Raw genomic sequence first — 144,179 nt, 5'->3', positions numbered from 1 at the left:
ATGTGAATGATAACAATGTCATTCTTTTGCCTCATATTATTAGACATTATTGTTATTTGAACAGTGAGCAAAATGATTTTCTTAAAGGTGAGGCTATTATTCATATGGAATTGAGGTGAAGTTACAATACTTTGCAAGGAAAAGAAAAGCAATTTATTCTGGTAGATTGTTCCATCTAATTTAGATTTCAATAATGTACTTTTATTAAATAATGGGGGGGGGGAAACACTGATGAAAAAAACATCAATAACCTGGCCAACTATTTTGGTTAAAGGAACTCAGAAATGTAATTTTCCCCCAAGATTAATGTTAACATCTGCTATTTATCATTTTTTACCACAGAGCCTATGGTGTTAAGATATTTATATTTTAAAAAACAACAGTTACTCCTTTTTAATCAGAAAAGCATTACCCGTTTTCATTATACAATTTGGAAAATATAAAAACTATGAAAAAGAAGATGAAAATTACCTGTTATCCTGCCACCCTGAGAAAAGATTCATAACAATTGACACAAATGAGTGTACATTTTGCAAAACCCAATTGTGCTGCATGGGAGCCAAGAATCTACCTGCTGGGAAGGCAGCAGGGCAGGCTGACAGGAGTGCAGGGGATGGTGGCCAGCCAGAGAGCATCCGCCAGGTCAAATGGGGCTGTGTACTCTTTCTCCAATTGATTCCTGCTTTCATTTGGATGAAACACCCCAGATGCTCTTGGATGTTGCCAAATATCCAGGATTTTAGAGAGAACCAAAGATATTTAAAGTGAAATATCCTGATAAATATTGGCACCAATTTAAAAAATTAAGATCATGCAAGTTGAACTAAACAAATTTATAGGTCAGTTTCCACCAAAGAGAGACCTTTACCTCTTCTGTATTTTCTCTTTCATTCCCTTCCTTTTTCACTTTACCAACTAAGCATTTCCCCACGTGATTAAATGGTCTAAAGATAAACATTAATTATAATGGAAAAAAAACACATTAATTATAATGGCAGTTCAACATGAAATTTAGACATATATCATTATTTATACTGCTGTACCTCTAATATGTGGATATTATATTTTTCTTTTTTATTACTAATACTGAAATGAGCACTTTAATATATAAACCTATGGGCACAAGTCTATCTATCTCTAGAATTAATTCCTAGAAGTGCTATTACTGGTTCCAAACAGTGACACTTTTAAGGTACTATATGTACATTTCTGTGCATATAATTAAACTGTTTCAAAATCATTATATCAATTTCCACTCCCACAAGCAAACTTTACAAATACTATATCTATATCAGCATGGTCATCATTTTGCATTTTTTGTTTTTAATTTTAGAAATGTAGCAGGTGAAATGATGTCATAATAGCATTTTTTAACTTAATAGCTTAAAATTAGACTTTAAACTGGGAACATTTTTAGTTTTCTGGAATCACTGTAGTTTATCATCCAATAATAATAATTTATAAGGAAAATAATTATACAAAACAGTGGCTCCTTAATAATTATATCACCATGAACAAAGTGAAAGTCACCTTGCTGGAATGTAGATTAATGCTCATTCACTTTCCATTTCTTTCTCTTATTCAGCTTCAGGGACTGATTAAGCCAAGAAAGAGCTAAGGAAAGGGACTATTTTTGAAGAGTAAATGACAATGCATATTTCAAAGTATAAATGTTTCTTGCTTTCCCGGGCCAAGCCATTCCAGCAAAATTGGCTGTAAAGTGAATCATGTTTCCATATAGATTTTTTTATATATATAAAATCAGCAATATGTTGTTTTAGCAAGAAAAAAAGTGACTAACTAGAGTAATGGAAATATAATAGTTTATGTATAAATAAAGATGAGCAGGTTGTGAGAGGTTGCATGGATTCACTTATCCATTCAACTGATATCCAAAGCCTCCAAGGTGCCGACATTGTGCCAGGGACTAAGGATACAACAGACGGGCCTTCATACAGAATGTCATACTTCATAGCACTTTCCAAGTTTCAAGTTCATGCCTCACTTGAGGGACACAGTCCACTCTAAGGGTCAAGTTTAGTGCCATTCTGTCCTTAGTTTCCAGAATGAGTTGCCCTCCTGTGCCCCAACTGTTTGTGAGGCCCTACTACAGGTAAAAGGCAAGGTTGGTTTGGAGTTGGCAGGCAGGTGTCAGGAGGCAATGGATGTCATCTACTCTCTTAGATGAAAATGTTGATTTTATAATACACTTTATCCACTTTTAAAATTTTGTTTTTGCTTAAAGTAATTTCCTTAGAATAAAGAATACTTTACCTTGGCTAAGAAGTTATTGATAATGTTCCTAGGTTCCAAAAGTACTTAGGGAACGCCTAATCAAGACACTCTCTAGATACTGGGATCTTGAGCCTAATGGTCAGGCATATACAGGCTCTGCCTTTATGGAATTTACAGAGACGATAAGGGGATTCTGACCAAAAAATGAACAAATTAATTAATTATATGTTATTATATTAAGTGGTATAGTAGATCTACTACAGGCAAGATGGTCAGGTAAAGCATTCCTGAGAATAGTCAGTTTTATCTCATAGCCTCACTTGTGAAAGTTGAGGTAATGTTCCAAGCAGAAGAAATACCATGTTTCCCCGAAAATAAGATATCCTCCGAAAATAAGACCTACTTACAGGTTTCCTTCTGAGTGAAATAAAAGGCATCCCCTGAAAATAAAGCCCCCCCTAGGCTAAACATGAGAGATTTGGTCCACTGATTCTGAAAGAAATGGAGTCACAAGAAATTCACCAAGAAATTCAGGAATTGGATTGTTATGATGATGTTCCAGAAGATGATGACATGATTGCTATTGAATAAATGAGTAAATTCTTGATACTGTAGGATTCACAGTTTGTCTGGTTTGTGTTGACAACTACCGTACTACCGTACTGTATACAGATATCATAATAATAAATTTCCTTTATTTCCATTTAACAATAAATGTGTACCGTATTCTTCTTCATGGAAAAATAAGACATCCCATGAAAGTAAGACCTAGCACATCTTTGGGAGCAAAAATTAATATAAGACACTGTCTTTTTTTGGGGAAACAGGGTAGCAAGTGCAAAAGCCCTGAGGCAGGATAAGAGACATTTGAAAAACAAAAGAAGGGCAGCCTGGCTGGAGTTAAGTGGAAAATGTATCAGGAGAACTACTTAGAGGCCAAATCCTTTAGGGCAGTGGTTCTCAACCTTTCTAATGCCAAGACCCTTTAATACAGTTCCTCATTTTGTTGCTACTTCATAAGAACCGCTAGCAGGGTCACCTAAGACCATTGGAAAACACAGATATTTACATTATAATTCATTAACAGTAGCAAAATTACAATTATAAAGTAGCAACAAAATAATTTTATGGTTGGGGGTCACAACATGAGGAACTGTATTAAAGGGTTGCGGCATTAGAAAGGTTAAGAACCACTGCTTTAGGGCCTTGTAGATAATGGTAAAGAATTTATATTTATTCTAAAATATATGAAAAACTAATAAGAGGACAAAATTATAGAATGTGTATAGATAGATAGTGTTTTGGGTGATTAAATTCTGGTACCCCAGGACCAAAATTTATAACAAACATAGGTCTAACTAAATTTCACTACTTGCACTACTAGAATGGGTATTTTAAAAATAAAAGGGCTAACTATGCTCAATTTTGAAAGAAAAAAAAAAGGGTGTGATTGTGCAAAAAAACAATAAACAACATGTGATAAGTAGCATTTAACAGCATAAGAAAGACTTATATCTCTAACCTTGAGGGGACAGAGCAGTTCACCAGGCAGTCACAGCAGGCAACCCAGACATGAGTTGCCTGGAATACTTCCCTGCAGGCAACACCCCTAAAGGAGATTCCCCTGTGAGTGTGTGATTAAAAGGGGCCCAACTGAAATGGTAGGAGGTGCCAGGGCAGCCCTAGAAAAAAAATGCACTTTGATATGAGGTTGGGTGTGGGTAACTAGTTTCATTGTAGTATTTGAAGCCCAATGAAGGGTGTTATAAGCTTTATCTAATTTTTAATTTTTGGCACAAATGTTTTGGAAGATTGCAAATGACTTATACAGTAGTTCACTCAAATAGATACTAGTATTTTCCCCATAATAAAGAACTGATTAATAAATAACAATTCTTACATGATCACTAACTGTATGGTTTCGTTTCTTTCCATCTATTTATAAAGTTGGTGTCAACTTTTATAAATTAAGTGTGGTTTCAAATCTACTACAACTCCTTCTTCCAGGGAGCATATTTAATGCATTACTTTCTGAGGCAAAATAAGTCAGATTTAAAAATCTCATTGGCAAATGGATGAGGCACATTAATGAAGAACTGCTGACCAACCATAATAATTGACTCAATATCAAGGCCAGTGAAAAGGACACAAGCTGCCCCAGGAAATATGAGAGCTTATCTTTACATCTATATTTAAATTATCTTTATAATACAACATTCCTCACCCCAATCCTTCATCCACATTTTATGTAGGACTGGGGTTTCATTATGCAGAGAAAATGGGTACATATCCCCAAGAATCACCACCATACTACTTCTGAGTAGCACAGATATGCGTCCCAAACTGAAGGGAGGCTGCTGAACTTAATTTTCTGTGATATATCACATGGTATTAAGTTTTCTTACACCAAAGAGATAGGACCATTTTTATCTCCAATTTCCAATGGTTAGTTTTTTCATCTCCTCTGTGCTCAGTGCACAATTTCATCTGTTCACACCTGCATAACCACATGCTGGTGATGTAAAAAACTTACTACCATGGCCACATGGGACTGAAGTACTAAATGTCTAATAGGCCAGTTGCTTCCAAAGAAGGGAAAGATTAATCTGAAATTAGACATTTAATTAGAAATTTAATTATAAATTTCCTTTATAATTACCTACTACAGGTGAAAACCCCTTGTTCTGTATGTATCAACCTTTCTTCTCTAATCTTTTCAAAAGAGCCAATATGATTGAAATTGCCTTAGGACAAGTAAACAGATGAGAGAGAAAGAGAGAAGATAGTAGATAGATCCTAAGGCAGTATCAGTAACTTTTATTGAGTTCTACTTTTGTGTGCCAGGTACCTTTCTAAACACTTTACACACACTAATAAAAGAGAAAGATGCAAATTGTCTGTACATTTGCCATGCCCATCAGCCAATCAGAAGTATGCAAATGAGCCCAACCAAGATGGTGGGTTCATTTGCATACAAGGGCACTGAGCAGCTGGGGGTAGGGTGGGACACTTGCATCATCACTATGGCGATGATGCAGGCGGTCCACCCCTCCCCAGCAGCTCCGGGCCTCTGGGCAACATGGGAAGGTGGAAAGGCAGCTCTGGGGCCAGAATGCAAAGGTGGTGCCAGCAGCCAGGGGAAGGAAGGCCCATTCTTGCATGAATCTTCATCAATCAGACCTGTATTGTGTGATTGTGTGTGTGTGTGTGTGTGTGTGTGTGTGTGTAAATTTATATATTCATTTGATACAACAACCTTAGAAAGGAGGAGCTATTATCATCCCCTTGAGCTGATGAAGGAATAAAGTGCAGAGAGATTAGTAAGAGCCAGGATTCAAAGCCAGGAGGTCTGTCTTTAGTGCCAACACTTATATGATTACTTCACACATCTCCCAAATTAGAAACAAACTGAAGAATGGCAAGTGTGGTGGTCTGCTACACACTGTTCAACACCTCTGCGCCTGTTTCCCTTTTAGGTACCCAAAATAGAATCATATAAGTCTTTATTATTTCTGTGCTGCCTAATGCAAAGGTACTTGCAAGGTACAAATGGATCAGACCTGGGTAGCAGAAACTTCAGGTGATCCTTTACATAACTTATTTCAATAACAATAACCCTTGAGTAATTACTATTCCTCACATTTTACAAGCAAGTGGTCACTTTCCCTGGAGTCTCAATAGTTAGGAAATTTGGTCTCACACCAAGGGAAAGGTATCAGGCCAGGTTCTTGGACAGCAGTGAGCACATGGAGCTCACAGTATAAAAGGAAAGACAAATATTAAACAGGTGGATCCCACAGTGATGAGTGCTCTGAGGGAGAAGTTCAGTGTCCTGGGAGGCCTTGCTCCTCATGGAGATGGGGAAGCAGGGAAGCACTTGGGAAAGTAACACTTCAGCTGAGACCTGAAGGACAAATTGCATGTGCCCTGTGAAAGGATTGGGTGGTGAGAGGAAAAGGGTAATCAAGTCAGAAATATCTGATTGTGTGAAGATTGGGATTCCATGGAGGATGTGGCATATCAAGGTACTGAAAGATCAGTGTGACAGAAGCTGAATAATTTTTTTAAAGAAAGGTACAAATGAGAAGAAGAGGTATGGAGGGGTTGTGTTGATCATCTCAGGACTTAAAACCACTTGAGGGACCTAGAACTCTGTCCTAAAGACAGTCCCAGAGAAAGAGAGAATAAAGGATTTCAGATATCTTAGGTAACTCCTCTGCCTAGCTCTATTTTGGCTCTCTGCTATTCTGAAATATGCTCCTCACACCTAATAGCCTTAATGAAATAGAGTGAGAAACTACAAATTCCTTGTTGGCTATCTATCTATCTATCTATCTATCTATCTATCTATCTATCGATATCTCCTTCCTTCCTTCCTTCCTTCTTTCCTTCCTTCTTTCCTTCCTTCCTTCCTTCCTTCCTTCCTTCCTTCCTTCCTTCCTTCCTTCCTTCCTTCCTTCCTTCCTTCCTTCCTTCCTTCCTTCCATCTGCATGTTGCCTAACCTCTGTTTTTCTGTTTTGTTTCCTTGATTTTGCTGTCCAACAAGTACCTTCAAACTCAGTGTGGATTTGGGTCCTGATTAAACTGCCAATCACACTCCCCTTTGTCCCAATTTCTGCGGGGCTTTTTCCTCTATTCTCTCACCACTTGTAACATAATTGGTGCTAACTGGACATGTCCATTTTCAGTCAAAAGAGCAAAATTCACATGTTTGCTTAGGAAATTGTCTCCTTTTATTAGCGAATTTGAGTCTAAACTGGCAAATATGGATTTAAAAATTTAGAAAACTGTGAATTTCAGTCAAATATATGATAGTAGTCTATACATAGCATGCTCTCTCTCTTCCTCCATCCTTCCCTCCCTATTCTTCACACACACACACATACATACACACACACACACACACACACACGAAAGAGAGAGAGAGAGAGAGAGAGAGAGAGAGAGAGAGAGAGAGAGAGAGAGAGAGAGAGAGAGAATGCCTCACTGTTATACATTGGCCATGCCTAAAATCTCCATACAGAGTTTTGTCAAAATGTAATCAACCCAAAGCACACCATCCTGGCTATGTCAGGAATTGAGTATGTGTCAGCATGAGCCATGAAACAATATACAATCACAGTTCAGAAATGAGCCTTTATGTTAGTGAATGCTGCAAATGCACAGGCTACAGATTTCCTTTTTCAATCATAAAAAAACTCTAAGGGAGTTTGCATGTTCAAGTAATAGCAATTGAAAAATGCTAAGTTCCATTTATTCATATAATTTTCTTAAGAAAAATGGGCCCTATGAAACTGAGGGCTTCTCCATACATCATCTCAAACGGTAGCACACTTCTGAGAGCCTCTGTTCCTTAAATTTCCACTTTTACAAGAATTAAGATTGTGGACCTTCATTTGTGGTAAGCCAAGAGGATGTGTCTTCCTCACCCTTTACCACCAACCCCCACAAACCCAAAAGAACAGTTGATAAAACAGTGAAAATAGGGTATGGTTTTCAAGGCTATTTTTAAGATCAATGTTGGCATAGAAACCCAAGTTCTCTGACCTTTATTTTGATGTCTCTAACTCAGGAGAGTATTTGGAGGTTTTCCTCTTTAGCCTCAAGACTCTATTCACAGACTCGCTTCTGAGCCCAGAACTTCCCCCTGAATCTGCTCAAAAGTCTGCAGTGCCCTCCCCCTGACAATCACTCATGCACTGAAAGGAAGGGGTGGGGGCATTTGATCTGCAGTTAACACAACTGTTACTAGCACTGACTTGGTGGGTATTTTTACAGAATCATTTTAAGGTTTTTATTTCAGTATGTTTTTCCCTCATCTAAGGTGACTTAGTCAAACAAACACAGAGGCTCAGAGCAATCCTCTGTTTAAACAGAGTTCTGGAGCCTTGACATAATCTAAACACAGAGGCTGGGCTGACCACAGAAGAGGTGAGCACAGCTGACAGTTCCAGGTGCATAATAAATGGGCAGATGGGACTCACCCTTCCGTTATCCACTCAACCCTGATGGGATGCTGACAGGATACTAATACAAAGGTTTCTTCAGCTCCAGTGGACCCAGGACTCATAGTCACTCAGATACATGTCAACAGAAAGCTAGCACTCAGGAGCCGTGACTGAAATGTAAGCTCTGCCATGTATGTCTTAAGACAGCCAAAGGTAAGTTTTAAAACTTGTTTTCAGCCCTTCTCTAGGCAGTGATCCTTTCTTGGAAACAAAGGCCACTCTGGGGATGGCCACGCTGTATTGAAATCCACAGTTTCCTTCTTACTCCAGAGTGAACCTGAGGGCTCCCAGAGTGGTATGCCCAAGGCAGCAGCATCGAAGCTCGAAGCTCGTTACCTGGGAAATAAGAGGGCTGGGCAAACCCTCTGCCAGTTAAGGCACATGGTATAATGAACGATAGACTTACTGAGCCAACCCTGGCCTGTGTCTAGCACATAACAGAGGCTCAATAAAACAATAATTAAACTTCTAAGGATTTTTAAGAAATTCCCAAACCATGTTTTCTGTACCTGCAAGTATCAGCCTATCATAAGATATGCCACCATCTTTTCAGAATGAGTTTGTTACCAGATTTGCAGAGCAAGCAGCCCTAGTGCTTTTTACAAAAGAGTAAATTGTACCAAGTGACATATAAGCAGGACACTTACAATGTTTTTTTGTACTAGGATTGCGCATCACCCTCTTCTGAGCCCATGAGTATGATCTCTTGGGTTGGAACCCATACACCACTTTACAGAGCAATAATTCACACTCCCTGAAGGCATGGCTACTGACCTATCAGTGACTCATGACTCTCAAAGCTGGGTGAGATCATTCTACTCCTGGATCGCCTCCATAAAATATCTATCATTGTGATTTCGCTTCTCATTGGAAACCTTTCAGAAACTGCACATTCGATCTTTATTAGAGTGGGAGAACATTCTCCTTATTCTGGACCATCATCAGCCACCCTTTGGGACTACCTGGATCAAGTTTAAAACCTCATTTGCAAGACAAGCTCTCAAAGGCTTTGAATCCTGAATCCTATGGGATTAACTCTTGTGTTGAAATCAAGGGCATACAGACTTAGTTTACAATATCAGAATGGAAGTAAATAGCTATAAATCACATTCCATTACCAGAACAGTGAGAAACCCAGAGGAAAAGGAAACCAGAATATAAAATACACCTTACACAGTCTGAAGAGATTTACAGATGTTCCAGTCGCTGGGTCTGTCTCACTACCTGACCAGACCCAGCTAACCAGAACACAGAAAATGAGCTTTGAACCAGAGCTATTCTCTCAGGTCAGGCGTCATAAGGAAGTTCCCACACAGAGTACGGTATCAGAGCAGGAATAGAAGTAAAGCACGCCAGGCTGCATAGGAAATCTACCAGCCGTTTACTGCCCTGGCCTTTGGACCAATGTTTTAAAGCCAGACTTATATTGTACTTGGGAGAAGATCGGAAGGAAACCAAGATAAAACTCCATCCCTGGAGGGACTTAGCTACTTTATAGGATCACAGGACTGAGATTTAAGAACCATTCTAGGGATCAATTAATATAAAATGAAGCAAAATGTGGGAGCAGAAGCCAGGAAGCAAGGCAAATGCCTAGTGATCAGCAGGGCCGGTCTCCATGGCTATCTAAATCTCAATCGCAGAAGACTTGGCTAGAAATGGGTCAACATCTCCTTCCTCAGAAAAGAAGCGAAGGAAAGACACAGCTTGAAGGTGAGAGATGTCTGACAACAAGAAGAGCAAACATGCAAAGTTTGGGATCAAGGCCTGACAAATGGTGGAAAAGAGAATGCTGTATCTTTTTTTTTTTTCCCCTTATATTTTCCTATTTATGCTTTTAGGAGCAAACTAGCATGAGATCATGGTCCTAGCTAGAAGCAGAACTCCTTAGAAATGCCTTAATAGTATTCCAAAATCAGGCTATGCATCAGTATTAACTGAGGAGTCTGTCAAAAATAAAGATGTGCAGGCACCAAACTAGATATATAATGCAGAACCTGAAAGAAATCTGTATTTGTAATGAGATTTGATGATCCTTACACACAGCTTGAGTTGGGAGCCATTTCCTAACATACCAGCAACAGTTACATAAAAGTTGTAAGGAACAGAAAATTTCCAAAAATTGAAAACATCACCCTCATAGAATCTATGTGTCTACAATTGCATGAGATCTGAAATGGTTAAAATCTACCTATGTCTCTAACACACACACACACACACACACACACACACACACACACTTGTCCTTTAAAGTAAATTTCCGATTTAATCTTTCCTGCACCTATCTTTTAAATATTTGAACTTTATGGTTCAAAAGAGGTGTGTTTTTTTAAAATCTAAATCTGGTATTTAAGATCCTCGGCTAAACAAATGCCATTCTGTTAATCAAAGGAATTCATTTTGAAAAGGTAAAAACATGCTCTGTATTAATTTTAGTAATTATTTCAGGCATTCACCAACAAATAAATAACCAGTATAAGTTAATCATCAGATCTAAGGCCCCTAACAGTTCACAATCAGATAAATAAAAAACCCAGCAATGATGGATTCTTGTAATTATCTTTATCAAGTTAATGTCTGTGTATAATTACCCACAATATAAGATTATGTGAAAACAGTGAGCTTGGAACTGATTCCCAAAACAACAAGCGCTTCATCTTATAAATTAATAACAGCAATTTGCACTTTACAGACCTTTTCATCCCTTGGTCTCATTGTAAAGATAAATTAATTTGATTATAACATCACTTCCTAGAATAAAAGCAGCATCCTTGAGATTAAAAAAAAAATGCATTTAAATCAATGTCATAATGGGAGTCTATTTTTTATACAGTTTCCTTGAAAATGTGTCTTTCAATTATAACCCTGCATTAAAGAGGTGGAGGGAAAAAATCTTCTGAGAAAAATGTCATAATTTTAAATGTATCTCTCATTGGAAAAAGGGCTATATGCCAAGCCAATTCAAGACTAAGTTTCTATCCATAATATCACCCAGCAAATGAGAATGATGAAGGAATGTTTCAGAAAAAACAGAGACCACAGCTATTGCTTAGAACTAAGAACTAATTACCGTATTTTTCGGACCATAAGACGCACTTTTTTCCCCCCAGAAGTGGGGGGGGAAAGTCCCTGCGTCTTATGGTCCAAATATAGCCTACACATATACTTTAAAAAAAAAGTTTTTATACTTGCCCGGCTCTGTGTGGTCTCTGTGTGCTTGCCCGGCTCTAAAATGGTTCTAAATGCTGCTGTTTACTTTACAGGGTTGATTACATGTGTTTATGAGTGTGATGTTGGGTTTTAATGCACATAAAATATTTTAGGACACTATTTGTTTCAGAATCTTTTTTTCTTCATTTCCCTTCTCTAAAAACTGGTGCGTCTTACTGTCTGGAGCGTCTTATGGTCCGAAAAATACGGTATCTATCCCCACCTTCACCCCTCCTCTCCATTCCTACTCACAGATTCCCTTTTGAGGCCCATTGAGAGAAGTCTCTACTATTGTAAAAACAGCCCCTCTAAGTCTTTCCTGAGTATTGAGAATTATGTCAGGTCCCAATCTCAGTGTTTGACTTATCCCTCTCTCTTACGACCACAAACATTGATTTTTATGGATTTATTGAAAGCAAAAATGATAATTCTAGGTAACATACACACAAGCCATAAAATATACACACTGTTTAACCTAAAGGATTCTTGTTAGAATACGATGACCACAGCTGAAGATAATCAAGGCCTTGCATAATCACAAGACCAGCTGGGCCTGCCAAGTATTCCTTTCTCCATTTGCCAGGGTGATCATGCACCCGGCACCTGACTTCACAGGCAGTCCAGGAAATCAAATTACAATAGAAGCTGGAGGTGCCAGTGAGGAAACATATAGCCTCTACTTTGTCAACTCCCTTTTTTTGTGCGAGTCTGTTTTAACCTTTCTCAAAACAAAACAAAAACAAACAACAACAAAAAACAACAACAACAAAAACTATTTGAAATGAGAGTCTTTTAAAAAGTTTTGACAAAATAGGTCAGGATTAAGTTAGCTATTGCTAGGTGATAAAAAGCCCAAAACTTAGTGAATTAATAAAATGAACATTTATTATCTCATAATAGCTTTGGGTCAAGAGTTTGAGAGTAGCTTCCAGTTGACTCTGGGTCAAGATTTTTCATGAAGCTGCACCCAAGATTTCACCCAGAAGTGCAGTCATCTGAAAGCTTGGGTGGAGCCCCCGGTTCCAGTGCTAAGATGGCACACCCACATAGCTATTGGGAGGAAGCCTCGGTCCTGGCCTGCACCTCTCTATAGGTCAGCTGAATGTCTTTGAGACATGGTAACCGGTTTCCCTCAGGAGGAGGACAAGAAGGAGGCCACACATCTTTACTCCCTCTTTATTCTTTTCACGAGAAGCACGTCACTAAATACAACTCACACTTAAGAGGCAGGGAATTAGAATTGACCTTCTGAAGGAAAGTGTATTCAACAATTTGTTGACATTTTCTATTAAAACCACGACAGGGTCTTTCCCAGAACTCTGCCATATTCTGCAACATATGCATATCATTTCAGGGCAGACTTTCCTAAAGGCCTTCCATTCCTTAAATTGAATACAGTGCTGGCCTCATGCATGCCATTTCCACTGGCCTATGCTGAGGAGATGGGATTACAATGCAGAGCATTATAGTTACTTTCAAAGCTTTAAATAATGGTTTAAAATAGACACTGGCAATTCCAGAACAGTTTATAAAAAGAAGTAGGCTTAAACAGTTCTACCTCTCATGGATAGTTAGGCCACCTACTAGATTTGTGTCTGAAGAGCTTCAAAGGATACAATAGCAATGAACTGTCATTCTTTTAATCCACAAACTTTATTTGAGCATGTTCAATTTTCCAGCCTTCTCCTCTCTGCTAAGCTGAAATCAATGTATTGACATCTTGGTGGGAGACATGGAATAAGAGACAGCTAAACTGTTCCCTGGAGGGAAAATAGAGTGAAAAGGTGACTTTTTGTTCCCGTGGTCAGAACAGTTGAGGTCAAATTCTGTTAAAAATTCTCTCTGTGGGGTGATGGGACACATGGACCCCCAAATGAAGACTCCTTCCTGTCCTCTGTCTTTATTGCATACTCTGCTTGAACCATCCAGAGTGCTGGTGCAATGAATAATAGTTCTCTCTACATACCCTCCCCACCTAGAAAATCCATACTGTGGATGCTCCCTGCCCAGTAAATCAGGAGTCATCTCAGTTATCAGATCAATCGTCATGATACCACAGTGCTTGTGTTCAAGTCACCCTTATTTTACTTTGTATGTCTCCGAAGAGTAAAAGCAGTGATGCTGGCAATTTGGATATGCCAAAGGAAAGCTATAAAGTGTATGTAAGTCTTAGAACAAACAGAATAGATATAGGGGTCAGTATTGTCTGATTTCAGGCATCCACTGGGGTCTTGGAATGTATCCTTCAGGGGGAAGGAGGGACTACTCTCTCTCTATATAAATACAAATAAAACTCTAATATGCAAATAGACCAAATGGCAGAATAACTGGTCACTATGAAGTGCACTGACCACTAGGGGGCAGAACCTCAATGCAGGAGCTGCGCCCTGGTGGTCAGTGTGCTCCCAGAGGGGCAGTGTCACTCAGCCAGAAGCCTGGTTCATGGCTGGTGAGTACAGCAGTGGAGGGGGGAGAGGCAGCACTAATGACCCCTCAGGGAATGTCTGACTGCAGCTGGCAGGTGGACATCCCCCAAGAGGTCCTGGACTGCAAGACGGCACAGGCTGAGCTGAGTGACACCCCTCCTCCCATCCCCCCAGTGCAGGAATGTCATGCACCAGGCCTCTAGTATGTATATAAATTCAAATGTAACTGTGGGTCAAAGACTCAGCCTTCAGAACATAGTCAAGAAAAGAAGCTTGCAGGCTGGTAGTCTTAGGGTAAGGTCACAAGTTCTTCACTCTTGAGATTCTAGCATGTTCTTTTCTTTGGGTACAATGTACAGCAAGCATGTCAAACTCAAAGGCTAACATTGGCCAAATAAACAAGGCTTAAGTTTATGTGCGCCGCAAGAAAAACTAAAGCTTTCATTTTCATAGAAATGTAGGTTTGCTAAAATAAATGAGTAACCATTAACATAAATAGAACACTTTAATAAAAAATATTAATATTCTTTTTCTTGAATATTAACTTACCAGACACTAACTGCACAAATTAATAAGCATAACACTAAAAAACCTATTTTTCTTGTTCTCCTAAAGCGAAATATTTTCTGTTGTGCACACCAAACAAGTCAGTACAAGACTAATGTCATGGCAATCAGCTGCTAAACTATTTGCTGCTGGTATTAGTGGAGAGAAATGGCGTACCTGTGTGTAAGGCATGTAAGGGAAATGAACGCAACACGATTATAGAAATCAGTCATTAGCGAACATTGTAGTTCATTATTAATTAATAATTATGTATAACAGGATATTGTAAAAATTAAGTTACAAACTTTTTATTAAAACATTTCTTACTGTTATATTGGCTGGGCTGCAAAAATATTCATTGTGGGCTGCATGTGGCCTGTGGGCCGTGAGTTTAACATGCTTGATGTACAGCTCTTATTCATTGATTAGCCCAACCACAGGATATATTTATGCCTCTAGTGGCTAGCAAGGCAAGGGCCCAAAGCATAAGAAAAATTTACAATTGGCTTCCTTGCAACATTGACATGCAAACTGACACTGAAAAGAATGGAAAATTAGGATTAAAGAAAAAAATGCTTTTCCATTTTTTTGCTAAAACATTAAATTTTTTGACACCCAGAGTCATTTCTTTAGTTAGAAAGATTAATTTTATTAGGGCAAAAAGTAGTGGGATGGATTTATCATGCTAGAATAGAGGCTGAAGGACAGATGCCACACTTATGTGTGCACGTAGGTTAATATGGTAAGCCTTGTAAATCTTCCTTTGGAAGAAGTGTATTCCAGGCAAAAGGAGGGCATATGCACATTTTTAAAAGGGTGTATTCCTGATTTCAAGTTGTTTTTTTGTCTGGATCATAAGTGTCTTAGTGAGGAGTATGGCATATGAGGCCAGGGCATAAATCATTTTAAGAGTTTTGGGTTAAGTTACAATAGCTGCTCTAATCAAATCATGCTACTAGGAGTGCAGTAAGTTCTCCAAAAAGAAGAGGCTGTCATCCCACTGCCTGAGAACTGGACTAAGTTGCTAGAGAAGCTTGATGGTAGTTTCCATAGCTTCTCTCTCCTTCACTGCAGTTGAGGAAAAAAATTTGAAAGGCACCGAGTCAGCAACTATGGCCCATAAAATGCTTTATGCTGCCCTATTAATAAGATTACAAAGAATGAATCTCCTGTGGTAGGCTGCATTACTGTCTCCACTCTCCTCTATAAAAGGGTGATACATCCTCAACCATTGCCTTATCTCCTGCAGTATCCACACCCCCTATTGATACTGGGGTTGGCCTTGTGACATGATAAGATTTATTTCATTCTTACTACATTATTCCATGTAGTAACCAGGCATTTGAACTGAGCCTTCGCCTTACTGCTTCTTACCAAGAGCCACCCTCCAACAAAACATGCCTAAATTGTTAGAGCACCATCTAGAGATCACTATAAGCAAATACTGTTTCCCAAGCCTCTCAAGTAGTTTGATCTGAAGAGCAACACTGAAACTAAATGAGGGGAAAATGAAGAAGTAATTTCTAGGACGTATCTCTATATGCCACGGTGCTTTTATAGGAGGTTAAATGCTTTATGTCACTTAACCATATAAGATAGTTCTTATTGTCCCTATTTTACAAATGAGAAAACTAGGCTCACAGTGTGAGTTATTTGCTCAATGAAAAGCAGAGGATTCAAAACCAGGTCTTGCTGATGTTCCTTCTGGTATTCAACACTTTCACCTCCTTTATTTGTTTCAGGGCTCTTAAGATTTCAGGAAGTTTTGTTATTCAATAGGATATGTAAACTTTCAGCGAAGAAAATTTGTCTATATGGAATCCAAATGCATTTATTTAGACTTTTCCTATCTCAAACTTTTCCAATCTTCTTTTCTATGCCAAATATGTAGAAATAAATATTTGTTTAATGAGTAAAGGACTAAATGCCTCCTTTCAAAGTCGTTTTGAAATTCTATTCCCAGACTAGTTGTGCTCACCTCTGACCACTCTTCACTCACATTCTCATCTAGTGATATGTCTACCCTACCACACTCCCGCCTCCACACTCAAAGTAAATGTCATGCTATACAATCTATGCATTTCTAAGAGTAAAGCAATTCGGAGTCCAAAAAATAATCAGGGTAAGTTCTGTGTAAATAAAGCCCTATGCAAAACCATTTTTTCTACAGCAAATAAGTCATTTAATCTCCTGAATAAGCACTTATTCGTCTGCTTTGTTGAGTTTGATTTCCTGATACTGATTTTTACTAAGGTGTATATTTCTATACATTAATGCTCATTTTTCAGAGACATGAAGTTAGACCTGTTGAGTATATTTTCTAGGATTCTGCATCGTTTCAGTAAGACTATGAGCTCTATGAGAACAAGTACTACTCTTTAAATGATTTTAAAGCCCTCTAGTTCCCACTGCAGGGTCTTCAGCTATCCTTTTAAATGTCTATGATTGATCAAGGTTGCCTCTCCTTCTCTAGCTAGTCTTTTGAAACAAATACTAATGAGCAATTAAGTGTTAAAAAGGAGCAAAAGGAGTAGATTTTTCCACAAGGTAATGACTGAGTGCCTACTATATTCCAGGAGCTGAAGTGGGTGGTGGGCCCACTCCCTCTGACCTCCAGGGTATAGTCTCTGGGATAAACAGACAATAACAGTGCAGTATTCTGGGTGGCAGAGGCCAGGGGTATCCTACACTTTGAGGGAAGGCAAAAAATGACTGACTGCTGAGGTTTCTAATTACTGAGCTTCCTCGTGAAATGATGGTAACCTCTATGACACAATTATAATAAATACTATAATGCAATTACAATAGATGTACATTAAATTGAATTAAATCAAATTGCTGCCTTGCTTTCCAGAAGCTCACCTATGAACCATGAAAATTGGAAAATAAGTTTTTAAAAATAAATCCAGGTTTTCCTAGTAAGGTACCCATGGAGATATTTCAGAAGATGTTTAAGCCATAAAAGTTAAGAAACTTTATAAGGTTCTGCCTATCCAATTGGCTCTCTGATCTGAATGGATCCTTCTAGAAGCTTATTTAGAACTAGAGGCCCGATGCACAAAATTCATGCAAGAGCCTTGGCCCCCGCCACCATGGCCAGGGGCTACTGCTGCCTCTGCCTCGGCCCCCAACCCTTGCAACTTTGTCCTGAAGGAAGGATCTCCTGAAGGACATCTGGTTTAATTAGCATATTACACTTATATTATTATAGATTTTCCCAGGCATTTGAGGTAAAGGAATCCAAGCATCTGACAAACCTAGAATCTAATCTTTCTACTATTTAAAGTTGATAATGACAACCAAATGTGACTAATAGCATTCACAACTGGAACAAAATTATATCACATAAAACTGTGCTCCCATGAGCAAAACATTTCTATAAATGCTATTGTATCAGAATTAGGGGCGTGGCAAGCCTCTTCCTATCCTGCTAAATAAATTCTTTGATAGCCATACACTTTTCCATTTCCATACACTGGGTCCTACCAAAGTGGAAGACATTGACTGGGCATCTTACATGTAACTGGATAAATGAGTATATGGTAATTGAATGTATGACCATCTCAGAAATGCCTGAAGGTTTATGGTATTTACAAACTTGTTTATCTCTCCATCAACCTGACCCTCCAGGTTGAGCAAATGCATGTTCTTATCAATTTAAAGTCTTGCTTTATTGCCTTCTCTTTTTCATTATATAAGAAAAACATGTTTTCCCAACTGGTGTGGCTCAGTGGTTGAGCACTGACCTATGAACCATGAGGTCATGGTTTGATTTTAGGTCAGGGTACATGCTGGGGTTGTAGGCTTGATCCCCAATTGGGGGCATACAGTCAGCAGATCAATGATTCTCTCTTTATTGATGTTTCTCTCTCTCTCCCCACCCCTTCTCTGAATTAAATAAAAATATATTTTTAAAAAGAAAAACATGTTTTATAGACATATTAAAAAATAAAAGTAAGCAACATTTTTAAAAGTAAAAAATTATACTACCTATAATTTTTTACTTTTAAAAGTTAAAAATTAGTTAACCAATATTAACATTTTGTTATGTTTTTCAAGATTTTCCTATGCAAATATACACTTTTTAAAGTAAAAATATTTTCCTGATGTATTCATTCTTTTGTATTGTGTATGTATACAAACAGTAACACATTCCATGTTTATTAGTATTCAATAAATGCTATGCATTCCCCTTTTCATAAGCATGCATGTATAGTCTCATCTTTAGTGGTAAGAGAAGAATCTAGTGTATATATCTCAAAATTTATTTAACCCAAACTTATTATCAGACACCTGGGTTGTTTCCAGTTTTTTCCTATCTTAACAACATTGTTACAGTTATTTAAACTTATCAGATCTTGCATTCGAGAGTTTCCTTAGAAAATCAGTGGAATTTCTGGGCTACAGTGAAAGACCATTCAAAGGCTCCTGATGTTTAGGTGTAAATTTCTTTCTTGACCCACCTTATACAGCCTCTGTGCCAATTTTAGGTATTATCTTGTATAAGTATTTAAGATCTACACTAATAAAAGAGAAATATGCAAATTAACTGTACCTCCATGATGTCAACCAGCCAATCAGGAGTATGCAAATTAACCCAATAAAGATGGCAGATTAGTTTTCATACACAGGCATGGAGCGAAGACTGAGGGAAGAAGACTGAAGAGGCATGGTTTCTCCGCTATGGCTGGAGCATAGAAGCTAAACCTCGCTGTGGCCGGAGCAGAGAAGCCTAGCCTCAATGGTTGGCTTCTCTGCTGCAGCCAGAGTGAAGGCCTCGGTTCCCAGTGCCTGAAGAAAACTGGTGCGGGCAGCCAGGGGAAGGAAGCCTATTGAACGAATCTTTGTGCAATGGGCATCTAGTAAAAAAAAATAAAAACCTTAAATATACATTTATTCTCCATATATAGGGAACAGTAACATGATTATATAACCCTGTCTATGTATGTAAAAGCCAAATGTGTAGCAATTAGAAGTGAGTGCCTTAACCAATTACTTGATTCCATGTCCTGGTTCAGCCACTCACTAATTCTATGCTTCCTCAAAGTTAACTTATTTGTGCTTCATTTCCCTCATTTGGAAAATGGTATAATTAAAATATCTATCTCTTAGGAGTTGTTCTGAGTATTAAGTGAATTAATCCATAAAATGGATTCAGAACAGGACCTGGCATGAGTAAGTGCTCAATAAGTACTATACATTCCCTTTTCTTCCTGAAAACATTGCTAAAGTAATTTTTCAGCCTTCCTTACAGTGAGGTATGTCCATGAGAATACAATGTGAGATAAATGGATGTGTCATTTACTGACCTAACCCACAAGTACCTTCAGAATGTGGTCCTCACCTATTTCCCTACCAGCCAGCAGAACAGAGTCAACCCCAAAGACCTACAGCAGATGGAACACAGGACAGAAGGACCTGGTCTATGAATGACTTTGTGGAAAAAGAGCCCACTGCCACCCACCAACCACATTAAACTATCATCACATCAGTGATACATAAACGTATATTGTGTTATAGTTAAAATATTTTGTTGTTCCTATTACAGCAGTTAGCTTTTCTGGACTAACTGTTATTATTCTCTAATCACTACCTGTTTGTTTGTTTTTTAAATGAGAAAAATTTTATCTCAAAATATAAAGAATATAGAGAAAAGGAGTTCAGAATAAAAAAATTTGTTATAATAATTGACTATTTAACAACACATGAGTCCAGGGTCACCTGTCTAGCTGGAATGTATTTTACCTCATCTCTTTTTTCTTTATATTCCCCAGCTAATGGGTTTATTTAACTTAACACAGATTCCTCATATCCCTCTTAGCTTTACCTGAGAATATGGTTTTTTTTATAGTATTTACTGAAACACTTAAACCATAAATTCCAGAGTACTAGCTGAGAAACATCTAGGATGAAACATTCTTTAAGAAACAAGAGAAATATACAAAAGAAAGGCTGTTGCATTATTTTTTAAAGCCAACACAACAAGAAGTTTCCCATAATGGTTCTGAAATGTATATAGCAAAGTCATACCAAACAGGAATATATTTCCCAAGTTTTCCTCTTGAGGACCACAATCATGAAAGAAAAAATGCTCAATTTAGGGCATTTCTCATTTTGCAAAATTGTTTATTGCTTACCAAAGGAAGGGAAAAGAAAAAGGGATACCAAGGATGATGTAAACTAACTCTCCTCTTTCTCCTCTTCTCTTTTCTTCTTCTCTCTCTCTCTCTCTCTCTCTCTCTCTCTCTCTCTCTATATATATATATATATATATATATATATATATATGCATTGAGGCAAAAATATATTCACATACAAACCATGTGGCTTATTTCCTAAGGTTAGAGCTTCTAGTTTAGACTAGCTGACATATTTTTCACAGTATTTGGACTCTCCAGGGACCATAAGATCTTAAATCACACTAGAATTAAATGACTATCTCTTTCATTTGCATCATGCTATGCAATGTGTTTTGTATACAGAAGGTATTATTGCCCCACACCACAAATGGGATACTGAAACTCATAGAAGTGACAGGTCTCGTCCAAGGTTTCTACTAGACAATGCAGTAAACATCCACTAAATGATGTGTAGGCTTCAATTTTCACATACAAATTCCCTGAAAATGGTCAAAGTGACAGCCATGATCAAGTTAATCAATGTAAAAGTTACAGGTGTACCCATGGGGGGAAAAATGTGAGCAACTGGATGCACTTTCCAGCATAAATCAGAGAAAACAAGTGAATCACTTAGTGATCAGCAGGTTAAACCTTATTCCAATAATCCCAGTGACAATACTGGAAATATAAAAAATTTTTATATTTAGGCAAGTCCTGTGGATCCTTAAATGACATGATTTAAGCTCTACATGTGTTCCAGAGAAACAGCTATATAACAAACTAGAGACCCGGAGTACGGATTCATGCACAGTTGAGGTCCCTCGGCCTGGCCTGAAGGGATTGGGCCGAAACCAACTTTCCAAAAACCAATGCGAGAGGGCAGTTCTCGGGTGACACGCCCTGGAATTGGGCTCCCTCCTCTCTGTTTTCGGGTGCATCATCTGAAAACCACAGCAGCCAAGTCAACACAGCTTGGTGGTCAGTGCACATCACAGCTACCGGTCAGGACATCTGCTCCCTGGTGGTAATCACACATCATAGTTGGATGGTTGCTTAGGCTTTTAGATAGATAGATAGATAGATAGATAGATAGATAGATAGATAGATAGATAGATAGATAGATAGATAGATAGATACCTATATGTTTAAATACTATTTCCCATTTATTTTCGTTATTCCATTTATGGCATACTTTTTAGAAAGTGAAGAATGGCTAAGAGACCATTTTATAAAATCTCACAAATATGGCAAAGTTATAAATCATTCATTTAAAATAAAATTATACTTTCTCAGGGGGAAAATAATTATTTCCAAACAAAACACAAAGTAGGAATTTAGAGTAATAACTGAAAAGCATTCAACCTCTTTGTTTTTGTTGTTGTATGTTTATGCTAAATTGAACAAATAAAAGAACAAAATATAGAAATGCCTTTCAGCTCTAAATCAGTTCTGCAAATAGGATCTGAATATCCTCATTAGTGAGCATGCCAGCAGGAAACAGAATTCCCCCCAGATGACTCAAATGAAGATACTTTAATAAAATGGCTACTCATGGAGGTATGAGCAAGGTTAAGAGAATGAAAAAAAGGAATGGTGATCCTAGGTAAATCTTTCCCAAATCAGAAAAAGGGAGAGTACCAGTACTCAGAGTGTAAAGTCCACCTTAGTTTTTAGGGTTGACACCCAAATTTTGCTTTGATGTTTTGAGAGATGAACTTAAAGGAAGATATGACCTCCCTCAATATGTATCATCATCTTCATAAAAACATTTACTCTTCATTGAGTGTCAAGAGCCTGGTATGGTGTTGAATATTGTTAGAACAATCAGTTTGCAGTTAATATGGGGGAAATAAAACAGAAGAGAGGAACCAGGAACCCAGAAGCAGGTGAAGTCCAAGGATGTGATAGAAATAAAGAATGAATGATTATGTGGACCAAGACAGTGGTAGATGGCTAGAAAAGGTGAAAGAGAAGGTGGGCTCAAGAAACACAGTGGAAGGAAAATCCGTAGGGTGTGGTGAATGATTGCAGCTATAGGGATTTGGGGAAAGGAAAAAAATATATATTTTTGAGTTTCTATTCCAAATGCCCAGAAGAATAATGAGAGAAGAGAGAGGGTAGAGCAGGTTAGAAATGGGGTGAGGAAAGGAGGTGTTTCTGGTATTACTGGACATTAAGAACAGGCATCTATTTAGACAGATATGGATTCAAACCCTAGTTCCACCCCTCACTGGTTGTGGAAAATTGGCCAAGTCTCTGAGTCTTTGTTTCTTCACCTGAAACACTACTAATTTTAGTGCCTCCTTCATAGAGTGTTTTTTTGCTTTTAATTAATAGACTGCTTTTCAGCAGTTTTAGATTTACAAAATAAAAAAAAGCAGAAAGTACAGTACAATATACCATCTCACTCTTTCCACCAATTCCCTAATAAGCTTTTATATTAGTATGGTGCTTTTGTTACAATAAATGAGCCAAGTCCCTAGTATATATTAGGGTCCATTCTTTGTATTACATATTTTCTGAATTTGAACAAGTGTATGACATGCACCCACCATTACAATATCACTCAGAGGGGTTTCACTGCCCTCAAAATCCCATGCTTCATCCCTTTCTCTCCATCCCCCTCCCATAATCCCTGGCAACCACTTCTTTTTTACTGTCTCCATAGTTTTTACCTCTTTAGAATATCATGTAGTTGGAGTCGTAGAGTATGCAGCCTTTCCAGATTGGTTCCTTTTACTTAGGAATATGCATTTAAGGTTTACAGTATCACTTTGAAGCCTTGCAGATAGCATATGGATAACAAATGCTAGTTGCTGTTATTATTACAATATAATTAGCTGCTGTATTGTCCTAATATTTCAAAAGGGGATTATGAATGTCCCTAGAGTTGCACAGGTCCTATTTCTGGTTCCTCTGTTTATATCTGCTTCATTTTAATCCCAACTTTTTGGTAACATCTATTTCACTTCTAATTTGCTTACTCTGTACTCTTCCCCCTCTGAACAGATAGCTGTGCGAGAACAGGGACCACTTCTCTCTTGTCCAGCACTCTATTTCCACCATTTATTTCAGGGCTGGGCAGGTGGCAGGGGTTTCATAAACATATTCAAAGTAAATGAAAGGTTTCATAAACATATTCAAAGTAAATGAGAGGTTGGCCTGAAATGAGACGACAAAAACATGCAGTAACAGCTTTAGGGAATAAACAGGAGGAGAGGTTGTAATGAGACCACACTCCCTAGGATTGGAAAAAACGAAGGAGGAATTGATGCAGCCCTCCAGCTCACACACACAGGAATGGAAGGACGTGCCAAAGGGAGTCTTCACTTAAATTAGTCCCTAACCTCAACATGTAGTATATTAAGTTTCTGTATAGCAGGGAAGGTCTCAAGTGGATTTAGATAATAGATTGAATGTTATACAAATACTAGAGGCCTGATGCACCAAATTGGCTGGCCCTCAGCCTCTGCTGGCCCTCACAACCATGGCTTCATCCTGAAGGTCATCTGGAAGGACATCTGGAAGGTCATTCGACTTCAAGTCTAATTAGTATATTATGCTTTTATTATTATAGTTGTAAAATTTAATATCTAATCAAACTTTTGAGATGCTACTTGTTGCAGTCCAACTTGGATCAGCGTTAACTTTCCTATACTTTTCCTTTGGCTATAGGACAAGTTTTGCTTAACCTACAGTTCTATCTGGAATAAATCAGCATTAGTTTTTGAGTATTCTTTAGAATTTATTCCAAGTAAAAGAATTGTTTCAAAAAGAAATTGACATTTCTCCTCTGGCTCATCTCCAAAACAAATTTGAAACGTGTCTTCTCATTCTTGTGTTTTCTTTTGTCCCATTTTTACTTTAAACTAATGATGATACTTCATTTCTAGCAGAAAGGTGAAGCAGAAACTTTCCTCTAAACACAATGTTCCTCTAATCCCTGGGAGAATATTTAAAGCTAGATACTCATATATCCTGTAATTAAGAACTAATGAGTTTTCCACCATGACTTATTGCCATAGATTTAAGTTCAATGCTATAGTTTAAATTATTGCAGTACCCAATTGTAAAATCTCCTGTAAGTCCTCAGATGTCAATTTTAAATAAACTTGCCTATCAGCAAAAATAACATTAAATGAAGATATCCTTTATATCTTATCCTTCCACCCAAAGTAAAGGAACCAGGTGGACTGATGCAAAGAGAGAAAAGGTGTGGAGAGAGGAGAGAGGAGGGAAGGGGGAGAAAGGAATAGGGAAGAGAAAGGGAGAGGGAGAAAATGTTCTATCTCAGGCTATGAAAAGCATTATCTCAGGCTAGTTGTGTGGTCTCTGGGTAATTTCTCTGGGTAGGTCTGCTCCTTTAAAATCCAGAGCAGCTCCATTTCCATTCCTTAGAGTGCCTTTAGTTAACTCAACAGTGAGAAAAGAAATGAATGACAGGGACAGAGGCCCTGATTAAAATACTTCTCAGCTGCCTGGAAGGATTAATGATGACTGCACAGGGCAGGGAAAACCCATTGTTCACTGGAAAGAAACTGAAATTGAGCAGGCTCAAACAGCTCTTTAATATAAGAGGTCACTGCATAGGCTTTGGAATGAGACCACTTGTTGGCTGTGTGAACTTGGACAGTTCACTTAGTCTCTCTTAGCTTCATTTTCTTCAACTGTAAAATGTGGCTCAAGATTCTTCCTTTAATGGGACTGGGTATGTCACAGTAAAAAGCACAGTGGTGCTCAAATACAATTCCATGTGTTTTAAACCTACTGGTCTCAGCTCAGCTTCAAAGAAGCCTCTGGAAAGAGGACAGGTGAGTGTGAGAGGTGTCACAGAACCCTTGTTTTATTTTGGACACCATGAAACAGGGCAGGTTGTCCTTAGTTCTGAGGACCTTGAACAAGAGAGGGATATTTTACTTAGAATCTACAAAATGGGGATGAAGAAATTAAATGAGAAAATAATAAATATAATAAATGAAAAGATTAATGAAATTCAATTTTATCTTACTTAATGTCAAATACATTCTTCTGTCATTGAATAATGAGATGAGAGGATACTGAGAAAAATACAGACAGTAGGATGGTCACTTAGCCTTTCATATATATAGAGTAGAGGCCCAGTACATGAAATTCGTGCACCCTCTCCAATCTGGGACCCCTTGAGGGATGTCTGACTGCCCGAGGGATTGGGCGTAAACGGACAGGGTGCAGGCTGGGCTGAGGGACACCACCACCATCCCCCCCATTTCTGGGTTGCACATGCATGAGTGGCTAGTATTGAGTGCCAACCCGGCCTGCCAGTGCCTGCAGCAGAGAGAAGCTTATGGGCAAAGCTGGAGGTATGGGGTCTGTGTCACAGTCAATGCCCTTTCATGTGCAGGGTCATGAAACTGGTCCCTGAAGTGGGGCTGGACTTAGAGGAAAGGCCAGGAAGGTCAGCTGTGGACCAGAGGGTTCAGATGCATGTCCCTTCTCTGAGCCATCTACATTTCCTCACCACATTCCTCCCTCAGAAAGCTTTCCTCATGAGAAAGTTTCATAAATTGCAACAAAATATCAAACAGCCATTAACAATATTTCAACAAAATCTTAGCATGGGGAAGTATTGGGATATAATATTAAATAAAATAACTAAAATTCCTGTATTTCCATTCCTCCTACCAACTATTATGTGGTGGGGAATAAGAGTAGGTGGGATGGAGGGAGACTTTTGATAAAACAGAATAAAAAGTACTAAGATATTTATATTGTTCTCTTAGTTTAGATATAGTTTTTCAGCTTTTGTACAGTACGCATATTTACTTTAATTTAAAATTTTAATTAAAATCATAATGATAAAAAGCTTAACATGTTTGCATAGAATGGGAAGCCAGGCCTGTGTTTCAAGGAGAGGAGAATCTAGGAGTCAGGAGCATCATTGCTCTAAGTTTACCTTTGGCTGGTCCTTCTGAAATCTTGAGAAGTTGATCTGTCCTCTAGCTGTTCTCTCTCAAATACCAGGAAGCCAAAACTATTGGAGCAATAAGCAGATGCCAACAACTAGATTTAAGAAGGAGATGTCTCAGGGCCAACCCATTATTTCAGGCCATCATGTATTCCAGTCACATAAGCTCAATAATTATTGTGCTGATGTTTGTTCACATTCAAAAGCCTCTCCCCTCCAGCCTCCATAGCTGTCAGATAAAGTATTTTCTGGCATGTTAATAAGTATCACCACACTTCATATGAAATGATAGGAGCCTCATTTTAAACACATTAAAAACTAGCCCCAAATTAGCAATTTGCTGAAGAATACAGAAATTTAGAATTCTGTTTTGGCTTTTGCAGCAAGCCTCAAGGAAATGAAGCTGATTAAGAATAACATGCCCCTTTCCCAACTGACAAGTTCCTGCTAGTCAAGAAGCATATTGCCGTCATCCCTTCCGTGCTTCCTCAATTTTTAAGCCTTCATCCATCCATTACTGTGAGTTGAAAAGATTCTTTAATTCTGTAGTATTGGAACTGTCTAAGCCTTATACTTAATTTTAAGTACTTTGATTACACAAATCCTTTCCTATAATTACCTTCCAAAATTCTCAGAGAATTTGACAATGAATGTTACATTCCCAAAGTCTATTTTCCTCTTTTAACAGTAAAGGTCAAAATCATATATATATATATATATATATATATATATATATATATATATTTTTTTTTTTTTTTTTTTTTACATTTCTAGAGTTTTGTCCATTTTAGATAGAGGAATTATATTTTTTTCTTCTCTACATAAATCTAGGAACATTGCAACTGTTGCCAGAAGAAATAAATTACAGGATTAAGCTGCAAATTTGTAGGTTTAAAGGTTCACCTTCCTTCAAAATTATTTTAAAAGGAAAAGTATTATATTTAGCCACCAGAAAAGGCAGGTTCAGGGGTCCTCTTTCCATTTTCAAGTTCAATTCTCTGTTTTGGAATGCCTAAAGGAAACTTTTGATTCTTTCCAGAGGCAAAAGTAAAATTAAAAATCCCGAAGCATAAGTTGCACACCTGAAACTTATATAATTTTATTAACCAATGTCACCTCAATAAATTCAATGACTTTTTAAAAAGAAAGAGCCCTAGAGTATTGTAGGTCGTTGGTTAAATTAGTACCCAGCCCCTACTCTTGAACCTCCTTCATTTGTTTGTCCTTGTTGGTGTATCCACTGTTTCTTTAAGAGGGAGAGGAATGAGCTACTTCTTGCAAGCCCTGGTTGGGCTACTAATTGGCTGGGGGACGTTGGACAAGTTTCTGAAACTCTAGTCTCAGCTTCCTCATCCAAAAATGAACATGAAAAAATGAAACGTAGCAGTTGGATGAAATAACCTGGAAAATAAATGTTCATTCAGCAAAAATGAATTTCCTTTCCCTTTCACAGATGGACTCTTTATTTGCAAAGTAGAGATGGCCCCCAAAGTCCTGCCCAGTTCGAATACTCAGAGAAAGGCCTAGAAGGCACTGGGAAATGTTTATTGATTTTGACTGACTGATTGATTAGCATTATCTACCCAAATTGGTTTTGAGGCTTTTTGTTAGCTCAGAGATATCAGGCTACTTCCAGCCTGACCCCAAGATGCCTTTGGAACTTTTCAGCAACTCTCCATCCCTGCTGCCCTGTGAAGGGAGCAGGGATTCAGCTCATGGTCTGGGACAATCAAGGGTTTTTCATTTGCCAGAGGAAGGGCCTGGACAAGAGACTGGGACTCTGTCTCCACAAAAAATACATAAATACATAAAATCCTTGGACATTGGCCTCAATGAATAACCAGGTGATTGAAGCAAGGGTGCCATTATTTCAAGTCCATTAACAGGTGTCTTTCTTTCTCTCTCTCTCTCTCTCTCTCTCTCTCTCTCTCTCTCTCTCTCTCTCTCTCTCTCTCTCTCTCCCCTCTTTTGTCCCCCCGTTACAAGAAGTTAATTAAAAATCCACAACCTAAATTGGAAAGGCAAGGTTGTATCACATTTTGTGTTCTTTCCAAAGAAACCACTTCTCTTTTGGAGTAATCAATGCTGAAATTTGTTATTAAATATGCACGAACCTCATCCTCGTGAACTACATGGGAGCAAGAATCAGGTTTGCAATGGGTAATTGTTTGCTCGAATAAACTATCTGACTGAAAGAGTATTTTATAGCCAGAAATACTTTTATCATATTTTCAGGGAGTTTATCCTTTGTGAGTCTAACTTCACTCAAAATGCAGTAGTCTGAACCAAGCCATATGCCTCAGAGAGAATCTGAATTGTCTTATAAAGAAGCCACTGGGCAGACCTACTTGCGATCAGATAACTGATAAGAGGACTGGGAAGTTGAAAATACTAATGGAAAAGCACTTGCAGTTACAGGCGACGAGCTGTAGGGATGGTTTGAGAGAACTGAGAGGCTTAGATAGATGTTCTAGATAAGAAGGATCAAGAAACCAGTTAATAAGTGTAATGGAAGGGCTCAGATTTCAGAAATGGAATACAAATGCTATGCTGTCAATTAAGTAATGATATGGTGATAGTTTTATGAAACTTTGTTAAATTAAAAATGGACTACAAAACAGGATGTATAGCATGATTCTCATAAAGCCAAAGTAAAATAAGACAGGAAAAAAATTTCTGGTAATTACTTATGGAAGATAAGATTATGGTATATGAAAATATCTGTTCATCACGCTATCTGAAATACTTAGTAAATTATCCTGATGTTCCACCCAGTTTCTACAACAAACACATAGTGACTTTGCAACCGGGGGGGGGGGGGGGGGGGGGGGGGGGAAGGTATTTAGAAACATATCTGTTTCTGAAATGAGATTGTGAAAGTTGATAAAGAATGGCTTAGCTTTCTATAGCTGATAGATCTCTTCCCCAAGTCAAATGTGCAACCAGATGAAGAGGGGGTTATGAAGAATGAATCAAGTTTGTGATCTTAAAGACTGTGTAGGCAAGTCTTTATTATCAGCACAGCAGCGGGAGCGGTGAAAGGCATACTCCAGGCTGGGATCAGATATCGATAACACGGTTGCTCGGCATATGGAATTATATTCCTAATTGTCCCTTTAAGCTGGTAAATAAATTACTTTGCATTTATAGAACACACAGTAGCTAATCCTATGGGCAAAGCAAACTTTTCAAGTGGGTGAAGCTCCCAAGCTGCTACTGGAGTATTTCTCTGAACTTGGCCTTTCTGAAGCTGTTCCCTGTGGGTTAGAAACTCTCAGGGGTCGGGGCCTCTGCATATTTAATGCTTCCCTGCTAAATTCACTTGCAGGAGAGGAGGCTGTGCCCCTCAAATGACGATGAGTGTGGTCAAGCCTGCCCTTAACTCACTCCACCAGGCTACATCAGCATCTCCACTTGGGTTTAAGACTCCTTGTGGTCTTTGTAGATTATTTTAACCCTGGACACCTGTGCTGGGAAAGGTGGGCCTCTTTTCTGCTTTTCAACTTTTTGTTCATGGCCACAATTTGTCTTGATAACCCAGCCTCTCTCTCAGGTTGATCCTATTGTAAAATTAGCTAATTAACAATCTTAATTCCATCTGCAAGCTTTGTTATATTTTATCTGGTAACCATACACACACACACACACACACACACACACACACACACACACACACCAGAGGCTGGAACTTAGTAATCTTGGAGGGACTTCATTCTGCCTGTTACATATGTGGGTTCATACATCCATAAATCTCAGCAGGACAAATACAAAGAAAATCATACCTAGGCATCAAACCACTGAAATACAAAGTCTTAAAAGCCTCCAAGGGGTGGAATATGAGGGGATACATTACATCTGTGGAAACGATCAAGAAGAATTGCAGCAGACCTTTAATCAGAAAAGTAGTGGAGGCTGAAGACAATGAAAAGGTAATTCAAGTGCTGAAAGGAAAACAGTCAACTAGAATTCTATATCGATTCAAAATTAAAAGTGAAATAAGGGTGTTTTTTCAGAGAAAACAGCTAAAAGACATCATGTTTCAACAAACAACACATCACAAGATATATTAAAAATGATGAAGGAAAATAGCAAATAGAAATCTGCTCATAATGGAAGGAATGAAAACACTATAAAGAGTAAATACATCAATAAATAAGAGCCTTTAAAAATCATTCTTAATGTACTTTATATATAATTTGTAAACCTATTTAAAAGACTTGCTTCTTTAAAAACAATTTAATAGTGTAATGTGTAGTTTAGTGTAAACGTAAAATACATGACAAAAAGATTAATAGGTCATCAGGGTATTAAGTGGACCATAGATTTTAATCTTATATTGATTATGAAAAAGTAGAATATTTTGTACAAGTGGATGGTAATAATTTAGACGTATGTTGTAAACCATAAAGTTACTACTAAAAATAATTGACAATAGGAAATATAACTTAGAAGTCAATAGAGGTCACTGCAGGCAGCACTCTGGACTAGAGGACCAGACTTGGGTCAGAGCCAGCCAGACCCAGCACCAGGGTCTCAGCCTGACTTCAGTCCGCCCACTCCAGGAGATGAGTCACCATTTCAGAACTATCTCAGCCATCCGAGCCTCTGAGACCAGCCAAAACCTTTTTAATTTTTTTTAGCTTAACTCCTTAGTGCTGAGCAACCATGACATCACAAAATTCGTCAGAATTATTCCACCAAGGTAGAGGCCACTGTAAACTGCCTGGCCAACTTACAGGTGGACCTGCTACACCTACCTCTGGGTTTCTGGTTTGACCAGGACATGACTCAGGAGGGAAGCGCCAGTTCTTCCATGAGTTGGCCGAGGAGAAGCTCCCAAGAAGCTCAGGGCTTGCCAGGATGCAAAACCAGCAAGGTGGTGGGCACGCCCACTTCCAGGAGGTGCAGAAACCTTCCCAAGACAAGTGGGGTAAAACTCAGAACGCCATGGTCTGGCAGAAAAACCTGAACCAGGCGCTTTTGGATCAGCACGCCCTGAGTTCTACCAGCACAGGCCCTCATCTCTGTGACTTCCTGGAAAATCACTTCCTGGGTTAAAAGGTGAAACTCATCAAGAAGATGGGGGCCACCTGACTAATGTCTGCAGGCTGGCTGGGCAAGTATCGCTTCAAAAGGCTCACCTTTAAGCACGGTAGGAACCTTTGTAGCCCAGAGGCCTTTGAGGGGCCCCTTTGTAAACCCTAATTTCTGGTTTCTGTTTGAACCTGTCCCTGAAACCGTTAGGCATCCTTTTAACAACCTTGGAACCCCTTCCATGCCATGGACCAAATGGAAACAATACAGCTTTTTGTTGCAAAAAATAAAAACAAGCCAATAGAGGAGGTAAGAAGGAATACTAAAAAAAAAAAAAACACAAAAAACAAAACAAAACAAAAAAAACTCAATTCACACCAAAAAGGAACATTAAAGAAGAAACAAAGGAACAAAAAGTAGATGGGACTTAGAAAACGTACACAGTGAGATGATAGACTTACATGAATAATCATTTGTTTTTTTATGTTTAAATGGAGTAAAGAATCAAAATGAAAGGTAGATATTATCTATCAGGATACAAACACTAGAGAATATCATTGATAAAAAAATATATTGTACTTTATATAAGTATACAAAATATTTAAAAGTAAAAAAAGAACTATGTAAATATTAAGCATAAGAAAACTGGTTGGATAATGTTAACATTAAAAATATACTTCAAAATGAAGAGTATTATCAAGAGTCAAAGAAAGGCACTTCATATTGATAATAGAATCACTTAGACAGTAAGACAAAATCGTCTTAAGTGCATATGTGCCTAGTAAAATGGCTCCCAAACCTATGAAGTAAAATTTGAGAAAACTATATAAAAAGCCTTAGCCAGTTTGGCTCTGTGCATGGGAGTATGGGCCCATAGATCCTCAGCCCATGGACTAAAGCACATGTGTCAAACACAAGGCCTGCGGGCCAAATCCGTCCCGCCAGGCCTTGCAATGTGGCCCGCACCTCGATGTCATCACTGCACTCCGCTGCGTTTCCATCACAACGACAGTTTATGACTGTTCAGTAAACCATTCGGCCCGCGATTTAGGCTGGATTTTAGATTTTGGCCCCTTCTCTGATTGAGTTCAACACCCCTATACTAAAGGATTGCAAGTTCGATTCCAGGCGAGGGCACATACCTCAGTTGCAGGCTCGATCCCTGGCCCTGCTCAGGGAGAGTTTGGGAGGCAACTAGTTAATGTGTCTCTCTCACATCAATGTTTCTCTCTTTCTGCCTCTCCCCCTCCCTACCACTCTCTAAAAATCAATGGAAAAATATCCTCTGGTAAGGATTAACAAAAGATGAAAGAAAGAAAGAAAGAAAAGAAAAGAAAGAAAGAAAAAAGAAAAGAAAGAAAAGAAAGAAAAGAAGAAAAGAAAAAGAAAAGAAAAGAAAAGAAAAGAAAAGAAAAGAAAGAAAAGAAAAGAAAAGAAAAGAAAGAAAGAAAAGAAAAGAAAAGAAAAGAAACGAAAAGAAACGAAACGGAAAGAAGGAAGGAAGGAAGGAAGGAAGGAAGGAAGGAAGGAAGGAAGGAAGGAAGGAAAGAAAGAAAGAAAGAAAGAAAGAACTATGAAGTACAACTACACACATACTAGAATAACTAAAATTAAAACACTGATATCACTAAGTGTTGACAAGCAACCAAAACTCCCAAACACTATTGGTAAGAGTTTGTAAAATGATATGATCACTTTAAAAATTATTTACCAGTTTTTTTTTAATAAACATAACTTATATTGTGAATAGCTATGGAATTCCTAAGTATTTATCCAGAAGGACTGACAACATAAGCTTCTAAAACAGATTTTGCAAAAATATTAATACCCTGTTTCCCCAAAAATAAGACAGTGACTTACATTAATTTTTTTCTCCCAAAGTTGCGCTAGGTCTTATTTTCAGGGGATGTCTTATCTTTCCATGGGCTAGGTCTTATTTTCGGAGGATGTCTTATTTTCAGGGAAACATGGTAGGAGCCTTAATCGAAATGCTAAAAACTGGAACCTTCCAAGTGTCCTTCAGTAAGAGAATGGGTAAGTAAATTGTAAAAATATACACATGGAATAAGATTGATAATTAAAAAAAAACAACCACAATTTTACAAGCACAGCAATGTGGATGAATCCAAACAATATGCTCATTGAAAGAGGCCAGACATTACAGAGTGCATATCATATAGTCTAATTTATATGAAATTTTCCAATAAGCAAAACAATATCATGACTTTAGAAAATGGAATGGTAACTTTTAGCTATCATTATTAAAGCTGCTGTGAATACTTTTAAATGTTTTTAGGAGCATATGTCATAAAGAGGGATATTAAAGAACTTTCTGGGTTAATAGTAATGTCCTATTTCTTGATGGGCACGTGTGTTACACAGAACTGTACAATTAACATCCTGGCAAGTCACTACACACCAAGTATATCTAAAATTGCAAGTGTGAGTTCCCACTTCAATTGTCCTGAGGCCAAATCAACACCTACCCTTATTAAGATTTTGTTACCAAGGCCAACACAGTCCAAATTTATGCTTAATCATTTCCACTTGGATTTCTGTCATACCCACTACTTTTTTCTTCCATTGTTCTGCCCTCCCTCTTGGTTTGGGAAATGTAAAAATATGCTTCTCCTCCAGTGTATCCTTTCTGGATTATTGGCATCTCATTCTAATCAGTCAAAGCCAGAAAACAGACCATTTCTCTCATTTCCCCAACATCCAATCCATCCCCAACACTACTTCTTAAATATCTCACTAATCCATCAAATTTCACCATTTTGAGAATATTTTTGAAGTATCTTAGTTAATTTGAGAGACTCTTGATATGCAAGTAGCAGGGTTTATTACATATCCAATAAATTCCCTGTAAATTAAGCCCCTGATCATAGTACGTTTCACTGGTGGCTCCTTCTCCTGTGGATTCCTAGCCCTTTTGATGTGAAAGTCCTGGAATCTGGGAAGACAGGATGGGGGTATTTTCTATTTCAGGAAGCATCAAATGACCTACCTTGTAACTGTACTATGTTCTTTATTACTCTGACTTATTGAGAACACAAAATTTTCACCTCTGGGCACAGAAACATAACTGCAATAATTAAATTTCATTGTACTGAGAAAATTAAGATTTCAAACCTAGCTGGAAGATAAGATGAAAGCCAAGGGACTTGATCAAGGCAAGGAAGCCAGCTTCCAAAATTTTACAACCTGCACCCAAGATAAACTCAGAAAATATTACTATACTAGAGGCTTAGTGCATGAAATTTGAAGGGAGGGGTCCCTCAGCATGGCCTGCGCCCTCTCACAGTCCAGGAGCCTCAGGATGTGTGCCTAAGCCTGCAATCGGACATTCTGAGCACTGCCACAGAGGCAGGAGAGGCTTCCATCCCTGTTGCTGTTGCAGCACTCATCAGCTGTGAGCCTAACTTCTAGCTGAGCAGAGTTCACCCTGTGAGAGCCCATGGACCACCAGGAGGCAACTCCTGCATTGAGCATCTGCCCCCTGGTGGTCAATGCACATCATAGCAACCAATCATTCCACCGTTCAGTTGATTTGCATATTAGACTTTTACTATATAGGATGGTCAGGATGTGCTAACATTATGAAAATTTCAACAAAAATATTCTTTAGTCTTTGGGCACTCAGTCACGTAAAGGACACAATAAACATAATAAATTACTATAATATGGCACAATGCATATAGAAACAGGACAGAAATGTAGTGCAGCATCCTTTGGGTACACATTTATGATTGATAGTCTAAAAGAAATGGCCTACGTTTTTGTCCTTTCTAATATTAGGGACATAGCTAACAGGTTATTTATCATGAACACAAATTTTAATGTCATTGTGACATAGTCCTCTAAAGAAAACTACCATGCATATCCTGGCACCTTATATTGGACCTGTTTTGTCTAGGGCTATGGTCGGCAAACTGGGGCTCACAAGCCACATGGTGAATCTTTGGCCCCTTGAGTGTGGCCCTTCCACAAAATACCACAGCTTGGGCGAGTCTACTTTAAAGAAGTGGCGTAAGAAGTTTAAGTTTAGAAAATTTGGCTCTCAAAAGAAATTTCAATCATTGTACTGTTGATATTTGGCTCTGTTGACTAATCAGTTTGCTAACTACTGGTCTAGAGGAAATCAGGGAAGGTTTCCTACAGAATGTGTCAGTGAAATGAGCTCTAGAACTTGACATCTAGAAAAAAACATGGCCCACACATATGGCTTTATTTTTGCTTAATTACTTCTTTCAAGGTCCAATTTCACAGGCAAAAGCAGCAGCATGTAGAAAGGCACTGAGTTTGGAAGGGGTTCAATGTTCAAGGGGTTAAAAGAACACTGGAGTGACTAGAGCATAGTGCGCCAGAGGGTCAGTCAGTGATGCACAATGAGGAGGCAGATGTAAGGGTTTGCAGGATGTGAAATCACAGGCTTTGATAAATGCTTAACATTTGAAATAGGTCAAGGGATGCAAGCATTTATATATTTTATATGATTATAAAATTCCTAATGTTGACTACCTTCCATGAAAAATCTTAGTCATTTGTTGGAGTACAATTACTGTCTTATTTCAAAGGCTGTAGGATGACAATGGAAGAATGGGGTAAGATCCATCCTTCTCCCTAACTCTGCTTCCAAGCTGAAATTTTATTTGCATTGCTAAAGACTTCTTCTTTTTACTGGGCAGAGAGATTAATAAGCAGTGCAGCAGAAATATGAGAGTCATTACTGCTGATTAAATGATAATTTTCTAGAGCGACATTATGCATCAGAAAAGAAAATAATGTGCTCACATGAATTTATGGACCCCACAGCAGCTAGGAGAAGTTCTCTCCTTGGCTCTTCAATGGCTTCCATGCCTCGTATTAAAAAATGTTTGAGATAGAAGTGGGCACCTTGGCAAGGAAGCTTATGTCATTATAATCAGTGTGCTGGAAATAATAAATACCACCTATAAAGACAAAAACATTTGCATATATATTCTAGTCTATTAATTACTTTGAGTCAAGAAGAGAGAAAAGAAGACAAAGCCTGATGGACAGAATGCAGAAAAGAAATCTCAGTTTGATTCACAGAAAAGCAATGGAATTCAGAGTTAAAGAAAAGTCAGTTTGGTATGGAGCGTGCCAGTCAATTACCCAGTGTATCAATCTGCCTGGGCTGCCACAGACTGGGTGGCTTAAACCTTGGACATTTAATTTCTCAGGGTTTTGGAGGCTGGAAGTCCAAGATCAAGATATCAGCAGATTTAGTTTCTTCTGCAGCCTGTCTCCTTGGCTTGCAGATGGCTGCCTTCTCATTGTGTGCTCACATGGTTGTGTGTCAGTCTGTGTTTTTTCTATGTCTTAATCTCCTCTTCCTATAAAGAACCAAACCTGTTGGATTAGGACCCACACATATGGCTTTATTTTAGCTTAATCACCTCTTTAAAGGTCCTATTTCCAAATACAGTCACATTCTGAGGTATGGAATTTAGGACTTCAGCATATGAATTTTGTGAGGGCACACAATTCAACCCATAAGACCCCAAAATATCACCAGAGCACTTTCTCTGCACAGTGTGCCATGCAACACATGGGGGCTATAGGAATACATGGTCCTATCCTTAGGAATCATGGGAGCCAATGGGAAAGAGAGGCAATTAGTAATTAATCATACCAGTGCCAAATGCTACAAAGAGTGTGAATTGGGGAGAAGAGGGAATAGTTGTGGAAAGGAGTGTGAGGAAGGAAGATTTAAGGTAAGTCCAAAATAGGGTGTAGGTATGAACCAGAAGAGGGGGACACAGATACCAAGCATGAGAAGACAGACCATTTCCTGGAGATAAGCAGAAGAGATCACCATATGTTGGAGGGACTGAGTGAAGTCAGCAGGACTGAGAGAGGAAATGGAGAATGGTGTGCAATGAGTCCAAAGCCATAAGTGGGCATTGGACCATTTAGGGAAAATAAAATATGACTGGTGTGGTGACATGAAGGGTGTGCAGACTGGCACATGCTAGTGTAAGCATTCTACTGGTGCATTAAGAGGTAAATGAGGAGACAACTGTCTAATAATTTTGAGAGGCTACTTAGTACAATGGTTAAGAACTAGAGCTCTGAACCACACTGTGGGTTGAATCCTGGCTCTACCGCTTACCAACACTGTGGCTTTGGGTGTACTTCACCTCTCTGTGCCCAGGTTTCCTCTCCTACACATTGGAACTAATCATAGCACACAGCCTGTAAGTAGAGTTAAATGAGCAGATGCAATAAAGAACTTTGAGCAGTTCCTGACTCACAGTAACATTCAGTACCTATCAACTTTTATCACTAGGAGGAAGGACAGGAGATAAAATCCACATGGCATATGGAAATGCCACTAGAATGTAGGATAAAAGTAAAAAGCCAAACTCTTTTTTTTTTTAATGTAAAAATGTCTTTCCATTGTACTTTACATTCAATATTAATTTGTATTAATTTCATGTGGTTGGACAATCATATACTTTACCAAGTGATGCCCTTGATAGTTCCATTACCCGTCTAGCAACATACATAGTTATTACAATACTAGAGGCCCAGTGCACGAATTTATGCACAGGCGGTGTCCAGCCAGCCTGCCCTGATGGGGGCCAATCAGGGCCGGGCTGGTGGGGGGAGGGGAGGTGCCTAGGGAAGTTAGCTGGCCCTGCCCCCTATCAGGGTGGGGGTTGGGCTAATTGGAGCCAGGCCAGCCAGGGGAAGGGGCTGCTGGAGGTTTGGGGGACTGCCACTGTTTACATCATAGCAATGGGTCTTTCCCGTGGCTTGACTTTTATATATATAGGTTATTCACTACGTTCCCTATGCAGTACTTTACATCCTCATGACTATTTTGTAACTACCAATTTGTACTTCTCAATCCCTTCACCTTTTTTCCCTGTCTCCCAATTCCCCATCCCTCTGGCAACCATTAGTCTGTTCTCCATATTTATGAGTCTGTTTGTGTTTTATTCATTTATATCATTCTTTAGGTTTGACATATAAGTGAAATCATATGGTATTTGTCTTTTCTGACTTACTTATTTTCCTTACCATAACACCCTCTAGTCCCATTTTGAACTCCCCCTTAGTGATCAGTTCAGCAAGCATTTATTGAGCAGATCCTCTTTAACTCTCAAATAACATTTTTATTTATGAAACAATTTTCCTTTAAGACATTTAAAGAAATAGGTGGAAGCACATGGATAACAAATGTGCGTTGGTTAAGCAGTGGTTGCAAAGATTAAATGCTTTTCACCCACACCATTCCATTAAAATGTTTCATTGTCATTGCCTCTCTTTCCTCTTAGCAATTTAAATTTTCTCTTTTCAGTCTAGTCTGTCATCTGTGTATATATTCCACATGGACAAAGTGTACATATTTGATGTGAGAGAGACTATGATGGGAAGGGACCAATGAGAATCACTCAAATATTGGTCCTCTGAAATCACCTGGGCTGTCAGGATTCATTGTGCAAAACTTTATTGCTGGCATTAATTTTCTGTCAGACAATAGTGTTATCAAATTCCTCATTCCAAAAAATGTCAGCTTGATTTCATATTCTTACTTGTTTACAAAGGACTGCTTGATCATCTAAGTTGGTTTATGAATGGTTGTGATATTGTCATCAAATCTTTCTGCAACAGTAAACATTCCTATTTGGCAGTATGGTATACTGATTATTGGACATTTGGTCCTGTCCAAAATGTCCACAAAAGCATTTGATCCAGGCCAAATGGTCCTTAATGTTTGGTCCTGTCCAATATGTCCACAGTTGCCCTAACTAGTTTGGCTCAGTAGATAGAGAAAAGATCTGCAGACTGAAGGGTCCTGGGTTCTATTCCAATCAAGGGCACATGCCCGGGTTGTGAGGTTGATCCCTAGTAGGGAGGTGCAGAAGGCAGCTAGTCAATGAATGGCTCTCATCATTAATGTTTACATTTCTCTTTCCCTCTCCCATCCTCTCTGAAATCAATAATATATATATATATATATATATATATATATATATATATATATATATATATATTTATTATTTTTTTTTAATGTTCACACTTAAGAAAATGTCCCTGGGTTCAAATAGCCCAGAACGTTTATTCATATTTTTTGGTTTACAGAATTAATACATAAAAATAATATCATGTTTTATTGGTCTAATACTTGTGCTGTGGCTGTATTGCTCATAATAACTCTTTTTGCCTCAACAGCCTACCTGATAAGGGCACACAGGGCTAGGGAGATGGTCCAATGTGGACCAAATGTCCTGCAAGGGGTACACTCATTCTTTGAAGATGCAATAGTAAAACTTTCAGGGGGGAAAAAAAGTTTAACACAACACTGGCATGTTTTTGAGAACTCAATAAATTTTTGTTGAAATAATGAATCAGAAATAGTCCTTAGAGCATCACTGAAGGATAATGGTTATTTCTCCATTTTACAAACGTGGGAGCTGAGATTGGTAGACTTAAATAACCTATTTCAGGCTGTATAGTTGGAAAAAAAGAGGGCTGGAGCCGAAACTGGTTTGTCTCAGTGGATAGAGCATTGGCCTGTGGACTGAAGGGTCCCAGGTTTGATTCCGGTCAAGGGCATGTACCTTGGTTGCGGTCACATCCCCAGTGGGGGGTGTGCAGGAGGCAGCTGATCAATGATTCTCTCTCGTCAATGTTTCTAACTCTGTATCCTTCTCTCTTCCTCTCTGTAAAAAATCAATAAAATATATTAAATAAAAAAAAGAGGGCTTGAGAGTTAAATGAGTTTTGTATAAGGTGAGTGGTTGACATCAGATACAAGTTGCCTATTTTGTGGCACAACTGGATCCTCTGCAAAGGTGTTGATCAGGGATGGAGTCTCATCGGAGTGGAAAGATTCACTCCCAAGCTCATGCAGTCACTGGAAGAATACAGCTGTTTGCAGGCTGCAGGAAGGAGGCCTTCAGCTTCTTGCTGGCTAGTGACTATAAGCCACCCTAAGTTCCTCACCATGTAGTCCTCTCCACAGGCAGCTCACAATATGGTAGTTTGCTTCCTAAAACCTGGTAGCCAGCAAGGGCATTCTAGTAAGACAAGTGCTGTGGTGCTGTGGAATGATATTCCATCACTACCCTTGCCATATTCAGAAGCAAGTCAGAGGAGCCATCATCATTCATGGAGAGAGGTTTACAGAAGTCTGCCTAGCAGGAAGGCAAGTAATGTCCACCAACTTAGAATCTGTCCACCTCCCTTGAGCTATAATACATTATGTTCCTGTTAGCCCTAGCTAGAACACCTCTTTCTTACCCTAATCAATAGTGGGGGGAAATGCCTCAATGACCCTGTAGGCTCTTATCTTTCTGAAATATTCGGCCTAGAGTCAGAAAGAAAATCAGAGATCTAGAAATCTCCTAGAGTTGAAATTTATGCAAGAGTAACTATTAGCAGTAAGAGAAAATGTGAGCAGAAATGGCTCTGTTCGCTGTTATACAGAACAAAACACTAGCTGGAGCATCATAGTAGGAAGTCCTTTAAATGGATAAATTTAGCTTTTTAAAAAAGACAACAAAAAACCACCTCACTCACCAGTATTGATTTTTCTAATGTTGCCACAGCATGGTGAAAACTTCATCATGGATTTCCACTGGTCCACAGCCCAGGGTTTGACACATGCTGGATTAGAAGCCAAGGTCCTATCAGACCTGAGTAATAGAACTTATGTTACTGCCCTCTTGTATCTCAATCACTAAAGAAATGACTGGTGCATCTTACAACAACATGCATTTTTCATTAAGATACCTGAAATCAAACAAGGCCTCAAACTTTCAAGCTATTTTGATTGATTCACTGTGAACTGAACCAATGACTCTTCTTAGCAATTGGCCACCTTATTTTTGTATTTATGTGGTTCAGGAAGCCATTTAAAGTTGATGAGCTTGCTTGAACTATGTGAGCCCCATCTCTAACTAGTAGGAAAATTTGAAGGGGAGCAGAATGGGGTTGTTCGGAAAGCCTTACACATTTACATTTTTAAAAAATATATTTTATTGATTTTTTACAGAGAGGAAAGGAGAGGGATAGAAAGCTAGAAACATCGATGCCAGAGAATCATCGACCAGCTGCCTCCTGCACACCTCCCAATGGGGATGTGCCACAACCCAGGTACAAGCCCTTGACCAGAATCAAACCCGGGACCCTTCAGTCCGCAGGCCAACTCTCTATCCACTGAGCCAAACCGGTTTTGGCAACTTTACACATTTTAAATACCTAAACGTTCTGCAGTCTCTCTGGCAAATTACACTTGATTAAGATGGAAGATAAATGTCATAATTGAGAGCAATTTATAAAAATGCAACTGGAAATAATTTCTTTGCTCATGTTGTTAAAAAATATATATACTCCCAATGTATATTTAATTAGAGTGGTTATGCATGGCAAGCATTCACTGAACAATCCTGAAGCTCTATATGGCTGTTTGTTTATATATATATATGTAGTGTGCATGGGTACTGGCAGTCAGGAAATGCCTGTACTTTAATACACTTTTTTTGTCTGGATGGAAAAAGGAAGCATAGATAAGGGAGTTCTAGACCTTGGCTTATTTGTAGATCCTCTTAAAAAATGAGATGTAGCTTACTTAATTCATGGAAAAAATTGATTAGAATATTTTCCTATATAGTTTTGCTGATTTGATGAATTACACAGAATTTTATTCCAAATGACATCAACCCAACTAAAGCTGGCTTTGCAGGGGCCAGAGTAGGAGGGGGAGAAAATGTATTAGCTCACATTATGGAAAACCTCAAGGGGAGTCACCTTTAGGAATAGTGGGATCCTCAACCTTGAGTTAAGAAATTAGAATTCTCACTCAAACTCTCCATTTGGCATTCTCTTTGTTGGTTCTCCAAGAAGTTGCTAAAGTGGCGACTGGCAGATCAGGGTTCTATCCTAATAGCCTAACATCTTTGGCTGGAAAGGCATGCCCTTTTCTCAATAATTCAGTGATTAATGGGCACAAGTTAGGTCCAAATTTCCAACCCAGAAAAAAATTTCCCAGCATGGAAATGAGCTGGTCCTATTCATTAGTACTGGATCAAATGTTTGCCTTCTGGATCTGAAGGTGTAGTCAGCTTCCACTACCAAAGATCTATAGTGAGGAGTATCTTTTAGAGAAAGAGAGGGTTTCTTCTGAGGTGCAGTGGGCAGTGAGAAAGAGAAATCCCCTAACCTTCCATGATTGTTGTTTCTGTCCATAACCAGCTTAAACTCTAATCACCTCTAATGCATGCTGAAACTTCTACCTTTTAATAACTGACCCTATAGCAATAAGAAAAGGCATACAGTAAATGTTAGATAAATGGCTCTAGGGTTTATTATTTTTTTCTGATCTTTTGAATGTTAGGATGAATATGTAGCTACTGTACTGAGAGTCACTCCTTAAGATGAAATACACATACCCTTCCTAACTGTGCACCTTCTACATTTGTTACATATGTATGAAATATAAACATTTTTTAGTAAATTGAATACAATGTTTTCTCTCATTGGACTGTTTAAGCAAAGACACCAAAGCCAAATTCTATTGGGATGAGTTGAGTTTTGAGAGAGTTATTCTTACATATCATTGGATACATGAGAGTGAAGTTTGTATATTGAACAGATTCCCTCTAACACCTTGCTGCATTTTTTCCTTCACATTCCATTTGTTGTCCATTAGTAAAGGTTCATCACTTGACAGTGGAATGGTTAAGAATGAGTTTGCAAATATCTGGGTTATTTACCCAGTCGCAGACAGAAGAGAGATTCAAGAGCCATGGTTTCAATTTCCCCTGAAATCTCACAGGGTCACAGCTATCCATCCTATTTATTACAAGTTCATTGCTGCCATCCCCAGACTGAGCCTAAGGGGCTGTTAAACTTTAATTGAAATGAGGAAGTTAAGACCCCCTCCAGTTTTTTAAAGTACAAAGCAATGCACTTTAGTGGTTTGGGGCTTCACCAAACTCATGCCACCATACTAAGAGTTTCATTCCAGAGCATAAATGTCTTGGAACAATTCTCTGGAAGTGCAAGCACTTTGAGTGACAAATGCAAAATTACACAATTGGGAGAAAAGGATTGTCAAGTCAAAACATAGAAAGTAATGATTCATTTTAGAAAATAAAATGCTCAAAAAAACATCAGGGAACTTGTTTTTGGCTGCAGTTAGCTTAATGAAATGGTTCTCTAAGTGGATATTTATTGGAAATCTGTGTTTAGAAGGCTGGAAATAAATTCTATTTTTTTAAGTTATGCTTTTCCCCGTCCTCTCCCTCTGCATTTGCTGGCCCATTTTATTCAAGATGAACACCAGATATAAATAAAGATTCTTGAACTGCTTTTAAACTGCTGGCATCTGTTAGATTAGAAGGAAGTCTGATTTAGCAAAAGTTAGAATAGTGCAGAACAATTGCCAAAACAAGAGAATCTTTTATTTATGTTGTACGACAAAGTTATGTAATCAGGCAAATGGTTCATCTTCATTCTTTATGATGTGTATATGGGCAATATATCTCTTCATGTTTGGCCAGCTGAGAGCCCATTAGCTGGGGCTGCATTATTTATATGTTAAATTGATTTGAGAGGAAAATAATTATGTATGTTCAGCTAAAAACCACCCCTGCATTCATCAGGAAGATATTATTATAAAGATTTCCTTCTGGGTTTTATTTTTATTTTTAGAGGAGAGGTGGTGGTTGTTTTACAGTACTTCCTAATTTCCAGAGTCTGCAGAAAGCAAGTAGTTAAAAGTGAGAATGCCACAGTCAGAGGTCTTGGTTTGAAACCTAGCTCACCAGTGTCAAGGTGTTTGATTGTGGGAAGTTATTAATCTCTCTGAGCATAGTGTTCATTTATAAAATGAGGATAATAAGTGTTCTTCCTCACTTGTTCATTCCAACGATAAACACACACATAAAGTGATGAGCACATGGTCTGATGCCTAGCATGAATTCAGTAAACTCTAGTGCCATAAAAATTATCACTCCAATATCATGAATACAAAATTAAGCTATGCAATATGAATGGAATGTAGTTTTGTATGCTTTTAATGATCTTTCTAGGTTCTGTAGGAAAAGCATGGTCTAAATGATTTTCTATATTTAGGGACATACTCTGTATACTGAAAACTAACACAACATCAGGAGATTGCAAAAAAATGTTTGCCATATCCAGTCTGTACACCAAGAGGCACCAGTATTGGCCACCTATATGTACTTTTTGGAGAAATGTTTATTCAAGTCCTTTGCCCATTTTGAGCTACACTCTTCAATATTTGGTTATTTTACATATATAATACATTAAATTCTTTCATAATTTTTTTATGTTTGCAATAACAGATTTTATTGCTTTTCCTTTCCTCTAGATCATTCATCAAAATGAAAAGAAAAAAAAAACCCACTTCAATTTCTCAAGGCATTACACACAAATGGTGATATAAATTTCTTACATCAACTGAAAATTATTCACAATCATTTTCTTATTTGTACCTCCAGGAGCTGAAAAATATAAACTCTTCTTTGGAGTTACAGATTTAGAAAAAATATATATTAAATTTTTTAAATGTTGGGATATGTGTTTTCTACATCAGTTGCACAGGAATTTTGTATTAGGGATAAACAGGACAAAAGGGATTTATTATTAAATATGAGATCCTGCCCTACAGATTACTCATTTTATCACTTCATGAAAATGCCAAAGTAATAGGACACACCTCTACACTCTCCCCCAACACAAACTACTATGAGGAGCACATAAGTTAACATACAAACAAGGTTCAACAGAATAAAGACCTCATCTTTTTGGCAACTATTGTATCTTCTACTCATTGATCATGAATTTAGTTGACACTTCTATTATAGAGAAAGGGCAAATAGTGATATTAAATATTCTTCTAATTAATTTCCTTTCAATGTACATGAATCCATGCACTGAGCACTAGTTCTCTAATAAAATGGATAACAACCAGTAGACCAAGGACTGAATCTGGGCCACAGGGATATTTTAAGTGTCTCACCCTTAAAAAGTTAATCCCCATTAGGGACTATCTCAGCTTCAGAGAGCTGCCTGGCCCAAGGTCATGTCTTCCTGGGCATCATCCCAAGGCCCATATCCAGTGATTACTTGATGTGTCAGTTTAAAGCCTGGCCATTCGTGCCCAACACCTGATTGTGCTAAAGTATCATTCTGGCTTCAGAGCTCCACTTGGTCAACTAAGGAAATCTTTGGGCTAGCATCACAATTCAACTCCTTTCCCTCTTTTATAGGTTTGATACCAAGGGTACTCATCTTAAAAGGAAATCATGCACAATAGACTTTGAGTCTGAATCTGCTTTCTGGAAAACTCAACCTGTAACAGTTTCCTTCCATTGTGAAATGCCGCAAACAGGACAGGTGATGTAATGTGCCTCCCTAAACACCTTTCTTATTATTAACACCAATAATGACTAATCAGCAGAAGTCGCAAAAGTTCTAGGATACCAAGGAATTAGTTTTTCTGGAAAGTTGTCAAACCTGCCCATTGAAATAATCTTGACCTTTGAATCAGTACCCATCAGTCCAGAACTGATTACATCATTGGCTAAGAATAGGGATAAGACCAAATGACAGGATTCTTAGATTAATTAAAACCAGAAATTCTGTATCCAGACAGTGCTAGAATGCATTGCTAACTCTGCATGGGCAATATTATATCACTTTAACAACTTCACAACATTAAGATTTCCATGTTTGTTTCCATGTCAAGATTATTAACTCAACTTTTATGAGGTAGCTGCTAAAGGTTGGCATTGTTCACAAATATTACAGGGTGTAAGAATGTCATTTTGTGATTAGCCATAAATTTGTAACTTATGAAAGTAATTTGTTTACTTGGAGTAAACTTACCTGACTCATGCAGTTTAGGTGAGAAAGCCACAATCCTCTACCATGATGTTCTATTTCTACATTTAATGCCATATTTTCCTGAAGCTCTGGTACCTTATGGGTAAAACCCTGATTGGGGATACCATTAAAATATACTAGTGCTGGAGGCCGCAGCAAACATGAGTTAGCATAAAAATGTAAAAAGAAACATTAAAAGGCCAATAGACTTCGATATTCAGCAGGGCTGAAAATCAGCATAAAATTGCCCTGCTGTGGGTTCAATGACTCAGGACAATTTCCTGACCTGATAATCCTTACATTGTTTACCAAACTTTACATTTGATCTTCCTGTATGCATTGCTAAAGGGAAAATGTGTATTCAAGTAAATAAAAAGAGGGCCGGGCCAGAAGTCAGTGTGTCTCTTCAGGAGAGAGGTCTCCACCTGGCCCACAATGCCTTCTAAATTCATATTTCTTTTGCTTTTTTTTAAATTAGCCTCATTTTATGTCACAAATATATATTCTCTTTTTCATTTTACTATTATCATTAAGTGCTTACTATCTATTAAGTCCTTTTTATTTTATTTTAAAAAATATTTATTTTATTGATTTTTTACAGAGTAGAAGAGAGAGGGATAGAGAGTTAGAAACATCGATGAGAGAGAATCATCGATCAGCTGCCTCTTGCACAACCCCCACTGGGGATGTGCCCACAACCAAGGTACATGCCCTTGACTGGAATCGAACCTGAGACCTTTAAGTCCACAGGCCGACGCTCTATCCACTGAGCCAAAACGGTTTCAGGTAAATTCATATTGCTTGTATAACATTTTCATTTGTGCCTTGGCAACTCCTTCAGATCCTGAATCTAGCCATGCAGGTCGCAGCATACTACCTAAAAATGAGTTCCTGGGTGGAGGTATTTTCTTTTGATGGATATATTGAAAAATCTGCTGCCCAAACAATATACATGTTATTCATTCCATCAGAGTAGAAAATGCATCAGGGCCTCCAAATCATTTTGCTGTCAATGAGTTACTAGGAAGTCTAGATACTGAGTCCTTCAACCTCTGGGCCAGTTGCCTATCCTAGGCTGGTTGCATTGGGCTATGAGAAACCTTATCCATTTTTTCCCAATATGGCATACTGAAGCAAATTTGAGATTATACGAAGTTTGGAATATACAAATGAAAACACATATGTTGAAATCTCTACATGTATAGTCCTCCAAAAACTGATTTCTAAATTCCTCTGATTACAAATTGTTTTCAATTATTTTATTGTAAAGACTAATTTTTGAAATAGTAATTAGGTTAAAAAGTAAAAGAGAGAGAAGCATGATAATAAAATTTATTGTCCCTAATTGGTTAACTAGTTAAAATTAATGTATATGGTGACATGAGAAGATCTGACTTTGGGAAGTGAGCACATTTTGCAATCTACACTAAAAAAGAGAGAAACGTGCAAATTAACCATCACTCCACTATACCCACAACCAATCAGGAGCGAGTATGCAAATTAACCCAACAAAGATGGTGGCAGCCATGGAGCTGGAGTGAGCAGGAGGCTTGGGTTGCCCCGGGTGATGGGGGAAGCTAAGCTTCAGCCTGCCCTGGCCAGCCCTGGCCTCCGCTCAAGGCTACAAAGTTTCAATTATAGAAGATAAATAAATCCCAGATACCTGCTTACAGCTGGCCCTGGCCTCTGTTCAAGGAGGAGCTCAAAAAAAGAAAAAAAAGAAAAAAAAACCCTTACCCAGGCTGGCCATAACCCCATTGTTGGCCATAACTCCAGAGGGTCCCCACTGGAGGGCTTGGCCAGCTTGCAAACAGCCATCAACCCTTCACCTAGGCTGGCCAGGCACCCCAGCAGGAACCTCACCCTGAAGAGGGTGTGGCCAGCCTGAAAACGGTCCTCAGCCTCTCACCCAGGCTGGCCAGGCACCCCAGTGGGAACCGCCTACCATGAAGGAGCTGTGGCCAGCTTGAAAACAGCCCTTAGCCCCTCACTCAAGCTGGCCATGGCCCCCCCTCCGCCCCAGTGGGGACCCTCACCCCAAGGGGCCATGGCTGGCCTGCAAACCACCAGAAGCCCCTTGCTCAGGCCCCCCCATGCCTCAAGAGGACCCCCATCCAGGACACCCTTCAGGGCAAACCAGCCATCCCCCACCCATGCACCAGGACTCTATCTATACTAATAAAAGGGTAACATGCTAATTAGACTGGGAGACCTACCAGGAGACCTTCAGGACATTTTGTTCTGGACAAAACCATGATGGCAGGACTGAAGTAGAGGCAATTAGAGGCCAAGAGGGGAGGGCAGTTGTGGGTGATCAGGTCGGTGGTGGTGGTGGTGGGGGCGCCATGGCGGGTGATCAGGCCAGCAGAGGGCAGCTGGGGGTGAGCAGACCAGCAGAGGGATCAATTGGGGGCAAGCAGGCAATCAGTAGGGGGTCAGTTGAGGGTGATCAGGACAGCAGGAAGAGGGGCAGTTTGGAGTTAGCAGGCCAGCAGGGGGGCAGTTTGGAGTGAGCAGGCCGGTGAGGTGGGAAGGTGGGGGGTGAGCAGGCCACCAAGGAGGGCAGTTGGAGGCAAGCAGGCTGGCAGGGGAGCAGTTGGGGACAAGCATACTGGCACCGGGGGCAGTTGGGAGTCTTCAGGCTGGTGGGAGGATATTTGGGGGTGAGCAGGCCTGTGGTGAGGGGCAGTTAGGAATTAGCAGGCTGGCAGGGGAGCAGTTAGAGTGAGAAGGCTATTGGGGAGGGAAGGTGGATGTAAGCTGGCCAGCAGGGAGGGCAGTGGGGGGTGAGCACACTGGCATGGGGGTTAGTTGGGGGTGAGCAGGCTGGCAGGCAGAGTGGTTAGGGGCAATCAGGTAGGCAGGCAGGCAGGTGAGCAGTTAGGAGGCAGCAGTCCCGGTTTGCAAGAGGGATGTCCGACTGCCTGTTTAGGCCAGATCCCTGTAAACTGGCAGTAGGACATCCTTTGAGGGATCCCAGATTGGAGAGGGTGCAGGCGGGGCTAAGGGACACCTCCCAGTGCATGGATTTCATGCATCAGGCCCCTAGTATATACATAACATAGAAACCCACACGTGGAACCTATATGTTCCTCTTGACCAATGTCACCCCAATAAATTTAATTTAAAATAATAAATTAAATTAAATTAAATTAAATTAAATTAAATTAAATTAAATTAAACTAATGCTAGCCACTTTGTGGGGTTTCCCAAACATTTAATCATGAAACCCTTTTTCATTGGCCCACTGTAAAATGATGGCTATAAACAAAAGAGAGGTAAAAGAAGTTGATTACTTTCTTTTATTAATTAAATTTATTGGGGTGACATTGATTAATAAGGTCATATAGGTTTCAAACAGAAAGAATTCTTGAGTACATAATTTTTCAGATGTGAAAACTCAGATTCTGGATGAAACAAAGACTTGTTTGTGTTCACATAGCAAATTGATGGAAGAATCAACCCTATTCATTTGTTATATGAATGAATGAGTAAATGAGAAAGTAAATACACAAGTTTAAAGATCATATTTTGTTAAGTAAAGAAGAATCAGAGAGATGATTTATGAGAATTTGAAAAAATAATTAGAAATTAGGCATTGTTTGTATGAAAAAATATATCTGATAAGAAAAACTCAATGTAAAGGTGCTAAGGAGATTTTCAGAAGCAGACAGCATGTGGGAAAATGAGATGGATGAGAACATTCTGTGAGGCCAGAATCTCAGTAACAGCAAAGAGAATAATTATTTTCAAACATATGTATAGTATAATATTTTAATACATATATTAAATTTATATATATTATTACTTTCATATATTCACATAATATGCTAAAGATAGCATATGTAACAAAGAGCTAATATTCTAATTAGACTGACCAGCAGAACAACTGTCTGGACAACCTTCCTGATGACCTTCTGAGTGAAGCCAGGGCTGCGAGGGCTGAGTTCCTTGCATGAATTTCATGTATTGGGCCTCTAGAATAATATAGTACTTAAAAGTTTCTCCTTTGAAATGTTACAAGTTTAAAAAAATGTTATGTGACACTATGTAAAACACTATAAAACTTTTGTAGCCTTATTAAATCTTATGTTTGCCAGATTATATTATTTTTAATTTTTATGAAAAACTTTAATAGACATAGAATATTGAGCCCCATATATTCATAACCTAACTTAATAATTATCAATTCAAGACTAAACTTGTTGTACCTGTATGCCACCTGGGCTTTCTACATCACTTAGAAATTAATCCCAGCCATAGCTGGTTTGGCTCAGTGGATAGAGAGTCAACCTGCAGACTGAAGGTTCAATTCCAGTCAAGGGCACATACATGTCCAGGTTTTAAGCTTGATTTACAGTAGGGTGCAAACAAGAGGCAGCCTACCAATGATTCTCTCTCATCATTGATGTTTCTATCTTTCTCTCCCTATCTCTTTCTCTCTGAAATCAATAAAGATATATTTTTTAAAAAATTAATCCCAGACTTATCTGTATTTGTTCTTTGTTAACATAACTACAATATCATTTTTCCACACCTTTTAATAAGATGTTCTTAGTATCATTAGACATTCAGTTAATATTCAAAATTCTAGCTGACTCATAAATATCATTATTCTTTTAGAGTTTATTTGAACCAGAATAAAAATAAGGCAAACATATTGAGATGGATCGCTGCAACTCTAATGTCATTTTTAATCAATAGCTTCCCTTCATCACTTTCAGTTTTTTAATTTTACAGCATATTGTTGAACAAACTAGGGTACTGCAGAATGTCAAATCCCTTGGTTTGGATTTTGCTGATTGCATACTCATTATGTTAATATGTCCCCATGTGCTCCCTATGTGCTGCTGTCATCCTGAGGCCTGATCAGATTCAGGTTTTATCTTTTTTCCGTGGCCCTTGCACTTGAGGTCAAATCATGTATATCTACATCCCTGGCACAGAGTAAACAGTATGGTATGAAGAAAATGACACAGTACCAGCTCTCTCACTCTCTCTGACTCAGCTATTTACTAGCTATATGATTATAGGCAAATTATTGTAATTCAGCTCCATGAGCCTTAGCTTCCTTGTCTGTAATGGGGGTTGATAATATCTACTGCAAAGACTATCAAGCATGGGCATTAAATACATATCATAAGACATACACCAATCAGGTATCCAGGATTATTTCTGAACGAGTAAAATAATTTGAAAGAGAATTCAAGCTGGATTCGTTTTAATGACAATGAATCTAAAAAGTGTAAAGTATTTTTCTGGGTATATTCAAGAAATATATGAATAGCTGTGTATCCCCAAATCCTTCCTATCATAGTAATGGTTCCAAAGATATAGATACAAATCAATTATTTATTTTTTCAAGCCAATCACTGGTTTCTTCTTGTTGTTTACTTGAGTCTTTGTTTACTTGCCATTGATGAAAACTTGGGCCCTAACACTATTAGGACCATGACATTTTGTGAACACAATACAAATTCCACCTACATCCCCTGATTTTTTTAAGCCCCATAATCTCAGGCAACATTGGGAATACCTCAGTCTTGGAGTCAAACAGTCATAGATCTAAACCTCTGCTCTAAAACTAATTGTGCGAACCAGGAGAGTAAATTTATCTCACAGCTTCTGAACTGAAAAAGAAAAAATGTAAATCCTGATAGTGTTGCCAGAATTAAATAACACTTGCAAAGTGTAACAAAAGATAGGAGAAAAATACAATATTTGCTACATTTGATTTAGAGGTAGTGCTAAATTGTTGTTTCTGTCGCCCACCTACAAGAAACAGTGAAGTCAACACCACTACCTTAAGTTAACCATGAAACCCTGATATGACTGCAAGCAAGCACAGAGAGAGACACTACAACTCTGAGATAGTACTCCATTTAATGCCATCATCCAGAACATTCCCAATCTTACATTACTTTTATATTTAACTAGAGACCTGGTGCACAAAATTCATGCATGGGGGGTGGGGCTGTCCCTCAGCCCAGCCTGCATCCTCTCCAATCTTGAACATCCCTCTCACAATCCAGAACCACTCACCTGCCTGCCAGCTTGATAGCTCCTAATCGCTCCCCTGCTGGCCTGATTGATGCCTAACTGCTCCCCTGCCAGCCTGATCACCCTGAACTACCCTCCCTTGCCAGCATGATTGCCCCCAACTGCCCTCCTTTGCTGGTCTGATCACCCACAACTGCCCTTCCCTGCTAGCCTGATCATCCCCAACTGCCCTCCCCTGCCGCAACCCGCCTCCTCCGCTGGGACCCACCTCCTCTGTGCAAGGTGGCAGATAAACAAGGACTCGCCTCCTCCATGCCACACAGAGCCGAGAGACCCCCCAAGCCTCACCACATGGAGCAGCCACTGGGTCCTGCATCCACTGTGTGTGTAGCCATCTTGTGATGGCAATCTTGTGATGGCCATCTTGTGACAATGTGAGGATGTGATGCCATGTAGACTATTTTTATTATGGGCAAATTAACTCAGCTCCATGAGCCTTAGATTAGTATAGATTCTTAGTGAATTCATGGTTCCCTAAAATCACGTGTAAAACATGGTCTGGGAATCATGGTTTACTGTATCATTCTGCCTTTCTCTCCCAGCAACATGGAAAATGTGATAGCTACAATTGGGCAGCCATATGCGAGCTTGATGTAAAGCTCTGTGTGGTCTGGTATATCTTTATACAAAAACATTAATTAATTGAATTCACTCTGGGGTCACCAACATTTAATTAACCGAGTTAATTGAAATTCTACTGATTACAAAAAGTATGACAGCACTAAGTTAAAGAGACTAGTGTATTGTTATAATTAAGAAAGCTCCAGTTTGTGGTGATGGTTATCCTCTAAAACCCCACGGATGTGTTCAGGGACAAGTGAATCTGTTGGAAATGACCATCATTTTCCATAATTTTTGCATGTCTTTTTACCCATTCTCTAGCACTCATGATGTCTCTATCGAGACTATGTAATTACACCCAGTGACTGTCATCAGGGTGTGATGGAATTGGAGCAACTGACATGCTGCTTCATTTTCACCTTCCTGATCTAGCTTCCATTTAGAAATATGTGGCAAAGGGGCATTCTCTTCTAAAAGCAGTACATTCATTTTCTTTCTGATTAAGAATACAAAGCAGGTTACTTGTAGAAAATTGACAAAATTCAGAGAAAAAGATCAAAAGAAGTTAAAATAACACAATTGTTAATATATACTGAGCACTTGATACATGCCAAGTGATATCCTAATGCTTTGTTATATATATAAAGATAGATAGATAGATAGATATAGATATAGATAGATAGATAGATATAGATATAGATATAGATATAGATATATAGATGATATAGATATAGATATAGATATAGATATAGATATAGATATAGATATAGATATAGATATAGATAGATACAGATACAGATACAGATACAGATACAGATACAGATACAGATATAGATATAGATATAGATATAGATATAGATATAGATATAGAAATAGAGAGAGAGAGAGAGAGAGAGAGAGAGAGAGAGAGAGAGAGAGGAAGGGAGATGGAGAGAGAGATTGAAACATCAATGGTGGGAGAAAATCATTGACTGGTTGCCTCCTGCATGCCCCCTACTGAGGATCAAGCCTGCACACAGGGCATGTACCTTTTACTGGAATCAAACCTGGGACCATTCAGTTCACAGGCCGATGCTCTATTCATTGAACCAAACTGGATAGGGACTAATGCTTTATTTTTTAATTGTTATGAATCAAATTCTTATAATAACCCTAAGAAAGCAGCAGTGTTATTGTTGTTATTATTATTCACTATGTATAGTAAATAAATGAAGGCTTTGAGGGGTGCAGTAATTTGTCCAGTCACACAAAAATCTAGCCTAACCCCACCTCAATATTTTAACAGTTTTGCCTTCTATGTCTATCTTGTTTGTATCACGATTGTGCTAGTCAAGATAAATTCTTTATTTCTATTCATATTTATAGCAAAATTTTGAAATAAGTTTAATCACGCTTGTTATGAAGGTAACAAAACTGAGATTCCATTAATTAATTTGCTCCAGGTCATATGAGCAGTAAGTGTGAGAGCCCAGGTTTTAACCCATGAACCTTCAACTCCAAAGCATATAGTCTTTCCAATACAAACACTAACCCATTTTCCCATATTAAAGTTAGTGCTGAGATGTAAGACTTAGACACCAAAACTATATTCATTGAGTCATTCTCCCTCATCCACCATCTGTGGGGTCAAACTAGATCTGCTATCATAGAACACATTTCTCTCTACATCAGAGGTATTACTCTAAACTCTGAGTTCTATTATTAGGATGAAATTCTAGAATTTTGTTAACAGGTAGTTTATCTAGCATTCTTTAAAAAAAAAAAAAAAAACTACATGGTTTTCTTCTTTTTTAAAAATATATTTACTAGAGGCCCAGTGCATGAAAATTCATCCACTTGGGGGGGGGGGGGCGCGGGTAGGGGGGGAGGTTGTCTTCAGCCCAGCCTTTGACCTCTCACAGTCCAGAAGACCTCAAGGGATATCCAACTGACAGCTTTGGCCTACTCCCTGGGCCTAAGCCAATAGCCAGACACCCTTAAAACTGCTGTGGAAGTGGGAGAGGCTCCTGTCACCACCATTGCACTCGTCCATAACTACTCGCCTGCCTGCATGATTGCCCCTCATCCTGCCTACCTGATAGCCCCTAACTGCCTCTGCCTGCCTGCCTCATCACCACTAACCTCTTGCCTGCCTGTCTCATCACCCCTAACTGCCTCTGCCTTGGCCCCCGTCACCAGGGCTTCGTCTGGAAGGATGTCTGAAATTGTGTCTAGAAGGTCGATCAGCTGTCCAGTCTAATTAGCATATGATGCTTTTATTATTATAGATTGATTTCAGAGAGGAAGGGGGAGTAAGAGAGATAGAAACTTCAATGATGAGAGTCATTAATCATCTGCCTCCTGCATGCCCCACCCTGGGGATTGAGCCCACAACCCAGATATGTGCCCTACCAGAAATTGAACCATGAGGAAAGGAATATATCCATAGGCTCATTCTCTTCTTCTTCCTTTCATTGGTTGAGGCAAGAGAGGCCCTTGACATTGAACCCTGTTTACTTTTTTTAAAAAAGGTTCTACAGAGCATAAGCACTCACAAGAAAAACAATTCATTACAAAATATACGACCACCTCTGTCACTCAGCTCTGGCACAAAGCAACCCTTAACTCTAAACATTTACTGTCATAGCTAATACTACACGGGCTCCAGAGAAATTCTTCTCTGCATTGCCTACGCTGTGTAACATCTTTATGCAGAACCCCACAGCAGGCCACTGCTGGTGCAAACATGATACACTCCAGGATGTGACATAATTTGATCAGTGGAAACACTGTCGCAGAGTGCAACAGACTCATGACAAAATATTGTTTCCTGGAAGTGTTGAGCATCCTCCACTGCCTTTGAGTATCCAGTCTGCATCCTAGAGGTACCCCACAATCAATGCAGTAATTACAACTACTGCTCATGGTGGTGAAAAGGTATTTTTCAATGGTGAATAATGCATATTACTCTTAAATTTGTATAAACTATATGTACATCTGGATATACAGATTGTTTACATTGACAACTGGAAAAAAGCTTAAACCTTTCCACTAAGAATAGTGGAAATTAATAAATATATGTATTGATTTAATACAAAATTTTTAAATGAAGTAAATGTTTTAAGATTTATTTAAATCAATTTGATTTAATACCTAATATTTAATATTAATTTATATTTGCTTTTTAATTTTAATGTAAAAACATAAAACTAACTTTATATTCATTATTTCAAAGAAAACATTTTAAAATACAGAAGTGGAAAACAACTTTATTTTATATTTATTTTAATTTACTTTTTGATGAAATACATTCAAGTCATGTACACTTGAGTAAATTATACTTTATTTTTTCATCTGTTAGAGCACTAATATCAATTCAACATAATTTATATGAACATCTTAATTATAGTAAATTAGTGATTTTGATGAAATAAGGCAAAAATCAGTTTTATTTACTTATGAATTACATATCTTTATTTTAATACTCATCAAAACGTCAACAGAATACCTAGGTACAGTATGTGTCTTGGTTATTAAATTCAGTCAGTCATCTTTGATATTTTAGCAATATTAATTTCTATAAGTAATAGAGCTGGATTCATATTTTTCAGTCTTGTCATTATAAAGGCATGCTATCAATAGGAGATATAACATATTTTTAATTTTACAATTGGTTAATTTGATCTTTAACTTTTACATAATTAGAAATAATGGTCTTAGTAGTCTTGCCAGTCCCTGCAATTGTTAAAGGCAGACTTGGTAAAAAAATAAAATAAAAAAATAACTTGCCACTTAGGACACTCATTTTCCTGACATTCTGCTATTTGTGTTCTGTTGCTAGTCTTTCCAGGCAGCCTCTAGGGACGCAAGACCCCCCAGTTAAGGCATGATGTTTCCTCTCAGGCTGACGCTGTGTGAAGAGCCATCACCTCCCGGTGAGCATAGTCCTGGGTGCTGGAGCCTCCAGGCCTCCCTCTGCATCAGGTAGAATGGAGGCCGGGCAAAGCCCAGTCCTCCGCCTGAGGGAAGCTCACACAGCTGGCAGCCTGAGTTGCTCCAGGGCACATAATATCTGTGGGTGATGGGGCCACGTGAATCTAGAAAGACTCTTAAACTGAGTCTGATATACTTGTCAGAGGTATCCTGTTACTCAAAGCAAGAAGGAGAATACCACCTCAGTCCCCAATAGGTCAAACTTGACCCACTCCCCCCTAGTCCAAAAACTAGCCCATAAAATAGAATATCATTTGTCTCCCAGTTTTCTGAGTGTGACACACCACTCGACTAACTCTACCCACACCCACTAAAAATGTACATTAGCTCCATTTGGAGTATGGCCATTTGAGGCTGGTCCCCAGGTCATTTCAGTTCCATGTGGAGTGCTCTGATTGGGACCGGAGAGATGATCTAATAGCAGTAGCCAACAGTGGCCCATTTGTCCTCAGTCGGGAATCTGAGTCACAGGAACAGGACAATCAGAACCAGCAGCACCAGCAGGGCAAGGGGAAAAGGGAGGAGATTTGTTCAGATCCCATTTGTTTTCAGCATTTTTTTTTTCATAACAAAGGAAAAAGCCTTTCCCTGAGCATCTATGTGGGTCATTTACCAGGCCTCCTGGTAGAGCTGGTCTAAGTGCCCCATCTCTGGGCTATTTTATGTACAAGTTCCCCTCCTTGCTGTTCCTTGCTCTGGCCCTCTCTCTGTGTGTTTAGTCTAATTAAAGTGAGCAGTGCAGCACAGTGATAGAAGGGTCTTTTGAAGGGAGAAAGCAGTAATAAACTCTCATAATAGTCACCACTAACTGCTCTATTTAAGAGGCATGAGCCATTATCAGCCTTAGAGAAGGCTCTGGATGCCTGGAAATGACTGATGGCCTCCTACCTATATCAGCCATTATTTTTGCAGCCCAGCATAGAACTTGGATGCCCAGCCATTCTAAGATATATACATGTATATCCTGTCTGTATGGATGGGTCCATGATTTAGTGCTAACAAACGTATCTCCAGGAGGAAAATAGATGTGCTAACCGACAAAGATTTAAGCTGTGGAAAGAATCATCAATCTTCCCAGCTGTAATGGTCACTCTGACTTCCTTCTTTGTAATGTAATGTTTTAAAATATTTTTATTCCCTTTGCTTACTTTTCAGTTTTCATGCATTGTAATTCCAACTTGAATTTCTTCCAACTATAATGCAGGCACACTAACTCAAGAGTGTTATCACAAACTGTCACCATATAGATCTATGCATCTATATATATATTTAGATAAATAGACAGGTGATAGGTATTAGATGATTGATAAATAGATACATAAATAGATAAAGATATTTTTAATTAAGGAGTTGATAGGTATTTCTTTATCTAAGAAAATATATTTTCTCAGGAAACATTTACTAAGCATTGAATAGGACCCCTAGCTGAGCCCTCAGACATAGTAGGAGCCGAACTGTAGCTTCTGGAAGGAAATTAAAAACGGGTGTCACCTCAGGATTCAGATAGGGCATGAACACTTTATGAAAGGCACCTGTCATTTTACAAAGCTGCTTTCACAAAGCCCTGTTAACCACAAATTTATTTCCTTCATGTAAATTAAGGGGCAGAACAGACATTCCCCAGGCCCTGCACTCAGAGGATGGAAAAGGGCTCAAGAATGTCTGAGACAGTAGGGTCTGAGATCTCTTGAATACATCAAACTGGATCATTAAAAATCATTGTTACATGTTGATAGATTAAAATATCTCTCCCTCAAAGTGGTTATGTCAAATAATAGAGCTTATTTAGCTGCATTAAAATGTAGTGCTTGATGCCTAGGGCTTTATCTCTCCTCTACACTTTTAAACTAACTTTGACAAGAGAAAATATTAAAGGAATTAATCAACATGATATTAGCAGACTGGTGTTCCTAAAGCTCAGAAGAGAAAAGACATTACTGTAGGACAGGATATTCTAAATGGGGTTCATGAGATGGTGAGATCTGAGCTAGATCTGAAGGATTAAAAAGAGAAATGACATGAGCAAAGGCACTGGGGCTTGTCTGAGGGATTGAATTGAAGTTCATGTTGGAGAATAGCAAAAGATAAAGACAAAAAAGATGCGATATTGTAGAATGTAACCACTAAGCTGAAGAGTTAGGATTTTGCCCTGCTGACAGAAAGAAGTCCCTGTAATTGTGGGAGCCAGCTGCATTGAGCATTTAAACAAGGTTTTCAAACAATGGTATGAGATGGGCCTAACAAAATAATCAAGAAATTACCTTTGATCTGATTGCATGCTCACTAATAACAACAGCTAATGCTGACTGAGTTCTTAATATGCCAAGTTCTATGCCCAGTCTTCCTATCTCATTTAATCTTTACAATTATGCTCTGAACTCCAAACTTTACAGCTTAGAAAACAAACCAAAGGTTTAATCATTTGCCCACATTACATGAGATCAAGAGGCTGAGGCAAAGATATGACCCTGAAACGTATGACTCTAACATCTGTGCTCTTCATCTTGAAGCCATTTGCCTTTTAAAGCAAACTTGTAAGAAAATGGCTTCTCTTGTAGCTTGTCTAAAGGGAAAGGCTGGCTCTGGGCTACCTGAACTGGTGTCTTTTCGCCAATGTGTGATACAGACTGCTTCTCTTAACCCCCAAATAAAAGTGTGGACAAATGGTTGAATTCATAGCTCAGCCACTGAATAGGCTGTGACCTTGGATAAGTAACTCAGTTTCTGTTTTTTGTATATCCATCTGAAAAAATTGAGATAATAAATCTTGCTTTCAGGGTGCTTGTGAAAATTAAAAGAATATGTGTAAAACATTTAGAAGAGTATCTGGCACACAGCGAGCATTAAGTAAGTGTTTGCCATTATCATTATTTCTTTGGGGAAAATTTAATCAATTAGCAATCCAGTTTTAAATTGACTGGAGTTTTGGTAGAGAGAGAAATGTGATGACTCTATCCTCATCTGCCTGACATTTGTATTTTTCCTTGTAATATCAACATCTAAGTTTGCAGAGATAACAATCATGATGTGCACTGTGGTAATTTTACAAAACCTCCCCAAACATGCCATTTTGGGAAGCCTGTCTGAGTGACCAGATGCCTGTACCCAAGTGAAAATCACCATGTGTGCCTCTGTGGACCTATGTGAACGTGTTGAAATGGTCATGATTTATACTAATGGAGCAATCAATTCTTAACTACAGAAGTGACAGATATTCTGTAAAATTTAACTCAGACTACTTTTTGTTCATGATATTGAGCTATCTCTTCCTTCTGTCTCGTCTAGCTCCACAATTGGGTTTCTTGGCCTCACACAAAGGCTACATTAATCTTGATTTTTTATTTTTTTTTTCTGACACACATCCTCTTAGTCATCTCCTGTTGGTTTCCTAGGACGTTATCAGTGGTAGCTCTTTCAAAATTTATCTTCACACATTGTGAATCTTTCTCTCCATGATTACCAGGCGACTGTTCTTCCATGTTAATGAAGGAAAGAGAGGCATTGGGTAAAAGTGCCCCTCCTCTCCCTATCTCTTTTCTTCAAACACTAAGTAAATGTTTCAAGCCTCTCCTGAATATTTTTTTTTTTATAATAAGGCTGGATATTCTAGTTATGTTCCTCATGACAACCCTTCCTACCTTTACCTCCTCAGTTTCTCAGTTAACTTTTAAATGCTTATTCTCAATTTGAGTATCTGTGATTGGCAACAACTCAGATATATAAGTCAAAAATAAACTGGAAAAAAAAGAACCATATGATTTCACTTATATGTGGGATATATAAAAGAAAACAACAAATAAAACAAGCAAACAAAAAACTCATCTCACAGATCAACCAAAGAAATTGTAGGCATATATGCATAACCCATGGACATAGACAATAGAGTAGTGAAGGTCTGGGCAGGGAGCAGGGGCAGGCTAGAAGGGGTCAATGAAAGAAAAGGGGAACATATGTAATACTTTCAACAATAAAGATTTTTTTAAAAAAACTTATCTCACCGACATAGACAACAGTGTGGCAATTACTTTTTAAAAAAATATATATTTTATTGATTTGTTACAGAGAAGAAGGGAGAGGGATAGAGAGCTAGAAACATCAATGAGAAAGAAACATCAATCAGCTGCCTCTTGCACACCCCCTACTGGGGATGTACCCACAACCAAGGTACATGCCCTTGACCGGAATCAAACCTGGAACCTTTCAATCTGCAGACCAACGCTCTATCCATTGAGCCAAACTGGTTTCGGCAATTACTTTTTATCTGCCCTTCAATTCTGAATGATAATTTTGCTGGGTAGAGTAATCTTGGTAAAAGTTTGTTCTAGTTACAAAAAAAAATTATATAAATAAAGTTTTGTTGTTGTTTTTTTTCTGGTGGAGATGTCTATCCTCCAGCCAGCTTGTTTTCCTTTGCATTTCCAGTGTGTGTGCATTTCTAATTTGAGAGAGGAAGAAAGGGCTCTTCTTCTCAGGTTCATGTTTGGTTTGCTTCCATAAGTGATAGTGTCAGAGAAGAAATGCTCCATTTCTGCAAACATGCTCACCTTAGGATATGTGGTTAGGCACAATCTTCTGCATCTGCTCTCAGACAACAGTCTCTTTGTTCTGTTTGGCCGAGCTACAATGGTGACTGGGGAGTCCCATGAAATAGTGCTGCCAGGAGAGGCTGTAAAGTAGGGTTATTTGGAACAGGGGCAGGGAGATGTGTTTCACAACCGTGAAATGTGGTGCCATCATATTAAGGAAGATAAAGCAAAGAAATGCAAGTATCAGCAACAAAGCTATCATCATCCATCCAAGGCACCTCCTCATTACACAAAGCTTAGTGGTTGAGTGTCTGCCTATGAACCAAAAGTTCATGGTTCTATTCCTGATCAGGGCACTTGTTGGGGGTTATGGGCTCGATCCCCAGGAGAGGGCATGCATGAGGATTTATTATTGTCTATAACCCAATTAGATATTTGATTTGACATAAAATGTTAACTCAGTTGTTGCCTTTTTTGCTCAACTCTTTAGCTCCAAGTTTGCTAATAAATGCGAATAATTTCATCAATTTCTAATGTCTAAGTAAAATGGGGTACATAAAGAATGATTCACAATCTAGTCCCTCATGTATATTACAACAAACTCTTGAAAGAGGGGAGTTTCTGAGAATGAGGTCAATGGCACACCTTCACATGCCATGCATTCCATCACAGAGCTCCTGGATTCCTTGGTACCAAACTAAAAGGACTGAATTTTCCCTAGGATTGTCAACTGAAATAGGTGGGTCCACCTGTCCTATTCCTGACTCTTTTCTCCAGTGTAGCAGATAAAGCATCTCAACTTTCTCCAGTGCAGCCTTTTATGTTCATTACCCCTACAAACATGTGTGAAATATTCACCACTGCCTTTTTGTCAATACCATTTTCATCGCCACCAAAAGCCAATTTAATAAGCTCAGTTTATCAGCCTTATCCCTTTGACTACTTCCTTTCCCAAAGGAAAATATAACCCATTTTTAACCATTCAGATATTTAAAAGTTTTTTTATGTGCAATCTTAGTTCATTATAAATAAAATAGATTTTTTTTTTTTCTCTTCTGTTCCATTTACTCTGGTTACACGCTAGATTAGATTTAAGAGACAGTGTCTCATTGTATTTTTAGTCAGGAAATACTTTTCCTGAATGTTCTTAAGCTAACTGCACTTGGTATTTCCTCCCTGAATTTGCAACATATCAAACTACTTGGACAAACTAGCTTTGTCTACATGGATGAATGATGCGAAGTGCTGAACTATGACCTGGTAGGTAGGTTAGCATAATGAGAATAATTTATAACTGGATAATTCACACAGGATTCACCTTTCCCAATGTTCACCATAATGGCATTTCTCCACTCAATTTTGCCTGTATTGCTGTGAGTGGTGCCGGAGGAAACTGGCTTTTTTTTTTTTTTTTTTTTTTTTTTGTCATTGTAAATAAAAAAAAGCAATATCATACTTTAGAATAATTGTACCATAATTGGGAAACACTGAAAAAAGAGAAAAACAAATGTTGACCAGTTTTCTGTTAAGTAGAGAAGGTTTACTTATGTCTGTAATCCAATTAGATATTTGAGTTTGCTCAAAATGTTAACTCAGTTAAGGTGGCCAGGATCATTGTTACTAAAATTAAGTACTGTCTGTGGAGCACTCCCTACATGCCCAGCACTGTGCCAAACACTTTAATGCATTATTACAGTTAATTTTCACTTTACTCCCAAAAGTCAGTATTATTAGTCCCATTTTGCAGAAGCAAAAATTGAGGCTTGAGGGATTAAATAAATCAGTCAAGGTCTCACTACTATTTAGTTTAAAAATTGAAATTAAGCCCAACCAGTGTAGTTTAGTGGTTGAGTATTGACCAATGAAGCAGGAGTTCATAGTTAGATTCCCAATCAGGGCACATGCCAGGGGCTGTGGGTTCCATCCCCCGTAGGGGGTATGCAGGAGGCAGCCAATTAATAATTCTCTCTCATCATTGATATTTCTATCTCTCTCTCCTTCTCCCTTCCTCTCTGAAATCAATAAAAATATATTTTTTAAAAGGGAAGAAACGCCCAAAGTAGAAAAAAGAATATTAATAAAGATAAGAGAGAAAATAAAAGACACAGAGACTAAAAAAAATAAAATAAACAGCAATACAAAAGATCAGTAAAGTCAAGAGCTGGTTCTTTGAAAATATTTTTTTTTAAATGGATGAACCTCTAGCCAGACTCATGAAGAAACAAAGAGAGAGGACCCAAATAAACAAAATCAGAAAAGAAAGAGATAAAGTAACAACTCACCCCATAGAAATATAAAGGATCATGAAAAAAGACTACGAATTATTATATTCCAACAACCTAGACAAAATGGATATATTCCTAGAAAAATACAATCTTCCAAAGCTTAATCAGGAATAATCAGAAAAACTGCATAGGCCTGTAACTACTAATGAAATTGAAACAGTAATAAAATAAAATAAACTTCCAGCAAGCAAAAGCCCTAGTCTGGGCTTCACAGGGGAATTTTACCAAACATTCAAATAAATAACACCTATCCTCCTCAAACTATTCCAAAAAAATTCAAGAGGAAGGAATACTTGCAAGCTCTTTCTATAAGGCTAGCATTACCTTAATTCTAAAACCAGATAAAGACACACTAAACTTTGAAAGGGAATTACAGGCCAATATCCCTGATGATCATAGATACTAAAATTTTCAAAATAATATTAGCAAATAAGATACAGCAATACATTAAAAAGATCATACACCATGACCAAGTAGGATTATTCCAGGGAAGAAAAGCTGGTATAAAAATCACAAATTAATAAAAGTGATTCAGCACACACATTAGATAGCAAGACAAAAAAAATCACAAAATGTTATCAATTGATGCAGAAAAAGCATTCAATAAAATCCAACACCCTTTCTTATAAAAATTCTCAGCAAATAGAAATAGAGGAATCATACCTCAACATAATAAAAGCATGTACGATAAACCTACAGCCATCATCATATTCAATAAACAAAAACTAAAACCATTTCCCCTAAAAACAGGAACAAGACAGGGCACACATTCATCATTCTTGTTCAACAAGAGTACTAAAAGTCTTTGCCACAGTGATCAGAGAAGAAGAAAAAATAAAAGGCATCCAAACTGGAAAGGAGGAAGTAAAACTGTCATTATTCAAAGATGACATGATAATTATACATAGAAAAACCTAAAGACTCCATCAAAAAACTACTAGATTTAGAAATGCTTTTGGCAATGTAGCAGGATACAAAATCAACACCCAAATATGGCATTTTTATGCACCAACAATGAACTCGCAGAAAGAAAACTAAAAACAAACAACAACAACAAAAACAATTGCATTTACCATTACAAAAAGATAAATTAAGATACTTAGGAATAAACTATAACCAATGAGGTAAAAGACCTATTCTGCCATTTGCAGGAAAATGGATGGACCTTGAGAACATTATGCTAAGTAAAATAAGTCAGAGAGAAAAAGCTAAGACCCATATGATTTCACTCATATATGAGATATGAAAGAAACTTGTGAACACAAAAAGCAGTGTGATTGTTGCCAGAGTGAAGGGGGCAGTGAAAGAAGGGGATCCCAATATATGGTGGCAGGAGAAGATTTTACTCTGGGTCATGGGCACATGGTGCAATATACAGATCTTGTAACATAGAAACCCATACCTGAAGCCTATATGTTCACCTCAATAAACATATATATATATATATATATATATTTCAATATATATTCCAATAATATTACAATATATATATTTTAAAACTGTCTGTTCCACCTTCTTAAAGATATGGGGCATGTGTTCCAATAAATGTTAGCTTGTGCTATGTAAATACTGGGCCCAGTTAATCTTTATTGCCCACTAACAATATCAGTTTGAGAGCAAAACGACATTTTGTTACTCCACTGCAAGATCCCTCTTAAAAATGCTTCAGTTTCTTCTTCACTAACCCCAAGGACCCTATTTTGTTATATTGGACATAAGAGGGAAGGGAAATCACTGAGGTGTGGATATTGATTTAATCTTGTCAAACCATAGCAATTGCTCCCTTGATAAAACTAAGCTTTTCAAAGCTATAATTTGCCAAGTTTTTTACTTAAGGGAGAAATACTGTACAAACTATCTCTATGTTGAGAAAAGCTCTCCATGGTAGAAGATGGTTTGTGCTGTCCTCCCTCCTGTAAATAACTTAATACACCAAATGCAATCCAAAGGCATCGCCCAGTGTAGCAAAGAGCTAACATGCAGACAGGCAGGTGCAATCTGGAGAGTCCACCATGATGTGGCTTTGCATTTCATCACCCTCTACATATGTACAATGAGTTTGAGATTTATTTTGATTTTTGTTGATATAAAGAACATATTACAGTTTGAGGTCTACTATAGAGATATATTATTCTAACTTATTTGCATGTGCTTTTCCACTCTGAATAAGCATTAGTACCGTATTTTTCGGACCATAAGACGCTCCGGACCATAAGACGCACCAGTTTTTAGAGAAGGGAAATGAAGAAAAAAAGATTCTGAAACAAATAGTGTCCTAAAATATTTTATGTGCATTAAAACCCAACATCACAGTCATAAACACATGTAATCAGCCCTGTAAAGTAAACAGCAGCATTTAGAACCATTTTAGAGCCGGGCAAGCACACAGAGACCACACAGAACCGGGCAAGTAAAAAAACTTTTTTTTTAAAGTATATGTGTAGGCTATATTTGGACCATAAGACGCAGGGACTTTTCCCCCCCACTTCTGGGGGGAAAAAAGTGTGTCTTATGGTCCGAAAAATATGGTAATTCCTTGACCATCTTGGTGAATTGCTGAAATGATTTGAAAGTAGCCCAAAATATCATAGGATCAAAACACTGATCTTGGAATAATGCTAACCACAGTAAGTTTCCTTACTCTTCTGCAGTGCATTTGAAAGCACTCAACACAAAAATTACATTTCATACCCTGGCCAGTGTTGCTCAGTTGGTTGGAAAATCATCCTGTACACCAAAAGGCAGCAGATTCAATTCCCAGTCAGGGCATATACACAGGTTGTGGGTTTGATCCCTGACCTTGGCTAGTGTGGGAGGCAGCCAATTGATATTTCTCTCTCTCTCTCTCTCTCTCTCTCTCTCTCTCTCTCTCTCTCTCTCTCTCTCTCTCTCTCTCTCTCTCTCTCTCTCTCTCTCTCTCTCTCTCTCTCTCTCTCTCTCCTCTTCCTTTTTTTTAATAAATCAATAAAAGACTTTTAAAAATTCTATTTCACTAGAGGCTCAGTGCACAAAATCCATGCACTGGGGGGGTGTCTCTTAGCTGGCCTGCACCCTCTCATTTCTGGGACCCCTTGGGGAATGTTCCAACTGGCAATCAGACATCCTTCTCACAGACTGCAGCTCTTGCAGTCTAGGACCCTCGCTCCTTACTGCCCACCTGCAGCGAAGGCAGGAGAGGCTGCTGCGCTCACCAGCCATGAATCTGCTCACCAACCATGAGCTTGGCTTCTGGCTGAGTGGCCCTCCCCTTGTGGCAGTGCCCTGACCACCAGGGGACAGCTCCTATTTGAGTGTCTTCCCCTTGGTGGTCAGTACATGTCATAGTGATTGGTAGTTCTACAGATTTTCCCACCATTCGGTCGATTTACATATTAGGGTTTTATTACATAGGATTATCCCACAACACCCCTCTTGGAACTGGATACTACATCGGGACCTCTTCTAGGCTTGGGGAATAAGCCTTCAGCTCTCCTTACTGGAAACCTGGTTAACCTGTCCCTTTGTAACTGCCCTTTGATCTGACCCATCCCTTTCTCTTAAGACACAATTCCCTCATAGCTCAGCTAAAATGAGTTTACTCTACACAGTGAGTCTACATACCTGAGAGTTCAGTCTCTCACATCTGCCAACACTTTCACGTTAATATATGTCACTTCCAAACACTCACCTCCTTGCCTGGTGAGACAAGAAAAAGGATGTAAGTTCAATTTGAAAACTTCACTAATCCATAGTTATCTCAATAAATATGAGAAACCAGAGTTGTAGTTAGTACTGGGAATATAATAGAGAGACAAACACAGAACTTAAGAAGATTTATAACTTGATAAATTTATATATTTGTATTTAATTGGGAATGTTTTTAGTCCAATACCTCACAAACTTATGTGCTTCCAGCAAGAAAACAAACTAAAAAGAGCTAATTAACAAATGCATAATTAACAAATAACGGTGAATGTTAACAAGCACGCAAATAGTGCCTGTGATGCCAATTAGAGGAGGGTTTCTCCTTTGGAGTGGTTCTCAGGGGATAACTGGAAAGAAGAAAGAGCAAACGTGGAAACCAGTCAAGAAGAGAGTACCAGAAGAGAAAAAAATTCGTGCTAAAGTTTTACAGCTGGAAAAGGCATATTAGAAGACCTGAGAGAAAGTTAAGAACATGTGGAGTACAGAGAATGAGGGGGGAGAATGGTGTCAAATGCAACTGGAAGGTCAGCATGGGCTGAAGCACAAGACCCTGGAGCCCCTGGGGATGTGGATTTGACTACAAGGCCAATGGGAAGCTACGAAAGAGTTTTAAGCAAAGAAGATGTATTATCAGATTTGCTTTTTTCAAGGATTGTTCTGGCTGATAAGTGGGGAGTATATTTAGAAAGGGCCAGGAGTAGAAGTTTTCATCAAAGTCATGGTCTTAGTTAAAAACACATCATTGAGGTAACGACATTGGGTTCCTTTTTCTTATGTCTGCATGATTCCCAACTCTCTACTTCCAAGACACTGAAGGGCTTTGGTTTCAACCAAGGGTAGGACTATTTTCTAATTTTTTTCTCTCATCTAAACACTCATTCAAATGGCCAGTCAACATAAAGGGACACAAAAATAAGACTGAAATGTAAAACACAATTTTATTTTTAACATTAATTGAATATTTACTAAAAACCTATTAAGTGCCACAAACTGTGTTAAATGCTAAGGTTTCTAATGAATCCACAAATAATTCAAAATTACAGGGAAGTTAGACTTACTAAAATAAGTAACTGCTACTCACAAAGAGAAATGTCATTCATTGGAGGTATTTATGAGGTGCTAGGGGATCACTGTGGACACTGTGGATGGCAGCATTTTGGTAGGGAACCCTATCTTCCCTCGTCTTTCACAAACTCCCATCCACGATGAAGACATCTCCAGGCATTCTTATCTCCCACCTAAGAAACAGCTGGAATGCCTAACACTAAAAGAGGGACTTTCAACTCTAAGATCCAGGCTCCAAATTGTAAATTGCATAAACTTAAGGTAACCCTCCAAACAAATTTTAGGAGTTCCTTTGTTGTGGGACAAAACTGGCTTGGAAATGTCAAGATTCCTACTCACCCAATTCAGATACTCAAAAGCTAGAATAGTTTGTGCCAATAAATTTTGTGCCACAATAAATATTGTACCACATATACTAAATGAATAACACAAAACCAAGACAACATTTTTTATAATAATACTTATTGAATTCTTGTACATAAGACATACTACATACAGGGGACTATTATAATTGCTTTATATTAATAATTTATTCAATTATACATCAACTCCATGAGCTGGTACTCATATCAACCCATTTCATAAATGAGGAAATTAAGACTTAGAGAGCTTGAATAACTGCTTGAGGTCAAATAGCTAGTAGGAGGAAGAACAAAGACTAGAATCAAGGGATCCTGGCTTCTAGGCTTTAGAACAGGGATGGGGAGCCTTTTCTTATATTTAAAAATCATTTTTAAAAATCATTTGCAGACCATACAAAATTATCAACTTAAAAATTAGCCTGCCATATTTGGTTAAACATTTAATTAATTCACCCCTGATGCCTTGGCAGGGCCCAACCAAATGAGTCTGTGGGCCTTATATGGCCCGAAAGCCAGATGTTTCCCCCCACTGCTTTAGAATATATTGAACTAATTTAGAAAGCAGGGTATCTGTAGGGTCTGCTTCCTTTTATATATTGAGACAAGGTTAGCTCTTTGTCTCACAAGTGAGCATTTCTGAAAAGTCAGAGGGTTCAAGTGTCCTAGAGATGACAGGATACCAGAGACAGAACAATTTCTGCCAGCAATGGATTCAGTCATGGCACTCCCAATAAGCAATAATCCTTTAAATGTTTCATTTTAAACTTTGTTAAAATATGCAAAAATATTTTAAAATAAGGAAGTCTTATAAAATCATAATAATCACTTCCTTAAGTGAAAGTAAAAATGTTTTATTGCTGTCTTGATTGGCTGACAACCCAAAGTATGATTTCTTAAGCATAATCCCATAGAGAGGAGAAAAATTTTCCCTACAAGGTAAATATTGTAGAGAGTATTTCTTTCCAGTCTCTTACTGAAAACTACAAACCAACAGAGAGAGAAAGGGGGTGGGGAAGGGCTATAAAAGAATCCTGAAACAAATATCCAAATAACTGGGGAGGTGGAGAGAAAACTAGAGTAGTCTGAAAGGACAGAATTACATTTTACTAAATAATAATAAAAGTAATTCTTAGTTGTGTTTTGTGCCTTAAAGTTTAGAGAAGATTTTCATATTCATGCATTAATTTACAAGGAATTTTAAGTATCCCTGTGGAAAAAGCAAGGTAGGATTAGACTCATTTTTCTAAGAAGGAACTTAAAATGAGAAGACATTAAGGGGTTTTTCAAGACCATACCTGTTTGAAATGAAGCCAGGACTCAAATTTTTGTCTTTTTCTTTCACATGTACTTTGCCTGCCTCTTTGCTGATGAACTTTGATGGTCTACCTTAATCTGATTTTTCTGTTTGCTTTTGTTGTTGTTGTTGTTTTTCCTATTCCCTTATGTCAAAGGGAGAGGGGGAAAATATCAAAACTAAACGTGGGCCAACTTTGTCTAAAGTTAGAAAAAATATCATTAGCAATGGCCTGTATGGAATTCTGTTTCTAATTAGAATTGTCAGCTTCTGTCTCTGCCATGACGGCATAACTGGTACCGCACTAGCCCTCCCAAAATACATGAAACACATCTTTACAAACAATGAAAAACACTTGATTAAAAAACACAATATTATTAGAATGCCAAGTCTTCTCCAAATGGATCAACACAATCCCTATAAAATTCCAGCAGAATAAACAAGAAAGATGATTCTAAAGTTCATATGAAAATACAAAGAACCTAAAACATCTAAGATAACTTTGGGAAAAAAGAAGAACAAAGTTGAAGAATATGATTACCTTATTTTTAAGATTTACTATCAAGCTAATGTAATGAAACAATGAGCTAGTAAAGATAGACAGTCAATGGAATAGAATAAGGAGTCTAGATATAGACCCATACATATACAGGCAATTAATTCTTCACAATAATATCAAAAAAAGTGAATGGGGGAAGGACTATCTTTGTAACAAACAGTGATAAAATCATTGTATATCTGTATGAAAACTATTAACCTCAACCCCCTACCATACACTACAGAGGACAAGTAACAAAAAATTGGTCATACAACTAAACATAAAACTACAGTATAATACATGACTTCTAACAAAAGATGAAATAAAATCTTCACAACTTATGGTAGGCAAGGATTTTTTTACAGAAGACAAAAATAAATAACTATAGCCGAAACCGGTTTGGCTCAGTGGTAGAGCATCAGTCTGCAGACTGAAAGGTCCCGGGTTTGATTCCGGTCAAGGGCATGTACCTTGGTTGCGGGCATATCCCCGGTGGAAGTTGTGCAAGAGGCAGCTGGTTGATGTTTCTCTCTCATCGACGTTTCTAGCTCTCTATCTCTCTCACTTCCTCTCTGTAAAAAAATCAATAAAATATATTTTGAAAATAGGGCTGGCTTTAGCTCAGCGGTTCATTCGAGTAAAATATATTTTATTTTATTTATTTATTTTTTTAATGTTTTTTTTTAAATTTATTTATTTATTTATTTACATCTTTTATTGATTTTTTTTTGGCCCCCCTCCCTTCCTCCCACACATCCCCTCCCTCCCCAGAGTTTTATGTCCATTGGTTGTACTTATATGCATGTATACAAGTCCTTCGGTTGATCTATTATCTCCCCCAGATCCTCCTCCCCTCCCCGCTGTAATTTGACAATCTGCTTGTTGCTTTAATGTCTCTATATCTATCTTTTGGTTCATCAGATTATAATGATCTTTATTATCTACAAATGAGTGAGGTCATGTGGTGTTTCTCTTTCATTGTTTGGCTTATTTCACTCAGCATGATCTTCTCCAATTCCATCCAGGTTGCTGCTAATGATGAGAATTCCTTCTTTTTTATGGCAGCATAGTATTCCATTGTGTAGATGTACCATAGTTTTTGGATCCAATCATCTGCTGACGGGCACCTAGCCTGTTTCCAAATTCTTGCTATTGTAGATTGTGCTGCTATGTACATAGGGGTGCATATATCCTTTCTGATTAGTGTTTCTAGTTTCTTGGGATATATTCCTAGGAGTGGGATTACTGGGTCAAATGGAAGTTCCATTTTCAATTTTTTGAGGAAACTCCACACTGTTCTCCACAGTGGTTGCACCAGTCTGCATTCCCACCAGCAGTGCACGAGGGTTCCTTTTTCTCCGCAACCTCACCAACACTTGTCGTTTGTTGATTTGTTGATGTTGGCCATTCTGACAGGTGTGAGATGGTACCGCATTGTTGTTTTGATTTGCACCTCTCGGACAATTAGTGACTTTGAGCATGTTTTCATGTGCCTTTTGGCCTTCCTTCTGTCTTCTTTTGAAAATATTCTATTTAGGTCCATTGCCCATTTTTTAATTGGATCGTTCATCTTCCTTTTATTTAGTTGTATCAGCTGTCTGTAGATGTTGGAGATTAAACCTTTATCAGTGGTGTTATTTGCAAATATGTTCTCCCACACCGTGGGCTTTCTTGTTGTTTTGTTGATGGTTTCTTTTGCTGTAAAAAAGCTTTTAATTTTGATGTAGTCCCATTTGTTTATTTTCTCTTTAGCTTCCATTGCCCTAGGAGCAGTATCAGTGAAGAAGTTCTTTTGGCATACGTCTGAGATTTTGCTGCCTGTGGATGCTTCTAGTATTTTTATGGTTTCCCGTCTGATGTTTAAGTCCTGTATCCATTTTGAGTTTATTTTTGTGTATGGTGTAAGTTGGTGATCTACAATAGTTTCATTCTTTTGCATGTGTCTGCCCAATTTTCCCAACACCATTTATTGAAGAAACTGTCTTGACTCCATTGTATATTCGTGCCTCCTTTGTCAAATATTAATTGAGCATATTGATTTGGGTTGATATCTGGGTTCTCGATTCTATTCCATTGATCTATATGTCTGTTCTTGTGCCAGTACCAGGCTGTTTTGAGAACAGTGGCTTTGTAATACAGTTTGAAGTCTGGTATTGAGATCCCTCCTACTTTACCCTTCTTTCTCAGGATTGCTGTGGCTATTCAGGGGTCTTTTATTGTTCCAAATGAACTTTTGGAGAGTTCTTTTTAGGTCAGTGAAATATGCCACTGGTATTTTAATGGGGAGTGCATTGAACCTATAGATTGCTTTAGGAAGTATGGACATTTTGATGATGTTGATTCTACCAATCCATGAACATGGTATGTTCTTCCATCTCCTTACATCTTCCTCTATCTCTTTTTTCAGTGTCGTGTAGTTTTCTGCATATAGGTCCTTTACTTCCTTAGTTAAATTTATTCCTAGGTATCTTAATTTTTTTGGTGTGATGGTAAATGGAATTGCTTTTTTAGTCTCTGTTTCTGTAGTTTCTCTGTTGGTGTATAGAAATGCCATGGATTTCTTGGCATTAATTTTGTATCCTGCTATATTGCCAAATTCATTTATTAAGTCAATTAGTTTTTTAATGGAGTCTTTTGGGTTTTTTATGTACAATATCATGTCATCTGCAAATAAGGATAACTTTACTTCTTCTTTTCCAATTTAGATGCCTTTTATTTCCTCCTCTTGTCTAATTGCAATGGCTAGTACTTCCAGTACTATGTCAAACAGGAGTGGCGAGAGTGGGCATCCCTGTCATGTTCCTGTTCTTAGAGGGAATGGTTTTAGTTTTTGCCCATTGAGTATAATGTTGGCTGTGGGTTTATCATATATAGCTTTTATTATGTTGAGGTATGATCCTTGTACTCCCACCTTGTTAAGAATTTTTATCAGGAAAGGGTGTTGGATTTTATCAAATGCTTTTTTCTGCATCAATTGATATGACCATATGATTTTTATCTTTCAATTTGTTTATATGATGTATCACATTTATTGATTTGCGGATATTGTACCATCCTTGCATTCCTGGATTAAATCCTACTTGGTCATGGTGTATGATCTTTGTGATGTTCTTCTGGAGTCGATTTGCTAGAATTTTGTTGAGGATTTTGGCATCTATGTTCATGAGGGATATTGACCTGTAATTCTCTTTCATTGAGTTGTCTTTATCTGGTTTTGGTATTAGGGTGATGCTGGCTTCATAGAAGGAGTTTGAAATAAATAAATAACTATAAGTGAAAAATAAAAGCTGATGGACTGGAGTTTATCAAAATTAGAGCAACTGTTTTTCAAAAGACATTAGTAATAAAGTACAAATGTAAGCCAAGAACTAGAAGGAAATATTTGTAATACATATACAAAGGATTTGTAGTCAGAATATGTAAAGCACTCACTCTTACAAGTCTAGAATAAGAAAACAATAAAAATGGTCTAAGAGTTGAATGCAGCATTTAGCAAAAATATAAACATATGAAGGCAAAATGTAGTTGAAAAGATGATTACCTCACTATTAAAGAGGAACTTTGCTATTCTAATTTCAAAAACATGCATTCTTATTTGCTTCTTGGAAGTGATGTTTGTGTCTCTAAGTTGTAGTTAGAGTACCTGGACTACCTGCCACGTGCTTCCATGTAACAAATCAAGGGGACATGAAGTTTTTAATGACCTTGTGAAATCAAATATCAGTCATTCTTCAAATATACACACACAAGCTATGTAACTCATTGGTTTATAACAACCCTCCTCCCAATAGGCAGACTTTTTAACCAACATACTGGTTTTCTTGCTAGCCTAAAATTTGACCTGTGCTTGAAATAAATTTGCCTAAGAAACCTTGATTTTTAATATCTCATCACCTTTCATACTGAAAATGATATTTTATTTCAACATCTAGACCTGTATATATCAAGTAAAGATTACTAGCTTTCACTTTTTATGCACTTACTCTGTGCCAGCTATCATGCTGAGCATATTCTATCTGATTTTCAATGACAGTAAGCATTATTCTCAAAACAGTGGTAACACTTGCCCAACATCTCATAGCTATTAATTCATAGTTGTTCGATTTGAGCACACATTTGTCTGGCTGCAGGGCCTATGTACTTAACCACTACGCTCCTGTGTTCATGCTTTTAACAGTGTCATATGTGAAACCAAAGTGCTGATGTAAACTATCAGTTAAATCAACTATTAGTGCTTGAGATTGAAGTGAATACTAGTTTTATCCATGATTATCAACATATTTCAAGTGAATGACCTAAATTATGAAAATGACTCGATTTTAACAAAGTTTTAAAGACAGGTGATATGTTTAAACATACTGCCTCACCACCCTCCAAAATATGGACAGAGAAGAGGTGGCATTTTAAAGTGAGTTACACAGACAATAGTGTGGTGAAGGCTTGGGAGTGGCAGGTGCAGGAAGGAAGGGGTCTATGGGAAAACAACAACAACAACAGCAACTAAAAACACACAAAGGAGACATCTATAATATTTTCAACAATGAAGATAACATCTATAATACTTTCAACAATAAAGAAAAAATGATAAAATAAATTTAAAAAAGAAAGTGAGTTACAAAGTGAGAATGACTCTTTCTTAAATCACCCAGCTTAAAGAATTTCACAAGAACTGTGGGCTATTTCTCACTCTTATGTACTCATTATTCTAACATAAACAAATTGCCCAGAGAGAAAAATGTGCTTTTTAAAAACTCATTCTGTAAACAATTGTACTATGCAGAACTGGTCACTTTCAAAATAGTGACCACGCTTTAATCTTCTAATACAAAATGAGTTCTTGGGGAAGTCTAGGCCCAGTCATTCTAGCTGAACAGCTGACAGAAGAGCAATTAGCAGAAAAAGCACAGAAGTGGTGGTTTCTCTAAGAAAATCTGTCACTTTACATCTGGCGCCACGTGCATTGTAGTCATTTCTTCTCCTGCATGAGTCTCTTCTGTAAAACTACTGCTGCTTGTCTAGGACTTCTTGTAATAATTATTCTTTTTCTCTCCCTTGCCAGAACAGAGGGGAAATGGGTGTTTTTGAATGGTACTACTTGAAATCCCTTCAAAAAGTTCTTCATATAATGCAGACCCTGCTATCTGAATAATGCCTTACATATAAAATTTAAACTTGATTTTCACTTGTTAATCTGTCTTATATCTCTAACTCTTAAACCAGCCAGAAAAACCTAAAAGGATAGAGGAGAAAATTTTACCTCCCCAATATCATCAGGCAACAAAAAAGATTCTGGGTGGAAGACCTGATATTTGAGGCTGGCTCGGCCACTAACTATATGACTTCATGCAAATCAATGTTTTCCCTTTCATGACCCAAAGTGTCTGCATCTATTAATTAATTGCCAACTTCAATGTAGCAGAGGCTGTGGCTTTCGACCTCCTTACTCTTTTGACACATGCCAGGACCTGCCTTGCAGTAAAGAAGGCCAGGAATTCTGGGAATTTACATAGCCCAGGAACAACTCTCCACCAGCAACCAATAGTAGCTGATGAATAATTATCTCAGCTCCCTTTCCTCTTAAGTGACATAATTCTGAAGTTCCTCCTAATCTCCCCAAGTTCCTTAGAAGAACTGAGCTCTAGTTGCTCACCATAATAACTTCCTTTATAATGGAAACATTATTAGCTTTCTTTTCATTCCTCTCTCATTTTCCCAACTGCCCTAATAATATTTCCCAAGTGAACAACTTGCACTTGATCTTATCTGATAGTCCAGTTCTGGGAAACCCAAATTAAAGCTTCCTCTTTTCTGAGTCTAACATCTGGCCTTTGAAAAGCAAAAATAGTTCTTTAAGAGATCCAATGGAGTTTTAATAACATTCATGAAAGAATGATATGTTATTATTATATTTTTTAACCTTTACTATTTATTTGTTAAATGCGTGTTTATATTCAGTGTAGAAAAAAGTTAGAGAGTATGCATAATCAATTTATTTATTTTATAAGAATGACTAATTATACCTCACTATCAAGAGATAGCTACCTTCAATATTTTGGAGTACTTGTTGTATTATCTTTGAGATGTTTTCCATTCATATATCATCATATAAATATAAGAAGATAAGAAGGTTTTTAAATTCAGTAATAGATCATAAATAAATTTCTATATCAATAATTACACTTCTACATCATCACTCTTAATAGTTGCATAAGATCACATTATGTTATTCCAATATATCATGATTTTAAGATTCTAATACATTCTAATATACCATATTTTTAAACATTTCCCTACTTTGGGATATTTATGCTCTATTTTTATATTATAAATTATGCTTTAATAGATATTCCTGCATATATATATTTGCATTCTATACCAAGTACTTACTAAAAGTATAATTGCTGGATCATATGATCTTAAGGAAAATATGATCTTAAGATACTGATTAAACAATGCAAAATAGTTTACCCATACCCACCGCTACCTGTAGTACAAGAAATTGGCCTTCCTATTAGTGCTGGACATTATTGCACCATCAAAAATCTATGTTAATTTAATAGCTATAAATAGTAGCTCCTTGTTCCCTGATAGGCACCTTGTTTACTAATAAGATTTAATGTTTCCACGTTTATTACGCACTTAAATTTGTATTACTTATTTGTGTCCTTATATCTTTTTTTCCTATTGGGACATTCATCATCTTTTACTGAATTTTACGATTCTTTATGCATAATGAGTATTAACCTATGCTATGTAAGTTCCAAATCTCATTCCCAATTTAGAGTTTCCTTTCCTTTCTGCAAGTGAAGAGCTTTTTTCTTTTAGAGTTTCCTTTCTTATTGGGTTTTTCCATTCAATAACTATTTGTTTTACCTGATCAAAAATACTAACCTTCATTTGTGATTTCTGCATATGGTGTTATTTCAAATATATATAAATGTTCACCAATACCTTCTTCTAGCAAATATTTTTTGTTTTGTTTTTGCATTTAAATCCTTAATTATCCATCTGGAATTTATTTCATTTTTAGGTATAATGTAAAGACATGTCATTCTTTTTTTTCCAGTAATTATTAATGCATTCTCAGTAGGCCTTGGGGACACAAAGGGAAATGAGACACAGCTTCTCTCCTCAAGCTCAGGTTGCTAAGGGAAGGCACACTTTTGTGTGTCTGTTTCCTTGTTGTGTGACTCTTATGACCACAAAACTCATTTCTTGAGGTATCTGAGACTTTGGAATTCAAAGAGCCCCAAATGACCAAGAAGTGGCATGAAAACCTTGAAACTTACAAACATGTAGCATTCCCCCTCTCTAGGAACACTGTAGGAAGACTAGATGAGCTGAGAATAAAGTCAGAGAGCCCCCACATGAGCCTTTCTTAGCATCTTAGTTTATAATATCCAAGCACAAGAAAACTGTCTTTAGCCAGCATTGCATACTTCCAAGCTAATAATATCTGTCTCATTTCAGCATCACATGTAAAACAGTTTGTAATCTCTGCAAGTGAAGAGCTTTGAGAAAAATAAAAACCACATTAACATAATCTGAAAATAATTGCTGAATGCTGGGATACTTTGGAGCCTTTGACTTTTAAAATATGAATGTTTTGAGAATTATGGAACTGCAAAATTACCACCACCATCCTCCCCCATCCCCCCCCACACACACACACTTGCATCTGCATTTACGTACCCATTCCACACACTTCTAACAAGCATCACAAGTGCACAGGCATTTTTATCCCAACTGTAAATTATATAAACCTAGGCTCAGCTACAAATGAGCAAATGGCAAATTGCAGCATCAATGGGAATCTGCTGGTGTCTAGGCTTGTGCAGATGTATAATAAAAAAATTAAAAACATTTCTCTAATAGCCTACAGCACACTCTATATACTCCTTGGTTCCTCTTACCAGCTCTGAACTGCTGTTTACTTATCTGGAAAGCAAAGGGAATGACCTAAATATCAAAAGCCCTTCAGCACTAACACCTAAGAAGTTAATTTTTCAGTGCTCACCTTCATCATTCCTCTAGAGCTAAAGGTAAAAAAACTCAGGACTCTGAAAGACTCAGAGGAAGTCAAGCTTACATTTGAATTGCAACATTCAAAGAGAGCTCAGTGATCTTAATCTCATATTTATTTGATGCTCTGATGATTGACAGTGCTTATAGCTTCTTCTCAAGAAACATTTTGAGGAGTGGGATCACTAACACAGCCTTTTGCATTAGCAACGTCATTTAAGGAAAATGGTACCCCTCCCTTTGGAGTGAGATAATGCACTGAATTGTTTCAGAATGGGAAGAGAATTATTGACCAAAGATAGTCTAACAGGCCTGTTCCATTTTAGGGGCTCTAAAACTAATAGCAGCTATGAATAAGATTTAGAGGGGTTATCATAGCTAAATGAGCATCAGAAACCTGGATCTCTTCCTAGAGCCCAGCTATTTCTACACTGTCAGAGTAAATTATTGATACAACCATCTGGCCCTCTGCAAGAGAGCACTACTCCCTGGTTCTGAGCAGGTGATATGCTTTAGTCTGTCAATGGAGAGAGAAGCTGACTTTGGTTTCGAAGCATTGACAATTTCTCTGCACTTGCATTTCCTATGTGTGAACCGGATGGTGAGGACACCAGTGTAGGGCTGAGAGAGATGAAAAAGAAAGCAAACAAACTGATTGTGAGCATACCTAAACTATGGGCTTTCAGTGCTGCTTGACCTTGAGAAAGAAATGGGTCAATTTCCAGAGTGATCAGAGTGTTCCACCACCCTCCACCTGCTTTCACAGCATTAAAGCTTCTGTGTGTGTACAGAGGGAAAGGTCTGGTCCTGCAGGGGAAAGCCTATCCCTCTTTTTCCAGAGCAGCAGATCTTCCTGGACAGATACAGAGTCAGTGTAAAATGCTACATCTCAGGAACTCTCCTCTCCAGTGTGGCCCAGTGGTGACAAAGCTGGTTCTGTCTCCCCTTGGAGTCTTGCCTCCAGGCTGCCACTCCCATTTAGGAAGCTGAGTAGGAAAAATTAAAATGGAATTTCCAGGAAGTCTTTCAGTCTTTTTGAAAGCTTGGTGATGAGGAAATAATCCTCAAGGGCACTGCTTCTGTTTGTCCTTTAGTTCATCTAGTAATCTGTCTAAAGTAGTCCTGAGTACATTTAGATGGCCTGTCAGGGACCTTTTCTGAAAGAGGCTGTTTGTTCAACCACATTTCACTGTGGCTCAAAAATATTCTGGATTTGCCCTGGTTGGTGTGACTTAGTTGGTGCAGTGTCATCCCGTACACCAAAAGGTGGCAGTTTTGATTCCCAGTCAGGGCACATACCCAGGTTTTGGGTTCAATGCCCATGCCCAGGAGAGGCTTATGCAGAAGGTAGCTTATTGATGTTTCTCTCTCACATTAATGTTTGTTTTCTCTCTCCCCTTCCTCTCTCTAAAGTCAATGAAATATATTCTGGGTTTATAATAGGGTTTTATATGGCTTTTTTTTTTTTTTTTTTTTTTTTTTTTTTTTTTTTTTTTTTTACTATTGATGGAATTTTTGCCCTAATTTTAGTTATCTCTGCTCATTTGTGGAGCTTCAGAGTAGTGTTTGGTGAGTTTTTACTGGCTTCTACCTCTTATTAGAAGCTTTCACTTTCTTTTAAGTAAATGAAAATATCCTGTTTGGGGATTTTTAAGGCTGTGAAATTATTCTGTACAATACTGTAATGGTGGATATATAAATATGCAGTTGTCAAAACTCATAGAAACTTATAGCACAAAGAGTGAAAATTAATGTATGCAAATTAGAAAAAATTATTTAGGAAATCAGGAATCCCAGGGAAGAATGCAGACTGTGACTAAAGAATTATTTACAGATTAGCAAGGGGAGTAACTAGAATGATACAGGTAGGAATAGATTAGAGTTAGAGAAATCGATAAGAAATTTTGTTTAGCTTAATAAATGATACAGATAATTATATGAAGAAATATTTATAGATATGTGTATATTCATGGGCAAGTGTATCAACTGTAATTGGAATTAAAAAGAGCTGCATTTTTCCCACTTCTAATAGAATCACAATCATCCTATAGTAAGCTACTATTATCTCCCACCTGAATTAATGCAATAAATTTTTAATTATCTAAATGCATTCAGACTGGCTTCCTCCTAATCCATTCTCCATAATGTGCCCAGATTGATCTTTTCAAAAACACTAAAGTATTTATGACTTGTTTAAAATCTTCATAGCTTCTAAGTCCTTGGCATAAAAACTAAAGACTATAATATAGACAACAAGACCCTGTAGGGTCTGGCTCCTAACCACATACCTAGACTTTCCCTAATTCTTAGCACTCCACAGTGATATCCTCAAACTCATCATGCTGCTTTCTATCTTGATTCCCTTGTGCATGATCTTCCTTTTTCTGCGAATATTCTTCATTCCTCTTCTGTGCTTAGTTAACACCCACTCATTCTTTATTACCCAAATGTCATTTTCACAGGAGCTTTCTCCCCATCTGCAGCATTGCAAAGGCCAGATGTCCTTATTACAATGTACTCTTATAGCTCTGTCCCTTTATTTTATAGCACTTACTAGTAGTTTACATGGACAAAAACAAAGGATGGAGTTCTATGGAAAATAACCTCACAGTGTGATCTGATCATAAATTCCTAACTGGGCCTGTCATGGTGGGTAGTCACATGCATATACAATAATTTTGTTAGTATATAAAGATTATTATTGTCGTCTTAAGCAAGCCATGTCCATTGTTTCTGTGCATGTAGAGTAACACACCTTTGAAATAAGCTTTAAACACTCTCAAGAGAGCACATCAACTTAACCATACTATAATCGAATCCCCACTTTGCCTCCTCCCACCTCCATGTAATCTTCCTTATGTTCCCTCCTTAATCTCCAATGCATAAAAGAAACTGCAAACTATTATTCTCCAGAGCATTTAAGATCTTGCTTCCTGGTACATATTGTCAGTTAAACTCAAATAAACTCTTATAAAATTTATCTACATCTTATAAATGTATCTTATAAAATGTATCTACATCAACACTTGTAAAAGTATACTCATCTTTGTAATTACTTGAATTATGATCACTGCTCTCATTAGGCTACATACTACATCAGAGCGTTTATATTTTGTTTTGCTAATACTCAATAAATATTTATTCAATGAATAAATGAAGCACAGTGACTTTTTCATGGAATCATATTTGGTTTCCTAAGTAAATTAGACCCATGGTATGCTAGAGAGAGGGATGACTAGATGGATCTATATAATCCTTAATGAAATCATGGATCATTCTTAAACTTTTTCATTATGTCACTTTAGGGAGAGAGGGAGATTAGTGAGGCCTAATCAACTAGGCAAATTAAATTATCACACAATGTCTACATTGTTCATTTAAGCTGCTCAAATAATTGAATAAGCTCTTCTTTTATTTGGTGCTAACAATGAAGTGTCTCTCAACTGATGCTATTAAAGACCAAACAGAATTGATGGAGTAAAAATGTGTTCAGTGACTAGAACTACTACCTAGTATGTAATGAGCCTTTTTATTAAAGATAGTGTTTAATATTCATGATTTATAATAATAGGTGGTTTATTTTCAGATGGGTACATAGTTGGCATTTTGTGTTGTAGTATGTTAACAGTAATAGCATTTAATGATGTTTTTCACTAAAGAGTAAAAATAATCTATAAATTGGGGTGTTTTCAAAAAACCAACAACAACAACAAAAACCCACTCACTTCTTTCTTAAATCAAGAGAAACTTAAAAAAAAAAAAAAATGGGAGAAAAGTGCCAGGGGATTAAACATAACATTGATATAATGAATTTTGAATAAGCCTTCTGACAGTAAGATCATATGTGATACAGAAGTATTAAATGTTAAATATTGTATTCACATGTATTTTTAACAATTTCCTCTCTCCAAATGTGTGTATATACGTATGCAGAGATTAAGAGAAAGAGCTATACTTTAGCCCTTGCTGGAGTGGCTCAGTTGGTTTGGAGTCATCCTGTGCACTGTAAGGTTGCAGGTTCAATTCCTGGTCAGGGCACTTGCCTGGGTTGTAGGCCCAATCCCCAGGAAGAGGTTTGCAGGAGGCAGCTGATCATGTTTCTCTCTAACATCAATGCTTCTCTCTCTCTCTCCTTCTCCCTTCTCTCAAATTGGAAAGGTACATACAAAAAAAAAAATGAAACTAGTATACTACACTGCATGAGACTGGGAGGATGCCTTTTGTGACAGTTTAAGAGTGTTAAGGTTTCCTCTCCCTAGGCCTCAATCTGTCTTCTACTGGCCTTTCAAAGAAGGTGAGACAAGGCCTAGGGAAGTTACTTCTTATAGAGACCGAGAAGATCAACTGTCTTTTTTCTTACTAGTGGCATGAAAACCACCACAAGAGAGTAATGAAAAGTAGGTCTGAGCCTTCTCCTAGGTGGGAACAACTACTTGCCCACTTCTATGAGAGCATGATGAGAGTATGGCCAAAAGAAGAGGAGAGGAAAGCCAAAGAAGAAAAGACATGTCTCTTCCTCAATGTAATGGAACTAATACATGGAGGGTACCCATGGTTTTGACATTGATCCTTGGATGGTGAGGTAGAGAGAGATCTTGATTTTGCTTCCCAAATATACATGCAAAGTGTTTGCAAAATTGTGACTGACAGATCCAAGGTTCTAGAATTAAGTATAAACTGACCCTCTGAATACTCCACAAGTTGTGAAATTATATTTTAATGGATTTCCCACAAGAGATGGTTAATAGATGACAGTACTGAGCCTTGCCAAAAAGATCATCTACTCAGTCCAAACATAATTCATAATGAGGACTGTGGGCATCTGCTCATCAAGAAGGGAAGTATCCCAGCAGTAACTCCCCTAATTCCCTGCACAGCTGTCAGCTTTCTTTGCAAATGGTGATGATGGATGGATGCACTAACCTGGACCAATCTTTTACTGGCATTCCAATTCTATTCTTTTACTGAGGACTCATTAATGCCAATTATCATCTGCGATTAAGCCTGCACTTGACAAATGGGCTTTATTGCAAGTATTCACTCCAGACATGAATTTACAACCAGAACTTAGCATAGTCAATACTCTGGACAGTGTATTCTCAGGAAGAGAATTTGCCATAAAACCTACTGCAATGCAGCCAGTGGCCTTCAATCCATCATAGCTGCCCACCGAGAATGAACTATAGCCATCCTCTATTACACTCCCCCTGTTCTCAAATGTACCACATTCAATCAAGTGCAAGGTGGCAGGAAAGGAGATAATGTATTAAGAAGATGAATTCAGCAAAGTAGCAGGATACAAAATTAACATTCAGAAGTAGATGGCATTTTGATACACCAATAATAAACTCTCAGAAAGAAAAATTTTTAAAAAATCCCATTTATAACTGCAACAGAAAGATTAAGGTACCTAGGAATAAACTTAACCAAGGAGGTAAAAGACCTGCAATTGGAAAACTACAGGTTATTGATGGAAAAAGAGGAAGATACAAACAAATGGAAGCATATACTGTGTTCTATGACATATACTATGAATTAACATAATTAAAAGGTCCATACTACCCAAAGCAATCTATAGATTCACTGAAATCCTTATTAAAATACCAATGGGATATTTCACAGACCTAGAACAAATATTCCAAGAATTTATATGAAACCAAAAAGACCCCAAATAGCTTCAGCAATCTTGAAAAAGAAGAACAAAGTTAGAGGGATCATAATATCAGATATCAAACTATACTATAAAGCCACTGTACTCAAAACGGTCTGGTACTGGCACAAAAACAGGCATATAGATCAATGGAACAGAATAGAGAATCCAGAAACCAAACTACAGTATTATGGTAGGTTAAGATTTGACAAAGGAGGCAAGAGCATACAATGGAGTAAAGACAGTCTCTTCAATACATGGTGCTGGGAAAATTGGATAGGTACATGCAAAAAATGAAACTACACCACCAACTTACACAATATATAAGAATTAAACGCTTAAATGTAAGTCACAAAATCACAAAGATCCTAGAAGAAAACATAGGCAGTAAAATTTAAGACATTTCATGTAGCAGTATTTTCTCTAATACATCTCGTAAGACGAGAGAAACAAAGGAAGAAATAAATGAGACTACGTCAAAGTTGAAAGCTTCTGCATAGCATATTTTCCAAAGGCACATCTGATTAGGGATTAATTTCCAAAATACATAAAGAACTCATACAACTCAACATCAGTAAAACAAACAATCTAATAAAAAAAATTGACAAAGGACTTTAAGAGACACTTCTCCAAAGAGGACATACAGATAGCCAAAAGACATGTCCCCTGCTCCTCTTGGTCAATTTCTGGTCAGGGCACATGCCCAGATTGTAGGTTAGATCCCCAGTAGGGAGCACGCAGGAGGCAGCTGATCAATGATTCTCTCCCTTCATTGATGTTTCTCTTTCTCACTCCCTCTCTCTGATAACAATTTTAAAAAATTAAAAAAAATAGTCCTGGCCAGTGTGGTTCAGTAGCTAGAGTGTTGGCCTGTGGATTGAAGGGTCCCAGGTTTGATTCTTAGTCAGGGCACATGCCCAGCTTGCGGGCTCGATCTGTGGACAGAGCATAGGCCCATGGACGGAAGGGTTCCAGGTTAGATTCCTGGTCATGGGCACATACTTCGGTTGCAGGCTCGATCCCAGACCCTGGCCTCTAGATGCAACCAATTGACCTGCCTCTCTCACATTAATGTTCCCCTCTCTCTCTTTCTCTCTCTCTCTCTCTCTCTCTCTCTCTCTCTCTCTCTCTCTCTCTCTCTCTCTTTCTCTCTCTCCCTCCCTCCTTCCCTTACTCCCTCCCTCCATCCCTTCCCCTTTCCACTCTCTCTAAGAAAAGCAATGGAAAAATATCCTCGGGTGAGGAGGAACAAAAATAAAAATAAATACTTTTTAAAAATTATAAAAATAAAAAAGGTTAGGACAGGGAAAGATATGGTGTCACTTCTATCAGATTAAATTAAATAATAAATAAATAAAACAACTGCTGGTGAAGATGTGGAGAAAACGGAACCCTAGTACACTGCTGATGGAAATGCAGACCAGTGCATCTGTAATAATGTCAACAATAAAAATAAAAGAAGACACTTTAGAATTCCTCAACAAAATGACACTAGAAATTTCAACAAGAAAACAAAAAGTTTCCTTTGTTCTTCCATGCTTATCACAACATTAGTTATGACCACTTGGTAGCATGCAACGCAGAATCAGTTTTTCCAGTCTCATGAAAGTAAGCATAATTGCAAAATGATCCATTCACTTCTCTATTAAAAAGCCATTTCTTGGAGCAAGTTAAAAAGCTAGAAGGCAACGTATTTGTCCCACATTAGTCCCATAGAACACTCCTCACTGCATGGCTGTTTACAGACTGTTATGGGAGGCTGCTAAAAAAAAAAAAATAAAATAAAAAAATAGAATTTTGAAATCCACTTCTGCTTGGTTTTGCAATGAGATTCCAGCTGGGGTGGAGCTGAGGTTCAGTTATGTTGGTATAGCAAGTTATATAACACTCTGCTAGCAAGCATGTCCCCTGCTCCTCTTGGTCCAAAAGAGCCTCACATGAATAGATTTCAAGCACATTCAATGAGGTTTAATCACACAGAGACATATTGGACCAACCAAGGCTACATTAAACAGAACTCCTGTGAGAAGGGCTCTACGTGAAAAAAAAAGTCAAACATGACAGGTTGGATGATGATCCAGGCTTCTAGAGAGGTTGGGAACACCAGTAAAGTTGAAAAAACTGTTTCACTGGGAGCCCAACCAGTCTCTGGTGGGATCCCTCCCTGCAAAAAACCAAGTCGCACAACAGGAAAGTATGGACTAAGATGAATAGAAAGAGGACAATGTGACTAATGGTAAAAATAACCAGAGGATACTTTGGATTCAAGGGTAGGTCAGCACAGAAATGGAAACAGCCTGCAGGAAGAGGTCAGTCTTGGCATCTCTAAGGTAATGGGTAGAGTGAGAGAAGACAGCAGGGCAGTGAGTATGGACAGTGGGTGTGAACCAGTGTAAGCAGCCCAGAATATGTAAAATGTGTCATAAAGATGCAAGGAGGAGAACAGACTAAGATCCAGCCAGGTGACATAATAAGAAATCCTTAAAGTGTCTTGAGCTAGAATCAAAATGGAGAGGCCCAATATCGGTTACATTTTATTTATTAAATAGCAGCTACTGAGTCAACTGCCCTTTTCATCATTCAGTATCCATTCTATAAAATGTTGTGTGACAAAGACCTTTCAAAATTTAGTGCCAAGGAAATAATAAACATTGACATCTCTTAACACCATCTATTCTTCCTGACTATAAGAGATCTTTCACATTTCTCTTTTGAACTTGGTTTCCAGGAAGCCCATAAGTCAATTTTATACTCAGTCATCATCATAATCCTAATCCTTTGAATTATCATATCTCCACAACTCTTCCAACTTCATGATTTCTCTTTATAATGTGATTATATATTAATTTTGTTCCATGTGTCTTTTTATTATAAGAGCTGGCAAATACAGAAATAAATGTGATGTTCTTATTGCATAGTACTCATGGTAGTCTAAATTTCATCAAGATATAATCATATCTGTAATTTACCATTTTCCCTATGGAAGGAAACAAGTAGATATTCTAACTTCAGTCCTCTCATTTACCCACCTACAAGGTTGTTAACAAGGATAAAATACTAGGATAAAAATATTTTGTAACTTTAAAACACTAACCAAATGTTCTATGGTGCTTTTAAATGAGAGACACTGGGAACATTTCTTCTCTTCCCAAGTCACCTCTCTTATGTTCATGCCACAGTAGTTGATATTGCCATAGTTGATATTTTCAACGCTCTGTTAAAACTCTGCAAGCTGATTAAAAATTCAAATGCTTGCTGAGAAAGTTACATTATAAATTATAACCAGCCCTTAACACTACAGCTTAAAATCACATAGTGTTTCATCTTGCTAAGATATAGAGATTGAGAGAATGAGACACAGAACAAGTATTTGTTAGGGGTAAGAAAGGTGGAAGGTAGCAGTCTGTGGTGTCAGGGACTGAATATCCTTCTGGGATCCTCAGCAGGCAGCTTATAGGAAGTTTGTGCCTGGCTGAAAGTAAGAATGGAAGGAAGGAGTGAAGTACAGAAGGAGCTCATTCACTGATTTGACTACATTGTTCTGCCTGTGTCTGGTGCAGCTTATTTTGTGGGATGCCTCAGAGGAAGTGGCAGCTGGAATCAGGAACACCAATTAGCCTGTTCCAGTAATCAAGTTGAGATGAACTAAATGTTTGTTTAAATAAGGCCTCTCCCATAATTAGAGTCTGTGTGATAAATTTGCATCCTCAAGTATACCTTAGCTAAAGCTGAAAGTAGCACTTGTCAATAAGAACAGCTGGAGTTTTGTTTATCATTTTATGTTGTTCATTATATTCTACAAATGAGGGAGATCATGTGGTATTTCTCTTTCTCTGACTGGCTAATTTCGTTTAGCATAATGCTTTCTAGTTCCATCCATGCTGCTGCAAATGCTAAGAATTCCTTTTTACTGCAGCATAGTATTCTATTATGTATATGTACCACAGTTTTTTAATCCACTCATCTGCTGATTGGCACTTAAGCTCTTTCCAAATCTTAGCTATGGTAAATTGTGCTGCTATTAACATGGAGGAGTGGGGGTATGTATCCTTTCTGATTGGTGCTTCTAGTTTTTTCCTAGAAGTGGGATCACTAGGTCAAATGGGAGTTCCATTTCTAGTTTTCTAAGGAAACTCCATACTGTTCTCCACAGTGGCAGAGACAGAGAAGCATTGATCAGACCTTCAAACCTCAGAGGGACGGTAGGGGAAGGTGGGGGTAAGAGATCAAGCAAAGGACTTGTATGCATTCATATACTAGTAAGCCCAACCAATGGACACAGACAACAGGGGGATGAGGGCATGAGTGGAGGGGGTGTGAAGGCAATGGGGGGGGGGGGGGGGAGGGAGATAAGGACAAATATATAATACTGTAATCAATAAAGAAAAAAGTAAATAAATAAAAATTTTAAAAGGGAATAGCTGGAGTGAAATAGGACTGGGCAGCTCGGAGAAATGACTGCCTTCAGTTACATACACAATGCCCAATTATGCATCCATTGTCCAAAAGATCTGTTTAGTGTCTGAGGCCGGATGTGCCATGGAGAGAATGCACTGCAATTGCTTAGGGGGAAAAGCAGAAACATTCAGGTACTCTGGCTTATTCGGTTATCAAAGCAGCTCTGGGTACTTTCCAAATGAAATCAGGTAATAGCAAAGCTGAAGAGTAAGTGGCAGTGTAAAAACAATGAGCATATACACTAACACCATTTTCTGGATGCTTCCCAAAGAGGCCTGCCTCCATGGGTGTCTTCTGCTCGCTGCTCAGTCCTTCAGCACTGCTGGGGAGAGCAAGGTGCAGTAGAGACAGCCCTCATCCCTGCTGAGGCTTGATCACTATTCCTGTTGACCAATTTTGTTCTGATTGGTAGGTTTCTATTCCAGTCAGCGTCAATAGCTCTGCCTCCTAGGCAGCCATTGGCTCCTCAGAGTTCATACAGATTTGGTTCCAATTGGTCAGTTTCTATGTCAGTCAGCATCTGCAGGCTTATCTCTGGGCCTGATCAGAGAGGCAGGGCTGATCAGCAGCCCCCATGGAGGCCCAGAGAAAAATAGAGATGTAGCTGCTGGCTGGCAAAGCCCGTAGAGCAGTGGTCACAAACTCATTAGTCAACAGAGCCAAATATCAAAAGTACAACGACTGAAATTTCTTTTGAGAGCTGAAAACTGACTTCTGCACATGGGCCACAAAGTTTTGATTGCACTGTACATGCATGCCTGCACGTGGTATTTTGTGGAAGAACCACACTCAAGGGGCCAAAGAGCTGCATGTGGCTTGAGAGCCACAGTTTGCTGACCACGGCCATAGAGAAAGACAGAGGCAACATCTGATCTACAGCTGCCATGGAGGCTTTGAATCAGACCCTGCCTCTCTCTCTGGGCCTCTCTCTGGGCCTCTCTCCGGGCCTGATGCGCAGCCCCTTGACTGCAGGACTGACTTCCAGTATTGGATCAAGCATTCGGTAGGTCATTACAGACCCTGGTTTTTTTTATATATTAGGATTTGCCAAATTATTTAGTTCTTTAGTACACAGTGCTATCACAATAATCTGAATTATATTCTTCTATTTAAGCCATGTTGCTTTGCAAATACTATCTGCCTTGAGTAGAACATTTGAAGGTGCTGGTATTATAGGATTCTGTTTCCCAAATAATATTTTACTATCAGAGGACATTTCTAGTAGCTGCACATACCTATTCAAATTCTAATGAAACACAGGCAAGAAACATTTAAAATTTCAGTAGAATACTATTTGGAGAAAACACTCAATCTTGTTTGGCTGATTGTATGCTGTTGCTACATTTGAAAATAAATTATTTTTGGCTGCATAAAACTTCACACAATAAATGCTGCTAGGAAGATTAAATGACTTTGAAACAAATATTCAATAATGGAAAAGTCACTATTGCTTCATAAGAGCTACTTTTAAGTTAATGGGTTATCAGAAGAAAATAAGAGCTTAATACAAATACCAAATATAAACAAAACTAAAGGAAGGCTGTTTGGCTTGAAACAAGTGCAAAGAGAAGTATTCTGTCAATATCCAAATTGAAATGCTTTCTCTTTTCATAGTTCCTTTAAGTTTTGACATTCTGGTGATGATTAGATTAGACTTTTGGCATCTTGGGGATGTGTTATAGCTATTAGATTGCAATTTATAGCAAATGGGTAATTTGCCATGCTCTAAGCCAGTAGTCACCAACCTTTCAGACCTCATGGACCACCAATGGTCCATGTACCAGTTGGCAACCAGTGCTTCAAAGGTTTCCTTAAACCAGCGGTTGCCAACCTTTCAAACACCACGGGTTGGCGAACGCTACTCTAAACAAATCCTCCATGCCAAGATATGGACTGAAATAATTTTTAATTATTGATTATGTTTCCTTGCTTTCCTTTTTTATACCCCATTATAAGGCAAGCTCCCTGAGGAGAGGGAATTTGCTTTTTCTCCAGCTTCTGAAAGTCAAATACTCAGAAGAACTCAATAAATATTTGTTGCATGTCAACAAATGAAGTGAAAAGTGTGAGTAGTGGATTAAATGACCCGGCTACTACAACAGGAGAAGGAGATGGAGAGAGGAGCAGTTCCTAGAGAAAACTTTTAAGCCTTTCACGTATTTTCTTAAAACTGCAATATTATATACAGACAACACTTGGATTTTACCAGATTATATAATACCTTGTACATAATGTCTCTGCATGCCCTATCACCTGACTGCAGTCCCTCAACTAGAAAGTCCTATACAAAAGCATTTCCAGATACTCCTCAAAGAAAAAATTTATATATCTAGAACCTGTCAGTGGTAAATAAATCTAGGAAATGAACATAAAATTGAGGGACTACATAAAGGCATCTGAAAGGATTATTATTGACTGACTCTTGCTGTATTTCTAGAGAAAACTAAGTGGAGACTTCTACACTTAATGGTGACTTACACATAGAGCCAATTGGTCACAAGTGAGGATTTAAAGAGAATCTCTGAAGGGAAAGTTTAATCCAATTCAGGCCTAGGTGCTTGTCATAAAGACTGTCCGTAGTACTCAGGTTCAGTGTAAGGCAGCAAGAAAGTATCCAAATAACCAGAGCCAAAGGGGTCTGGACACAAACTTTTAGTTGGAGTTATTCTCTTCTGGGACAGAGGACAAAGCATGAGGCTGTAATCCTAGGCCTCCCTCTGTCACTGACAGATGGGGTGGTCTTGAGCAAAGGTTTCAACATCTGGACCTAAATAAGACAATAATTAGAAATGGTCTTTCACAATCTTTCTAGGATTTATTTTTTGGGAACCCATGAAAATGCACTGTGCCTAGATGGCCCAAGTCCCCCAGATACTTAATGCACACAAAAAGTTACCTAAAAAAGTATAAAGTGAATAAGTGGTTCTCTGATGAATGAAAATGATGTAAAAAAATAGTTTCATATATATATATATATATATATATATATATATATATATATATATATATATATATATATATATATATATATATATATATATATACACACACACACACATACCAAAATGAATGCTTTCCCCCTCCCCTAAATAACCACTTTCTATTTCTAAAATATCTGTATGATTTATCTCACCTCTGTACTTCAATTTACCTGAGCAGACTTTACCTAAATTAACTTAAGTAGATATGTTGAGCACAGGAGGGGAAGAAAAAGATATTTATGAAAACTATGGGAGGACATGTTTCACAATTATTAGACTAGGTTTTGTGACGTTTCCTCTCCGCAAATTCCCTCAGAGTTTATTCTTGTTTCCAAGGAGTAACTTGGACATAAATTACCTAAACAGGTCCCATGAGACACTAATAGCTCTATATTCATGTCTGTACCTCTGATTTGCATGCACAGTTATGCCTTCTAAATAGGTCCAATAGTTCCCACAGCAAATTTTGACACTTGAAAAATATGAGTGGAGAGAGAAAATAACAAGAATTTGGAGCACTATTTAGTTGGAGAACATGTGATTTGTCAACTCCTCCACCTTCCCAAATTAACTAAGTGACAGTCTGGGAAGAAACAGCAAACCTCGGTTGTCACTAAGCATTGTTGAGAGGATTTGACATCTCCTGGTAGGAGGATTCCTACTTTAAATCACATCAAGTGACATAACAGGACAAAAAATATTCCATTATAATTTATTTCATCATCTTTTGTTTCACACAGCTCTGAGACTATTGACATATTTGACTATTTCTGTTGGAATGTTCTCACAAACTTCAACGTATCTCTGTGTCCTATAAAGCAACACACTATGCTTGGTCACCAATTCTGTCTTCTCTTTTCTCAATCAAATGGGGACATGTGGATGACTCAGAAAGAGAGCTATTCATAGATGCTTCATTTTGTGGAATTTACTGCAATCCCAATGATATGCTCAAAAGTGGTATTCTGATATCCTAATATTTCTCTCTTTACCAGACTGGCATGTGCAAAAGAGTCAAAAGGTTTACATAAGCCATCACCTGGACAGATAGTCTGATGAGGACATTTTATCCAGAAGACCACAGCAGGTCCCTCCCATTGTTATCCTCATCCAGTGAAAGGCAACCACACAATTAATATTAGCTCCTTCCTACCTCAGGTTCTTTCCACAGACATTTCCTGTATCTGGGATTTCTTGCTCAAAAATTTTCATATGACTCTTTTCTCTCATTATCTAGGTCACTGACAAAATGCCGACTCCTCAGAAACGCCTTCATTGACCACTTTATACAAAGTTACACATCATTCCAACCCAAATGACTACTGCCCTAGTTTAACTTTCCCCAAAGCACTAATTGTTTGAAATTTTATTATTTGGTCATTCGTTTATATATTTCTTGCCTGTCTCTCCCAACTGGAATCAGTTCTGGAGCACTAACTTTGTCCTTTTCAAAGCCAAATTCTCAACAACTACTATAATGACTAGAATATGCATAGCATTCCATAAATAATGATTTATTGAATTTGTTAGAGAGGGATGTCATAATAGAAAGTTTTAGGGCTCTAAACTCACCAAATTACCAATTGGTCAAAGATTAGGGAGGGAGAATGGGAGAAGTAGCCACTTCTAGCTACAAAACTGTACATACTACTTTCTACTTACTGTCTTCAGAGGTGTCATCAAGGCACTTCAAGTGCATCATGTCAAACCAAACCAATGCCTTTAACCAGGTCCACCTCCTGAATTCCATATCACTATAAATGAGTTGAAGTGTGAGCAAAGAAAATTCAGGACTGTCAGGAAGACTGAAAAATGAGAAGAGAAATCCTGAAAATTAAAAGCCACAGAATGTAGAGATACAAAATCTACATATAAACTTTGTTGTAATTCTTGGTTGATGCTGCACTGTGCATGTGTGGGAGATACCATAAGAAGCTCAGTAGAGAACAACAGCTAGAAGATTGCAAAAGCTTCGGAGATAATTTGGTAGAGACAAATTGAATCCCAGCCAGTTAGAGAGCTTTGGTATTTCAAACTCCAAAGCTCTCCATTGAAATTCCATAAGGACCACACTTCAGGAGTAAATACTATGATCCAGAACTAAGAGATTTTCATATCAGAATAAAATATATACCCCATGAGAGAGAAAAATCAAGATGCCACAAGTTAAAGATGATAGGCCTACTAGGACAAAAACCAATATTCTGCAGACAAACAATATAGTGTCTCTATAAGATAATATCCTATAAGATAACTAGCAAGGGCTGACATTATTTTCTTATTTAATATGTTTTCATTTGAGTCTGTTTTCTGAAAGGTTTGTGTAAAATAGGCATTAGTACTTTTCTTTAGGCTTCCATTTCTCTTCTATGATTCCTCGTTCATTCATTGGTCTTCATTAAATATAAAAAATTAATATTTCTATATACTGAAAATGAAAAATTTTAAATCTCATCCTACCTAATAGAAGAGTAATATGCAAAACTATCACTCCACTACCACTAGCCACGCCCACCAGCCAATCAGAGCGATTGTGCAAATAAACCCAACCAAGATGGCTACAGCCACAGAGAGCAGGAGGGAGACTTGGGCCTAAGCCTCCACTCAAGGCTACAAAGTTTCAATTATAGAAGGTAAATCAATTCCAGATACCAGGGCCTCCTCTTGGGTTGCCAGGGGGCATGGCTGGCCTGCAAACCACCACAGGCCTCTTGCTCAGGCTGCCCCACACCCCAAGGGAACCCCCACCCTGATCCAGTACACCCTTCAGGGCAAGCCAGCTATCCCTCACCCATGCACCAGGCCTCTATCCTGTCTAATAAAAGATTGACCATCACTCCAACAAACAATAGCTGTCCCCATGTGGTCAAAAATCCTGCCCCATGTGGACACAAGATGGCCATCACAGGATGGCCAGCAGGGTAGGGCAGTTGGGAGGCACCAGGCCTTCAAGGGAGGGCAGTTGAGAGGGACCAAGCCTGCAAGGAAGGACAGTTGAGATGGACCAGGCCTGTAAGGAAGGGTAGTTAGAGGCAATCAACCCTGCAGGGGAGGGCAGTTAGGGTTGACCAGGTTGGCAGAGGATGGAAGTTAGATATCAATTAGGCTGGCAGGGGAGCAGTTATACATCAATTAGGCTGGCCTGGGAGTGGTTGGAGGTGATCAGGCTGGAAGGCAAAAGCAGTTAGGGGCAATCAGGAAGGCAGGCAGGTGAGCAGTTGGGAGCCAACAGTCCTAGATTGTGAGAGCAATGTCGGACTGCTGGTTTAGACCCCGTCCCACCAGGACTGGGTCTAAATGGGCAGTCAGACATCCCTCGAGGGGTCCCAGATTGGAGAAGGGTGCAGGCTGGGCTAAGGGACACCACCCCCCCCCCAGCCCCATGCACAAATTTCGTGCACCGGGCCTCTAGTTTTAAAATAACATGAAAAAGCATTAAATACTTAAGGTAATATTTAGCAAAAAATATGCCAGATCTCTATACTAAAACATATACTAAAATATGTCAAAGCTCTATGCCTCTAAAATGATGGGAAGAAAAAATTAAAAAAAACCTAAACAAATGGAGATGTATATCATATTCACAGATTGGACTGCTCAATATTATTAAAATATTGACTTTTCCAAATTGCCATGTTGATTCAATATAACCCTAATCAACTTCACAATAGACTTTTTAAAAATTAACAAACTGATTCTAAAACATGTGGAAAATAAAATAAAAAAGCACCTACCTACAACAGCAAAATGTTATACTGAAAAAGAAAAAATTACTTGGAATACTCACCTCATTTTACTTTATTCAACATGTTCTATAAAGCTAGAGTTATTAAGATAGTGTGATATTAGTATAATGATAATCAAATAGAGAGGTAGAATAAAATAGGTAATCCAGAAATAGACCCATGTATAAACTAGTCAGATTATTTTTGTCAAAGGATCCAATGCACTTTCATAGGAAAAGGAAAATATTTTCAACAAAAAACATAAAACAGCCGAAGCCGGTTTGGCTCAGTGATAGAGCATCGGTCTGCGGACTGAAAGGTCCCAGGTTCGATTCCGGTCAAGGGTATGTGCATTGGTTGCGGGCACATCCCCGGTGGGGGGTGTGCAAGAGGCAGCTGGTCGATGTTTCTCTCTCATTGATGTTTCTAGCTCTCTATCTCTCTCTCCCTTCCTCTCTGTAAAAAAATCAATAAAATATATTTTAAAAAAAAAACATAAAACAATTGTAATATAGGAAAAATAAGTCTTAATCTCTACCTCACACTATACACAAAAAATTAATTTGAGATGGATTGTAGACCTACACATATGAGCTAAAATTAAAATACTCTAGAATAAGCAGAAGATCAGAAATCCCTTTGTGATGCCGGGGTAGGTAAAGATTTTTAAAGAGATATACTGGAGAGAGAATGCAAAAAATGTTAGAGAGGACCACAGATATATATCCAGAATACATAATAAACTACTATAAATCATTAATAAAAAGACAATCTATCTAGTTTAAACTTGAGAACACACTTCCTAAAAGTATATATACAAATGGCCAGTATGCACATGAGAAGATGCTCAAAATCATTAACCTTTGAGTAAATGAAACTCAAAACAATGTATCATTTTATACCCAATTGAATAGATAAGATTGAACAGATTGGCAACATAGGATATGAGTACAGTATAAAACAATTTGGGATTACAAACATTGCTAGAGAAAATATAAAACTAGACATATTCCTATCAACTTCTCTCAAAGGCATTTATCCAACATCAATAAAAACCTAAGTCCGCACACACACACACACACACACACACAACAAAAAAAAAAAAAACAAACAAACAAACAAACAAAAAAACAAAAAAAAAAACCTCCACAATAACTTTCAAAACTAATTTAGTCATATCCCCAATGAAAACAAAAGCAAATTTTCATCAATAGAATTAATAACCAAACTTTGGTATATCCATTCAATGGAATACTTCCCTAAGCATAAAAATAAATGATATATAGATACAAAAATCTGGATTACTCTTCAAAACAAGTTGAAAAAAATAAAGCAGAAGCAAAATATTTCAGCTGTATGATTCCATTTAAATAAAACACAACAGGCAAAATAATCAATGATGGCAGAAATCAGAACAGTCGTTTTTCAATGGAGGGTAGATGTTGACTGGAACACAGTAAGAGGGAATTTAAGATGGTAACAGAATGTCCTACATCTTGATTTATTGATTTGGGTGGTGATTATACAAATGTAGGCATTTATCAAAACTTATGGTCTGTGTATTATACTGCATGTAAATTTTGCCTCAATGAAAGTATTTTAAATTTTAAAGACTTGCCTTTTCATGAAATTTAGATCGGAAAACACAAGTTTACCAAAATTAAAACAGGGACTTCTCAGAGCCTTTAAAAGACAAACATGCATTATAAATATATGTGAAGGACTATTGTCTTTATTATTGCCCAGAGCTACTTATCTTAAGAAATTTTTCTTCTTCCAGAGCATCTTAAAGCACTAATGTTCTGTAGAAAATGCTCTGGGGAGTGCTGCTTTAATGGCATCTTCCATCAGAGGAAAAAGTTGCCTGGGCAACACTGAAAGGAGGAAAAATGTAAAGTGACCATCCTGTCTGATAGGATCCAGGTTGAAAATCAGTTCATTTTAGCAATGAGAAATCTTAGTCATCAAAATTTTGCAAATCATCCATTTTTTATTCCTATAACACATGGTAGTAAATAATGTAGTACTGCTTTCTATTTTACCAAGGACTCTTGGTCTATAGTACTGGAGAGCTATTGCATTTTACATTTCCATTCCTGTAAATTCACCCAATTGAACTCTTCTCTTGAAATGGAATTATTTCTATTTTAGACCATAAATGGCATGGTACCCTTCAAGGCTCAACTCAAATGCCACCTTCATGAATCCTGCATAAAACCTTTTTAGATCTTCTACAAATGGAAACAATGTTTTCTTTCTCTGAACACCTCTCTCTTTTTCTTGGTCATTATTTTTCTGTATTTTATTGGCATTATTTGTACAGTTTAGATATCTCACTAGAGATATAGAAGCTGTATCTCTATTAAACAAATAGCTCATAGATAAATTCTGAATTCTTCTTGAAATAATGAATGAGCACATGCTATATTATTTTAGAAGAGGGCTTTCGATATCTCTGGAATCAGAACTTTGCATTTCAGGGAATTGCTTATCCTACATCGCTTTATAACACCCACTTTCCTGGAAGCAGCCCAAACAAAATTGGATGCCCAGTCTGTTTCTCTCACTGAATTCAGTCAGCCATTTCATTTTTAGTGATAAGCTCCCTGACATTTCTAAAGATCAGTTACACAGCTTGATAATTCATGGTCTCCCCCCAAAATTATTTTATATAAACTAGCAACAATAGTCAATAAGTTGATAGGTATTTACATAGCACCTAGTTTGTAAATTCTACTTGATTAGATGTTCTGAATAACCAAATATACTTATGAATGATACAACTTACCATATAAACAAACCTGAACAATATAACATAAAGGTTGGTCTTAGATATGCAAAAAAAATTCCCAAAATTTGTGAACTCAAAGCTGTTTATTTCTCCAATTGGGAATGTTTACATTGAACTAGTGAAATTCTATGTACAAGGAAGAGGAAGCAAAATTGTGATTTTTTTACTAAAATTATAGAACACTAAAGATGGAAGGAACCACCTTCTTATCATGTAAAAATGAGACCAAAAAAAAGTTAGGTGATGTAGGCAATGTCATAGCATCTAGAATTCATGTGGTGCCTGATCCAAGGATGTTTTAACTAGATTCGCAGTAAAGAAAAAATTTGAGGAGTTTGAGAAAATCTAAGTGGTCCAACCAAGATCAGAGTGCAAGGTGAATACCACTGTGATTTAAGGCTACATGAGTAAATAAAGGTTTGAAATGAAAGGACTTATATACAGAAAACTATCTGGATGTTATCCTGAGAACAGTGGGGACCAATTAGAACTGGAATCGGCTTCTATCCTTAATGCTTATCACTAAGCTTAGGACATCCCCAGACAAATGAGTCAGACCCTATCCTGAATGGGAGGCTATAATAATGGTACTTGTTGAGTGAAAGAAGGGGGATATTATTGAATCTCAGCTCCACAAGTCCAACCAGAGCCTTGGCCTTCTCAGATCCATAAAGCACTCATTTTTCTCTTTCTCATGGTTTTAAGATCCCCTGATGAGTTCAGACATTTCAGTTAGAATTAGAAGTATCAGCAAAACACTCTGAAAATAAAAATCTGAGATGCAGGAGAATCTCCTAGGGAAGCATTTTGACAAAGCATACACCAAAAGAAATAGCATGTTGCTTGCTGTCAAGAAATGGTTATCGTATTGTCCACCATGGGACCAGAAGGAAGAGGCTATCTCATTTATCATGTATCTAGGTAGGGGGAAAAGAGAAGAAAAAAATTTTTACTCAATAAACTGTAGTGTCAAAATATATTGCATCTTGCATCCTTGCAATTTTCCTCCAGGTTGTAAAGTCCACACCTTTTTTGACAACACTACTGGCAACTCCTCCACAAAATGCATCCTTTTCTGATAGCTGAATATCCATCCACAAGCTCTGCAGGGAGCTTTTCTGTTCCTGTTCATATAGAGTTTACATTCAAATAGGAAGAAACAAATAATTACCAAGTAAACAAATAAATGAGGTCATTTCAGAGAATAATGAAAAGAAAATGAATCTGGTTTTAAGTGAGAGGAATGTGGCTTTTTAGATAGTATAATGAAGGAAGTCCTTAATCAGGAGGTGACATTTGAGCTCAGTCCTGAATATGAAGTTACCAGGTGCAGTGCAAGTCATGGAAGATCTTAAAACAAGAGATACCAGGATAAAAGGAACAGTGTGTACAAATGCCTGAAGTGAAGAAAACACTTGATAAATTTAGGGACAGCATGTTGGGGCCCACTAAGCAAGTGGGAGATTGGCATGCCCTGAGATTGGAGAGGTGGAGGGTTAATCCAGGTGGCCAACACCAGACTGCACCCAGAATTGCCCTTCTTCTCAAATTACCCAAATATTTTTACTGGGTTGCCAGGGTTCTTGTTCCAGCATTAAGAAGGGTTCAGCAATCTAGAGAAAGGCAGGTGTAACTGAACTAAGAGTCCAGAGACGAAAGATAATTTTGAAAGACATTGGGGGTCAGAGGAGCCTAGCTGAAGGAGCTACGTTTTCCTTGTCTCAGGACCCCTTGCTTTTTAATAACACAAATTGTCCTAAGGCAAGGTGGAGATATACACTTCAAAGGGTAGGGTTTAAGTACAGAAGCATTGTCAGATTGGGAATAGCCTATGGCTGTTCAGGTTTTTGGCCAGTGGGAGGCAATAATATGTAGATTAAGATGCCCTGAGCTGTCTGGCAGCAAACAATCATCCTATTCAGGTTTGGGGAAAATGCCTTCAGCCATTCCCAATAGGTGATAACATATATGACTCAGCCATAGTTGAGTCCCCAAATTCCAACAACCTTTTGATGAAACTCTTGCAATTATTGCATGCTGGAACTGGCTTCTGGCATTGGGTCAAGTTCATCACTTCTGCTCTCTTCCCCTGAGGAGGACTTGTCCTCTTAGTCATTATGTAGAGGTGATTCCATGGACCCCTCTTCTCTATGAATCTCCTCCATGTCAATGCCTTAGCTACCATCTCATGCTCAGTGGTGATGGAAAATGACATGGGATTTGGTTAAGAGGAAAAACCAATGCAAAAGGCATGCCTTTAAGAAGATGGTAGGCAAATGATAGTTGTAGAAAATAAATCAAATAAGTTCAAATCCCATACCTGAAAAGCACTGTGAGAAGTCAGAAGATTCATTCCTTTATCCTGCTAGAATGATATCAAATTCTGAAAAATGATACATACTTCTTTTTAAGAGCAAGACTATTCTGTTAGTTCATCCAGAAACTTAGCAACTCTCTTGCTCAAAAATTTCCAGTTGAATCTAACATGAATTGTTTTCATCAGCCGAACGATAGAGGAGGCCATCTGCCATCTATGTGATAGACTCCTGTTTCTGGTGCACCACAACTAACCCACAGAGCAAACCTTTACTCTCCCACCCGCTCCTCTTCTGGACTCCACACCCTCATACTCTTCTACCTTCCCGGTTTCTGGTCCATACTGGCTTTCTGATTCTTTATTGGATTAGAGTTTCTGGGTCTATAATAGCTAGAAGTTTGAGCCCTGATCAAATTTAGCAATTTGATACATGGGGATTATTTTTGAGATATCTATATACAGTTGTACACTTGACAAATGTGTACAACTAGTCCTGATGTCAAAGAGACAGAACAAAATAATGAAAAAAAACAAAACAAAAGAAAACCTTTTCTCCCTGAAACATAAAACTTTGTCCTCCACCAGGGTCTCAGGGACTCCAAACATGTAATACTGTACTTGTGGCTGAGGAAAGAGCAGGAAACCCCAATCAAACTTTCTTCTTCCCATCTTTTGAGAGCAACCTTTCCCTGTTCCCATTTGAATTGTTAATTCTCTCCTGTTGCTGTTGGCAGAAGCATATATCTTATGTCATTTTGATAAAGTTGTGCGTTTAATGTTCCTACAGTTAAGTGAGAAGGTAAAAAAAAAAAATCTTAACATTTTTAAAATGAGGCATTTCAAACAGCAGAAAGAACACGATTTGAAATGACTAATTCCGAGGTAGTAGGTTATCTCCAGGAACATACATCATTCTCTAGCCTGCAGAAAATAACAGGCATTTTTCATTCTCCTTTGTGCACATACACAGTTTTATGCTCCACTCTGTGAGAAGGAGCTTATCTGGCTTTGTTTTTTTGGCCCATCTGAAACACAGCAAAGAGAGGTTTTCCAATCCCTTCTCTCCCAAAGGAAGGAAAGACAGTGAGACATCCCTGTTAAAGGAAGAATCAAAGAGAGTCTCAGAGAGGTAGAGTGGCTGTCTCAAGAATTCATTGGCTTTCCCCCAGCAAAACTGGCTTACCTGCAGATAGGGAAGAGATAAGGGAAGCTGTCTGCTCCTTGGTCTTCAGAGTAAACTCATCAAGATCCAGCACATTTTGCCCAGAGCAGAGAGATTTAAGCACTCATACCACAACTTTGACCTCCGTAAATAAAGGCACTTCTGTAAATATTTAGAGTTGGGTTATCTCTGAAATATACACTAATTGGCCAGATTATTATTATGATCTCTGAACACATTATAATCTGGCCACTTAGTATACATATATGAGGATATGAGGCCTGGTGCATAAATTCGTGCATGGGTGGGGTCCAGCCAGCCTGGCCAGGGGGAGGGGACATGGGCAGTTGTCCAGCCTGCTTGCTGGTCGAACACCTTATCTAGGGGAAAATTTGCATATTAGCCTTTTATTATATAGGATATACACTGAGTGGCCAGATTATTATGCATTCCGAGATCATAATAATCTGGCCACTCAGTGTATACCCTTAGATCAGGGCAAAAACTGAATTCATGCCAGGTGATATTTAAGACTTGGTTTGAAGAGGACCCAGGAAAATCATGAAGGAAAGCTAAAATGCTTAGGGTGGCCAAGTGTGTGCTCCAGGAAGACTTCCTGGTTTCTACCTCTATTCCAATTTGCACTGACTGTGTGACCTTGGGAAAACTGCTTAATGTCTCTAAGCCTTGGTTTCCTTCACAATGGATATAATAACAGCGTCTACCATCTACTATTATAATAGGGTCTGTGATGGGATTATATGAGAGAAAGCCAAGGAAGGTCATGTGTTAGTAGATACTAAAGGTCCGGTGCCCTATGGTGATGACCAGCATGTGAACAGAAAGTGGTATGCTAACCTGGGTAGATGCCAGATGTTTGATCCAGGCTTCCTGCAGAGAAGTCTTTTCTAGGACATGAGAGTAAACAGCAGAGTATTCAAAACAGCCATGGTTGGCCATCCAGATACTATAAACTCTGAGGCAGGGGCTGTTATCATCAGTTTGCAGAAGGGGACTTGGAGCCAGGAGATAGAGCCTCCTCAGGGCTCACCTCACAATTAAATGGCAGAGCAGGGATCTGGATCCACTTCTTTAGCCCACATATGTTCTTTCTACTATAAAGCTCTCCCTCAGGAAGGCAGAGTTTTCCTGGGGAGGAGGTTGCAAATGTGAAGGAACCCCCAAAGGTCCTAATACTGTTGACGAGTCACTAGAGAACCCAACTTGTCTAAGGTGGATCTGCAGTGTCCTTTTTCCTCTTTCTGATTATAAGGAAAAGCCACAGCTCTGAAAGTGGTTGTAAAAGGGGCAAATGCTTGAGTGTCTGCCTCACCTACAGGCAGTGCAAGTCTGAGGAAGGGGTCTTGTCTAAGGCTCTCTTTAAGCTGGCACCATCACAATGGGCCTGGCCCTCCTCGCTTGTGGCAAGAATGCCCACTCATTCCCCTGCCCAGAGACAAAGAATCTTCCCTCAGAACTAGAGGGGAAAAGCCAAAAAGCCTCATTCCGGGTTTTCAATGCACCAGGTGCTGTGCTGCTGAACCCTGATCATACCCTCTCTTATTTCATCCTCTCAACAATCCTGTGACACAGGTTTGATTGTCGTTTTACAGATGGGGAAACTGAGGACCAAAAAGGTTGGGTATGTTACCAACATCATTCTAATAGTGAGAGGGGGGGGATCCAGGATTTAAACTGAGACATATCAGACCCCAAACCTGCACTCAATAAACTGTCTCATCCCAGAAAGAATCCTCAAAATGCTGCATTTTCATAACAATCATATAGAGCTCCAAGGAAAGCCACATCAGTCTGTCCTTTTTATTAGGACAGTGCATCTTTTCCAGGAATAAGGCTGGTCCTTTAAACTGCCTCAGCCCTCAAGCCCAGAGAAATATTTGTACCAAACTGAACTATCTCCTTTTAGATAGATGGTATCCACCATGATTTGAAGGGAATTGACCATTGACAGTGGAACCTGTGACTTTTATGATTGCCCAAGGCTGGCAGGATAAATGAAATGTAATATTCTCAGCACCATCCTTTACCACTACCAAGCAATGGACACGTTCACTCTGAGTAATAGAGCAAACACAGAACAGTAACATGTATGATATATCAGAAACTTTTGCTTATGCAAGAAAGATGGCTTATTTTCCTCTTTCCACATTCTATGCACTTCTCTCAGCCCAGGCACCAGCTGCAGAGCTGTCCTTAAAAGGAACATCAAGGACACTTCAAGCAACAGATATTCTGGAACCAACCAGATAGGGATCCCCTACATTAGCTCTGCTTTTCCCCTGCTGTGTGATGTTGGAAACGCATTTCTTCACTCTACACATATTTATGGCATGTCCAGCACTGACCCAGGCAAAGTGGAAACCAAGCTGAAGGAGACATGTCCTTGCCCTCAAGAAGCAGGACTCAGTGGAAGAGACAGACAGATGAACAGCCATGATTAAGTGTGAGGAATGCAGAGAGAAATATGTCTGCAAGACAATTGGTACTTCATTCTGCTTCCCTGAACCTCAGTTTCCTCACCTGTAAACTGGGAATAATAATAAAAACCTATTTCACAAGATGGTGTGAGGTGTTACCATGATGTGAGTGAGACAAAAGACATTTTATGACCAAATGTTCCAGTTTAAGTGAAAAACCTAATGGAAATGGAGTGAAATGAAAATGTAGAAGGGGTTGAAGGCAGAAGGGCTGGGAGATAATCTCCAAGCATGTCAAACTCATGGCCAGGAGGTCCCATACCTTGCTAACAGCGAATTTGACATGCTTGATCTACACAGTGGTATTTATTATGCCTCGGCATGCTCTGCAGGACCTCTAGCCTTTCCCCTAGCGCTAAGTGGGTGCAGAGTGAAGGCGGGATGTAGGCAGGACTCGACTGCAGAGCATGCTGCAAAGGCTTCTCTTTTTGTGGTTTTATACATTGGGGCTCCAACATAAGCTCTGATCTAAAGAAAGGGTTCAACCAACAAAAAGCTTAAGAGCCGCTGTTATTCGCTGAATTCCACAAATTCAGAAAAGCTCTCTGGGAAATGGTGAGGCTATAAATCTAATTGAGAAACTCCCAGAAAGGAGATATCTTTGCTACTGTTGGGAAGTGAAATTAAAAACCAAACCTTCCAATACCTCTTCACAGAGACAGAAGGAAAAGAACACTAGAGTAGAATAACCCACTAAAAGAATTCTCACCTTTTCATACAGCCAAGTAGATGCAACCTATTAGATGCAAGTTGGAGCACTTGAGAGCATCATTTGTCACACATAGTTCATCCTCAATTCACCTGGTGATTGGGGTGGTGGTCTGTGTTTGTTAATTGGTTTTACACAAAGGAAAAATAAAGCTCTCATGATGTTTATGACATGAGGTACTTCTGCAATTTGGAGCAAGGTGCCCTTTGAAGTTAGGCTCCCACAGACACTGGGAGGGGACTGTTATCTCCGTGATGTTTACATTTCAAAGGGCTGGCTCCTGGTCCCTAAGAAAAGCAATCATGAATTATAAAATTCACAAGAAGCTTTTAGAAAGATTTACATGTCAAAAAAATTTGTATGTCAAAGGGCAGAGCAAGAAGTCCCAATTACTGTGGAAGTTTTCTGAAATAAATGAGCTGAGATAAGAGAGGGGAAACATCTCTTTCCTTATTTTTAACCAGGAGAATTAAGCCTCTTGTTTTTAATTTTTATTTGCCCTTATGCCCCCTGACCCTTTACAGCACATCAGGACTGTCTTAAACATCCACAGTACATTCAGATTCCCTCCTCTCCAGGGCCGGAGAACTTGACTGTTAAATAGAGAAAGAACTTTCCACAATTCAAAATCTCTGGCCATATGAAATTGAACTGCTTATGAGAACATGTTTTCTAATATGAGTTTCCTCCAGAATCTTGGTTTACATTTGATTGGCGGCTCTTGCTGTAGCCAAAGGTGACACTGTCCTTCCATGAGCAACTCACTGAAAGCAGACCTTCATGCCTCTTGAAAGTCTGTCCCAACATCCAGGGTATCTCTTTGAATCTGCAGTTATCCTACTAATGAACTTATTGTTGTTATTGTTGTTGTTATTTGCTCTGTGAAGGCAGGACACAGGTCTTCTTGTTAATTATGTAGTTTCAAGTGTGTAGAAGAGTGGCTGTCTTCAATACATATTTGTTGAGTGAATGAATGAATGAATGAATGAGAACATGATGGATCCAAATCTCTGCTCTGTCAGACTTGTGAATCAGGGGCTAGTCTATACTTTTGCAGCATTAATTCAGCACACGTTGCAAAAACCAACTTGGCTTTCCAGCTCCTGCCCAGCCTCCTCTTGGACACCAGAAGCAAAAAGGCAAGTGCCTGGGCACCACATCATCAGCACTGTTGTTTTACCTGGAGCTCAAGTCCCACCCACTCCTCCTTCTGAGACAAATGTGCTGATAGTTTTCCCCAAAACTCTCACTGGGAAAAGAAGAGGCCTCCATCAGAAACACTAGAGCTGGCAGAAGAGAAATAAAATCTATCTTTAAAGCCATCCTGAGGTTGGTTGCCTGCTGGATTGGTCCAGGTTTCCTCGTGTTTCACCATGATTTCTAGCCCAAACATTTACGCTCTCTAAAGCAGAAACAAGTTGTCTCTCAAGATCAATATAGAAATAACTGACATTTCCTTCAAACATTAAATTTACATTCTGGTGAGGAAAAGACAGGAAACTGGGAGAAGTGCAAAATAGTTCTTGGACTCAAACTCACTTTCATCCTTATATTAAATAGCAAGCATTCTACAATAGCATAAATCAAATGCCTAAACAGGTACAGCTTTCAGTGGGGAAATCTCCAAGGAAGACCTGTCTCTGAGGAAAGACTCACGTCACCCATTTCTTTCTCATGTGTAATATAGAAGGAACATTCCATATAATGACAATCATCAATATGTTTATGCTTTTTAAAATGTCAGGTACACTACTAAGCCACCTACATTCACCATTGAATTCTCACACAATCCTATATGACCTTGACCATTACTGTAATTGCTCTTTTACAGGGGGAGAAAACAGGGGCTCAAAGAAGTAAAGATGCTTAACTAAGATCACACAACTAGGAAGTTACAAAGTCAGGATTTGATCTCAGGTATGTTGACTTCAGGGATCCAAGTTCACTTTATTGCCTGGAACAGAAAGAATATGGAATGGAGCCCTGGGAAACATATTAACAACAACAACAACAAAAATCCAGGTGATTCTAATAGGTAGCCAGGGTTGAGCATTAGTGGAATCGCTCAAATAACCTCTTTTGATATTTTCTCAAAATAAAGTAAGAAGTAAAAATATGATAGCAGGAAACTCAATTAACTGGTCTTCTATAGTTTCAAAAGTATAAGTCCCATGAAAATAAAGGAAAGACTACAGAACCATTTCAGATTGCAGGAGACAAGAGAGACAAGACAACTAAATGCAATATATGATTCTGAACCAGATCCTTCTGCAAAAGCCAGTGAACCACATCTATCTTATAGAAATTATGGCACCATGTAAAGATAAATGCATGCACGGTGGCATTGTTTCTGGAAGCAAAACATAATAATACAATCTCAATATTCATCATCAAAATGGAGAAACCATGCTCTGTAAAAGAGAGGGTAACCCATATGTAATGACCAGGAAAATATCTCTGACATATTATAATCTGAAAAAATATTACAAACTAATATATACCTAATATTAATATATACGGCATAGTTCTATTTTTAATGTGTGTGTGTGTGTGTGTGTGTTATGTATATGTAAATAAAAATCTTGTAATACAAACAAACTTACTTCTGAGAAGAAAAGCATTTCTTTTTGTTGTTGTTTCTAATCCTCACCCAAGGATATTTTTTTTTTTCTCCATTGATTTTTAGAGAAAGTGGAATGTTGGGAGCCATCAGAGTTGGGACAAGCAACTCTGTCTTAAGGAAATAGAATTAAGTTCCTTCTAGCAGAAGTTATGCGGTGCCCTGAGGGTTTGGCCAGAAGATAAGATTAAGATTAACCTGCAGTTTAGCGTCTTCCTACCGCTTAGCAACTTCCCCTTCCTGATCCTCCCCCCTAGATAGCCCAGCCTTGGAATGTTGCACCTTGGAATGTTATGCAAACACCCCTCTGCATAAGCAACCCTGCCCCCTTTGTTTCTGCTCTATAAATACAGCCATTTCAGAGAATAAAATTGAGGCTTGATCAGAACTTTGTCTTGCCTCCATTCTTTCGCGTTCCTTGTTTGCTTCATTCTCTTAGGTGGTTCCTGCGTGCCCCCGTTGTTGTCCCGAGGGTCGGGACAGTGGAAGGGAAGGGGAGAGACAGAGAGATAGAACATCAATGTGAGATCTCACATTGATTGTTGATCCTCCTGCACGGGCCTTGACCAGGGCCAGGACCAAGCCTGCATTGAGGTACATGTCTTTGATTAGAATCAAACTCAGGACCCTTCAGTCCATGGGCCAGTGCTCTGTCCACTAAGCCAAATCAAATAGGGGGAAAATTTAAGTTTTAATTGCTATATACTTTTATGTATACATTTTATGTATTACAGTACATATATTTAAATATTTATAATTTATATATTTATTTTATATGTCAGATATTTTATATATATTAATATATTTTACATATATATTTTAAGTATTCTGTTGGCAATTTTGACTTTTTTTTTCCAGTATTTTTCAAGTTGGTCAGAGGGTAGATTGGACGTTATATGTGAGATTGACAATTGATCCTCCTATGGCTGCTGTATTTCAGCCAATCAATAATTCTTTGCAGCCACCCTTGAAGAAATTCATGAGAGCTTTTAATTTTAAGGAACTAACTGTCAACTCTTGGGATCATAAAGCATAAAGCATACATGAGAAACCTTATTTAGAACATAAGCTCAAGTTATTTTAGAAAAGCTAGAATGGAAAGAGTTGAGTATCTACAAGTAACTTACGTTTCAGCAAAGAATCAATGTTCTTAATTTCAAGAAATTCAAAGCCACTGGTGCACTAATTAGCATGCATTGAATTCCTCCAAATACAGATGTATTGTATTCCATGTTTCTGTGTCTGTTTAGGCATAAGACAAGGAACTCGGGGAGGTGTGGGACACTGCTGCAGCTGCTCTCCTCCCTCCTTCCACAAAATAATTGGGGTGTGATAAGGATTTGCAACACAAACATCGAGCTGCAAAGGGTTTTGAGTTGTGAAGACACAAGCATGAAAATCCAATTATGCAACTATCTTTTTGTCTGCCCAGATAATCAGGTTCTAAGCTCACTATATAAATCTCCAGCCATGGAAAAAATAACCCCTAACTTTTTTCTTTATTTGGTGCCAATTAAAGGTCAGCATGAGTGGTTTATCATCCCCATCTAAACAGGGTATCTGCAATTTGCAGACTGACATAAATGACCAGCTTTAACGCTATACAAGGACTAGAGGGCTAATTCCATATATTTATGTGGGTATCATTTCCCAACACTCAGGGCTCCACCAAGAGCATTTCTTACTAAGAGGACACAGTAGATACTTTGCATTTTGCCATCCCAGCATTCATGCCTTCTAATATCACCTGTATCTCTTCATGGAGAATTACCTCTTCCCCATGGTGTAGTGCTGGGAAAACCATTCAAGTAGGCCAATTTTAATGACCAAGAAAAAGGCCAGAACTTGTGTCCTACCCCATTAAGCCAGGGGATGAGGTGTTCTGCCAATGAGGTGTTCTGCAGGTTATGAAGCTACTGTCTCTCAGCTCCACACTCACTTTTCTACCCTATTTCCCCAAAAATAAGACAGTGTCTTATATTAATTTTTGGTCCCAAAGATGCGCTAGGTCTTATTTTCAGGGGATGTCTTATTTTTCCATGAAGAAGAATACAGTACACATTTATTGTTAAATGAAAATAAAGGAAATTTATTACCTGTATACGGTACGGTAGTACGGTAGTTGTTAACACAACCAGACAAACTGTGAATCCTACAGTATCAAGAATTTACTCATTTTTTCAATGACAATCATGTCATCATCTTCTGGAACATCATCATAACAATCCAATTCCTGAATTTCCTGGTGAATTTCTTGTGACTCCATTTCTTTCAGAATCAGTGGACCAAATCTCTCATGTTTAGCAATAGCACTGTCTTTAAATGAATACTTCTTGTCAAGGTAGCCTGCTCGCAGTGCATTTGCAATGCAACTGTCAGTGATTTTCTCCCATGAATTCTTCACCCAAGTTACAACTTCTTGCAGTTTAGGCTTCACAAAGTTTCCACGCTGATTTCTCTCCATTCTATTTTCAATGTAGTCATTAATTTCCATGCGCAAATTGTCTTTGAATGGCTTGTTTATTGCAATATCAAGAGTCTGGAGATAGGCCTTATTTTTTGGGGGGGTGAGGGGAATGCCTTATATTTCACTTAGAAGGAAACCTATAAGTAGGTCTTATTTTTGGAAGATGTTTTATTTTAGGGGAAACACGGTAGTCAGCTTTGTAATGCTGGACCTAGGGCTCTGTAGGCTATATTTCTCTACTGTCTAGGGGCCTTCCTGATCCCTTCTCCCAATAGGGAAACTGACAGCCAGAGGAGGAGAAAGCAACTTGCTTCTTCCCATTTGCTGGTTTTCATGTCAGCATCACCCACTGCTGCTGTTCATTCCAACAGCAACTGGTTCCTTTCCAGCTTCTTTCCACAGTCCTAAAACCATCCTTGCATCACTCCCCCTAAGGTACCAGCCAGGTAGTACCTGCTCCTCCAAGGTCTGAGCCAAGCCCCCTTGGGGATCCTCTTCTAATCCTTGAGATACCAGCAGAGGCCAGTTAGTCCCCTCCCCTCAAGAGTCTGGGACTCAGTTCCTCCATGCTTCTCCAAGCTCTAGATTCTGGTAACATTAACTATTTCTCTTGTGTCCCAGTCTGAGCATAGGAGCTTCTCCACACAACTACTGAATCTGTATTGCCGTGGTGTTCACTTTCAATAGTTCAATCCTCTTACTTAGCTAGAATTAGTTTCTGTTGCTTGTAAGATAATAAAATGACACTAAGATACAATGCAGGAAGGTGTGAGCAAACATCTTTATTCACTTCATCTTGCAATACATAGGGAATCACTGAACAGTGCACTTAAGACAAATGAAATCAACTCCAGGTACCCTAATGACTTTATGTTCAAACTTTAAAAAGCCAGAGAAGTGTACCATTTTTAAAAATATTTTCCTAATAACCTCTCTATTTTATTTTCCCATAGCATTTATTGCTTTATTGCTTTCTGAAATATCATATTTATTAATTATTTATTAAAATAAAAACCTATTTCATAGTTATTTTAACAAAACACTCTCTCTCTCTCTCTCTCTCTCTCTCACACACACACACACACACACACACACACACACACACACAACATACACAGTCCTAGCATTACCAATATTAGGTGAATATTAATACTCACTTGATCATAGAATTCATTTTCCTCACTTAACAAACCCAGAAAGAAGAACAGATAGGTCATACAGCAAGAGTTATGGCCATGACCCAGGCTCCTGATATCCAGCATAACCTCCAACCAATGTCTACCTAGGCAGTCTGAGACCTGTATCTTAGACAGGAAAATCTCCCTGAGAATTGAAGATGTAAAGTGAGGTACAATGAGTAAGGAATGTATAAATTACAGAAATTGTATTTAATCTAAGGGAATTCCATTACAAATGTGAGCATCAGAAAGGGAAGGAAAGCAGGAAAACAACAAGAATATAGGCATTTTTCTGAGGCAGCTAACAGAAGCATGCAGCAGGGAAAGTATACTTTGATTCGATTCCTGACTCTCTTTTTTTTCATTATTTTATTTTTAACATATTATTTTACTACAAATGCCCCATTTTTTTCTGTAAAATAAATATAAAACAAAAACAAACCCTATCCTATTTCCTAGTTATTTTAACAAAAACAAAAACAAAACAAAAAATACTCATTCAACAACTATGTAGCCAAACTCTGTTTTAGTTGCTTGAAACACACAATAAACAAAACAAAATCTTCACCCTCTTCGAGCTTACCTCTTAATAGAAAGAGGCAGACAGTAAACAAATAAACATAAATAAATATGATATTTCAGAAAGCAATAAATGCTACGGGAAAATAAAATAGAGTTATTTGATAGAATGATTGGTTCTTTAGGTCAGAAGATCAGGGAAGGCTGTTTGAAGAGCTGACAACTGAGCTGATATATGAAGTGATGAAAAAGAAAAGACTGGAGAGAGAACATTCTAGAAGGGAACTCTGAGTACAGAGGCCCTAAGGTGGGAGAAATTTATTGTTCTGAGGAACAGAAAAGAGGGCCAATGCAGCTGGTCCTGAGTGACTGATGGGGAAAGAGGGGTCAGGATGGCCCCATAGAAAAAAATAACTACTCATAACTTGTCATCTATTCAGAGTGACATACTTCACACATCTTACTAAATGAATAGCTCTATTCTCATTAGCTTACTCTGTCCGAGATAGCTTCTTATGGCATACCCGTATTTTTCGGACCATAAGACGCACTTTTTTCCCCCCAGAAGTGGGGGGAAAAAGTCCCTGCGTCTTATGGTCCAAATATAGCCTACACATATACTTTTAAAAAAAAGTTTTTTTACTTGCCCGGCTCTAAAATGGTTCTAAATGCTGCTGTTTACTTTACAGGGTTGATTACATGTGTTTATGACTGTGATGTTGGGTTTTAATGCACATAAAATATTTTAGGACACTATTTGTTTCCGAATCTTTTTTTCTTCATTTCCCTTCTCTAAAAACTGGTGCGTCTTATGGTCTGGAGCGTCTTATGGTCCGAAAAATACGGTAATTTCTTATTAACTTCACATGGTAAATGACTTCCTAGTACTCCTTTAAATTCTCTGCATTCTTCACTCGTTGCCAAATAGGTGCACACAGTATCCTACAGACTCCATGAAGTTTTCCTGTGTGTTTTTTGTTTTTGTTTTTGTTTTTTTAATAATCACAGCAATGTATGTCTTGTGAGCCAGAGAGACAGGGCACTACAATGAATAAGCCATTGGAATTTTGGAATTGGGTGTTGAATTTGAATCCTATCTCTCTAAGGCAGTAAATATATTAACCTGGGCAAGTTATCTAGCCTGGGATTTTTCACTAAAGAAAAGAACATACAGGATTGAGCATCTGCGAATGCATGTATGTAAGGCACAGAGTACAGCCCAGAGAAGGCACTCAATAAATTCTACTGGTAGGTGGTTCTTTATACCCTGATGTTCCCTCTTTCTTCTGATTACTTCCTCCTATTCACTCACTATTCACGACATATATGTCATCTTCTGGAGGATGGCTTCCATAGGTTTCCAGGCTGATTTAAGAGCCCCCATTATTCTATGGCTAACCACTTACCACACCATATTGAAATTTCATGTTTCCTGTGTCTACCCATCTATTTTAGTAGCTTCTTGATGGCAAGTAATGTACTTCATTTATCTGTGCACCCCACGTACAGAGTCTAATATCTTGCACATAATAAATTCCCAACATGCTTGATAAATTCAACTATGAATTCTTCTTAACTGGGCACCAGCCACTGATCAATACTCTCTGACTTTGATACCTCAGTAACTATCTGGAGAGAGCAGCCCTTGCTGGGGCTTGAAGAAAGGAAAGAAAAAGAAAACTTTACCACCCAAATGAGAAATGGCTTTAATTTGTTGGTTATAACTTAATGCAGGCACATAATTGCACCATTTTCTGAATTGTGTGACATTAACTGTTTGTGATAACCCAAAGGATCAATCCTGTGATTGCTCCAATACTTGGCAGGTTTATCTTTAATGGAAGAAACAGAATCCTTTAAAAGAGAAAACTGAAAAGGAGAGGTTTCATCTAATCCCCAAAGAATGTTTGAAATCTGACTTTTCCAAGTCAGCCAGAAAGCAATGAAATGCCATTACTTTTTGGCCTCTGAAATGATACTTCAAACCATTCTCACAAGTATCTGCTGACTGCACACCACCAACACAGTCTCCACTATAATGGAGAAGGCAGTGTCATGTGAGAGAAATATTATTTTAGCTCTAAGTACCCATATGAGAAGCTGGAATTCAAGCAACCACATTACACAACAGGCAAGTGACAGTCGCAAGGAAATCTGGGAGGCATGGCTCCCTTCGGAGTTTTGTGCTGTGGCTCTCCTTCCCTGGTCCATTCCCTCCCACTTCCTCTGCTTTCAGAGATAAGAGCCCAGTAATCTTAAAACTGCACCAGGTGTGCCATGCTGCTGTGAGAAAAATGCGGTCTGGTTTTTTTCACCCAAACATAATGGAAACTGGTTGGAAAGGCAGGAGATGCAAATCTCTACCTATTTATGGAAAACAGCACATCTTAGATTTGAAATGCTTCCTTCCCCAAAGCTATTCATCCCCAAAGCTGAACAGTCAGACAAATGTCATGGTGCTTTCTGGGAGGCTGTTACACTCTCATGCCCTCCCTTGCAGATGTGGAAATGCAAAAATATCTTCTGACCTGAACCTGGAAGCAGCTCTGCAATAATTGAACTGAGGCAATAAAATGTGGTCTACAAATTGATTCTGCCTATCAGTAAAAAGCTCATTTAAATAAAATGATTGATACCAACTCAGGACAAAGAGTATTTTATTTATCCCTCAACAAATATATCTGTCTGTATTGCTAATGTCAGAGATTTGGGGAGAGGGGATAGGAAGGAACAGAAAAATCAAGAAGCAAACACAGAGGATATTATCAGGGAAAAATCTATTTGATATTTTGCTGTATTGTCCAAACCCAGTTTTAAAAGCCATGGAAATCTTTTTGTACCATCTTCCCCTGTCCTAAGAAACTCACTGTACTGTTAATCTCTTTCCACACTCTGTGGACAATCTCAGACAAGCCGAAACTGGATGAAATGGTCCAGCTTCAGGGATTGTCTAACTATTTTAGACAACAAGAGACATGTCCTTGCCTAATGTAAGCTGTCAGTTTTGTTTATTTAGTCTTAATTCTTAAACTAGATGCTAAGGGGCTAGGAATTGAAGTAGGGCAAGACTTTTGAAAATAATCTATAATAATAAAAGCTTAATATGCTAATTAGACTGAATGTCCTTCCAGACAAAGCCAGGGCTGCGAGGAAAGCATAGTTCCCAGGTGCCTGCCAGTGGCTGGAGGGAAGCCCAGGTCCCAGGTGCCAGAGGGTAGCCCGGGTCCTGGGTGTGCTGGCAGCTGGGGCAAGGAAAGCCTACTCTTGCACAAATTTTGTGCACTGGCCTCTAGTGTAAAATAAATGGTCCAAATTGATCTGTTAGTGATCATTAGGTGGAATCAGGTTCTATTTGTAATTTGCTCTTTCCATCTGCTCTATGAAACTCATGTCTCCCTTCCTGGAAAAATCACAAAACCTGTTGAATTGCAGTTGACTTGGAAATGAACTCTGGAGAAAATCCCCTAGCTCTTTGTGTACCTTCTGCCTTCTGTTGAAAGCTTTCCTTCACCTCTTTGAGACCTGGAATATGCTTGATGCAGATCTCTCCCTTTCTTGAAATCTTATAATCTGTAGCCCCTAGTAATCACATAGTGTGCTGAATTTTTCTCTGATGTTCCATCAGCCTGGCATTCCTAGCTAATCTGTCAGCTTCTTGAGGGCAGCAGCCAAAGGTTACATCTCCCATGGTATCTAGCACTGTGATAGCACATTTACAGCTACTCAAAAACTTCCCCACAGATGGGATGTTTTTCTCTTTTTCTCCATTCCATAAAAACTCATATTAGTTCACCCAATCTCAAACTTATGGCCCCTGGGCTGCTCTGCAGACCTTCTGGGGTTGGCTTGCTTTGAGCTTCAAGGAAAAAAAATGTGAATACATTGTCAACACTTAAGAATCTGAAGATTTTATATAGCATTCTATTGTGGTTTATCTTAAGAAATTGGATAATTTAGCAATTCTGGCTCTGTTCTTGCACAGCTACAATTTACCAGAAGTGTGGGATAGTAGCTGCCTGCTCTTTTATATGGGGCATGTTCTCAAACTCAATGCCCCTAAGTTCCACTCAGTTTCATTTATTTATTTCCTGGCTGGTTCCAAGGTATGCAAGTTTGACCAATGTGCTTTACAGGAAAGTAAGAGTATTCTCCTTAGAAGCCTATCACTTGTAATATTTGTATTAGCAGCTGTGTCTCAAATCAAATCCACTGTCTCAGACTCAGTTCCCTCAGTCTCAGTTGCTTGCCTCACTACCTGATTTACCCAAGCCTCTGGGTTTATCTAGCTATACCCCATCCTGACTTTTCATACTTTTTATCTTCTTAAATCATTCTTCAGTCTATCCTCTTTAAATTCATCCTTTATGTTACACCAGAGGCACAGTTCCAACTTATCACTCCTCTCTTTGAAAACTCCAAAATCTTTCCATTGCCTACAAAACCAAGTCTGAGACCCATATCCTCCACCATTGGCCACCAGCATTATTTATTTAATGAGGGTTAGACCAGCGCTGTGCATTACAAAGATAACTCCATCCTAGAAGACTTCCTCTAATCTTCAAAACTGCCCCAGTACACCCCAAGACTGAGCTATAAGCTGTGCAAAAACATCCATGAGAATTAGGAAAAGGTATTGCCTTTTCTGGGTAAACGGGCCATTTAAAGACCTAGAGAAAGGAACTCAAAGATGTCACTTTCTATTATAGTGGAATTCTGTCCCTGTGGGAACCCTGTCAGAGTTGCTCAAGGCCAATTGGAGTATAGAGGCCCTGTTCAGAGTATGCCTGATGTTCAAGGCCACTCTGAACATGGGAATCTTAATCAGAAGTGTTCAAGGCTAGTAAGTTGCTATATGCAGGTGCAAGAAGCAAGGACACAGCTATATTATTGTATGTACACTTGTGCAAGCATGCCCCTCTATAACCCAAAAGATTGACATCACTCTTCTAGCTAGAAGTATCTTTTGTCTAAGTTAGTATTAAAGTATGTTACTGACCAGCCAGAAGGGAGACTGCTCCTATATAAGGCTGTACTGCTTATATAGGAGCAGGTTCCAAGCTATATAAGTTTGACCAACTGTTATGTGAGGTTGTAACTCCTGTGATAGCTCCTGTGTAGCTCCTATGTTAGAAGCTATTACCGCTTTGTAGGAGAGATGTATTATTACCTAGCCAGTGTTTGGCTACTATATGGGACTTTACTTTGAAGAACTGCTTTGTCTAATAGCTCCTGTTGCAGCAATGGCTACTTGGGCTAAAATAAAGACTCTCTTACATACCCACAACTTTTCATTGCTTCTCTGTTGAATACCTGGCATTCAAGAAGTCCAGTCCCTGGCAGAGGAACTCAAACCTGACAGTTGGTGTAGTTAAGTAGGATAAAGAATCTAGGGTTCAAGGAGTAAGTACTCCAACAATAGTGCAGCAAACAGAGGATAGACAAGGAACTGTGCTCCCACATATCCACAATGATTTGGAATGGGAATGTTACTTCCCAAAACCTCTTGAATCATTTCAATCAAGCACCAATATTCCTTAAGTAAAACCTGCCCTTTATGAACCTCAGTTTTGGTCATTTCTCTGATTTGGGGGTCCTGAATAATTCAATTTGGATACTTCATTGGGAAAGAAAACTTATGGTTTGTTTCTTACTTTCAGAAGATAGAATAAGACTAATGTGCTTTTTAGGAATCATACTAGTTATATCCTGATTTATATGTGTTTGCTTTGATTTTTAACAAGATTTGATTGTTAGTGGCCAAATTGTTAAGTACATGAATAGTTCTTACAACTGGCTGAGAAAAGTATTGTTTTCAGACCTCCTATCCCTTGCTCAGCTTCCCATTTCTGTTAATGGGCTTAAAACTAATTAGAGTAAATTAATTATTCACAATGATAACAATTGCCAGGGAGTCGCACGCCATCACTTTATTCTTAGAGATGATAGCTTCCTGGGGTTAGGAAGCAATTACAACTTCTTAATGATCTATGGAAGGAAATGAGAGTGGATTGGTATCAATTTTGTTTTATTTATTTGTCTCAAAAACATTTAATGAATTTAAGGGGAAAATTATACATCTCAATAAAAAGTGATTACCCTCTCTCACCTGTGCTCACCCTAAGGTCACAAGTGGCTCATTAGACTGGCCTTACAGCATTTGGAACAGTGAAAAAACACCAAAGAAAATTTTGATGGGTAATACCTGATTGCCCCTAACGGTTTCTGCCTGCCAGCCTGATCATCCCCTTACCACTTCCCTGTCAGCCTGATCAATGCCTAACTGCTCCCCTGCTGGCCTGATTGCCCCTAATTTCCCTCCCCTGCTGGCCCAGTAACCCCTAACTGCTCTCCCTTGCCAGCCTGGTCACCCCAACTGCCCTCCCCTCTAGGCCTGGTTGCCCCCAACTATCTTCCCCTGCAGGCCTGGTTCCCACAAATGCCTTCCCTGCAAGCCTGGTCCCCCCCAACTGCCCTCCTCTGCAGGCCTGATCGCCCCCCAACTCTCCTCCCCTGCTGGCTATCTGGTGGCAGCCATCTTGTGTCAACAGGGGGTGGCCATCTTTGACCACAGGGGGCAGCCATCTTGTGTGTTGGAGTAATGGTCAATTTGCATATTGCCTCTTTATTATAAAGGATGAGCATTTTCTTTCATTTTCATTTTGCAAAATACTGGGATATCATCAACATATGGGAGTGCTGGAAAACATCCAGCTTACCAACTTGAAAGAACAAAAGTGGAAATGACTGAGTTATCCCTCCCAGATGAAGGAATTTAACCTTGATCTTGACCACTCCCTGTTCTTTGATTCCATTTAAATGCTATTCAGCTGAATTATTTGCTCCAATGTCCAAGTATCTCTAGTTGTACAAAAAATATATATATATATATATATATATATATATATATATATATATATATATATTGTCAAGAATCCTCAATATGTCTATGTTATGGATGGTCCAAAAGCTAAAGGAACTGTCATGTCAACTCATCTCCAATCTCTCTCTTGAATATGTTCCTTTTTGCCCATCTCCATAGCAAGAGACCTACTAGCAGCCCATAACATCCCTCACCATCTTTTACTGTCCTTCATCACTCTGAGCATGCATGGTCAGCCTCAGACTAATTTCAGCTTTCCATCTCCTATCTATCTCCATATTACAAACTGAGTGATAGTAAGTTTTTCCCCCTACAACACAGGTCTTATCACCATTGTCACCACTGAAATTATATTATTTTAACTAAAGTATCAGTCAAGTCTTAATTGAAAGTGAGAGAAATAAACTCTGGCTAATTTAAGCTGTACTTAATGCATACTGGATGGATTTCATACTATTCAGTATGAAAACTGGATATGAAAAAGAATCTGAAGTTACATAGTCAGGAATCCTTTCTTCTCAGGGATGGTCTGATGAGGGCCTCCAGACTCTGCAGTTTGCACAGTTTGCACTTCTGAGGCAGGGCCTTGGATTTTGCTGCTATAAATATGGCCTCTACTGAGTATGATCATAGGCAGCTGCCACCACTAGCACCATTTTCACCAGAAAGAAGTCTGCATGGGTAGTACTTCACTGCATAATATGCCTCAGGCTATATGTCTGTCTTAAATGCATGCAATTCATGAAATCTCAGCCAGGTGCCCATTCCTACTTGCATGGGGGTGGGGGTGGGGATGGAGGTGGGGAAGGGACTGGCATTGACAGCTTCTAAAATGGGCCATGATTCAGAAGGTGGGAGATTTAAAAAAAAAAAAAAAAAAAAAAAAAAAGAGGAAAGAGATTCAGATGTTGGGTGGCTAAAAATATTGATAATGTATACTTTAAAATCATTTATTTAGCACTTACTATATGCCAAAAACCTTATATATGTTATCTTTACAATATCTCAACAAAAAAGGTATTTTTTGTCCATTTCAGAAATTTGAAAATAAAATCCTGAATTTTCAGTATTAAGAGAGAACAAAAATGATAAAAGCTTAAGTCAACTGTGAAATTATTGGATCATATCATTGAAATGTGAGGGGCTTGATAGCAAGACTAGTTTTTCCCATACAATGATGAATCCACAATGCCTTTATAGTGTCTGGCCCAGATAAGGCACTCAGCAAACCATCTAGAGCCACTGGCTGGTATCAGGGGCTCAAAAGATGTCATTATAATTCAGCATTACCCTACCTCTCTATTCTGAACCATGTTTTATATTCCCAAAATCAAAAGTTATCTTTTTCATCATATCCTTCTATATATACCAGAATTATCATTGTCCTGGCCTAAGTTACTTGCCATCTGTGACCAATCAAAGTGGCAGAATGCTCAATTGGCCAAGCCAGAGTCATGTAACCATTTTTGAACTTTTAGAAAAAGCAAACAGAACATATTCCCCCAAATGAAGTTTAGAGTCTTTTACCTTTAATAAAAGCAGATGAAATGACACTGGACAGGTGAAGTCACCAAATGCTCACTGCATAAGCACAGTTAATTCTACACTGGTATAATATTTTCAGCCTTTAATTTATTGAACTTCCACTTCCCTCCTTTGAGTCTTCAAGAATTTCACCAAAACAACACAAGCTTTATCATTAAGGTAAGGAAACTGAAACTGAAGATCAGAGAAGGCAAAGTGACTTGTCCAATGTTACATAGTTAAGCAATAGTAGAGCCAGGACTTGAAGATGGAGCTTCTATTTTTATCCAGTGCCTCTTCTCCTGGGCAATGGATATCTTATGAAAAAATGAGGTGGTGGGAGAATCAGTTTTCTCAAAAGCAGACAACCTTTGAACTAAAGAACCTATGTTCAGGCAGCAACTCCATTACAAGTGCTTTATTTTTCCTTAAAATAATCCATGTAATTTAGATCAGCTTTTTAGCTAAAGCAACATCTTACCAACTTCACCATTTGCAGCCACATTGCTGATTGGTGCCTTTCATATCTTACTTAGGAGAAAATGTTGTTTGTCCTCTATAATAAATTTGACATTTCAGATGGCAACAATTGGCTAGAAAATTGGCTCCTTGATACTAATAGTCAAGCAGTATTTACATGTAATTATTCTGTCCAAGAATTTAAATTTGTTGGGCATACAAATTATACTGAGTGAAAAGAGCCTGAGCCATGAACATGGAGTCAAGTGCTAGATATTCGTATGAGCATTGGATTCTGGAACATTCTTTCCAATACTTAAAGATAATTCCCCATGGCTGAGTGTATTCTGCCACAAATTTAGATAATGTTTTGCTCTGTTTGGCACTAATTACTCTGCAAATGTTACAAGTGGGCTCTTTTCTGGTCCCTGCACTGTCACTTCTGTCATTGTTCCATAGCTCTGATTGCCTGCCTCCTGAGTCATGGGTCAAGCATGAGTTAGCAAGTTCCCCTGGATATTCCCACTGATCCAACTCTTTCTACTCAATGGCCTTGTGATCATTCTGGTTGAGGAGGGCAGTATGGGCACCATTAGCCCCCTTCCTCTCTTTTTTGAACAGATTAAGAATATAAAATCTAGAGAAATTCAATGATTTAGCCAATGATGTACAGCTAGACCATGGAGAGATTATCTGATTCTCCAGCTATACTAGTATAGTCCCTATCATGTGCTTATTTATTTTTTCATTTTACATGATTTCTGAGTGCCAACAACGTGCCAGCCATTGCATTTAGGAAGCTACTTTAAAGAAACTTAATTCTAATAAGAAACACAGCAAATAAGTAAGCAAATTAATAATATAAAGAATTCCAATTTGAGCTAGGAGCCATAAAGAAAATGATGTGATAGAAAGTGACTAACAGTGGAGAAAAATACTGATTCAAACAAAGTAGTTGGGAAGGGCTCAGGGAAGAATGATAAACTTAAATATAAAAAGGAGCTAACCACAGAAGGAACCAGGGAAATAGCATTGGGGGCAGTAGAAACCTGTGTACTAAAGAATAAATGTTCTACTACACAAAAGAGTTCAGGATGTTGAGAACCTAAACAGGCCATGGTGGTTGTTGAATGGTTTTTTGGTATAGTCTGTATAGGGCTTGGCAATTTGATGACAGATGTTACGCAGAGAAAGAGGGAGAGAGATCACAGAGTTCTCCTATGTTATCATCTTGAGAAGCTGGTACCTGAAGCTTCCTTTCATTAAAATGGGAAAGTCAGCAAGAGGAACACATTGACATGGCCTCTGGGAATTAGAAACCCCATTTTGGACATGTAAACGTTGAGATTCTTGTGAAACAACTAATTTTGACATCCAAGAGGCAGTTGGTCATAGAGGTCTGAAACCAGATGCAGAGATCTCTGCCTTCAATGAGTTTGACTATTAGCTTCTATAATAGTCAAAATCTGATCATGTTAAGACCTGAAATGGTGATACCTAACCTAGAGACTATGAGTGATGGCTTCCATTACTGCTTTTTCCTTTTCATATCCAGGAAAGATACTGGACAAGTAGAGAAACCAGTCATGATTCTCAAACAGGTGCTTTTACAATATGTTATAACAGAGACCTTTCTTACTCTTGGGAAGTATAGAAAATGGGCTTTGGAGTCAGGCTTCCTAGGTTTGAATCCTATGATTCTCAGTTATCTCGTCCATTGACTGGGAATCATTATATCTATGTCATATAGTAGTCTGGAAGATTAAATTTAGATAGAGTGTATTTGGTGTCATGGCAACTTATATATAGTAAGAACTAAAGAAAATATTCATTATCATTGTCAGTCATTTTGGCTATGGATCTCAATCTTTTAAAGTACTATATTTGAAAGAGCTCTTGTTTGCAAGTGACAGAACACTAATTCAAAACTCACTCAAACAGAAAGGACTATATAACTAAATCATAACTCAGAAGCTAAGGCCATGGAGCTCAGACTGGCTAGAGCTCAAATGATGTCATCAGAACATTTTTTCTGCATTTCTCTGCTCCCTTCCATGTGGTGTTATTCTTAGGATGACTTCTGTTCAATAACAAAATGGCTATTGGTTCTGCAACCTCAGTAATTCTGATTAAAGTGCTGCGACTGACACCCACTGTCAGAGTCCTTGAGCCAAACAATAGGACCACGGAGATAGAGGAGGGGCAATTTTTCAGCTCTTGTAAACCCAGGGTGAAGAACAGGTGGTTCCCAGATGAAAATCAAGGTGTAGTTACCAAAGAAAGGAGATGTGATTTCTGTAGGTGCTTAAAAAGAAGAGAGTTAGTAACAAGCTAGTTCTCAGAAGGGGTTAGAACATGAATGGATGATTAAAATGTTATTTCATAAAGGCTAAGTCATATTGTGCTGAGAGGATTGGGGACACTCAGAAGATACAACACATTTTGCTAAAAGAAATAGAAAAATATCAGGAAATATTTTTGCCAACAGAGCCAGTATTATTAGAATTTAGAAAAATTAAAGTAACTATCTATTTGTTAGCACTCCTACTCCTGGGCACACATTCTCCTCGAAGAATCTATATTTATAAGGTTATTGACAATAAGGAATTGAGTCACTCACTATGCATTAACAATGGGTTATTAATTCTTCCTATTGTCAGGAAAAAGGTTGATGCCTTTACCCAGACCTGATTTCCCCATGCCTGTATACCAAGAAGTTTGAAGTTGTTTTTAATACTTCCCTCTCCCACACCCACTATATCCACTCAATCACTAAATGCTGACAAAGTTACTGTCTAATTATCTCACAGCCTATCATTTCATCTCCACATAAAACTCCTTTCCAAACCACCATCAGCTCTAACCCAGATGACTATAATAGAAATCTAGATTATCCTGTAGATGTTGTTACTCCACTGATTACATCTCTTCAATGGCTTCTTTCTTACTCTGAAGATAAAAATTACAATCCTTTCAGTAGCTGGGATCCCTATGATCCAGTCCCCACTTATTTCTTCAGCCTCAATTCTTGGTATTTTCACCCTCATTCTCTAAGTTATTGACATGTTACCCTTCCCCCCTTTTAAATTATATTTTAGTGCCTTCCAACCTCAGGAAATTCATTTAGTCTATTAATTCTGACTACCTTTCCCCATTTTCTCCTCTATCTTATTAAATTCTATAATATGTGTCAGTCAGACAAATATTCAGTTAACACTTCTTCAAGAATTCCTTCCTGGTGCCCCCCAGACTAGATGAATTCCCAGTAGAAGCTATAATAGCTCCCAATAGTTCCTCTTCACAGGAATTATCACTATTATAATTAAACTAGAGGCCCATGCACAAAATTCTTGCACAGAGAGGGTCCCTAGGCCTGGTTGGTAATCAGGGCCTATGGGGGACCTTCTGGCTGCTGGCTGAGGCTTCCCTTCCCTGGCTGCTGGCTGCGAGCCAGGACCTTCTTTTGTTCCATGCTGCCCCTTGGGAGTCAGCACACATCATAGCCAACAATAGAATTCCTGGTTGAACTCCCACGGAGACTCTTTGCATATTAGCCTTTTATATTTACTAGTATAGAGAATTACATGCTCACAAGCCCATTAAACTCCCTGAGGGGCAAGAACTGGGTTGTGTTGTCACATTCTTGTATATTCAGTGCCTAGAAAAGGGCCTGCCCCGCTTTACTCGCTCCATGAATATCTGTGAGAGGCATACATGAATTGCTGCACTGGTCTGCCCCCATCTGGATAGAGCAGATTGCTGTTTCAGGGTAGACTCATTTGCAAATGCCTAAAAATAAAACTGAAATGCAAACAAAATGTTCCTGTCAGAATGAAGTTGCTGAGAAAGATCAGTGTAAAAAGCTGATCCCAAGCAAAAGAACATGGAAACCTAATACTCTTTAAATAGCTTCTTAAATACAGTCATCAATCAAAAGTCATGTCTTTGTGGGTCTTCATTACATGGGGAACCTACTGAAAAATGCACAGCCTATTACTGCATAACACACAAAGCAGCACCTTGCGAAGTTTACAGAAATAGAGGACTAAGCCAGAGCTGAGCACAAGAAGTCACAGTCCTGCTGTCAATGAAGGCAGTAATTGAAGTCACCCACTAAATACTATTTTTGATAACATCTTGGCCATCTAAAAATATTAGCTGAAGGCCATAATGGAAAAGCTGATAAGCCCTCACTTTTCAGCACAAGGAGAAGCAACAATCTACCTCCTGGACTAAGTCAGTAACTTGAATAAAAAGCCATCAGTTACTAAGGCTGTGTTGGGACATCTCAAAGAAACAGAAGATTCAGACTATGACCACAAAATCCCTATGCTCAGATAAAACATGAAATATTAACTAGGAACAAATCACCACACTGTTATTAATGCTAAATTCAGTTTATGATTTGTTCTTTCAGGTTTTTTAATCAGACTGGATTCTGTCATGCTAGATTTGAGTAAGAAGTTAAAAATGAAAATGTATCATAGGCACAACTGACACAAGCTAGACAGAGAATTCTGAGAGGCACTATAGTGAAGCAGAGAAAGCCAGGTAGGAACCAGTGACTGGGACTGAATCTTTTTTTTTTTTTTTTAAATATATTTCATTGATTTTGTACAGAGAGGAAGGAAGAGAGATAGAGAGTTTGAAACATCGATGAGAGAAAGTCATCGATCAGCCGCCTCTTGCACACCTCCTCTGGGAATATGCCCGCAACCAAGGTACATGCCCTTGATTGGAATCGAACCTGGGACCTTTCAGTCCCCAAGCCAACGCTCTATCCATTGAGCCAAACCGGTTTCGGCTGGGACTGAATCTTGAGAAAAGGCCTTGGCCAAAGACGTGGAATATATGAAGGCAGAAATACTGGTAGCAACAATAATTATGATCATCACTTAGGATCCACCAAGCACTTTCATATCATTTATCTCACTTAACTAGTAAGGTGGCTCATAAAAGGGAGAAATCATAGGCTTGAATTTGTCAGGACAGATGGAAGTTAGGTGAGTTCAATTATTATAGAAGTTAAAAATGACCATTCTCCCCATTCATCTGGTCCTCTTTCATTCTTTCCCATGATAGTTCTACTTGAGAACTTAAAAGTGAGTCTTCATTTCTCAAAATATCTGTATCTTCATTCCAAAAGCATCCATTATGCCCACACCCTCCCTGGATGAACTTCCTTCCCACTGTTTTTTAGGACTTTTCCACCACCCTTGTAGGCCCATACTAAAATACCATCAACATGATAGTCATGTCTTCCCCAGACAAGCCCTCCAGTCTACTGTTTTTTCCTCACTGCCTATCCAAGGCTTAGTTTAACTACCACTTCTCCCAGAAGGTTTTTCCTGACTACTCAGTCCTCTTTGTTTTCTGAACTAGAACATTGCATTGTTAAGCACATAACTATAATGCACTCTTAGATATTGTTTTGATATTGTTTTAAGTAAGTGATTTTATCTATTTATATGTGTTTGTCTTTAGAACTAGACAAGTTCAGAAGCAGAGACAGTATCTTATGTTTCTTTTTTATTTATTTTTTATTTTTTTAAATATATTTTATTGATTTTTTTTTTTTTTTTTTTTTTTTTTTTTTTTTTTTTTTTTTTTACAGAGAGGAAGAGAGATAACAGAGTTAGAAACATCGTTGAGAGAGAAACATCAATCAGCTGCCTCCTGCACACCCCCCCACTGGGGATGTGCCAGCAACCAAGGTACATGCCCTTGAGTGGAATCAAACTTGGGACCTTTCGGTCCACAGGCTGACGCTTTATCCACTGAGCCAAACTGTTTTCGGCTTATGTTTCTTCATTGTCTTACAGAGTGGTTCATTCTGCATTTAATTCACAATAGTGCTGAAAATATTTGTTCTCTGATTAATCTCCCCTTCTTTCCATGACTATGTGTTGAGAAAAACCTTAGTAGAACAGATTAAAATCTGCAGGGTCTGTTACAACAGAATTTTGGAACTAATTTCAATTATTCCCTTAACATTGCCTGAATTACATCCTCTTCATTCTTTTTTAAAGTCAATTTATATTTTAATTTAGCCATAGAACACTGGGGAAGCTCCTAAGAGTAAAATTATCATCCAACAGAAACTCCCCACACTGAAGCTCTTTTGGATAAAGGGTCAAGGGGAAAAAATGAGTAATGACTGGTCTCAAAACAGCTCTGACGAGAAAAGCAACGACAGATTGGAAGACCTGGCCTCTGCCTTTGCTTTTCCAAAGTGCCCATGACCCCCAGAAAACCAGTAAGCAGCTTTCTGAGCATCTAATTAATATAATATCTCACCATCTGCATGCACTGTTCTAATTTGTTCATTCTGTGATATTATTCATAGACATGCCCTTCTACATGCCTTTCTGACTCCAACCTCACCCCTTCAATCCATCCTCCTCCCCAGATCCAAAATAATTTCTCTAAAATGCAGGCATGATCACATCAACTGCCTGTTGAAATCCATCGATGATTCTTTATCACTTTACATATAAAATCTGTATTCATTAGATGTGTATAAGACCCTTAAGGATCTGTTCCCTAATCCAATGTCCCTCTTTCACTCTAAAGCTCCAGTCAGATTGAACTTTATTTATTTACTGCATTATCTCACGTTCAAGCTTTGACACATGAATTTTTTATTTTTTATTTATTTATTTATTTATTTATTTATTTATTTATTTATTTTACCAAGAACACTTTGCCAACCACCAAACCTTTAATATAACTTTTAATTCTTTGGACCTAAACTTCTGACTCCAGTTCTAATTTAGATGCCTAACTTAGATTCTCCGATATACACTCTTTATGTCCCTCTACTGTGGTACAGATAACATTGGGTTGAAATTTTCCAATTACCTTTATGTTCCATTAAGACTATAGTATCATTTTAGATAAAGACTGTGTCTTTCTAATTTCCAGGGCCAACCACAGTTTTTAGCCTATAGTATAAATGCTCAGTAAGCAGTTGGGAAAAAAGGAGGGAAGGAGGGAGAAGAAGTAAAGAAGAGAAGGATTGAGAAAGTCAGGAAAGAAGCAAAAAAAAAAAAAAAAAAAAAAAAGGAAGAAATGAAGAAGAAAGGAAATAAATTATCACTATGGAGCAAACAAATGAATGCCATAGTTTTTCCAGAAGATGTAGGCACTTCTTGGGTGATAATGATCTAACCAGTTTCTGTTGCAGAAAACACTAAAACTCCCTCCATGAATGAAGTACAGACATACAATTTCTATATTTTAAGCAGTTGTTCTTTTTAGCAAAGTATGTACAAATTGGTGATAAGCTTGGTAGGTGTGAACGTGTAATACAACACTGCCAAAGGATATTTATTTTGAGATCTGAGACCCCCGTGCTAGATGCATGTACTTCCGAAGAATAGAATTTCATTTGAATTGGAAAAAGTAACCTCAAATCATGTCACAAAAATTTTGTAGAATGTACTAGTATATCAACTGCCTAACTAAGCATACTGTTACATTCAGCTAACGTTTTTTAGCAAGATGTTCTCAATGAAGGATTGCACTGCTTTACATTCCTGTGCATGCTCCTAAGCTTGTTGCAGCCTGTAACTATGTGTGTGAAGGTGATCACTAGTCTATGGACCACATGTTGAATAACAATGCATATAGCTTTCTCCCCTTCTGTTTATATATTTTAGGAACACTGTTCTCCACACTTTAGATTCTTTGGATAGCACATATTTGGAGAGTTCTCCTTCTTCAGTTCTCAAGTCTCCATCACTTCCTTAGAGAGGCTTCACCTGACTACCCTACCTAAGGCAGCACCCTCAACTTCCAACCCAACTGCTTCTTTATATCTTTCATAGTACTTATCACAATTGCCAATTATCATATTTGCTTTTCCCACTTGTTTATAAACTGCTATCTGTCCCCTAACAGAATGTGCTTAGTACATAGTAGATGTACAACGAGTATTTGTTGTATGAACAACTTAACAACTCTGTGAGGTGGGAGTTGTAATTACAATTTTAAAGATAAGGAATTGAACTCATAGAATTTCAATGTTTCTCAAAGTAGCAATCTTTTACAGTTTTCTTTTACTTTAAAGAAAGCAATTTCATAAGTATGAGCTTTTAATATTATATATAAAATAGTACAGCATCTGTGATGAGAAGGAAACTGACATTCAAAAAGAATAAGTGACTACCCAGCATCATTCATAACTGATAGAGGGCAAAACAACAAAGCCAGGTCTTCTAAATCCAAGATTTGTGTCTATTAAAGTAGATAGCATGACTACCTAAGAGTTCTTTAGAAGGCTCTCTAAAAAGTGATATATCTGTTTTTTAAGGGGATACAGAATGCTACGGCAAAACTTTATTGAAAATTAGGGTAGTATGGTGTTAGAGAGATGGGGAGAATCTAGATTCTGCTTCCCTTGGGTAGCATAATGCAATAAAAAGATAATGAGCTTTCCCCAGGTTCACATACCACCTACTCCATGTGACAATGGGCCAAAAACTTAACCCATCTGAACTAGTATCAGTAAAATAATGGTAATATCAATTATCTCCCAAAGTAATTGTAAGGATTAAGCAAAACTATGGAAGCAAAGTCCCTTGAATGATGTTTGGCAAAAAGTGGGTGCTCAGCCTCAGTACATGCTACTTCTCTTCCCTTTCTTCTTGTCCCACCTCTACATTGAAAAGCAATGGCCATGACCATAGTCACTGTATTATAACTCACTTCTCAGAGACTGTCTCTCAGTCTACACAGGGGAGTAAATTATAATGAGCCTAAATGGGTAAGGACAGATGTAGATAAGTGCTCTATAAAGTTTAGTGGTCAGTATTGGTTTTCCCTTCACTGGACACTCCTGTTGGTGTTAGAAAAGGACTTCACAAGTAGGAAGAGTCAGCTCAGAAAACTTAAGACTTCATTTGACTATAACTACCACAGGCCCAAATGACACCCCCCCCCCCCCCCCCAAGAAAAAAAAATAGACTCATTTTCCTGCCTCCAAAGTTTTCTGAATGTGGTTCAGCAAATTTATAAAGGCTCAAGGGTCACCAGGTCTCTGGTTCTGACACACCTGTGGTCATGGACATGCCCCTTAATGTTGGTTTCCTCAGCCCTTTATGGGCTATACCTATCCCATTGTACCAGTAAAAGGTGTAGGGAGAATTGAGTATCTGTATAATAGGACTCCTTAATTTAAGGTCTGTGGCTATTCTTCACAGATCTAAGATTCCCTGAAAGTTTGCACAATATTGTGTGTGCATGTGCAACAGTAAGTTTTCTCCAAGCATAGGTGTCCTTTGCTTTCACTGGATTATCAGCCCTTGAATTGTTATTCAAAAAAGATAAATAATAGATTCAGAGATTTTTAGCCACTGATTGTTTTGTGTAAAAGATGTCTATCACTCCACTAAGACCTCAAAGTTCTGGAAAATTATTAGTTTCAAAGGTACTTTGTTACTTGAAAATAAATGTATCACTTTTGAAAGACATAAGAGATTTGCTGATCAGTGAAGGAGTAAAATATTTATTTATATTCAATGATGTTTATTAAACTTTTCTCCATAGGAAAAAGAAAATTAGGAAACAATCCAACTAGTCAATAATGAGAAGATGGTAAATTAAATAAATTAAATTCTATCTATACAAGGTAATATAGCCCTTTAATGAAACAGGAAAATATCCACTATGCAATGTTAGTTTAAAAAGCATAATATAGCCCTAGCCAGTTTGGGTCAGTGGATAGAGCTTGGCCCTCAGACTGAAGGGTCCGGAGTTCAATTCTAGTCAAGGGCACATACCATGTTTGCAGGCTCAATCCCTGGCCCTGGTTGGGGGACATGCAAGAGGCAACCAATTTATGTGTCTCTCCCACATCTATGTTTCTCTCTGTGTCTCTCCCCCTCTCTTCCACTCTCTCTAAAATGCAATGGGAAAATATCCTCGGGTGAGGATTAACAACAACAAAAAGCAAAATATAAAATTGTAAATACAATAAAATTATAAGTTTTTACCTTTTTAAAGTATATTTTATTGATTTTTTTGCAGAGAGGAAGGGAGAGAGCTAGAAAGTTAGAAACATCTGTGAGAGAGAAACATCAATCAGCTGCATTCTGCACGCCCCCTACTGGGGATGTGACTGCAACCGAAATTGAACCTGGGATCTTTCAGTCCTCAGGCTGATGCTCTATCCACTGAGCCAAACCAGTTTCAGCTATTTTTAATTTTTAGTAGTAGTTCTCAACTGGGGGCAATTGTGTCCCCCAGGGGACATTTGGCAATGTCTAGAGATATTTTTTGTCTTTATGAGTGAGTGGGGGGAGGGAGATTCTGCTGGAATTTCTAGTCTGCTCAGTAGAAGCCAGGGAAGCAACAAACATTCTAGAATTTACAGGAGATCCCCAACAACAAAGAATTATTCTGTCTAAAATGTCAATTATGTTGAAGTTGAGAAAAATCCCTGATATGTAGGAGAATCATTGGAAAAAAAGTATATTCCATTTATAACAATTTAATTATTGATTCTCATTTCTATAAAAGTAAAAGGTTTCTTTTTTTTTTTATTAATTGATTGAGTTTTACAGGGGGATGGGGAGAGAAAGACAGAAACACTGATTTGTTGTTCCACTTATTTATGCATTCATTGGTTGATTCTTGTTTGTGCCCTGATGGGGATCCAATCCACAACCTTGGTATAGCAGGAGGGTGCTCTAACCAACTGATCTATCCTGCCATGGCAAAAAGTAACAAATTGTCTGCAATGAGCATATTTTCTTTTAAAATCAGACAAACATAACAAAGAAAAAATCCAAATTGTGCCTTTTCCTTTTTGAAATAAGTCAATCAGTAATGAGGTCAGCATAGGCACAAGCAGGAGGATCAACAGAGCATGAGTATGAATTTCCATAGGGTTTTCTTTCTGCTCTGAAACTCCTTGGGGAATGAAAGGGATAATGCCATCAGCCACCTGGGGTGTTTGTTAGGAACAAAAAACAGCATGCTACTGCCTGCTCCAGTTTGCAGGCTCTATCTGCCCTTCTTGCTCCTTTTGGGTTCATTGTTTAAACTCCTAAAAGTATGGTATTGTAAGTTATTTGTTTTCTTTCTTCAATTTTTAATTAATGTTGTTTCAAAAATATTTTGATAACAATGAATTAAAACAATAGCTTTTGAAAGAAAATAGCATGCTATTAAGTGCTTCAAATACTTATCTTCATTTTCAGTCAAGAGAGGCAATCCAGAGTCAGGAACAAGGACAAATGGCTGCTTTGAATGAATTTCTAAAGGATCCTCCAAAAATTCTGATGTGCCCTGGGAGGTGTATCCTGGAATTTCTTAGGGACTCAACAATTTGCAATACACATAACTTTCATATTTTACATTCTTCATCTGTTTATCTCTAATGCTACATACACCACAACTGAAAACTCTTGAGATACTGCAATTGCCCCTTTAACAGGAGCAACAGCCTTTTTCTACTTTCAATTAATAAGATTTCCTAAGCTGAGTCAGAAAGCACTTTCACATAATAGAAAGCACTTTCAGGTTCCAAAAGACAAGGAAAACATCAACATGTATTTCCTTTTCCCATAAAGTCCAACTCTACCATACAAATTTACCAGTAATATAGATATGAATTATGATTCCCAATAAACAATTTAAAACTAACTAACAATATAAGACACATATATTATTTAACTATATTTACTTTTTCTATGTATATAACTTCCTCTGCTACACAGTATTATTTCCATATTTTTTAGCCCTAAAATTGTATCATAAAGCTGTTAGCAGGGTACGCTTAGGAGGAAGTATTATGCACAGAAAGCATTGACTTTGGACTGAGCAGATTCTGAAATGCCCAATAATTATCTATATATATAAAAAGCCAATATGCAAAGTGTCCCCATGGAAGTTCGACCAGGAGACCAGGCATTTGATCACTCATTATGACGTGTGCTGACCACCAAGGGGTGGCACAGACGAAGGAAGGCACTGGCCAGCAACTGGAAGGCCTAATCGGCAGCCAGGCCTAGGGACCCTACCCGTGCAAGGATTCCATACAGTGGGCCTCTAGTAGAAAATAAAATGGCTCATTCAACATCCTCAACTTCTCCTGGATGCAACCCTTTTGTTTTCTATGATTTTATAAGTGGAAGCTGTAGAAAATAATTACCTAATTACAATTAACATTTTATTTATTTTTTATATATATTTTATTTATTTTTTACAGAGGGGAAGAGAGAGGGATAAAGTTAGAAACATAGATGAGAGACATTGATCAGCAGCCTCCTGCACAACCCCCACTGGGGATGTGCCCGTAACCAAGGTACATGCCCTGGACCGGAATAGAACCTGGGACCATTCAGTCTACAGGCCGACGCTCTATCCACTGAGCCAAATTGGTTTCGGTGCAATTTAACATTTTAAAAGAGCTGTTACTGCAACAGTGTAAAAATCACTAAGAATCATCATAATTCATGTTAAACAGTGAGACAGCAATAATCTGACTATAATAATACAATAAGTCTGTACTATTTCCCACACCTCGTGGTCATGTTTCTCAGAATGGGCCAGTGATTTCAATAGAGTCCTGGTTAGTCACATCTTCCTATCAGAACAAATTGTCCTTAGTTATTTTAATAGTAAGACATACAACATGTATTTGAATATTTCCATTAATAGAGTAAAAAATAAAAAATCTTCTAGCATATAAACCTATAATACAAAAAATGTTGACTTGTATTGAAATAAAAACTTTAAAATTTTTTATATTTTGCCAACTTTTCTTCCCCTAATTCACCCTACCCAGACCACAACTTCCATTTTAACAGGTACTTGCTGCCTTCCCTGTACTCATGCTGCTGGTCATGGGCCAGGACCAAAGCGGGCCAGCCAGGCCAGCCTGGAAATGGGTTCCTGCGAAGTCCTGAGAAAAGAATTTCAGGAGGATTTGAGGTATATGGCAAGATTTATTAGAGTGAAAATAAAAGAAGGGCTTAGGGGCACTGCCTCATTCACAACCAGGTATAATACATCAAGTCCAGCCTCTGGGGCCACAGGCCCACACTTATTCCCGCCAAGCCTAAGACAAGGACCAGGCCCCAGAGCCACCTTGCCCTTAGCCTAGCCAATAGCCCAGCCTATCCTAGCCTCCAAGCTTCAGTAGCCCAGCACATTTTCTGTTCCCACCTGCCTGCTTCCAGTGCTGTGATTCAGTCCATGCAGCTGCCACAACCAGGCCCAAGAGGCTGCCATGAAGAGAGAGCATAGAGAAGCTATAGAGACAAGCCTTCATTAAGCTTTGATTATATTTCCTTGGGTTTGGGAAGTGGTAAGCTTTCTTTCAAACTAATCTCTTTCCTTGATTTTCCTTGCTTGTGCTGGTGCCTCCTCCTATTCAGTCCTTTTCCTGGATCTTCCTTTATGGTCTCTTTCCCAGATTTTCCCAACTACACTCCTTCCCTCTATGGCTGCCATTTTGCCTCCAAGTCCTGCTTCACCACCAGGTTTCTGCTGAACATGTGCTTAGTAGGACCTTCCCCTGTGCCATCTTGGCTTTACTGCACAGGTGTTCAGTAAAGGAATTTCCCCCTTCCCCCATAATCCAGGCTAATGGGCTGGCTGTCACCTGGGGTGGGTGGGGGGAGGGAGGATTGGAAAGACAGTCTTTCCTGCCTGTTCAGGGATTAAGTCTTTTTGGCAGAGGAAGAAGCTATCCCCTAGGGTGTATGTGAAGCTGCCCCTTCCTAGTTAACCTGGTTTCATTAGATGTCTGGCTCCCTTCTCATTTGTTAATACCTAACTAACTGCTTATGTTAACACTGAGACTGCCAGGTGCATATAGACATCATGCATTTATTCACTTAATTAGTATTTGTGAGTACTCACCTTTTGTATGTAATGCCTCTTTAATCTTCACAAAAAATATACAAAGTAGGCATTAATTCATTTTACAGATGACAAAATTACAATCATAAACTTAACTGCCCAAGTTGCATAGTTACCAGAATTTAACATGGATTTAATTCATGAGCTCAATCCAAAGACCATGCTTCCTATATACACTAGTTGGCCTTCTAAGACCAAAAGAGCAAGCTGCTCTATGATACAATTTTAGGGATATCAATAATATGTCTTCAAATATGCTCCTTACTAGTAAAAGGTGTTTCATATTCTTCTTAGTTACAAGATGAGCTACCTTTAATAAATAAAGGTAAACTCTCACAAATGTAAGACAGATGCTATTCAATAACTTTTATTTTAATGTCAGTGAGTCCTAGAACTTCTTGTGAGGACAATAGATAATAGAGAAAGAGAGAGAATTAGTACTTATGGTACATGAATATAAGTAAGAGAAAGTGGCACAAGATAAGATTCACTGGACAGCATGAAAAATCAATCGTTCATATTTTCAATCTTATCTAAGTTTTACCCTTTCTTTTATTCCATTATTGGCTGAGAGATTAGACAGATAAATAATAACAAGCACAATATGTGTGTTTGGAATTGATTGGTTCAAATATTTTCTCTACCACTTACTTGTTAACTTTATTTCCTTGGACAAAATATTAAACCTCTAAGCTTTACTTACCTATAAAAGTGAAATGAAGCTACCTACCCCATGGATGTCATGAAGAGTATATGTGTTTAATGACTGTTATCTACACTAATAAAAGAGAAACATGCAAATTGACCATCATACCACTACACCCACCAGCTAATCATAGTGAGTATGCAAATTAACCCAAACAAGATGGCAGCCATCATCTTTATCTGAGGAGTAGAGGTCCAGTGCATGAAATTCGTGCATGGGTAGGGACTCTAGGCCTGGCCTTAGATTAGGGCTGATCTTCCCTGGCAACTGGTCCCATTCACTGCAGCCCATATCTGCCGCCTTCCACCCTCGGTTCCCCACTCCCCACTGGGTGATGGGAGCTGGCTGGCCAGTGGGAATAACCAAAAGGTTGGCCATTCCTGCCAGCTCACCAGTCTCGCACCCCCCCTCCCTCCGCCCTGCCATCTGCCCTCTGGGCAATCGGGCCCTGCTTGTTCATACCCACTTTGGCCTAGCACCACTGGTATCCGCAGCCACCCACCCCTGGTTCCCCGGTCAGGCAATCAGGGTCTATGGGCTAGGGGCAGCTCCTGCATTAAGCATCTGTCCCCTGGTGGTCAGTAGGTATCACAGCAACCTGTTGTTCTACTGTCTAGTCTATTTGCATATTACGCTTTCATATATAGATATATATATATATAGATAACAGGTCCATTTGAAGATAATCCATGTTGATGAGTGTGCTGGACTTTTCCATTAGCCCTCACAATGTCTACTCACCCTCTGTTCTGTGTCCAAGAAAAAAGTTCACCTTGCACTCAGGCTTCCGATTTGTTTTGGCCACTTGGAGGCAGGGACAGGAGCCAAGAGGGCAGGAAGAGACTGCAGTTGAAGTACGTACTTCTTGGCTGTGTCCTTCCTACCACAAGTAGTGTTCTCCATACAACTGTTCTCCATCACTTCAACTAAATGCTCTCTCCTCCTGGCTCCTGAATCCTAGGACAGGCTGTGCTTCACACTGTTGCTGGTCCCAGGGTATCGTTGCATCGCTTAGAGTTTCTCTAGAGCCTCCCAAACCTTTATACATAACAAACTCTCCTCAGTTATTAGTGTGACTGTATCATCTGTTTCCTGCCGAGACCCTGACTGATATAAATTAAGCAAACTTTCACAGTACATGGAAAACAAAAAGATTATTTGAACAGGCATTTTATGTTAAAATAAGAAAATGAACATAGGTAATTTTTTATGTCAACTAAATTTATGTTGTAATTTTAACTTTGTACCATTTTTAGAATAAACAAAGAAAAAATAGTATTTGTTTTTTTTGGTGTAATATTTCCAATAGAATTTTATGATATTATTATGAAATACCCACTTTTTTAAAACTTTTTTTTTCACAATTATAAACCTTTGCAAAAGAAATTCTTTTGCAATTTTCAACAAGACATCTAATCATTTTTTTCTTGAAATCATTCTATTTGAAGAGCATATTGTGCTTTGCTTTGCTTTAATTTTAATTGATATAATCTTGTCACGTGTTTGGAACAGTTCTCCAATTTCATTTTAATTTCATAGAATTCTGTGTCTCTTGCTATATAGTTTTCAGTTTAATTTTGCAATGAAATTGCATTGGACAAGTGATCATATCCATTGTAGTTAAATAATGAACATCATCATGCAATGGCCATTGTCCTCCCCTATAAACTTCAAAACAAGAATGACTCTGGGCAGCATCCTAGACAAATGAGTCACATCCACTGCGACCCACTCTGGGCATGATACTCTGAGAGACACAGAGAATACAAGGAGCGGCCTGTAAAGGACTGGGCTCTTCAGCTGAAGATATTGCCAGTGGTAAGACCCTATATCTTAGCAGTTATGACCCTACAAAGACCCAAAGATAAACCAAAAGAAAGCAGAGTCAAGCTAAGGGAACTCGAGGGAGCATTCTATTCTATGTGGTACCACAGCATGAATTAGTTCTGGCAAGCCTGACTCAGATAGAACATTTACCAGAGACTTTATATACCCTAATATTAAAAAACAGTTCCTCCAGTTCCAGCCTTCGCTAAGCACTAGGACAAAACACATTGCAGGATTATGGGCAGAATTTTGTATTTTCTAGGGATCTTACTTTAAACTCTGTCATCCCAAAAGAAGACCAGCAACCGCCCAATTTCCTATGCCAAACTTCAAAAGTATTAAATCTACTAGATTTTATATGTCAGAGAACCATGCATTCTGTACTTTTTCTAATGTATATGCTGCTTCTTGGACAGGGTTTATCTTCTGAGCAAAAACGCTTCAGGTCAGAATTGAGAGAAAAGTAAAGCAAAAATAGAGGAGCTGTTATGCTAATTTGAGGCCATTGGAGGCTCTTTGGCATTAAGGAGATAATGTTTGAACAAGTACAAGGGGAACAACTATTCTTGATTTTCTTAGTTCCTACCAATTAAGTTATAACATTAGAAGATTCATGAGTAAAATTAGACCTCTGGTACTAGTCTCAGGCCTTGGCAAGATTAATACTATATAATAAAAGGCTAACATGCAAAGCGTCCCCTTAGGAGTTTAACCGGGAGACCAGGAGTTCTATCATTCACTATGATGTTTGCTGACCACAAGGGTGTGGCGCTGAACATGGTAAACAGTGGCGGTGGTGGGGTGCTGAGGGAATGAGGGAAGAAGGAAGGAGGGAGGCCGGGAGATGGGGAACCTGATCAGCCCTGATCGCTGGCCAGGCCTAGAGACCCTACCTGTGCAAGAATTTCATGTGCCAGGCCTCTAGTGTTCAAATATTCCTCAATGAAACTGAAATGTTTCCCTTCGAAAAGGTAAGAAGTTTCTCTTCAAATATCTTCAGGTTTACAGTAGAGGATAGAATTCAAGTGAAACTCCTTCCCTGTTGTGAGGTATCAGTCATGGTCACTGTTACTTACATTTATCCTTCATAGCCCCTATATATGTACACTATCTCTTTAAAGAGACTCTCAGAATCAATTCTCCCATTTCAGGTCCCAGAGCATTTCCCATGCTTTGCAGAGTCCTTGTCTCAGTCTGTCGCCCATTGCAGTGCATAGGGGAGTATCTACTTCCTTCTGATGTTAGATGGCAGTAGCATGGGCCTTAGAATTACCAAGAAGCTGTACAAAGTTCAAGATACTCAGGCCCCACTTATCAGAGATTCTGATTCAGTCCACACTGAAAAGTTATATTCGTTTGTAAATTACAAAGTTACTAACCAATATACCTGTTCCCCTAAAAATCAATAATGATAAAAATAAAATATTCAAATCAAATTAGTGAGAGTTGAAAACCAGGCAATGAATTCCATGTAGTGACATTCTCCTAATAAATTGTGAGAATGAACCAGCAATCTTTTCTGTCAAAGAAAGGTCACCACCATCTTATGTTCCTCCATTTTGATATGATCTTCAGATTCTCAGGGGGCCAATATCTTAGGCTCTGCCTTACCCCTTCCCTTCCTCCAAATTAGCCAATCACGCAATAATGGGAAGACAAGCTCTGAGCCTTGACCAATCATGTCAGAGTGAGGAATGAGGAGCAGGGCAGACCAACGTAAGGAAATAAACCCCCCTTGAACTTCCCGTTTGGTCTGCTTTGCCCATGATTTCCAGCTGGCAACATCACTCTACTGTGTAGGAATAAAGTTGCCTTGGCCAATCCAGTTTCGAGTGTTTGTCTCATTCCTGTGACATCATTGAGAGCTTTTCTAACAAAACCCAGATCTACATCTTACCTAATAATAGACAAATATGTAAATTCCTCCGTTACTCCCACAGCCAATCAGAGTGAGTATGCAAATTAGAAGGCCAAAGATGGCGGCCACCCAACTGCTCCAAGCTGGAGTGGCCAGGCAGGGCAGGACACCTGCTATGAGAGGAAGGGTGGGGGCGAAGGGATCTATAGGAGCAGAGTGCCGCAGTGAAGACCAGATTGCAGACTCCTGAGTCTGCAGCGAAGACAAAGAAGGCCGGAGCAAAGACCTGGGTCCCAGGTGCCAGAGAAAACCGATGCTGGAAGCCAAGGAAAGAAAAGCCTATTGAACGAATCTCTTCATGCAACAGGCCTCTAGTCTGGTCATAAAGATGAGTAGCAGTAAAATATGATGTTTAAAAGCATTGAGCTGGCTGGATTTGAACTCTGATCCTACAGCTTACTACTTATGTGATGTCGGGCAAACTCCTTAACCTCTCTTTGCTTCAGTTTCTTCATTGGTAAAGCAATCATCATAACAGTAACTGCCTCAGGGTCTTAATGAAAGAACAGAACCAGTTAATTCCAAATCCAAAGTGCACAGGAAAGAGCCAATCAGTGCATGAATGCAATAACAGTTCATAACAAATACTGGCCGACAAAAGTTTATGTTAGTGGCTACATTTTCAGTTATTTACTAGAGGCCCAGGGCAGGAAATCGCACAAGACCCAGACCTTGCACGCCATGGGACCAGGTGTCAAGTCCCCGCCCACTCACTCACACCTCACCACTCACACCTCACCACACATTCAGCCCTGACCACCTTGAAGACAATTTTGGATGGAGATAAGAATGGTTTCCTGTCTTAACCTTTCCTTCTCAGCAATACTTAAACTGACCTTCATTGAAAGATGAGACTTGACAGAGCAACACTTACTTGTTCCCATAAAGAAATCATATGATGTTCAGCAGGTGCCTTTTGGTCTTTGGTCATTATGGCATGACAGCGTCAGGGCCACATGGTTTTTATAATAGAGAGAGCCTTCAAAAGCTCCACAGGTGACCAATGCAAAAGTACTGGTAGAGAGATCAGACAGAGGCAAACTCAGGCAGCTTAGCAGATGTCACACTTTCCCTTTCCAAAGTAAAATGGAGGTTCCCCACAACATCATGATAGCACTCATAAATTTTCTGACAATCTGACCATCATGGTTTCAGCATTGGTGACATCTATAATTTTCCTTTGGAAATTGACCCTAAACTGAGACTTGTCAGAATCTGTAAGCAGAGTCTGCCTTAGAAATTTCTCTTTCTTCTGCTGTTTCAAGTCAGTCAGTCATTAAAAACACTGGAGAGAAAAAAGTACTTAGAAGTTGAAAAGTTTAATAGTTGGTCATGATTAATAAAATGAGTGAGAAAAACAGATAAGAAACATATAAATAGATACTCTCCATAGGGAATACATCTTGCTAGAAGAAAATAATGTATGAATAAAAATATAAGTGTGCCAATTTGGCAAGATTAATACCCAAAAAAAATGATAATAAATAATACTGTTTATCATTATAATTAATAATGAAATATGAGACTTCGTGACAATTAAAATGAGCACATAAGAATATAGTTCACTATGTGGAGATAGTAATCAGAATAACATTAATTACTAATTTAAATCATACACTAGTAATTAGAGTAAAATTATAATATATATTACATTATGTATACTATATGAATCTATGTGAATATACATATGTATATGTCAATCTATTTATCTATCTATCTAGGTAAAATGCATGAGTAGTGCAATAAAAGAAGTTTTTCCACTAAGGAAGAATTTCCATCTCATTTTTATATTATTTTATTGATTTTAGAGAGAGGGACAAAGAAACATTAATGTGAGACACATTAATGGATAGGTTGCCTCCCAACCATATACACCTGATCTGGGATGAACCTGCAACCCAGCCATGTGCCAGGGACCTTTCAGTGCACAGGTTGCTCAACCACTGAGCAACACTGGCCAAGGCTCATTAATTGGTGGTTAAACCACCAAATAGAAAATCTAAGACCACACTGGCACTTAACAAACCTGGACAAAACATCTTGATAACAAATAATCGTGGTGTCCAGTTTAAGCAGGTCATGAAAATAATAATGGCTACCATATAGAGTATTTGGTGACATATTTCTAAAACACACCCACCCAGTACTCCTTAACCCCAATCCACTCAACTCACAGCAAACAAGGAAGGTACACTTCCACCTGCTACAACCTCTCCCCTGCCACCCACCCTGATTTAACTTGTCTACAAAAATAATAAATTAATCTACTACCAAATTTAAAGAAATATAATAGGTTATTAGCATACCAACACCCTCATTAGTTTTAACTTGTTTTTAAAAGTACCATCTGGGTGTAATCAATGAATTCTACAGCCTATATCCAATATATCATATAGCAATAGCACAGGTGCCATCACCTGAATTATGGCAAAAGAAAAGCAGAAGGGCCTCTTCCTAAGAATAGATAAATCTCAGGTTTCCACAATCATGTCTTTTTATTGAGCATAGAGATCCAGTGCATTAAATTCATGCACAGGGGAGTTGAGGGGGTCCTTCAGCCCGGCCTCTAACAGTCCAGGAATCCTCAGAGGATGTCCAACTGACAGCTTAGGCTCATTCCCCACTGGAGGAACGTAGACATAAAGTGTTACATCAGGGCCCTTACTTCTAGAGCTGAAAGGTGAGGGCACAGAATACATCACCTCATTAAATCTACAGCCTTCTGTGATAAGCTGGGCCATGTGAAGATACACCTTTAAATCATTAAGCATGAGACAAATGGCAGTCAAATTATGATGAATTGCCCTTGCTTTAACAGAGGAGGCAGAAACCAAAGTAGAATTCTAAGACATACCCAGGAAGTACATTTGTAGTTACTAATAGCCCCCCTCCCCTTGATTTTACAGAAGGTCATTATGACATTTTCTTCCAATTAAGTCCCTGCCACCCTCAAGTCAAAACAGTAACTTGGAAAATTGTTTCTATAGGGCATTTCTTTGTCTTTGGGCTTTTTTTTTCCAGTTTTTTTTTTTTAAATCAATCTTTATTGTTCATATTATTTCAAAAGTTCCTCATTTTTCCCCCCTCCACCAGGTTCCCACCCCACCCTCTGCCCTTTCCCCACCCCGCATTGTCCTCATCCATAGGTGCACAGTTTATGTTCAGTCTCTTCCAGCATCCACCACTCCCCTTTTCCCTGAGAATTGTCAGTCCTTTCCCCTCCCGTATCTCTGATTCTATTATAATCAATAGTTAATATTGTTCATCAGGTTTTTTAATTTCCTTGGTTTTTTTTTAATTAATAAACTTTTATATTTTTAAGAATAAATTTTAAAATCTAATAATTTAAACCTTGTTTTTTCTGCCCTGGGAACTGAGAAGCAAACTTGTTTACATGTAAACTTGCCCTTAGGCTAACAAAAGGCGTAGCCATTTAAATGTAAATGGACACATTGTTTAAAGATAGATGCTGGCTGGAATTGGATTACCTGTTCTGAGTCGTGGGCTTCTTAAGGACTGCCTGAATGTCACCCTCAGGGACTCCTAAGCATAGAAGTCAATTTATATAGTTCTGCTGGGCAACAGTGAGGATTACACTGCAGGAAGCAGTGATCATTAATCTATTAATCAAGGCTGCCAATGCAGACATATATATCTTATTAATAAATTGTCAAAAAACACCTAAGAATTGGCAACTCAACTAAGTTGGGATAGATGAGAAGCCAAATTGACAAGCTCCTCTCCCCTCATGTAGGCTGATTTTCCATCAACTCTATGTAGGAAGCTATAAAAATATCACTCAAAGATAACTGCCCATTAGCTGTACATCAGCAAATTTCAGAGAATTTCTTCCAACCACTATACTGCTATTTTCCTGCAAGCCTCCTGCTCACTGTAAACCACAGCTGCCTTCCACTTCTGGAAATTAGTTGGCAGCCCAAACTGGATAAGTCTCACACCAAAAGGCAAATAAATTTAGGAATACTCAGAGCAGCCATCAAGAGAATTTTAAAATGAACTCCTCTGGCATACTTCCCTGACTCTTTAGGTTTCTATCTGCATAAAATGCTCAGTTATCATAATTATTATCCCACTATAATTTATTAATAATGAGTATATGAATACCTTATTTCCTCATTTCTAACCCATTTTTCACATTTCACTTTTTATGTTTTACATTTCTCAAATCAGGAATCTTCTTGCCTTTTAAGGTTGAATAAAATACCATAATAACTATTTAATATAGTGCTGTGGCTGCTTTTTCCCCTGAAAAATCAGTGATGCATATTAAATTTATGGCATTAATGGCATTTTGAAATCAAGAAAATATGGTAAAAACTTGTATACTAGTATGTAATAGTTAAGATTTCCTCATTGCAATCAACAGACTCCAACTCTAGCTCACTCAAATTAATAGAGAATTTAGTGGGGAATGGATTTCCCTAGAATTGCTTGGAGCACTAGAAGTCCACATCCAGTGAGAAGAGTAAACTGCTTACTGCGTAGAGGAGCTGCTTCCCTGTCTCATTACAGAGCTGCCATGGATCAAATGATTAACTGACCTGAGTCATCTTTGTTCCACTTTTGTCCTGTGCTGAAGAGCCCACCTGGCTGAGTCAGGTTCTATGCCTGAACTGTGCCACACGGGTGCAAGAAGGGATCTCGTGGAAGAGCCTGCTGTGGCCTCTAGGTTAGCTATGACTGCCATCACGGGATGGCAGAAATCCTAATTCATTGCTCCTGGGAGACCATGGGATGGCATAGTTAAAAAGAGGGCACCTGAGTGCTACAGTATCCACAATTTTGATATTGAGATCCCTTTTGTATCACATGCAGCTTATGGTTAGGTTAGATTCTCAATAACCCAGTTAGATAAAAATGATCAGCATTATCATTTACACCTTGTATAGTGTAAAATATTTTATGAATGTGTATGTTAACTATGTTTATTTTTCTGCCATTACCAAGCTCCAAGTTTTAACTAGATCTATGAAAGCTACCTAAGTCTGTAATAGAGAGTGAGGGGAAAATGTTTCTGGGTCCACTAAGGAGAAAATGGGGGACGGGGAGATTTGTCCCTCAGCCCAGCCTACACCCTCTCCAATCTGGGATCCCTCTCACAATCCAGGACTGC

This window comes from Pipistrellus kuhlii, unplaced genomic scaffold (genome assembly GCF_014108245.1).
Source record: "Pipistrellus kuhlii isolate mPipKuh1 unplaced genomic scaffold, mPipKuh1.p scaffold_m20_p_8, whole genome shotgun sequence".
In the NCBI taxonomy this organism is placed as follows: Eukaryota; Metazoa; Chordata; class Mammalia; order Chiroptera; family Vespertilionidae; genus Pipistrellus; species Pipistrellus kuhlii.
Note: the sequence above shows the minus strand (reverse complement) of the source record.